The sequence below is a fragment of the Hydractinia symbiolongicarpus genome, chromosome 4 (genome assembly GCF_029227915.1).
Source record: "Hydractinia symbiolongicarpus strain clone_291-10 chromosome 4, HSymV2.1, whole genome shotgun sequence".
Taxonomy (NCBI): domain Eukaryota; kingdom Metazoa; phylum Cnidaria; class Hydrozoa; order Anthoathecata; family Hydractiniidae; genus Hydractinia; species Hydractinia symbiolongicarpus.
In genome coordinates, this window is record NC_079878.1 from 14,935,637 (window position 1) to 15,079,815 (window position 144,179).

General features: G+C 34.3%; 6 protein-coding genes and 1 long non-coding RNA gene across 13 annotated transcripts; 3 read left to right on the forward strand and 4 right to left on the reverse strand.

Annotated features, from left to right (window-relative positions):
- Nucleotides 1-14,256: 14,256 nt before the first annotated feature.
- On the reverse strand, nt 14,257-25,190 carry LOC130641531 (uncharacterized). Of its 3 annotated transcripts, XM_057448367.1 has the most exons (14): nt 25,084-25,190; nt 21,588-22,045; nt 21,117-21,233; nt 19,902-20,012; nt 18,968-19,033; nt 18,492-18,557; nt 18,124-18,366; nt 17,881-17,985; nt 17,493-17,571; nt 17,146-17,196; nt 16,315-16,471; nt 15,453-15,624; nt 15,326-15,369; nt 14,257-14,438 (listed from the first exon to the last, which is right to left on the reverse strand). In XM_057448367.1, the coding sequence occupies exons 2-13, from the start codon at nt 22,023-22,025 to the stop codon at nt 15,364-15,366; spliced, it is 1,611 nt and encodes a 536-aa protein (XP_057304350.1). In that variant the 5' UTR covers nt 22,026-22,045; nt 25,084-25,190; the 3' UTR covers nt 14,257-14,438; nt 15,326-15,363. The 3 variants fall into 3 exon arrangements, with proteins under 3 accessions (XP_057304350.1, XP_057304351.1, XP_057304352.1); XM_057448368.1 differs by lacking the exon at nt 25,084-25,190 and having other exon boundaries at nt 21,588-22,234; XM_057448369.1 differs by lacking the exons at nt 14,257-14,438; nt 15,326-15,369; nt 16,315-16,471 and having other exon boundaries at nt 15,459-15,624.
- Nucleotides 23,368-27,970, forward strand: LOC130642265 (uncharacterized). The gene is made up of 5 exons (XM_057449354.1): nt 23,368-23,892; nt 23,958-24,175; nt 24,238-24,732; nt 24,833-25,014; nt 27,873-27,970. The coding sequence occupies exons 1-5, from the start codon at nt 23,368-23,370 to the stop codon at nt 27,968-27,970; spliced, it is 1,518 nt and encodes a 505-aa protein (XP_057305337.1).
- A 15,509-nt stretch (nt 27,971-43,479) lies between these two features.
- LOC130641529 (uncharacterized) lies at nt 43,480-66,468 on the reverse strand. Its single transcript, XM_057448362.1, has 9 exons — nt 65,936-66,468; nt 65,561-65,677; nt 64,895-64,999; nt 64,758-64,823; nt 64,215-64,277; nt 63,298-63,501; nt 62,584-62,688; nt 44,355-45,147; nt 43,480-44,219 (listed from the first exon to the last, which is right to left on the reverse strand). Exons 1-9 carry the CDS (start codon nt 66,329-66,331, stop codon nt 44,071-44,073), a joined length of 1,998 nt encoding a protein of 665 aa, XP_057304345.1. The 5' UTR covers nt 66,332-66,468; the 3' UTR covers nt 43,480-44,070.
- A 548-nt stretch (nt 66,469-67,016) lies between these two features.
- On the reverse strand, nt 67,017-73,590 carry LOC130641532 (triadin-like). 2 transcript variants are annotated; one of them, XM_057448370.1, is made up of 6 exons: nt 73,450-73,590; nt 70,660-70,864; nt 69,905-70,009; nt 69,571-69,820; nt 68,385-68,871; nt 67,017-67,743 (listed from the first exon to the last, which is right to left on the reverse strand). In XM_057448370.1, exons 2-6 carry the CDS (start codon nt 70,861-70,863, stop codon nt 67,443-67,445), a joined length of 1,347 nt encoding a protein of 448 aa, XP_057304353.1. In that variant the 5' UTR covers nt 70,864; nt 73,450-73,590; the 3' UTR covers nt 67,017-67,442. The 2 variants fall into 2 exon arrangements, with proteins under 2 accessions (XP_057304353.1, XP_057304354.1); XM_057448371.1 differs by lacking the exon at nt 73,450-73,590 and having other exon boundaries at nt 67,616-67,756; nt 70,660-72,816.
- Nucleotides 73,591-75,158: 1,568 nt separating this feature from the next.
- LOC130641530 (uncharacterized) lies at nt 75,159-108,958 on the reverse strand. 3 transcript variants are annotated; one of them, XM_057448363.1, is made up of 16 exons: nt 107,714-108,943; nt 107,107-107,262; nt 106,360-106,500; nt 106,186-106,258; nt 102,076-102,307; nt 91,500-91,604; nt 89,218-89,338; nt 88,984-89,112; nt 87,469-87,504; nt 85,339-85,458; nt 85,140-85,178; nt 82,154-82,300; nt 76,300-76,353; nt 76,111-76,230; nt 75,511-75,553; nt 75,159-75,397 (listed from the first exon to the last, which is right to left on the reverse strand). In XM_057448363.1, the coding sequence occupies exons 1-16, from the start codon at nt 107,769-107,771 to the stop codon at nt 75,238-75,240; spliced, it is 1,734 nt and encodes a 577-aa protein (XP_057304346.1). In that variant the 5' UTR covers nt 107,772-108,943; the 3' UTR covers nt 75,159-75,237. The 3 variants fall into 3 exon arrangements, with proteins under 3 accessions (XP_057304346.1, XP_057304349.1, XP_057304347.1); XM_057448366.1 differs by lacking the exon at nt 82,154-82,300 and having other exon boundaries at nt 107,714-108,958; XM_057448364.1 differs by lacking the exon at nt 87,469-87,504 and having other exon boundaries at nt 107,714-108,950.
- On the forward strand, nt 78,809-80,808 carry LOC130641533 (uncharacterized). The gene is made up of 2 exons (XR_008982467.1): nt 78,809-78,949; nt 80,374-80,808. It is a non-coding gene; the product is annotated as an uncharacterized LOC130641533 (long non-coding RNA).
- A 19,904-nt stretch (nt 108,959-128,862) lies between the features above and the next one.
- On the forward strand, nt 128,863-143,233 carry LOC130641528 (BTB/POZ domain-containing protein 7-like). 2 transcript variants are annotated; one of them, XM_057448361.1, is made up of 8 exons: nt 128,863-128,921; nt 130,073-131,312; nt 131,626-131,837; nt 132,378-132,453; nt 132,847-133,148; nt 133,767-134,034; nt 134,251-134,405; nt 140,930-143,233. In XM_057448361.1, exons 2-8 carry the CDS (start codon nt 130,169-130,171, stop codon nt 141,182-141,184), a joined length of 2,412 nt encoding a protein of 803 aa, XP_057304344.1. In that variant the 5' UTR covers nt 128,863-128,921; nt 130,073-130,168; the 3' UTR covers nt 141,185-143,233. The 2 variants fall into 2 exon arrangements, with proteins under 2 accessions (XP_057304344.1, XP_057304343.1); XM_057448360.1 differs by lacking the exon at nt 128,863-128,921 and having other exon boundaries at nt 129,060-131,312.
- The last annotated feature ends 946 nt before the right edge of the window (nt 143,234-144,179 follow it).

Genomic DNA, 144,179 nt, shown 5'->3' on the forward strand with positions numbered 1-144,179 from the left:
AATGATGAGAATGACCTATGAATCGTTTAAAGAGATTCTTGCTTTCATTGAACCATACATAACACCAAAAGATTCAGGTGTAATGGGAGCTCAGCTCAAAGATTACTGCTCACCATTCGGTTCCTTGTGACAGGAGAAACTTATAAGTCCAATTCAGATTATCTGAAAGAACATTATCTTATATTGTTGATGAGGTTACTAAAGCGATAACAGAGTACATTGGAAAAGAGTATATCAAGATACCTTCAAGTGTAGATGATTAAAACAAGATATCTGAGAAGTTTGCATCAAGGTGGAACTTTCCCAATTGCATAGGCGCTATTGATGGAAAGCATATCCTAATAAGACCTCCACCTGGCATTGGTTCTGAATATTTCAACTACAAGAAAAGTTTTTCAATAATCTTATTAGCTATAGCTGGTCCTGATTATGAGTGTATTTATGCGGATATAGGTAGTAATGGACGAATGAATGATTCTGGAGTTTGGAATAACTCAAATTTGCGCAGAAAAATTGAGGAAAATAGTATGAACATCCCAGACCCTACTCTTTTACCTCATGGATATACCAACATCCCGCATGTTTTTGTTGTGGATGACGCATTCGCCTTAAAGTCGTACATGATGAAGCCCTATCCTCAAGCAAAAGTAACCCCTGAAAAGTGAATCTTAAACCGGCATAGCAGAGCACAAAGAATTTCCGAGAATCTATTTGGAATACTGGCAAATAAATGGAGAATCTTTTTTTCAACCATTACGCTTATCGCCAGAAAAAGCTCGTACCATCACACCATGTGCTTTGGTTCTGCACAATTTTCTCCGCAAGTCGAAAAGCAGAAATGAATATACTCCCCCCTGGATTTGTCGATTCCGTTACTTCTACAGGCGAAATTGTGCGAAGGACAATCGGGATCGGAGAATATCGAGAACTCTCTTGGCGTTTTCTTTTCATCTATTGTGCCTCAAGTTGGAAGAAACGCTCTTACCACGGCTAAAGTAATTCGAGAAACATTTACTGAATATTTTATGAATGAAGGAAGTGTCGATTGGCAGTGGGAAAAGGCATAGACAAAAACTAAACAAGAAAAGCGAGGCGGATTTATTGTATTTTAACACTATATTTTATGCTTACGTACTATGTTTAGTAAATAAAAAAGCTTAACCAATAATCAAAAATCATTATTTAACATAGCAGTATAAGGTCCTTGCATAGGTGGAGCAGCAAATCCTTGATTTTGAACGCCAGGATTGAAACGTGTAGGTTGGTCAAACTCCTCAAAGTGCATCTCAAATAATGTCATTGATTCATTTTTCTTCAAGCAACCTGCGTCGTTTATCTAATGTTTTTAGCTGATCAGAAACATACAAAGCGAATGGTTCTTCAGGCTCTTTCTCTTTTGTAGGGTTTTTAGGACGATCCAATACATCAATGCATTTTGAAATCAGCTTTTGTTTTTGTTCAGCTGAATTAGGGGTACGTTTACGTTTGTTGTTGTTACTGGATTTACTGATTGTTTTACTGGAGTCTCCTCCTCTTTTTCACTTTCATCCTCCTCGTCTTCGATTGTTTCAGAGCCGCTTGTAATCTTTATAGTTGACGTGCTTTTCGCTGTTTTCTTTACGTGTTCAATAAATCTCATTTTATCCATGAAAATCCACGAGCTCTCCGGTGCCTTGACTACTTTTGGTCTTGGATTCCTTGGTAAGCTCTCTCCCGTGTTGTGCACGTAAGGAATTCTACTTGGATTTTATCAAGAGTATTTCAACTCCTATCTCTTCTTTAATCTCAGCTAACGCTTGTTCTTTTACGTCTTTCTTGGAATATGTGGAATCAGTCACGTCCCAAAGGCATGTCTATAAGTGTCTCGACTTCATCATCATTCCAAGTGCGTTTTTTGTTTGCAGCTGCGGCTGCCGACTTTTTGGTACTACTCACTTCCTTGTTGTCAGTCATTTTGAGATGAATAGAGTGCTATAAGGACATGCCCCCAAATGTAAAATATATATAAACATTCGAATCAATTAAGAAAATTCGATTTGGAGTTCGAATTTTAAAAAATTCGAATTAAAACATTCGAAAGCTAAAATGTTGGTCGAAATGTTGGCCAACATGTTGGTTACCCAACGCAAATCGACAAACATGCTACCAACATGCAAATTTTGGCGGAAACGTTGGCCAACATTTATTAAATATTTAATAAATGTTGGCCAACATTTTTTGAGATTTTTTCTTGAGCATGTTGGCGCCTAACGCAAACCGGCCAACATTGTTGGCCAGTCGATGTTGGTCAAAATGTTGGCCAACATGTTGGCCGGTTTGCGCCCCCTTAATATAACAACGTACATGAATTATGGCACTGTAAAATCATATTTTTATACCTTTTTTCTTCAGAAAGAAATGAGTATTCAATAAAATTAGTAACGTCAAAATATGGACATTTGTAATTAAAGCCCCATTATCTTTATCTTGTCCGTTAATTCGAACTTTCCGTTATTTCGAACAAATTGCCAAGTCCCTTTGGTTTAGTTTAATAAAGTCTTATATTTTGAGCTGCCTAATTCGAACTTCGCTAATTCGAACATTTCGCTAATTCAAACAATTTTACAGTCCCAAGGCTGCATTATGCTCATTAATTCGAAATTTTGTGTATCGATAAATAAGATCTTATGAGAAAATAAAGGAAACGTTTCCATTTTTATTGCATCAATGGTGGCAAAATTTCTTTCAATTTATCAATAAATTGGCATTTCCAATAAAATAAGTTTACAAGGAATTTGGAGGCTTTGCCCACCGCCCAACAAACAACGTTAAAAGATTTTTATAAAAAGTTGTAGTAAAGTTGTAATAAAGATATATTAGCATAACACCTTTAAACGTTTATTAAAATTCTTTTTTTTTCTGAACTTTCGATAATCCGAACATTCGTTAAATTCGAACAAATAATTTAGCCCCTTGCGTGTTCGAATTAACGGACGTCTACTGTACATATAAAAAAGCTCTCGAAGCCATCTAATGCACCTATTGTTTTTTAATTTTTTATTAATTATACCATTATGAGATTTTTGTTAGCGTGCAAATCTCAGGTTAACTAGATTAAGAAAGAATGTAACCTTCATATACCCGAGAGAAGTTCAGCGAGAGTTATTATTCCAATTTATTTATGCCGTCCATTTTACTTTATCCGGAATTTTCTTTTTAATTTTAACAGATTATACAGATTTAAGATTATACAAAAAAGCAAAACTTGTGGGTAAAAATAGTCACAGGGAGACGCTATGTCAAGAAAATCGATGAAAAATTATTCCAGCACATTCCAAGTGAAGATATGTAAAGAAATATGGATGATTTTTTTGATTGTCAATAACCTGGATAGCTAGATTTAAATTCAGACTTATTTGTTGCCTTACTAAACCATGATTCGCTTTTTGTTTACCACAAGAGATTTTCAGGTAATCTAGTTTTACCGGACACTTGTATAATTTACCTCTATTTTCTCTTCTGCCTAACGCAAAAATCCTTACTAGCGAGGGTAAATCCGATCAATACTCACATCAAAATAACAATTCCTGTTACCATGGTTATAAAAATAGTGATTACTTTACAGAACAAAAGTTTGCAAGGTCAAGTAAATAATTGTGCAGATATAATCAAATTTATCACCACTTTTTCTTAGAAGTTGCAGATTTCTTGCGACAATGTGGTCTATTTTTGAGTATTTCCCAAAAACTTACTCAAGACCATGTTTACACGCAGGCCGGATAAAAAATCAGCATATTTTTATCCCGGGATGAGTGATCTCATCCCAGGATGACACATTAATTTTGCCAACTTTGCGTATGATAATTCGAATTGATTTTGTAATTTGTGAGTACAAAAGTCAAACGAGAAACGCAGAAAAATGGCGCCTGAAAAAATAACAAAACCATAAATAATGATTAAATAAAGGTTGAACTCACTGGTACAAATTTATGATGAAATATACTTTAACTTTTCATTAAAATAAAATAAAAAACTTTGAAGGTATATATATATTCACATTTTTTTTTTAATTTTAAGTGTTTTCTTCACTTTGTCGGTCATCACGAAAAGAAAGAACGAAATGTTTTTAAAGCTTGGTCCCTACTGCGCGTTTAAGTGCGTATAAGTGCGTTTATGATCTTAAACACACTTATAAGCCCAGTGGGGACACCGACTAAACGCACTTATACGCACTTACACGCACTTAAACGCCAAAATTTACTAAACGCGAATATCTTCTTCGCGTTTAACGATAAAAGACACCGCTCAAATGTGCTCAAAGTAGAAAATTTTTCAACACTCTAGCACACAACTACATACAAAAAAATATTATTTGTGAGAAACTCTAAGAATTACTTTGTGAGGAAGTAAGGGAGTACAAGATTCTTTTTGACAAAACGCAATAAGGCTATAAGGAGAAATTTTAATTTGCTCTACAGAAATAATTTAAAAATATCAATCGTGTGAAATAAAAATCAATCGCAGAAATAAAAATAAGTAGATAATAGCTAAATAAACATATGGAGAAAGAAGGCAACTTAACGATTTCAGTTGAGCTAGTTAGAGATATATTCAAAAAAAGGTTTCTACAGCAGCAAAAAGATATTTTAGATTATTAGTAGTAACAGGGCAATTCTGAACGACAGACTTGATAAAATGAAAAATGAACTAGAAGAAATAAAAAAAACATGTACTTGCTTAAAAGATGAAAATAAAGAATTGAAATCCAAAATTACAACAAACGAAGAAAGGATTAAAAAATTGGAGGGTGTGAAAAAAGATCTGGAGGAGAGTGTTACATTAACACAAGACATACAGGAAAAGAAAATTAAAAAATTGAAAAAAAGGGTAAAACACAGTAACCACGAAGAAGATAAAGATAGAAAGAAATTGAGAGAACTGGAAGAGGAAGATGGAAAGAAATTTAGACAGCTTGAGGATAGACAGAGACGGAACAACTTAAGGATCAGTGGGTTGCAGGAGAATAATGGTGAGAGCTGGGATGACACGGAAAAGAAAGTTTTGGATCTATTTGAGAATAAGCTTGGAGTTGGAAATGTTGTTATTGAGCGCGCGCATAGGATTGGAAAAAAGAACGAGGAGAACGAAACACAATGACCAAGACGATGTACAGAAACCACGAGCACGAACTATTGTTTTGAAGCTTCTAAATTATAAAGCTAAGACCGAACTTTTAAAAATACTAATAAACTCGCAGGGACAGGAATTTACATAAACGAAGACTTGTATGAAAGAAGAATGATTAGGAAGAAACTGTTTGGTGAGACGAAAACACACAGGGCGGAAGGAAAGTATACTATAGTGTTATATGATAAATTGATAGTTCGAGATTTTAGGGATAGGATTGCTAATGCCTAATTTTGTTGCACATAGCCTAAGGCTACAAATAATTTTTAGTAATTAAATTTTAATTCTAAAATGGCCGAACAAATAAACTTGGAATTCGACCCATTCCAGGGTAACGAAACAGTACTTTTAACCGATTTAACTCATCCAGACATAATTTTTTATAACAATGAGATAACTAGAAATGCAAAATATTATAATCCAAGTACAAACAATCTTTCTACAGAAATAGATATAAAATCTTTTTCAATACTTCATTTTAATAGTAGAAGCATACAAAAGAATTTTGAAAATTTTAAACATCTTTTACATAACCTGAAAGTCGCATTTAAAATCATTTGCTTTACCGAAACGTGGTGTAATGATATAAATATGGAGAAAAACTCAAATTTTCAATTGCAAAATTACACAGTAATTCATCAAATTAGAAAATGTAAAAAGAAAGGCGGTGGAGTGTGCATGTTTCATTCATAATTGCATGTTTCATTCATAATTCTATTCTATTCAACCTAAAATTAGACGTGCGCTAACAATAACGACTTTGGCTCATTAAATATAGAGATAATAAACAAAGCAACTAAAAACATCCACATGCATTTACTCTATCAATAGAAAACTTTGAGAATCATGTGAAAAATATTCTTACGGATCACAATGGCACTGGTAAAAACGTGTACCTCGTTGGTGATTTCAATCTAAACGTCCTTGATTTTAACACAAACAAATCTGTACAAATTTTTTTATTCTCAGTTTTTCAAAATGGGTTTATTCCACTTATTAATAAATCAACACGAGTGACGAGATTAAGTGCTACAGCCATAGATCATATCATAACCAACGATTTCACAAATACGACAATTAAAACAGATATTTCTGATCATTTTCCAATTTTCATTACGTCACAAACAAATCATTTACACAATTGCTCTGAAAAAATAAAAATAACAAAAAGATTGATCAATGATAACTCTATTAGTTATTTTAATAACCTGCTGTATTGTGTGGACTGGAGTCTTGTTTTAGAGAACAATAATACTGATAAAGCTTATGAAATCTTTCTTCAAATATTTCAACAACAATATGATCATGCATTCCCAGAACAAACAAAATTTGTTAAAATTAAAACTTTGTTAAACCCTTGGTTAACCAAAGGTTTGTTAAAATCATCTACAGAAGAGTCTCCATAACTCGAACGGCCAGGGGGAAAAGGAAACCGTTCGAGTTAAGGAGACGTTCGAGTAGTAGAGGTTTTCAAGTTTTTTCAAAATTTTTCCCTTATCTGCCTACCAGATGAACAAAAACAGTATATTAAGTACGTAGTCTTACTTATTGGGGGTTCTGGGTTGATGAAATACAAAAACAGAGCGTTTTAGTTGCTTTTTGCTCAAATTTTTGAAAAAAATCAGTTATAATTGATTGTTTACAAGTATCATCATAATCTCGTTTGATGTTTTTATTTAAGTCCTTTAGGGAAGCCAACATTTCTTCCCCAAATTTCGAAAAAACGCTTTGGAGCAGTTCCTTTTTCAAGCTCTTTGAGGGTATTGTATTTTATTTTACAGGACTTGTTATCGGCTCTAGTTCTTTTTGACCCTGCCACAGACGCCCTTGTCAGATTGTTATGAAATTCTGTTTTTGAAAGTTGGTTGTGAAAGCGTTGTCGTTCGAAACACAACAAAACATTCGAATCATGCATTCGAACAATATAAGGCCCACAACACACGTAAACATTAAAATATGAAAATGATAAAGAGTTAAATGATCAGGAAAACTTATCAATTTTTTTCAAAATGCCACAAAATTCGAGTTATGGAGTCAAAAACCTTCAAGGGACAAAATAATCTGTTCGACTTAAGGGAACATTCGAGTTATGGAGGTTCGAGTAGTAGAGGTTTTTTTATAAGAGTTTATTAGGAAACTTTCACGGTGCCAACGAATTCGTTCGAGTTAAGGAGACGTTCGAGTAATAGAGGTTCGAGTTATGGAGACTCTACTGTATAAAGAAACAGCGCTTGCATGAAAAGTTTTTGAAAGGCAGAACTCTTGAGAATGAAAATAAATATAAACATTATAAACATTTGTTTGAAAGTATTAAGAGGCGCTCCAAGAAATTTTATTATAGTGGTCTGAATAAACATAAAAACGATGCGAAGAAAACTTGGAGTATAATCAATAAAGTAATAGGTAAAACAAAATTAAGCAAAGAAAAAATTCCAAAAAAGGTTGAATATTGATGGAAATAAAATCGAGAACAAGTGTCTAATAGCTGAGGAGCTTAATGATTTTTTGTAAAAGTGGGTTCAAATCTTGCATCTCAGATGGAACCTAGCAATTTGAGTTTTAAATCCTTTCTCACTATTAATAACGCACAAGTGGAAAATAACGAACTAAGTGAAAATGAATTATTCAAAGCGATCGACTCACTACAATCAAATAAAAGTCCAGGTTTTGATGACGTAAATAGTAACGTTGTTAAGCAAACAAAAAATGATATAAAATTCCACTAATGAATATATTTAACCTTTCCCTGCTGCAAGGATATTTTCCTGAAAAACTTAAAATTGCAAGAGTTCTACCAGTATATAAAACAGGCGAAATGACTTATGTATCTAATTATAGACCAATATCAGTTCATCCATGTTTCTCAAAAATACTAGAACGCATAATGTACAATAGATTTTACTCTTTTTTAACTGCTAATAATATTTTATACAACAATCAATTTGGCTTTCAAGCAGGTCATTCTACTGATCATGCAATAGTTAAACTTGTTAATGAAATATCAAAAGCGTTTGACGAAAACAAGTACGTGCTAGGAATTTTTATAGATCTAAGCAAAGCATTTGACACTGTAGATCACAAAATTCTACTAGAAAAACTCAAAAACTATGGTATCAACAACTCCAACATTCGGTGGTTTGAAACTTATTTATCCAATAGAAAACAATACATTTCCTTTGACGGTGGAAGTAAAAATTACAAAACAATCATCTGTGGAGTTCCACAAGTTTCCATATTAGGACCACTCTTATTCCTTATATATGTAAATGATTTAAACAAAGCTTCGAATATTTTACATTCAATTTTATTTGCAGATGATACAAATCTGTTTTATGCTCATAAAGGTATAAAAACATTATTTCGCAGAGTCAATAATGAACTCTCTAAGCTGGCAGAATGGTTTAAGGCAAACAGACTGTCCCTAAATATTTCTAAAACAAATTACACACTTTTTCACAGGCAAAATAAAAAAGATGATATGCCATTGAGGTTTCCTGATTTATCTGTTAATAATATAAGTATAAAAAGACCACAATCCATGAAATTTTTAGGAGTTATTCTTGATGAAAATCTTTTTTGGAGAGAACATATAAATATTTTAGAAGAAAAGGTCGCAAAGAATATTGGCATCCTATTTAAAGCAAAATTTTTTCTAGATCAGAATTGTTTAAAAAACATTCTTCAAAATATCCTTCTTTCATTCACTGCTATCTAAATCATGCAAATATTGCGTGGTGCAACAACAACGCTACAAAATTGACAAAATTACAAAATAAACAAAAACATGCAATCAGAATTATTTTAAATGTTGACAGGTACACTCACTCCAGAGAGTTATTAAAAAAGCTCAGTGTACTGAATGTATACCAACTAAACATTTATCAAACCCTTATTTTTATGTTGAAGCTTGAAAACAATATGTTACCAAGAGTATTTAATATTATGTTTTAGAAGATACAACAAAAATATTCATCCAGATTTTCAATTAACAGTTTTTTTCAACCTAGGATTAATTATACAATCACAAAGTTCTCTATAACTAGCAGAGGACCTAAATTGTGGAATACATTTCTTGGTAACGACATGAAAACTATTACATCACTTAACGAATTCAAACATAAACTAAAGCATAAACTATTGACTACTGACAATCTATACTTATTTTAGAACACACGACAGTTACAACGTACGACACATATAACACAACTCCTCATCATCTTCTATGCTAACATTTTATAAAGGTTGGGGGCTTGGTGATAAGGCTATTATAGCCTTCTTCTCGCTCCTGCCATTTTTTACCTCTCTAGCTAATATTTTCAGCATATGTAATCCTATCTTTAGATTATACGATATAATAGCTTAAGATTTGTATTTTATTCTTACGGAAAACTGTAAATTCTTCAACTTCAAAGAAAAAAAAAAGAACGCGTGGAAGGAAGTTGCTGAGACGTTGTATTTCGTGGAGAATGGTGATTATTTTCTTAATTTTCTTATTTTCGACAAATGTTTTTATACATGGAACTCCTTCCCTCGCTTAATATATATCTGTACATGGAGTGGCCATGGAGAGAATTTTGGATAGATGACTAAGTAGATTAAAATAGGAAGGTACCAAAAACAACAACAAAAAAGAATTAACTTCTTTTTTAGGAAAAGCTGCAAGAAAACGCTATCAAAAAAAAGACGCTTGAATTCAAAAAGTCTAGCCGTTCTGAAACAAGTTCGACCGCCGTTGAAAAAGCCCAAACTGAATACGAAAAATACAGATTTTTTCATTGATACAGTATTACGGCCAATACGGTATGAAAAAGACAATGATTGTTGACTCTCTCCAGTCGCTAAAAAACGCAGTGTAACAGAAAGACGTTCTCCCGCTGAAATCGGCTCGCGAAAATTGGTTCTTTTCTTCGTTATCTGATCTTCAACTAGAGATAGAAAATGTTCAAAGCGTGCTGGGGTTATTCGATGATAACGAAAAAATAACTCATCGTCCTTCATCAACTCCTGAAAAAGTGTATAAAAAGTTCCATGGAGTGCCCTTTGAAGGAAAATATTCGCCGCATAAAATCTTCTTTTTTTTTGTTTTTTTGTTTTTCACTCTCGATTTTCACAAACAACTTTTCATGAACATATAAAGTTTTAGATTGTACTTCAAGTGAGAACAGTATTGCATAAACGCAATTATACGCACTTATACGTCCAGTGAGGACATTGATGCGTATAAGTGTGTTTAAAATGTTAAACGCAATTATACGCACTTATACGTACAATGAGGACATTGATGCGTATAAGTGCGTTTAAAATGTTAAACGCAATTATACGCACTTATACGTCCAGTGAGGACATTGATGCGTATAAGTGTGTTTAAAATGTTAAACGCAATTATACGCACTTATACGTCCAGTGAGGACATTGATGCGTATAAGTGTGTTTAAAATGTTAAACGCAATTATACGCACTTATACGTCCAGTGAGGACATTGATGCGTATAAGTGTGTTTAAAATGTTAAACGCAATTATACGCACTTATACGTCCAGTGAGGACATTGATGCGTATAAGTGTGTTTAAAATGTTAAACGCAATTATACGCACTTATACGTCCAGTGAGGACATTGATGCGTATAAGTGTGTTTAAAATGTTAAACGCAATTATACGCACTTATACGTCCAGTGAGGACATTGATGCGTATAAGCGCGTTTATAATGTTAAACGAAATTATACGCACTTATACGCCCAGTGGGGACCAAGCTTAAGGTTTCTATATTTAAAATCATGTTCAAAGAGTGTGAAAAAGTGTACATTCTTATCCCAGGATGAAAATATTATTGTGTTTACACGTGTTTTTTTTTTTATTTCATCCCGGGATGAAATAATTAGAGTGTTTACATGCATTTTTTTTATCTTATTCCGTGATAAGATTTCATCCCTGTTTTTAGGACAGGGATGAACTTATCCCGCCTGAAATGTGTAAAAGTTGTGAGGATTTTCAGCAGACACAGGGGTGAACTCGTCCCGGGACGAGATTTTACGTGTAAACAGCCCCCAAATGATTGATAAATAGCTACAAAGGTAAAAGAACTCACTTTTTATATCGAAAGGCTAAAAGAAATAACTAATTTACCTCCAAGCTTAAAAACACAAATTATATTAGGAACATTTGCCTTAAAAGGTAAAAAGTGAAAACTCAGTTGTGGGCAAGGGTGAATTTTGAAGTCTGGGGCAGACTGCGACACCGACTTCAGTTATACTAGCTTTAAAAGGTTACCAATGTAAAAACATTTGATTTCTTCATAAAAACATATTAAACTAGCGATTAATTCATTCAGGATTGCTTACAAACACAAACAATTATCGGAAATTTCAAACTTATTTTTGAAGATAGCTTAACGAATTTTTGAACTGGTTCCAATGATTTAGAGGACTAATGTTTTGTGAAATTAGTCCCCCTTATTACCGTTTTGCGAATCCATATCTTTTGCGAAAAAGTTTAAATTCAACTCCCAGTCCTACATACGCACGCCAATAAAAACATATCTACAAGAAAAACAGACGCTGAAGGTGCTGCCCATATAATCGCTTTTGACTGCCAAAAATGTCATTTAAACAAAAAAAGGTAGATACAACTCGATGAAAATATTTTGGATCGAAGGGGCATAAAGTTGCACCAAATGCTTGACCTAATGATCGCTCGAACATAACATCGTGCAACTCTCTAATAATGTTTGCTTTTGTGACAACGATCAAAACAAGATGTTCATATTCGTCAGATTCGGATTATTGCTGAAAAGCGCGGAAAAACGGAAGAAATAAGTAAATTAGATTATTTATTAAGCGCTTCATTAAGTTATTTTACAGAAAAGTAAGATCGAAGAATATTAACAGAATTAGGGATTCCCAAAAAAACCCTGCAAATAGGTAAATGCAATGGAATTAACAACTTCACATAAAATACCCCCCAAAAAATAAAAATATTAACATAGTAGTTACACAGAACTTCATGTCCCAAGGAAGTTAACGTGTTTTTTTTGTAAACAAATAAACAGTCCGTTACTGAAGTACCTCTTGTTGTAATTTAGAGATAACGTAAATTTACTTCATACTAGCTGTGTAATTTTGAACAAACTTATTTCATCACGTCTTTTTTTCTCGGAAAATAAAAATGGTACCTATCTGCCTACCATATCACTCGAGCGGCCATGTTCGATAGGACGCCTCCCTATTTAATAATATATTTAAAATATTTAATAAGCATCTTCTTTGAAAAAGCGTCTCCTTTCAAAGAATTTGAGAATAAATACGATATATATAGGTTGTCGGAATTTTTTGAGTAATTAAAATTCTCTTAAACTGTGCTGGTTAAACTTAGTCTGATTTAGAGAGTAAAAAAACTATCTGTATGTTTACCGTGAATCTAGCTTCATTCGAAATGAAAGATGGCAGAACAGCTGCAGTCTGATCACATTACATGTTTTCCAATAATCTAATCGCGTAATTTCGTTTTCTAAGTAAAAAAATCTACGTTACGTAAATAAAGTTAGCATACCTTTAGACTGATAATAATTACTTGACAAAGTATAATGCATGATGCACACTGCTTTAGAAGTTTATTATGAAATAAACTTAAAAGTTTATTTTGTCACGAGTAAGGATGTTATTCACAACATCTCCGATTCCTTCGATAAACTTCACACCCTCCGTTTCCGATGTGGACGACGAACAATCGTGGATGATATATTCCACTTTTTATTTCACAGCCCAGGATAATCGCAATGTGTATAGCTTCCATTAATTTTTAACAATTTGTATACACAATTTTAACAAGTGCGTCAAAGCGGATATTTTATTAACTTATACATTCTGCGAAATCCACCGCACGCTTTTAAATTGTAAAATTTGCAAATAATCCAGGTGGTAGAAAAAATACATCCTCGAGGACGCACGCTTACATTTAGACATAAACATCTAAACACATTTTTCATACCAACAACAAAACTAAACTTGTACGCTTCAAATACATTAGTGCGTCTAAACACATGATTATTTGTCCGGCTTAAAGGCGCGTAATCGCCCTTATCGAAAAAAATTAACACATTTTTTGATTTATTTTGAAGTCTAGGACAAGTTATGACTTTCCTAAAAATTTACAGATCTAAAAGTTACTAGAACTGGAAATAATGGTACTTAAATTTCTTAAGTTTACAGCCGCTATATTTGACGATTTCCTTAATCACTAATTCCCGGCTAAGAAGCGAGCCGCCGCAAAATAATCGTTTTCAGTCATAGGTAAACAGACGGCCTATTATGAGTACTATAACGGAGTTTGCTGAATTATTTTGAAATCAATAAATCAGAGGCAAAACAAAACAACAAAAAGGAATCGTAGGTATATCTCTTCGCCTTATAATCACTAAGTATGATAATTAATGTTTATCACGCGCTCTTCCGTTTATTAAAATCTATAGCCAGATTTATTGCATAATTTTTGCCAAAGATAGTTAAAAAACTATGGAGAAAAACAATTTTAAAACGTAAAAGGTAAATTCCGAAAACAAAAATACAGACAATATTTTCTCCATAAGAAAGCAACTAACTGTTTGAACAAAGAAGCTTCGTCAAAATGTAAGGCAAAAGCGAGGCGAAGCTGTCTTCGTAAACAACTTCAAGAGGTAGCTGATCGCAATTTTATTGATATACTTATGAAAAGCATTACGATGGAAATGGAGCTACACATGTTCTCCCGCATTGATTGAATTTTGGGTGATGCACGTGGTCGATTTTGCCGTGCGTGTTTATGATCGGGTGAATCGTGAAATAAATTGCAATGGCAGCCCTAACCCTAACACGGAGACAAAATTAGGGTTTGCTATTTCAGTTAAACATTTAAACATGTTTTGATCTTCAGTTTTCAATAAAATTTTCAGGATACTGTTTTTTTATCTGTATCTTTCGGTTTTACTATAAAATAGGCACCTCAAAAAATTTGCCAATAAGGTGATTACGCGCCTTCAAAAAAAAAAAAAAAAAAAAGGAGGAGGCTGATTCAATTTTAACTACGAATAATTGGGCGGGGTAGAAAGAAAACTATGGATATTTCTACATTCTCTATTCCACAAGGGTAAAGTTTTCAAAACATTTATACAATTTTTAAAGTTTAAATTCATCTTTTTAACACGCGCTAAAAAGGTTTGAAGTGCTGGAGTTCTTGTCGCCTTTTTCTCATCAAGCCAAAAAGTGGTTCAAACGACAATATTATTATTTCGTGGTTACCAACTGAAACGTAAAAAGAAAACAGAAGTTACCAACACTAAAAATAAAACAACCAGACAACACTTTTTTATAATAACCGGAAAATTAGGCTTCAATCTGAGGTGTTCTTATTCGGCTTGAAATTTCGTACATTAAAATTTAAATTAAAAAAATTTGCGGTTTGAAATAACAAGAATACATAAGTTTTCTTTTGCTTGATGTGTTTTTTTAAGAAAGCGAGAAACCATAAAGTTTCAGCCATTGTTCTTATTTGTTTTTTGCCGTTTCCGGCGTCATTGTCCAAACTATTTCGTTGATATAACAATCTATCGTCGATATAACAATCTATTGTCGATATAACAATCAACGATGTTCTCCTCGTCTCAATAATTTTATTGAATTATCATTAAGGGCTGGTTTCTATTCTTTACCATTAGTCTACCTCACGCGCACTTTTGTGAAAAAGCACTTCCATGTTGCGACATCAGCTTTACTAAAAAAACTGGTAGTTCGTGGAGAAATCCACAGGTTCACCCGTCTTTTATAGAAATATTTTTATCGCACACAAAGTACAATAATTATTTGTCATCCTGGGCGCCTATTACTATGAAGTTTTGTGATATTTTATGGGCGCTTTAGGATTAAAATGTGTGTTTTGTTTACCATTCAATAATGTAAAAAGACCTAGTTGAAATATTCTACATTTTTACGGTACTAATATTGCTGACATCAGCAAAACTATGACAGTGTTATCATCTTTTTAGCTGACGAATGTTTTGTTGTATCAACATGAAAAATTTTTTTGTTACAGATTTTTAAACCCCACATCAGGTTTTTATCTATTTAATGTACGAGTGCTTCCCTCACAAGTAATAAACAGACTACACAAAATATGAAATATAATGACTTACGAAATATGAAAAGACGGCTCTGTGAATGTTTGTTTTTCTCAGAACTAAAAGAAAATGATAAAAGAGCTATTTCATTAAAGCCTTAGTAAAGTTAAATACCGGTGCAAAATTTGGATTAAACCCTTACCTGTTTAGGATAGTTCGGGTAGTCACCAAAATAAGGCATATCACCCATTAACGGTGGGAGTGGTGGACATTCACCGCCCATAAGAGGTGGTGGCGGCAACATTCTTGGCGGTGGATAGTTAAAGTCCATTGGCGGCGGATAATTTAAACCCATTGGCGGACGATCTCTCTCTCTAGGATAAAATCGTTGCGTTAAATATACAGAGAAGATTAGAGGACAAGCCAATTCTTAAGTCACATTAATTTTACGAACTTGCGAGATTTTGTAATAGTTAAGGTGCTTAAACAATTTGGTCGTGTTTGGTCATTGCTCATAACGGCCAAACGGTACCAACTGGTCAATAAAATGAACCGGTAGGCCACCAATTTTGCATTTTGCAGATGAACCGGACAGGTAAACAACATTTAACCACCATTCAGCCAGGGATGGAGGCGAATTCCATAGACATGAGCATTACTTAGGATGTAAACAGAACAGGGGGTAAAATCCCCTCGTTAAAACCAAGGTTAGAAGTTTACTTTATCAAGAATAACCGTGCCAATTGTCGACACGAACTAGCCCGATTTCTCTATGTTTCGGTTTTTACCCGAAAATTAAAACACATCGGATTTCCGGGCGATTTCCGCCATTAAAAATCCGTAAAAAACTGAGAGATATGTTAAAAAACTTCACTCATCCACTATTTATTTTAACTGGACGTCGAAAGTCGTCCGAAAATTGAAAAAGAACTGGTTCAAAATTAGATTAATATCATATATCGATAGTGTTAATGGCATAAAATTTTGAAGATTAAACAACAATTACGGCGCCAACAACAAACAAAATGCAGCATACAACATTAAATTCCATTAAATTTACTTACTGAAAGGGACGGACTGGGCGACGACGGTCAAACATATCGTCATGGAATGCGCGTTTCGGAGTATGCGGATTAAAACTATCGTCGGTCTCACCGGGACGCCTCCAACTCAATGATACGTCGTCTGGTGAAGCGAGGGGGCGTTTCGCCCTTCTCATTTCTGATACAGAGAACAAGAAAGTGGAAGAAAGGTGATTTTGGAAATTGATAAAAAGAATTCACAAATTGACAAATCCTCTGTTTTCAGGATTGGGATTACGAAAACTAAACTTGGGCCAGCCACTGGTTATTTTCAAAATTTTATATTTTGGAAGTCTACATGCTTTTTAGACTGATACTTGAGAAAAAGCAAGAAGTGCTCTGAAATGAGGATTGTGAGAAAACTTAAAATAGGAAGAAATATAAAATGTATATGAAATGTTTCGACCTGTGCTGAAAGATCTACGATCAGACCGGCTTAAATATATCAGCTTAAATAAAACGCGGTATTAGCGCAGGAAAGTTTCCTTAAAAAAATACTGATTTAATATAGAAACAACAATCATGAACAGAATATAATGAAACAGAATAGTTTAGTTACCACATCAGTTGTTTCTATATTGTAGTTGCGCATTTCACTTGTCAATGATCACAGTGGACTTAAACCGGATTTCCACTTAAAGGGAGTAGGGGTGAGGTTGGGGATGAGGGGGGGGGGGGGGGCGGAGTTAACACATTTCCAGTATGCTATAATTTCACAGTGATGTTTGATATGTCCACAGTCTGTTTCTTTTACAGTATACTATATTGCAATCACTGGTAATATTCAAAAAGCACAGTATCAATATAGTCAACCTTTTTCCAAATGCAAACTGAAAAGTTGCTGATGTCGTCCCTTCTCCATTTCTAAATTTAAGAACATGCCAAATTTTGAAAGTCAGCATAATTCCAGCTCAGGCTCAGACTTACAACCCGGGCTAAAAGTTCCAGCTCCTTATATTAAAAAACAAAATTTCAAACAAGCTTACAAGGCTGGAACTTTTTCCATGTAAATGAAAATTAACATCTTTCAACATAACCAGATAAGATAACTAGATTTTTCATTCTAGCTAAAAATTTCTATGTAATTGACCCCTAACATTAATGCTGCAATTCTTTTTTAAATAAGATAGAACAGTTCTTCCGTTTCATACTTTATTCACCTGCATGTTGCTGAAGGCCACAAGTCTTTCTGTAAAATCGCAATGCATATGTGCGTGTGTCAGTGAGCAATCTTTTCATCTAAAAAAGATTATTTCAAAACTAAGATAATATTTCGGAAAAAAAACAACTTAGAAGTCTGTTCCTTGTGTATGCATAAAAACAACACATTGATTCAAGCAAATTAAAAAGAACGTCGTAAGTCCGAATGCACTGTTGTAATAAAGCAAAAAATTTCTGCCATACAAAATGAACTTAAAAGTCTCCTCACTATGTACAAAACACAACAACAATTTAATCCCAGTTAAATAAACCAAAAACATCTGCTTCAACCAAAATGCAACGTTTTTATGATACACGATTTTCAGTACGGAATGAAACACCACGTACCATCAAATGGCGAGGTGTCTGTTTGTGTCTTTCAAGACCTTCGTTTGAACCAGTGTGAAAATGACATGTCACACACCAGCTATCATCATAATCCAACTGTGATTGCTGAAACATATAAAGATTAAAGAAATGTTGCCACACAAAACACCTAGCCTTTCTAACATTCTTCCTCCCCCTGCATGGACTCTATTAACTTCCTCCCCCTGCATGGACTCTATTATAAACTATTTTAAGAGAACTCACCATATGTTTGCTTGTTTGCTTATGTTCTTCAAGCAACTCAGCTTTATCGAACGAAATGAAATTACAACATTGACAACTGTGAGGCGTGGTAGGTTTCGGCCAATGGACGTCCATTATGTTTTCATATGCTGCCCACACGAAATCGTCTTCACTCATAGTCAATGGGTCGAGGCCAAGAAATATTTCTTCGGTGATGGGAATTGTCCTGCGCGACTGTGCTTTTCTTACTTGGTCTTGTTCAGTCTGAAGTAAAAAGCGTGGCAACTACACTGTTCAGTACTACTACTACTTTCTCAGGCATGAAGAGTTAACTTTAAACATAAAAAAGTGGCTAGAGTATAAAAAACATAAAAGCGAAGATAACATACCTCAGACGTGTATATCTCAATACCTGATGATTCCGCTATTAAAGCCTCATCACTCAAAACATGATTCTATAAAAAAAACCAGAAAATAAAATGGTAGAGTGCCTTTGTTACATTTGATATATTTAGCGCCTTATTTGCTACCATTTTAGCACTCCATCAAAGTCCATCGAAAATTACTTTTTATCTGGCAATCATGCTGTAATTTTTGTTCAAATGCAATCGTAGGTATACAAGTTTAACGAAAAACACACCTTTTTAGAGATCGATCTGTATCTTTCTTAACTTAAAGGAGATTTTCCTATGATTTGAGCTTGACTCCTGTTTAAAACACAAATTGCTATTTCATCAAGAGCCCTGTTGATTCATAAATTTAATTTGTCGATTTTTTCATCACAAGTTAGGTGTTAAAAGTCTTATGTTTCTTAGAAAAAGATATAGCCACATCACCATAACAATGCCAAGAGAAAAAGTCTTACCGGCTTACTTCTGCATGAGTACCATTCCAACCCTAACACCTTTAACGTATCATAAATTTTTCGAATCTAAAATTATTTGTGAGAAAAGTGTACTCGTGTGAAGCTTTTAATGAGAAAAGTTCACATGCGTGAAGGCTTTATTGACAATAGGCTTTTCTTCTGACGATATTTGTTACCATTTTATTTGCAAAAATTAGTGCCAGTAAAAAGTGAAATTACTATAAGCGTATACATCATCTAATTACTCTCCACTCGAATTGGAGCCTGTCTTGGGGCGGAAATTTTATAAGCGCCCTTTAAGTACACACACTTAAAAAACTCCTGCCACCTCCGCCTTAAGAAACAAGCGCTGATACTTTTACTTCTATAATTCGAATTTCTGCGACATACTTTTTTCTTAACGAGGAGTAGGGAAGTAGAAGAATAAAAAAGTTTGTTCTAGCTTTCATTTTCTTAAATTATTTATTAAAAAAGCATACCTATTGCCTATGAATTATTCTCTAATTGAACAATTTTTACTTCACCCTATTCTAACTCAAATAATTAAAGTTGATTATTCCAGCACAACGCTTCAAAGACGCCATCCTCTCGACTGGGCAAAGAATTTAGTTTCAAACGTCACCAGTTGACTTTATCCGACTTAACTTTCAATCATAAAAAAATTATCTTATCATAAAAAAGTATCACATAAGTCTGGAGTTATTATTTAACGAAAAGTATGGTTTTAGAAAACACTGATTATCACAATGGCCACAGAGACATAATGTTTTGTTTGTCAAATAGTAATAAAATCTTAAGTTATGTGACAGCAACCACTTCACCGATTCAACGGTAGATAACAACTGCACATTTGCATGAATTCTTATACTAGGTGGGCAAATTTCAAATTTCAAAAAAAAACAAAAAACGATGACGTCATAAAGTTAATACATACCTCCTTATGGCGGTTAGTTTTTAAATGTGCAGTAATCTCGTCTTTTGTGTAAAAAAATTCATCACAACCGTTACAATTGAAGGCTCTACCAGTCCGCAACGACGCTGGTTTCTAAAAAAAGCAGTGCGAAAATAATTAAACAATTTAAAACAATTGTCATCACCTACAATATGTTCCTTTAATACGCACCAGGCTATTAGTTCCTGTTGAAGCGACCACCGCCAAATTGTGAGTGTGGTTCAAATTAGTAAAAGGGGCATGGTCACATTTTTTTATATTTATGTAGAATCTTTGAGGTGGCTGTTGTTTTGACTATTTCTAACAAATGGGCACACAAATGGACTTGGCCAGTACTACGTTACAGCTGGAAGGCTGCAAAAGTTTTACTTTTACCATAACTACAGGATTTTTTTTATAAGCAACTTAGAATTTTAGTCACATTACAAGTTGCTTGTTTTTTGGCTAATATTTAGATCTAAAGTTGCTTATGGTTGCGTAATTTACTTCGATTTTTAGTGTTTCTATAAGGAAAGGGAATATACGAAAAGAATCGAGTCGAGTTCAGTTGCTTATAAAAAAAATTGTGCAATGTGTAGACAAGTTGACAACGTGGAATATGTGTCCAAATTATGGAGCAATAAGTGTCACGTCTCAGAATGATCCAAAAAACTGAGGAAACAAGGTATGCTGACTTCAGCAAACATAATGCCTGTTTACGATTTAAAAACTAAAAAAATAATCTAACAACCCGCTGTACACATTAGCAACTACACTCAGTCACCTTCAGATTGGGTGTCATGCAGATGGAAAAGAAGTTTTTAAACACTCGCTTGTTTTTTTTAACTAATTTTTAAGGATATTTAGAAGAATTTAGGAGAATTTTAACGTTTTTTTTAGAGAATTAGGATATGTATAGGATAGCTGATGGAGAATATAAATATTTTGGACCTTATTTCACAGAAGAAAATCCATAATAAAAATTGTTTCACAATTAGATGTTTGTAAAACTTAAAAGATTAGCAATTTTAGGAGATTAGCAATTTTCACAAAAAACAGAAAATTTTAAGATTTTTGAAGATTATTTAGGCGGTTTCATTGCAGAATAATTTTTGGGAGTTGCGGGACTTCCTGTTCCGCTATATTATGTGGGATTGCAGACCTATATTCGAGGTTCGATATTTCAAAGCAAACTTTATGAGCTATGGTTATACTTACCTTCTTTGAATGCTTTTTAGCAAATGCAAAGTTCTTCCAGGAGAAGTAATATTGAAATCGTGATTGCTCTTCAGACAGTGCAAGAACGTCACTTATTGAGTGACAGGTTTCGAAAAACTGATAAAAAACAAAACATATAAAATATATGCAAGCAGCAATAACATAGAACCATCCATTCTACACACATAGATATTATGGAAAACTATTGTCAAAAACTCCTTAAAAAATAGAAATACCATAAACTGCCGATAACTCTAACCTCCAAGGGAGCAAGAAAATAGTTCGAGTTATCTTCTGTGCTTGAGACTCCGTACAAGATGCTTATAAAAAAGGGTCAAAGATGCTTAGAAAGGTATGACAGAAGCTGCAGAGGGGTGAGAATAAAAACTCTGTTAATTTTTATAAATTGGGCAAAAATTTAGAAGGCCTAAAAATTAACGAAGTCAAGTCCAACTTGAAGCATTTACTTACATACTTCTTCATCACACTAACAGCACATGGTTGTAAATAGAAATAACCTTTCGCTATATCTTCTTCATTGACTGGTGGACGAGGTTTGTTCCGATGTCCATTCGATGCAGCTTGTTGTTTTGCTGGTGTGTTAGCAACATTTTCTGATTTAACATTTTCTTGAGGGAGTGGGACATTTCCTGTTTGTTCCGTATTTGATGTACTTCCTGTTTGTTTCAAACCCGATGTGTCTCCTGTTTTTGTTGGTGCATTTATCGTTTGTTGTGCGCCTGGTACACCACTTGTCTTTGATGACGTAGCTACTGAAGTTTGCTGTTGCGGAACAGCCTGCAAACTTGCAGCATATTGTTGTTGCCAGACAACATATTGTTGAGGATTTTTCATCCAGTAGTTTTTAATGTCGTCGTTAGTTAGCTGTTTTTCGTCCGTGGTATTCATTTTTTATTTTAACATACAATCTAAAATGAAACATACTGATGTTAACCTTGACAACAACTACGGATACTGGCAAATATCCTGCATAATTACAGAATTAAAAGTAACCAACCTTCCAACCTTCTCTCAATAGTGCTAGTTTTAAACCATATCAAAATATATTGCAATAAATGATTCTTTTCTTTTCTTAAAATTAAACCTTAAACGTCTAACAAGCAATTCTAACTACAAGAAATCACAAAACCATTTCAAATCTTCCATTTTTACATTTAGAGGGAAATCATAAGAAAACAAGGAAAGGTTTCTCAGCAACTTTTTCTTAGCTGACAATAAATTATAACAAGAGATAATAACACTTTACATAACACTTTTGATCAATTGATACTGCATTGACAAGAAATAAATTCAAAATAACATCTCTTTAATAATACCTGTGAATTTTTCCACGGGCAACGACTGGTCTATATTATAATACTCGTAAACGGCGTCCCGTAACGGAAACAAGAAATTTTTAAAATGCGCACGAATATCAAAGGCGATATATTTTTATCCACTTTGTTGCCACGGGTAAATTTAAAGGACGAGTGAACGCGACGGGCGACCCTGTGGATTTTTCCACAGGTTAACGACTATATTATAATGCCCGTATACATCTGTATGTCTGTCTGTCACCCAAAATAGTAGCTTGGCTTCGCAATACCGGGAAGCACGTAACGCGGTATAAAAAGGACGGGCGAACCCGTGGATTTTCCACGGGCTAATGACTATCTCTTTAATAATAGCCGTATTTTGTCTGTCTCTGCGCAACATGGCGGAGCAAGTAGCGAGAGACACACGGAAAATCCCCCCGACCCTCCAGCTTCATTTCGGTTCAACGGCAGACCCCGTTTTTACCGGCTTCGTTTTCCCGCGCTCTGTTAAATTGGGCAGCTGTCAATTTTTATAAAAATAATAACCAATCAGCTAGCGCCATAAAATTAATTCTATTGTTATTATATTTGCCGCGATTATTATCGGATTGGCACTTTCAAAATTCTGATAGCCTCCGTTTTAATGAAAATGCATCAGTATCTTGAATAGGATCCGGAGCAAGACGATTGTTGTGAAGGAAAGTTTCGTAACTATATTTCTTGCTTTTTATACCTACTTCTTAGAATAGAAGGCCTTTTTGATACACAGTCTTTTTTAAAACTATTACTACTGTTTTGTTTCTTTACATTTCTTTGTAGTTTCCTTAATATTACCTAGCTAGCTAGCTAATCATACAAAAATACATCACTATTTCTAAAGTGTTGTACCTAGCTAGCTATAACTTTTTTTATTTCATACTGCCTACTAGGGAAACATGAATCTCAACGACTTTCATTTGTTGGAGCATGACTATGCTAATGCACCCCCACAAAATCCTATATTTAATATGAACCTCAACAATCATGTCCCTGTTCTTCATTTGTTTGAGCATAACTATGCTAATGCACCACCTCAAAATGCTAATTTAAATGCGGATCTCAATAATATTGCCCATCGACTTCCTCGATTGCAAAATGATGTTGATGTTGCTGGTGCACAAAGGAGGGCTGAGCATGCTTTACGTGAAAGGGCAAGGGCGGCCAATTTAACTTATGAACAAGCTCAACAACGTAGGGAGCAAGATGCAGTATGGCACAACCAAAGACGTGCTAATGAAAATGTTCATGAAGCTAATGCTCGCCAACAGGTAGATGCACAACGTCATCGTGCGAATAGAGAAAATGAATTACCGCAGCAAGCAGCAGTAAGGCGTAGGGCAGAATTATTGCGTCATCGAGCTAGGGTTCCACGTTTCTTAAATTTAGCCAGAATTAACAATGTCCTCCTACACATTCTGCAGGTGAGTTTAATACTGTATGTGAGCATTGTGGAGCTATCAAATTTAATAATGAAAATCATTTTAAGTGTTGTCACAATGGCAAAGTGGCCCTGCCTGCTATATTACAATTTCCTGCTGAAATACGTGAATTGTTAAGCAACAACTCTGCCCAAGCTAAACAGTTTCGTAAGTATATCAGAGTATACAATAATGCATTTAGTTTTGCTTCTTTGTCAGCAAACATTCCACCACCACCAGGTCATGGACCCCCCTGTTTTAGAATATGTGGTCAATTATTTCACAGGTATGGTGCTTTATTACCTGCTCAGAATGAAGTACCTAATTTTAGCCAATTGTATATTGTAGAGGCTGCAGCTGCCTGCGTATTGAGAATCCGACACATGCTCATTGTAATCGTGAAACAATGCAGATAATTCAAGATGTTCTTAACAGGGATTCTCCATATGCTGCAGCTTATAGAAATATGGCTGAAGTGGAACGTGAAGAAACAGCCAGAGCAGCAGCAGAAAACAGACAGCCTTCCGTTGTAAGTATGGTAATGCGCGAGGGTAATGATCGCAGAAGGTATAATGCACCCTTGCATCAGGAAGTTGCTGCCATCTTTGTTGGTAATGATGGAGCACCTCCTGCTGCAAGAGATATTGTTGTTTATCCACGTAATCAACCTTTGCGGCAAATCCCTCATATATCATGCAATATTGATCCTATGATGTATCCTATTTTATTTCCACGTGGTGACCTTGGTTGGGACCAAAACATGGCCCACGTCAGGGAGCATGCAACTGGAGTAAGAAATAGGCTAACCCAGTTGGAATATTATATTTACCGCATTGCTATTAGGTGAGAATTTTCTGCCCTTCATCTAGCAGGCAAATTGTTTCAGCAATTTTTAGTAGATGCATATGTTGAAAGTTGAAGGCCAACGGCTTGCATTTATTAGACGAAATCAAAATCAGCTTCGAGCAGAGTCCTACCAAGGACTTCTGGATTACCTCCAAAATGCTGCAGATCAACGTAACTTACAGACAGGTAATGTTGTTGTCTTGCCTTCTACCTTTTCCGGCTCACCCCGCAACATGCATCAGTTGTATCTTGATGCAATGGCATTGGTTTCAAAAAAAGGTAAGCCAGATTTGTTCTTGACTTTTACATGCAATCCAAAATGGCCAGAAATTGTTACTAATTTGTTACCTGGTCAATCTGCTTTCTGCTTGTCTCTTTAATAATAGCCGTATTCTGTCTGTGTGTCCGCGAGAGCCGCGTCCTGTAACGGAAACACGAAATTTTTAAAATACGCACCAATATCAAATGCGATATATTTTTATTGACTTTGTTTTGACCGCTCGCGCGTGGAACACCAATCACAACGCCTGATTCTTTAAAAAAAAAACAAGATTCTCGCGACCAGAAAGAATCCAAGTTCTTCGCGGAACGAAGGCCATTTTGATAATGGTCGTGTTTGTGGTCAGTGTGTGAGGTTTGTAGGCCTGTTTGACTTTTTTATCTTCTAAAAGCCTTATATATTTGTAATATTTGTTTTCTGTTTGTTTTCAATGTTAGGATAAATATATTGTCACGTTTTTTAGCCACGTACAGATCTTAAACGCACCAGTTTTAGGATGTTTGGCTAGGAACGAAGATTAGCTAGCTATAGCTACTAGCTAGCTAGAGCCTCACTTATTGCTATTCTGTATGGTATAAGAGCTTTTTATCCTAGCCAACATTTATTTTTATGTTGAGGCTGTGGCTATTTAGCTAGCTCCTTAAAAAGTGAAAGTATAAAAATGCAGTTTGGCTACAACAATATTCTTAAGCAATATATAATTTTTATGCTAAATGCAGTTAGCTAGCTAGGTATAGCTACATATTTTATTATTTTTCTGCAAACTTTTTCTGCAAATGAAATGGCTGAGCGATTGTTTTGGCTGGACGAGTAACGACAGGCTGTTCCCTGTGTTTTTATTTAAACCGAAGTTGCAATGAACATTTTTGGAAAAGGGTAATACGCCTTATGCGCCTGTTCAACTGTGTTTAACTGTACTAAGCGGTTAGCCCAGTGTTAAAAACATACTGTTTTTTGTAAAAGGCTGTTACGCCTATGGGCATGTGCAACACCGTTTACCTGTATATACTAAGGTCAGCCCACCACTGTGACAATTAATTTTTAAAATTTCTTGGGAATCACGCCTGGACTAACCCCTCAGCCCTGTGTCTGCGAGAAAGTTTTTTTCAAAAGGGTATTATTCCTATACGCTGTACAACACGGTTTAACTGTGAAAGTTTTTTTTTGAAAAATATGTTACAGTCGCACACTATAATGGTGCATGCGCTTCAAATGATTAACGACATACTGTATACCTGTACTAAAGCGCTCCACCTGATCGTGTGGGACAGTTTACGGCTCTTATTAAGCGCTCCACAGAGTGTTCAATGCCGGATCACACCTTTACTTGTGGCTTAACCCGGCGTTTCGACGCCGGGTTTCCCGGCTAGTCTCTTTAATAATAGCCGTATTCTGTCTGTGTGTCCGCGAGAGCCGCGTCCCGTAACGGAAACACGAAATTTTTAAAATACGCACCAATATCAAATGCGATATATTTTTATTGACTTTGTTTTGACCGCTCGCGCGTGGAACACCATTCACAACGCCTGATTCTTTAAAAAAAAAACAAGATTTTCGCGACCAGAAAGAATCCAAGATCTTCGCGGAACGAAGGCCATTTTGATAATGGTCGTGTTTGTGGTCAGTGTGTGAGGTTTGTAGGCCTGTTTGACTTTTTTATCTTCTAAAAGCCTTATATATTTGTAATATTTGTTTTCTGTTTGTTTTCAATGTTAGGATAAATATATTGTCACGTTTTTTAGCCACGTACAGATCTTAAACGCACCAGTTTTAGGATGTTTGGCTAGGAACGAAGATTAGCTAGCTATAGCTACTAGCTAGCTAGAGCCTCACTTATTGCTATTCTGTATGGTATAAGAGCTTTTTATCCTAGCCAACATTTATTTTTATGTTGAGGCTGTGGCTATTTAGCTAGCTCCTTAAAAAGTGAAAGTATAAAAATGCAGTTTGGCTACAACAATATTCTTAAGCAATATATAATTTTTATGCTAAATGCAGTTAGCTAGCTAGGTATAGCTACATATTTTATTATTTTTCTGCAAACTTTTTCTGCAAATGAAATGGCTGAGCGATTGTTTTGGCTGGACGAGTAACGACAGGCTGTTCCCTGTGTTTTTATTTAAACCGAAGTTGCAATGAACATTTTTGGAAAAGGGTAATACGCCTTATGCGCCTGTTCAACTGTGTTTAACTGTACTAAGCGGTTAGCCCAGTGTTAAAAACAGACTGTTTTTTGTAAAAGGCTGTTACGCCTATGGGCATGTGCAACACCGTTTACCTGTATATACTAAGGTCAGCCCACCACTGTGACAATTAATTTTTAAACTTTCTTGGGAATCACGCCTGGACTAACCCCTCAGCCCTGTGTCTGCGAGAAAGTTTTTTTCAAAAGGGTATTATTCCTATACGCTGTACAACACGGTTTAACTGTGAAAGTTTTTTTTTGAAAAATATGTTACAGTCGCACACTATAATGGTGTATGCGCTTCAAATGATTAACGACATACTGTATACCTGTACTAAAGTGCTCCACCTGATCGTGTGGGACAGTTTACTGCTCTTATTAAGCGCTCCACAGAGTGTTCAATGCCGGATCACACCTTTACTTTACAAAATTAGACAAATGAAATGAAGTTTAATTAAAATAATAATTTAGCTCTGATCTAAGTATTCAAGTGAGATTCGGCTTCCGTAAATTTCCTGCTTTAAAGACCCATTGTGAAGGCCAAAATAGTGAATAATAGTGCTAAAGGTGTTAGGGGAGTGGTGGTGGGCACTTGAATACTTAGATCAGAGCTAAATTATTATTTTAATTAAACTTCATTTCATTTGTCTAATTTTGTAAATAATAATTTAGCCTCTGATCGTAAGTATTCAAATGAGATTTCAAAGCCACCTATTTTGGATTCAACAAACAGTTTAGGAAAAACTGGGCAAGGACCAGTATATGATTAAACAGAACTACATATTTATGGTTTGTCTGTTATGACTCCTGGCAATGCCACATTGTACCATAACGGTACATGTCTATTACATATATATATACAAAATCTAACGCAAGCAAATGTGTTCATAAACATTTAAGAAGTTCGTTCCCAAAGTTCTTGCTTATGGGCAATTTGTAATGTTTTGCAAACGTGCTAGTGCCTCTCCAGCCTGCCGCCTTTGCGATTGTCTTCATAGGTACGCCTATGTTCTCTGCCTTGCTGGTAGACGCACTTCTTGTAGAATGGGTGCTGAACGTCTTAATATCGATGCCAGCCAAGCCTAAGAAAGTTTTAACGTACTTTGCAATGGTGGTGATTCCGATAGGTTTATGGGGATATGCATAGGAGAGAAGTAGTTCCCTTGGTTGGTTTTCGAGGTTCTCTCGTATAAGGTCTGTCCTCCTCAGGTATTCATCTAGGCAGTGGACTATACATATCCGGTTATCGAGGTGGTACTTCTCGAATTGCAGAGGTTCCTGATGTTTGCCTGGTTTTGTTGTCTTCATGATTGTAGAGATGTAGAAAGTGTACATATCTGAAGATCGATGAAAAAGTTAACCTTTAGGGCACCTATTGTCTGGGCTCTCTGGCCACTCAGGAGGCACAACAAGGTGGCTAGTTTTTTCGTTAGTAACTCTAACTCCAGGTGCTGGTTACCAGGCAAGGTTGTCATATAGTTTAATATTACATCAGGGTCATATATCACAGTGTGTTTTGGTAGGGAAGGACGTAGCTTGAAAACTCCCTTGATAAGTCTGCTAACGTCCTCGTTCTTACCAAAGCTTGTTCCTGCATCCTTTGGTAATACAGCTGACAGGGCTGACCTTGCCGCTGCGATGTAACCATAACTTGCCTTTTCTACGTGGAAAAGGAAAGCAAGGAAGTCCATACCTTGTTTATGACTAGCCCCATAAGGTTCTGGGATTTTTTCACTTTTACAAAACTTCAGCCATTTCCTTAAATAGTTCAGAATCCCCTGTGAACCATGGTTGGTTAGGCCAGTCCGGAACTACCAGGATACCTACTGCCTTATCACTATGGATCTTTTGAATTACCTGGGGAAGGCAGGCGAAGGGTGGAAAGGCATAAAACGAGATATTGTGCCAATCCTCAGTAAACGAGTTTACTCCGATGCAGTTGGGATCAGGTCGATATGAGAAGAAGGCAGGTAACTGCGTGTTTATTCTACTCGCGAAGAGGTCTGTTTCTGGACGGAAGTCCAGTTCGTTCAGCGCATAGCGGAATGTTGATTTGTTTAACATCCATTCTGTTCTTGTCTCCTGTTGTCGCGACTCTCTGTCTGCTTCTACGTTAAGAATGCCAGGGAGATGTGTAGCGACTATCCAATTATTTTTGCTTATTGCCCATTCCCAAATGCTATGTGTAATCTTATCCATTGGGATAGATTTTACGCCACCCATTTTGTTTACACAGGCTACTGCTGAAGTGTTATCCATCTTTAGCAATATGTTAGTGTTTGCAGTATGGTTGCAAAGAGCCTGTAGTCCAAAGAATGCTGCCATTAGTTCTAGGACATTTATGTGGTGTTCCTGCTCCAGAGATGAAAACTCACCCCCTGTGTGGGTTTGTGTCATTGACGCTCCCCAACCTCTTGTTGAGGCATCCGTGGATATAATGATCTGAGGGTTGCCGCGAACTATTGGGGCTATGCTACCCCATAAATTATTCTTCCACCAAGATATGTCACCCATGGCAGTAGGGGTTAATGTGATCTGCACATCAAAGTTGCCGGCGCTCTTTTTTTTTTTTTTTTAAGGACTCAATTTTTAGTCTTTCGGTAGATCTGTAGTAGAGTCTACCGTGTGGTACCCCAATAAGGCTGCTGGTAAACTTACCAATTAATCGCGCTAGAGTTCTTATTGTTATCTTCTCTCTCTGTGTCACTGCTTGACACAGATCGATTATGGCTGCCTTCTTTTTGGGGGTGAGAGCGACGGTCATATTTACTGTATCGATGATGAATCCAAGGAATTCCAAAACTTGTTTTGGTTCGAACTCGGATTTGTCTGGGTGGACCGTAAATCCCATTGAATCTAACAAAACAACGGTTTTGTGTACGTTATTGCAGCACTGTTGTTTACTGACGTTCATAGTGATCAAGTCGTCAATGTAGTCAGCAATGGTGACCTGTTCCTTCCTTAATTTAGATAAGGGTGGTTTCATTATCTTGGTGAATTTACGAGGTCCTTCTGTATAGCCAAAGGGGAGTACCAGGAACACGTATACCTTACCCTCAAGTTCGAATTTTAGGAGCTTCTGGCTTTCTTTGTGTATTGGTATGCTACAGTATGCATCCTTGATATCAAGTTTTGCCAGATACATGTCCTTTTGGATTAATCGAAGAATGGACGTTAAGGTTTGCATCTTAAACTTTCTTTTCTCAATGTGTACATTGAGTTTTTTGAGGTTTAGGATGAGCCTGAACCCACCGTCTGATTTCTCGGTGACGAATATGGGTGAGATAAAGTCGCCTGGTTCGCGACTGCTTAACCTTATTACACCTTTCCCCAAAAGGCTTTGTATTTCTTCGTCAATGAAGAGTTTCTTTTTTCTATCTAGGGGGTATGTCCGATATGGGGTTTGGGGCATCTCGTTTACTGGAATTTGCAAACCAGACACTGTCTGGAGGATCTCCCTATCGGTAGTTATGTCTTTCCACTGATCAAAATGAAACCTGAGAGAACCGGGTTTAAAATATTTGACTTTTGACCTTAGAAAAGCTTTTAGGGTCTCAGTATCGCTTACCTCAGGGATTAATTTTTCCTGTTGGTGTGCTTGGAAAAGTTGCTGTTGTGGCTGCGGTACGGTTTCTTTGACTGGGATTGCCCATTGTGGTAGTTGGCCCTCTTTTGGGGCTTGTAAGAGGGCCCTTTGTTTGATGAAGGCTCGAATCTTCTTTTTTGGCCTCTTTCCAGGAGTGATTTGAGCTGGTTCTCCTTTTTCAGCTTCTCAAGCCTTTCGCAGACGGAGGAACCAAACAGCCATTCGGAATCCTCTTCCACTTCTGTAGCTAAGGCTACGTACTCTTTTGCCAAGGAAGGCTTAATTAAGTCTCGCCTGACCTGATTTAGCAGCTGGGAGGTCTTACCAGCGAGGGTCATGGCGTCCTTAAGGTCGTTTAACGGACCCTTTGTGTCTGCGTTGGCATCACCGGATTTCTCCACCAACGTAGATGAAGCTTTCAGAAGCATAGCAACCGACGCTGAGTGCATGTTTTGGATGTCCTGCATCTTAACGTCAGTGGACCTGTGAAAATTGGAAAGTGTTTTCCAAATTTCGGTGTTTGTTCTCTTTGGGAGTAGAAAGTTGCAGTTTGATGGAATTGCTGCCGTTTCTAACTTCCGCTTGAGAACATCACCCTTGAGCCTTTTTTGCCAAAACACTTTGGCAGCACATGCCACTGATGACGTGACTTCTGGTCCAGAGGCCTTGCTGTCCTCTTCATAGTCATCAGTGGACTGTTGCCAGTACTCTTGGGCTGGCTCTTTGGTACCCTTTTTAGAATGCTCTGGTGCTTCGTCTTTGGAAGAAGGCGATTCTGAGCGCGTGGATCTAAACCAGAGGTTTGAACCAGTGATAGATATTCTTTCTTCCTCCTGTTGGGTACTGGATTTGCTAGCCAGAGTTCCATCTGGAACATTGGGGCTAGGATTAAGACTAGACCGGGTCCCCTCTGGGACAATAGGGTCTGTCAGGTGGCTAAGTCTTGCCATAAAGGTGTTCATGCTGGCCAGTGTGTCGTGTATTCGACTTAGTTCGGCCTTTTGTCGCTCGGATACGATGGATACGACTTGGTCTACGATACCTGTGCAGTCCACGGGGATAGGAACAGGGTGTTCGGGGTCCTGTAAGGTGAAGTCATGGTCGCTATTTTTGCTGTGCTGTGGGAGCATGGGATCGTCGCTTTCTTGTTACATTATTCTTAAACCGAATAATTAGTAAAAAGAATACACACTAGAGGAATTATCCTAACCTAACACCAGCACTATAAACTCATTTAGTTTATATCACTTAGCTATGTATCAATACAAAAGATACCTAAACGTGTCTACTCGAGCACTTGGCACTTCGCGTCCGTTCACATTTGTTTACGAAATCGAAAGAGGAGATTTACGGAAGCCGAATCTCATTTGAATACTTACGATCAGAGGCTAAATTATTATTGTGGCTTAACCCGGCTAGTCTCTTTAATAATACCCGTCGTCTGTCTGTCTCTGCGCGGACCCCCCGCTGAGTTACACAATGATGTTACGGAAACACGAATATCAAATGCGATATACTTTTATTCGCTTTGTTGCGACGGGTAAATATAAAGGACGGGCGAACCCGTGAATTATTCCACGGGCAACGACTGGTCTATATTATAATACTCGTAAACGGTGTCCCGTAACGGAAGCACGAAATTTTTAAAATGCGCACGAATATCAAAGGCGATATATTTTTATCCACTTTGTTGCGACGGGTAAATTTAAAGGACGAGTGAACGCGACGGGCGACCCCGTGGATTTTTCCACGGGTTAACGACTATATTATAATGCCCGTATACATCTGTATGTCTGTCTGTCACGCAAAATGGTAGCTTGGCTTCGCAATACCGGGAAGCACGTAACGCGGTATAAAAACGACGGGCGAACCCGTGGATTTTCCACGGCTAACGACTAGTCTCTTTAATAATAGCCGTATTCCGTCTGTCTGTCTCTGCGCAACATGGCGGAGCAAGTAGCGAGACCCGCCGAAAATCCCCGCGGAATCGAATCCCCGGCAGACCCCGTTTTTTTACCGGCCTTGCTTTGCCGCTCATTGTAATAAACCAATCACGAGGCTCCATTTTCACTAATGACCAATCCAAGTGCTTCGCGGCCTCAACATGCCGACGGGAGGAAACATGCTACCCCTAAGGCCATTTTGGTTTGGAAGTGATGGTGTGAAGTTTGTAGGTTTCCTTTCAATCCTCCTTATTTCTTCTGAGTACTTTTTATCCTATAGGATTATTTAGTTTGTTTTCACATGTTAAGGTGAATATTTCATCACATTTTCTTAATCTTAAACAAACCAATTTTAAGTTTTTGGCTAGCTACACAACGTACATTTTGAGGCAGCTAGCTATAGCTATCTTTATTTATTCCTATTCTTTTAAAGTTTTTATTCAGTTTGGTATATTGTTCTTTATTTTTTTGTTGAAGTTGGGTCTACCTATCTAGCTCCTTTTAGCTCTACCTCAGGCTAAAAAGTGAAAGTAGCTAAATGCAGTTAGGCAGCTACCAATTTTATTACTGCTATGAAAGCTTATGCTGAAAAATAAAATTGCTGAGTATATATTTTTTTAACTGAACTTGATAACGACAGGCGGTTTCCTGATTTTTTTTAAACTGAAGTCGCGATAAAGTTTTTTTAAAAATGGTGTTATGCCTATACTCATGTGCGACACAGTCTAGCTGTACTAAGCGCTTAGTTCGGTGGTAACAACGGGCTGTTTCCTGTGTTTCTGTTTAACCGAAGTTGTGATAACGTTTTTTACAGAAAAAAAGTACACACTGTTTACCTATACTAAGCGCTCAGCTTAACATTTTTTTGAACTTTTCCCGGGAACATTCCCTGAAAAATAAAGAAGGTTGGCCAGCTGCTTTCGCTATGACGGGGTAACATTGAATTGTAATCTGGGTTTTTATTTTACCTAAGTTGTTGAAAGTTATTTTTTGAATAGTATATTACACCGGAAACACCATAAAGTTGTGTGCACTTCACTTGATTTTCTACACACTATATGGCTGTACTAAAGCGCTTTACCTGAATGTGTGGCACAGTTGACGGTTCTTATTAATCACTCAATCTGGTGTTGCTGGGTAACACAGCTACTTGTGGCTTAACCCGGCGTTTCAACAGAGTGTATTCTGTGTTTTGTAAACCAAAGCTTCAATAGTTTTTTTGAAATAGTGTTCAATGGCGGGTCACACCTTGACTTGTGGCTTACCCCGGCGTTTCAACGCCGGGTTTCCCGGCTAGTCTATAATAATAGCCGTCGTCTGTCTGTTCGTGCGTCTGTTTGTCTTTTTGTTACGGAAACACGAAATGCAATATTTAAAGGACGGGCGACCCCGTGGATTTTTCCGCGGGTTAACGTCTAGTCTCTATAATAATAGCCGTATTCCGTCTGTCTGTCTCTGCGCAACATGGCGGAGCGAGTAGCGAGACCCGCCGAAAATCCCCGCGGCCCTGCAGCTTTATTTCGAATCCCTGGCAGACCCCGTTTTTTTACCGGCCTTGCTTTGCCGCTCATTGCAATAAACCAATCACAAGGCTCCATTTTCACTAATGACCAATCCAAGTGCTTCGCGGCCTCAACATGTCGACGGGAGGAAACATGCTACCCCTACGAAGGCCATTTTGGTTTGGAAGTGATGGTGTGAAGTTTGTAGGTTTCCTTTCAATCCTCCTTATTTCTTATGAGTACTTTTTATCCTATAGGATTATTTAGTTTGTTTTCACATGTTAAGGTGAATATTTCATCACGTTTTCTAGCTACGTATAAATCTTAAACAAACCAATTTTAAGTTTTTGGCTAGCTAGAAAACGTACATTTTAAGGCAGCTAGCTATAGCTAGCTTTATTTATTCCTATACTTTTAAAGTTTTTATTCAGTTTGGTATATTATTATTTATTTTTATGTTGAAGTTGGGTCTACCTAGCTAGCTCCTCTTTTAGCTACATCCTGCTAAAAAGTGAAAGTAGCCAAATGCAGTTTGGCTGCAAGTGAAAGTAGCCAAATGCAGTTTGGCTGCAACACAATTCTTAACAATTCTTATGCTAAATGCAGTTGGCAGCGGCCACTTTTATTACTGATTTAAAAATTTATTATTCAAAATAAAGTTGCTGAGTAATTTTTTAAACTGAACCGGGTTAATGCCAGGCTGTTCACTGATTTCTTTCAAAACCGAAGCGATAAGGATTTTTGGAAAATGGTATTACCCCTATGCTCATGTATGACACGATTCACCTGTTAAGCGCTCAGCCTGGTGTTAACGACGGGCTGTTTCCTGTGTTTTTATTTAAACCGTTGTGATAAATTTTATTTGGAAAATTTTATTACGCCTGTTACTCATGTATGACACAATTTACATGTTAAGTGCTCCGCCTGGTGTTAATGACGTGCTTTTTCCGTGTTTTTATTTAATCCGTTGTGATAAAGTTTTTTTTACCTGCAATAAACATTCAACCTGGTGTTAACAACAGGGTGTTTTGTGTGTTTTTTATTTAAATTGAAGTTGCGATAAGTTTTTTTGGGAAAAGGCTATTATGGCTATAACGCATGTGTGACACCATATACCTGTACTAAGTGCTCAGTCCGGTGTCATGATTAATTTGTTAAGGTTTACTGAAACGTACTCCGCAAAATAAAATAATATTGACTATTTTCTTTTCTTATGACGGGGTAACAACAGGTTGTAAACTGTGTTTTTATTTTGGTTAAAGTTGCAGTAAAGTTATATATATACATATATTTTAAAAAGTACATTACAACCGAAACACTATAATGTTGTGTGAGCTTTACTCAATTCACGGCATATTCTGCATACCTGTACTAGAGCACTCAAATTATGGATTTTTATTAGTTTTTTTATGGGGTAACGACTGGATTTTTCCTGTGTTTTAAGTTAAACCGAAATTGCAGTAAAGTTTTTTATGAAAAGGGTATTATGCGTTCTCGGCCCACTGTCATGATTAAGTTTTGAACTTTTAAGGAAACTTATTCCGCAAAATAAAATAATATTGCCCGATTGTTTTTGCTATGGCGGAGTAACAACGGTTTGTAAACTGTTTTAATTCAGCTTTTGTTGCGGGAAATTATTTTTTTTTAAATATCTTACAGTCGCAACACTGCAATGGTGTGTGCCCTCCACTTGATTTACGACATACTGCATACCCGTACTAAAGCGCTCCACCTCACCGGGTTGCACAGTTTGCGGTTCTTATTAAGCGCTCCTCAAGGCGTTCAACAACAGTTACTTGTGGCTTAACCCGGCGTCGAAACGCCGGGTCTCCCGGCTAGTCTCTATTATAATAGCCGTATTCCGTCTGTCTGTCTCTGCGCGGACCCCCCGCTGAGTTAGGAAATGATGTTACGGAAACACGAATATCAAATGCAATACATTTTTATCCACTTTGCCGCGACGAGTAAATATGAAGGACGGGCGAACCCGTCGATTTTTTCACGGGCAACGACTAGTCTCTTTAATAATAGCCGTATTCCGTCTGTCTGTCTCTGCGCGGACCCCCCGCTGAGTTAGAAAATCATGTTATGGAAACACGAATATCAAATGCGATATATTTTTATCCACTTTGTTGCGGCGGGTTAATATAAAGGACGGGCGATCCCGTGGATTTTTCCACGGTCAACGACTAGTCTCTATTATAATAGCCGTATTCCGTCTGTCTGTCTCTGCGCGGACCCCCCGCTGAGTTAGAAAATGATGTTACGGAAACACGAATATCAAATGCGATATATTTTTATCCATTTTGCCGCGACGAGTTAATATAAAGGACGGGCGAACCCGTGGATTATTTCCCGGGTAACAACTAGTCTCTATTATAATAGCCGTATTCTGTCTGTCTGTCTCTGCGCGGACCCCCCGCTGAGTTATAAAATGATGTTACAGAAACACGAATATCAAATGCGATATATTTTTATCCACTTTGCCGCGACGGGTAAATTTAAAGGACGGGCGAACCCGTGGATTCTTCCACGGGCTAACGACTAGTCTCTATAATAATAGCCGTATTCCGTCTGTCTGTCTCTGCGCTGACCCCCCGCTGAGTTAGAAAATAATGTTACGGAAACACGAATATCAAATCCGATATATTTTTATCCACTTTGTTACGACGAGTAAATATAAAGGACGAGCGAACCCATGGATTTTTCCACGGGTAACGACTATTTATAATAATATGCTTTATGAAAAATATTAGGGTACGATATTGGGTTAAAAACAATCAGTCCATAAAAACAGAAATAGAAAATAATAACCAGTCTGATTAGAAATTTTAATATTGTTATACAAAAAAGCGTGTAATAGATTTCAAATTAAATACAGCGAGTTGATTTACTTTGTCTATGCCTCATGTTGGCTGCTATAAAAATGGAATGGCTGCTATAAAGATGGAAAATTTAAGACTTTAATGCACCCGGTCAATGACCAGGACGTTGTGTTTAGTATCTTGGTACTTTGCGCTCGCGAAGTGTTAATCCATGCGAAAGAAGTGTCCGCTGTCAGACTAGTCTCTATAATAATAGCCGTCGTCTGTCTGTCTGTTCAAAAGGGTTACCGATATTCCTTTGATCTTTCCGCGAATTTTTAGAAAACAGGGGGTTGTTTAATGGAAAACTTTATAATTAATTGAACTAAACTCAAGAAATTAATTTATTACCTTAATTAATTTAATTACTTTAATTTATTGCCATAAGTAAGAAAAGTAAATTTAGTGATAAAAATGAATGCATTATTTTAATACGCCATTTTTAATAATAATTACCCCCGTGACCTCAATCGCCGTTTTCGCTCAGAAGCTACAGAAAACAAATGGGACAGTTTACTGATAGTTTTACTGACTTTGTTTTGACCGCTCGCACATAATACACCAATCAAAACACTTGATTGTTTAAAAAACCAATCCAAGACTTTCGCGGCCTGGGCATGCCAACGAAGAAACATGAGGACCGAAACATGATGGCCATTTTTGTTTTTAAAGTAATGGTGGGTCAGTGCTGTTTGTAAGTCTGTTTCAATTTTTGTCTACTATAAGCTTTTTATTTTCGTAATATTGTTTTTTTGTATGTTCTAAAATGTTAATATAAATACATTGTCACGTTTTTAGTCACGTACAGATCTTAAACGCGCCAGTTTTTGATTTTTGGCTAGGAACGAAAATTTGTTTTTGGAAAAATTTTGGAGGCTAGCTAGCTAGAACCTTACTTATTACTATTCTGTATGGTATAACAGCTTTTATCCTTCCCACCATTTATTTTTGTGTTGAGACTGTAGCCATTTAGCTAGCTCCTATCTTTGGCTAAAAAGTGAGAGTATAAAAATGCAGTTTGGCTACAACAATATTCTTAAACAAAAAGTGTTATACTAAATGCAGTTAGCTAGGTACCTACATCTGTTTTTATTTTTTCCTGAAAACTTTTTGTGCAAATAAAATGACTGACAGATTATTTTAGCTGAACCGGTAATGACAGACTGTTCCCTGTGTTTTCATTAAAACCGAAGTTGCAATGAAGTTTTTTTGGAAATGGGGTATTACGCCTATACGCCTGTTCAACTCTGTTTTACTATACTAAGCGGTTAGCCCAGGGTTAACAACATACTGTTGTTTTTGGTAAAGGCTGTTACGCTTATACGCATGTACAACATGGTTTTCCTGTACTAAGGGGTCAACCCAATGTGACAATTCATTTTTAAACTTTCTCGGTAATCACGTCTGTACGAATGTGCAACAATGTTTACTTGGACTAACCGCTCAGCCCTGTTGTGTTTTTTTAAACAGAGTCTATGAGAAAGTTTTTTCCAAAGGCGTATTATTCCTATACGCCTGTGCAACACGGTTTAACTGTAGTAAGCGCTTGGCCCAGTGTCACGATAAATTTTTTAACTTTCACAAGAACTTATTCTGCAAAATAAAATAATACTGACTGATTGTTTTTGCTATGATGGGGTACCGACTGTTGTTTGTAAACTGTGTTTTTATTTCAGCTATCGTTGTGGGGAATGTTTTTTGAAAAATATGTTACAGTCGCAAGACTATAATGATGTATGCGCTTCACTTAATTTACGACATACTGTATACCTGTACTAAAGTGCTCCACCTGGTCGTGTGGCACAGTTTACGGCTCTTATTAAGCGCTCCACAGAGTGTTCAACGTCAGGTCACACCTTGACTTTGGCCTACCCTGGCGTTTTGACACCGGGGTAAGCCAAATGCGACACGCGTTTAAGTGGTATAAAAAGGATGTGCGGACCCGTGGATTTTTCCACGGGCCATCGACTAGTCTCTATTATAATAGCCGTATTTTGTCTGTCTCTGCGCAACATGGCGGAGCAAGTAGCGAGACATACGGAAAATCCCCCCGGCCCTGTAGCTTTATTTCGAATCCCCGGCAGACCCCGTTTTTTTACCGGCCTTGCTTTGCCGCTCATTGTAATAAACCAATCACGAGGCTCCATTTTCACTAATGACCAATCCAAGTGCTTCGCGGCCTCAACATGCCGACGGGAGGAAACATGCTACCCCTACGAAGGCCATTTTGGTTTAGAAGTGATGGTGTGAAGTTTGTAGGTTTCCTTTCCATCCTCCTTATTTCTTCTGACTACTTTTTATCCTATAGGATTATTTAGTTTGTTTTCACATGTTAAGGTGAATATTTCTTCACGTTTTCTAGCTACGTATAAATCTTAAATAAACCAATTTTAAGTTTTTGGCTAGCTACAAAACGTACATTTTGAGGCAGCTAGCTATAGCTAGCTTTATTTATTCCTATACTTTTAAAGTTTTTATTGAGTTTGGTATATTATTATTTATTTTTATGTTGAAGTTGGGTCTACCTAGCTAGCTCCTCTTTTAGCTACATCCTGCTAAATAGTGAAAGTAGCCAAATGCAGTTTGGCTGCAAGTGAAAGTAGCCAAATGCAGTTTGGCTGCAACACAATTCTTAACAATTCTTATGCTAAATGGAGTTGGCAGCGGCCACTTTTATTACTGATTTAAAAATTTATTATGCAAAATAAAATTGCTGAGTAATTTTTTAAACTGAACCGGGTTAATGCCAGCAGGCTGTTCACTGATTTCTTTTAAAACCAAAGCGATAAGGATTTTTGGAAAATGGTATTACCCCTATGCTCATGTATGACACGATTCACCTGTTAAGCGCTCAGCCTGGTGTTAACGACGGGCTGTTTCCTGTGTTTTTATTTAAACCGTTGTGATAAATTTTATTTGGAAAATTTTATTACGCCTGTTACTCATGTATGACACAATTTACATGTTAAGTGCTCATCCTGGTGTTAATTACGTGCTTTTTCCGTGTTTTTATTTAATCCGTTGTGATAAAGTTTTTTTACCTGCAATAAACATTCAACCTGGTGTTAACAACAGGGTGTTTTGTGTGTTTTTTATTTAAATTGAAGTTGCGATAAGTTTTTTTGGGAAAAGGCTATTATGGCTATAACGCATGTGTGACACCATTTACCTGTACTAAGTGCTCAGTCCGATGTCATGATTAATTTGTTAAGGTTTACTGAAACGTACTCCGCAAAATAAAATAAAATTGACCAATTGTTTTTCCTATGACGGGGTAACGAATGGTTGTAAATTGTGTTTTTATTTTGGCTAAAGTTACAGTAGAGTTATATTTTCAAAAATACACTACAGCCGAAACACTATAGTGTTGTGTGCGCTTTACTTGATTAACGACATACTGCGTACCTGTACTAAAGCGCTCCACCTGACCGTGTAGTACAGTTTACGGCTCTTATTAAGCGCTCCACATAGTGTTCAATGGCGGGTCACACCTTGACTTGTGGCTTACCCCGGCGTTTCGACGCCGGGTTTCCCGGCTAGTCTCTATTATAATAGCCGTATTCCGTCTGTCTGTCTCTGCGCGGACCCCCCGCTGAGTTAGAGAATGATGTTACGGAAACACGAATATCAAATGCGATATATTTTTATCCACTTTGTTACGACGGGTAAATATAAAGGACGGGCGAACCCGTGGATTTTTCCACGGGCAACGACTAGTCTATATAATAATAGCCGTATTTTGTGTGTTCAAAAGGGTTACCGATATTCCTTTGATCTTTCCGCAAATTTTTAGAACCCAGGGGGTTGCTTAATTGGAAATCTTATAATTTATCAAAATAAATTACAGAAATTAATTTATTTCCTTACATAATTTAATTAATTTAAATACGCCATTTTTAATAATAATTACCCCCGTGACTTCAATCGCCGTTTTCGCTCAGGAGCTACAGAAAACAAATGGGACAGTTTACTGATAGTTTTACTGACTTTGTTTTAACCGCTCGCACATAGTACACCAATCAAAACGCTTGATTGTTTGAAAAACCAATCCAAGACTTTCGCGGCCTAGTAACGCCGACGAAGAAACATGAGGACCGAAACATGATGGCCATTTTAGTTTTTAGAAGAAGGTCAGTTCAGTGCTGTTTGTAAGTCTGTTTCACATTTTTGTCTTCTATAAGCTTTTTATTTTCGTAACATTGGTTCTTTGTATGTTCTAAAATGTTGTCATGTTTTTAGTCACGTACAGATCTTAAACGCACCAGTTTTAGGATTTTTGGCTAGGAACGAATATTCTTTAGCTAATAGCCTTACCTTTTTACTAATTTTGTTTGATATAGGAGGTTTTTCTCCAACCCAACATTTATTTTTATATCGAGGATGTAGCCACTTAGCTAGCTCATATATTTACCTTAAAAGTGAGAGTATAAAAATTCAGTTTGGCTATCAATATGGCAATATTCTCAGCGATAAGTCTTATGCCAAATGCAGTTTAGCTAGGTGGCTACAACTTTAATTATTTTCCTTAAAACTTTTTTTGCAAATAAAATAGCTGAGCAATTGCTTTAGCTGGTGGGGTAACGACAGGCTGTTCCCTGTGTTGTCATTTTAACCGAAGTTAATAAAGTTTTTTTGGAGAAGGGGTACAGTTAAACATAGCAGATTGCATGAAAGCAAGATAAATATTCCAGCGATACTTAATTTATATTCCGCTACGATTTTTTAAAAGAACTTCGTAGAAATGTGTAAACACAGCTAAGAGTGCTTCAATTCTCAGCGGGCGGTGCGCATGCTTCGACTTCAGCGGTAGCGATGCATAAACGACTGGTCTGTGGCCTGCAAAATACGGGTTAAGACACGCACAACATGATAAGAAGCAGGAAATTTCGTCGGGGAAAAAAAGAAGAATTAAGGCACGGGGGAGCGGGTAAGTGACGATATTCGGTCAGATCGCATGTCACTTTTGGTCGCACAAGCCGAAACCAATACACTCCTCTCCTCCGGGACGAGTGTAATTACCCCCGTGATCTGAATCGTCCATTCGGCTCGGTATCCACAGAAAACAAATAGGACACTTTTACTGACAGTTTTATTACTTTATTTTGACCGTTCCCGCGTAGTATACCAATCAAAACGCCTAATTCTTTGAAACACCAATCCAAGATTTTTGCGCCCTGGAGATGCCAACGAAGGAACATGATGACGAAGGCCATTTTGGTTTTGAAAGTGGTCGTGGCGAGTGCTGGGTTTGAAGGTCTGTTTGACTTTATTTGTCTTCTAAAAGCTTTTTATTTTGTGATATTTGTTATCTTTATGTTCTTATAAATATATTTTCACGTTTTTTAGCCATCTTAAACGAGCCATCTTTCGAGGCGATTTTTGGCTAGGAACGAAGATTTTTTAGCATCATTCTACAGCCAGCTAGCTATAGCTACCCTTACTTATTACCATTCAGTTTGGTATAACAGCTTTTTAACATAACCAATATTTATTTTTATGTCGAAGTTGTGTTTATCTAGCTCTTCTTACCTACCTCTGGGTAAAAAGTGAATGCTAAATTAATGCAGTTAGGCAGCTACCACTTTTATTACTGTTATGAAAACTTATGCTGCAAAATAAAAAAGAGTATTTTTTTAACTGAACAGGATAACGGCTTTAACTTTCCTGAGTTTTTTTAAAAATGGTGTTACGCCTATACTCATGTGCGACACGGTTTACCTGTACTAAGCGCTTAGTACAGTGTTAACAACGGCTATTTCCTGTGTTTCTGTTTAACCGAAGTTGCAATAACGTTTTTTCCAGAAAAAGCTATTACACCTATATGGATAGGTCACATTGTTTACCTGTACTGAGCACTCAGCTTGGAGTAACATTTCTTTTGAACTTTCACCGGGAACATTCTCCAAAAAATAAAATTCTGGTGTTTAACGCCGAGTATGCTATGAAGGGGTAACAACGGGTTGTAAACTGTGCTAAAAGGGTATATATTAAACAAAAACACATGTCCAACACGGTTTACCTGTACGAAGTGCTCAATTCAGTGTTAACGACGGGCTGTTTCCTGTGATTCTGTTAAACTGAAGTTGCGATAAAGTTTTTTTTTTTTGGAAAAAGGTATTACACCTAAATGAATGCGCGACATTGTTTACCTATGCTAAGGTAAACAATTTCAGGCTGCCCGGAGCAACATTCATTTTTGAACTTTCACCAACATATGCATACCTGTACTAAAGCGATCCATCTGATCGTGTGGCACAGTTTACGGCTCTTATTAAGCGCTCCACAGAGTGTTGAAAACTCCGAGTCACATCTTGACTTGTGGCTTACCCTGGCGTTTCGACGCCGGGTTTCCCGGCTAGTACAAACAAATTATTCAAAAATAACTTATTGGTAATTAAACTACTAGAATCTATAAAAAGAAGCTAGACAATATTACAACACTAGTAAGAGGTTTAAATTATAGAACTATAAATAGAAACAAGTGTATAACAAAAATTAATGTATTAAAAAGGTTTTTCTGCATGTTACAAGGGAAGACGTGACCTACACGGCCTTTACAAACATTTCAAGGAGCTTCAATATCAATGCGAAAACTGTAGACTCAGGAAAGAGGTAGTTGTGAACAAAATATTTTTTAAAGTTATCTAATTTAAAAAAAACGTTTGTTATTCAAAACTTAGGTTTCAAGAGATAAAAGAAAGCACTGGTCTTTCTCGCTTTATTTTTTAAAGCCAGGAAAACAATAAAGGAAAGAAATGCTTTTAAAAGGGTATATCATGAAGTCTAGGTGAAATACGATCCTTGGGAATATAATTGATAGTATAAAACTTTATCAATCTATGTTTTATAAATACGTTATTCCAGTATTTCATATCTGGTCTTTCTTTCGAACGATAATAACACAACTCTTTGCTGTCATACTTGACTTGTTGAAGTAAGTATTGGTACTAAATGATTCAGATGGTTGGAGAGATATTAACTGAAGAGACCAGCAAACTTGATTCGATGATCTTGTACATTTTGCTGATGCGTTTTTAACATTTTATGAGAAAGTACTTGTTGTTTATCCTCGATCGTTTCGTGGCACACAGTACACATAAAACCAGTAAGAGGGACGATGAATTCTGGAAAGGCGAAAAGAGGAAATATCTCTTCAAACCTATCTATATAACGCAAAACCTATCCAGGCAAAAATTTTAGGAGTAAATGAAAGCAGACAGACAGACAAGATTACAAGACATAAAGTAAAAGCGACTTACTATCATCTGAATCATCAACAATAGAAGTAGGTGATTCATCCTCTTTCTGGTGAACACCTATTTCAGATTTCTCTAAATCAAGCAGTTTATTCTTAAAGTTTTCTAACTCATGCTCTAAGTCTCTATTGCGTTGTTTTATTTCAAGTAGTTGCGTTATTTGACTTTTACTAAAGTTATTTGCATTTGGAAGCTGTTCTGTAGAAGTTTCTGTATTTTCAGTGCATTTGTGCACATCTGTTTTCATGGTCACAGTATTTACCTCATTCTGTGTAATTAAAGACAAAACTGGCTCGCTATAGTTTTCTGTTTGTTTAACTTCATCCTCTTGAACCATGGTTTCTGTTACTTTTGCTTCGACTTGTCTTTTAAGACGTTCCTTAAATTCACAAGTATTAAGTTCAGTTTCTGAGATGGAAATTGTTGAAAAGTCATTTTTGTTACTTATTTCTTTTGCATTGTTTTCATATCTTCGTATTTCTTCAGCAGTATCTCCTGAAACTACATCAATCATATCATTAACACATTCTTTACCAGCTGTACTAGTCTGTTGATGTCCAAAAACCTGATGCGTAGTTTCTTTGCATGGCTCTTCTATAATAGTGTCTTGTTTAAACGGTGAAGTTATCGCCTTGTTTTGTTTATTAGGAGATATTCGTTCTGTATGTTGCTCACACAACATTTTCGGTTTCTTATCCTTTTCAAGCTGATTTTTATCTGATTTCTTCACGTCATCTTTGTGTGTATGCCAATAATTTGTTGCATGTATTTTCGTAACTTCCATTAGATGGTTAGCCTTCATAGAGAAAATTTAATTTAATTTAACCGATAGATAGGATATCTTAAAGATTTCTATGGAAACCAATAAATAAAAGTTTATTGATTGGTTCAAAAGATATTCAATTTTAGTTAAAGCAGAGAAGTTCCATGCTCCAAGTCTGCAAATAAAATCGTGAAGCTAGACTGCAAAAGGTTTTTAGAAAAAATGGAATAACTTTGGTTGAGAACACGTTTGTCAATTCAACTTATACGAACCTCTTTGTCCTGTTTGGGAGGTTCTAGAAAACCATTTAGAATTAACGGTGGCGTAATATTAACTTTTTTCTATATTCTTTTTTTGTGATGTAGAAATTTTTGTTCGCCATAAGTAGCATGGATTGGGCGAATCGAAAAAACACTTTACAATTTCACTTGTAGCACAGAAGATTCTAGCGAGCATCCCACACACCAACTCCAGATGTTTTTCGGTGCTTTTCTGCTTAGCAGGCTCAGCTTCCCTGCTCCTAATACTCTATGCAGTTTGTGCTATACTAGGCATTAAGGAACATTTTTAAGGGTGAACTTTCAGAGGCCGTTCCAGCATTAGAACAACGCAATTAGGCAGAAAGACGGCCCACCTTCTCGCTGATCTGTGGCCTCACGGTCTGTCCATCGCAAAACAGTTATAATAAAGGTCTGACCTGATATTTATGCAAAACATTACTTGTGGTGCCACTCGTGGAATCGGAACGCAAAGTCACTCAAAAACATTTAAACACGCAAATACTCAATTCTTTTAAATTTTTAATATTTTGCTATACGATTTTGTGTATTAAAAACGAGGAATTAAAAAATAAAGCTATTCCGTGTTTATGAATAATTTATTACTTGAAAAACTATCAATAATAGAAACTTATTCATTTTTATTTCTATAATATTTTCAAATATCAACCGTAGAAGAGACGAAATTTATTGAATAAACGAATAAGCAACGGGATACTTCAATTTTATGTACAAACATGAGTGTTTACTCTCTTTTAACCTCTTAATAATGCCATCCCAAGCCTCAACCACAACCACACTAGTCTTCTCGTCAATTATTTTAACATCTGAACGTTGATGATTATTAAAATAAAAAAGCATCTTTTGTTGTCGTCTAATATTTCTTAGTATTGCCGAATAAATCTGAGTTAACAACAACAAAGAATGTAATCTATCCAGCAACGGTTATCTCCTCTTATCCAACCGTTCATCTGCAATAACGTCATCTACAATAAACAGCACCTAACAACCTCCCAGTTCCCTACTAAAAACCCAATAACTTCAAACAACCTATCACCAGGCTCAATCAAAAATACACAATCATCAGTCCACAACCACGTTCTTTCCACAAAGTCTTCCTTCCGCCCATTTCCATGCTCCTGCAAGCGACCACAAGCAATGTTTCTTCACCTCTTCACACTGATGATGACTTTTAAGACCCGAACTATACAATTGATTCGAATGACCCTCTACCGTCACACTCACCTTACTAATTATAGGATTATAAAAATTCTCACTACCATACCTATTTTCATACTCAAACAAAATCAATACCCTCTAACGATCTAGAGGGTATATTAAACCGAAATTCCAAACACTATCAGCCTTATCGACAGCCACCGTCCTGTGTGTCAACACCCTGTTATACAAAACAGCAGTATCCGCATAATTCCTCCTAACCTCATTCGCCAAAGTCTTATCATTAACGTCATGCTCCAAAGTTATTCCATCAATCGTATACGGAGCATTATTATCCATACTCGTAATAACACTCCCATAATCGTTAAACGTCAACTCGTAAGTCAACCTCTCCGATAATCCAGATTGATGGAAGGGCATAGTACCCTCAAGCAACTCAAAATCTAATAGAATACAAAATTTACCCACCCTTTGCACCCACCCTCAACTTTCTTAAATTCTCACTACAAATACCCAGGCGAATATTGCCTCCCCACTGTCCACTTGTCATCCACAAATCCTGCCAACACATCAACTTATCAAAATCATCAATAGACACAAGTTTATAGTACTCTATCTTAACGACAACTTGCTTAACAACCGCCCTACCCAAATAATTAACAACAGTTGTATCACCATCCATGATCTTAAGTTTAACATTGAACGAAAATCCCGACGTAACTGGAACAACAACACCATCACTAGACAAATTAGGAAATCTAAGTGTCAAAAGTTGATTCTGGTCAATTGTGCTCGGATCATTAGTGACTGATATATGGTGCATCAAGCCTTTAATTACACGTGGTCTTCTAATACTTCTTGTGAGCAATAACTTATTCCCATACATATTTTATTCACATAGGTGTTTTCCTAAAGTGCAAAACAACTTCAATAGGATAATTCGTGAAAGTTTTACCATCAACAATACTAACATTCGGAGAATGAATACACACCCACAACAACCTCTTATACAAAATATTTCTAGGTTCCATATTCACAACGCTTCAATACCGAATCGTCTTCCCACTGACATGCCAAATATATAAATCCCTACACTTAGCTCCATCAACTATATTATCACAACTATTTAACTCTTTCAATCTAAACGACAAAGATCTAAGGCCTTCAAAAGTATCAAGTTTCAAAATCATTTGCCTCAAATATTTAGGCATAACAACGTCATCACTAATACTAACCTTTCCATTTTGTTCGGTAAACGTATAAAACCCCGCCTTCAAAATCTTCTCTTTATCACAAGACGAAACCATCTTGTCCACAAGAACATTATAAGACGAAGAAATAAAACTTGCACTAACCAACCCTACTAACAACACCAAACTCACAAGTCTTACTAATATCCGTAATCCTCATATACATTTACCTCCTCCACAAATAATATCCCAATAATCCAATCACACCAGCAACAAATGCGATCTCTCCAATCTTTTGTTTCTCATTAGGTACGTAATAGTCACTCAGTTTCGTCTCATTAAACTACAACAACCTAACCCCTAACCTGATAATCATCCCTGACCTTTCTATTCCTCCTCAATGTCTAATTACATCAATCCTCTGAGCCCTCTCCTTATTAATTATATCCAGTCTCTACAAAGTCTTATCATGTCTATTTCTCTCTTCATCAGTACCACCAAGCATTCTAGCAATCACACCATCACCACTAAAAGCAGCAGCATTAACCACAGCAGAACCAACCATCATCGCTAGCACTCGCCATTTCCTTAGAACCAAAAACAATCCAATCCCACAATCAACCGACAAAACCAATGCAGTCTTCTCTTCTTCATGTTCCTCGAGTGGTTTGCTTACTTCGGAAATATGATGGAATGGTTACTCTTAGATACACGTTTAGCAGGTACACGTTTAGTGGATACATGATTACTATTAACCTCAATATTAGTCTCCCCAATCCTCATAGTAGGCTCTGCAAGCTTAGTGCTATAATGCTAACCCTTATAGCCAAGCCTGACCAACATATCCAACGACAACATATTCGCTCCATAAGCCACGGGAAAATCAACTTAACTTCTGGCATAATTCAACAAACTTTCATATCTACTAATATCACCATCAATATCAACGGCTCTTACAACGATAACCTCAAGTTTTTGAAGATACCCCCTCCGTGCTATCGGATGAAAAATACTCCTCTTCACACCAATCTGACTAACGATCAACAAATAACGATATTCCATCACACTTTCAGAAATTAATGGCAAAGCTTTCTTATTAAACCCCTACTTCTATCAATTATCCACCTTGAATAAATAAATTATTCAACCAATCACCACTACCACTCCTATTCCAAATTTACCCGATCAAACATTATAATACTGAGAAAAACCACTTTCACCGGGTAACATCACCCGAAGAGTGTGTAATATCCTCCTGACATGATAATAAACATGAAACCTATAAACACCCTTTAACATCCCACCACCTCTATGTTAATGATCGGTAGAAATACCTAAACACGTAAAAGCACGATAAATAGCAAACCCAAGTTGAACAGCCCAATAACCAAAATACTTAACACTTCCCCACAACTTCAAATCCTCACTGCTTTCAATAAGGCCATTAGGATGACTGGTACGTGAAATATCGGAACTATAATGAGTACACACGTTGGAAAACACGATATCAAAAAAGTCCGTTGACGTCACATACATCCGATGCTTATGTAGGTTCTATACACTTAACGGATAATCACCAATTCTATAATCCCTTCCTTTTTTCAATCAGATAACTTACACCTGGCCTAAACTTATAAATATTAATTTTGTTGTAATATATAATAAAACTATTCCACCCACACCAGCAAGCGTTGTCCTTAAAGGTAATTAACTCCTGTATGTACGGAGGTGTGGCACCCGATATCAGCAGCAAATATCTGAAAATCATAAGGCAGAACCACATTTTTTCAAAATTACCCAGAGTTCCTCAACGTTGTCCGTCATTTTGGCTAGCGCTGAAACTTGTGACTGAGACAGGGTTGGAAGCTCAGGGATCGTGGCTTGAAACTAAAGACATGCAAAGAAATGCCATGAATAGTACAAGGGAAGGAAGAGGAATTCTTAAGTAATTTTTTTTCATTGGATTTACAAGAATTTGAGGTACCCCACAATGAGAAGTAAAGAACAGAAACGCCTTTCCAATGTCTTATGATGACGGATGGTCACATCTGGATAATATTTATTTTGTGATTTTAAGCTACCTAGCCAGTACTATGCCAGCACTCCAGGGCACATTTGTTATTAAATAATTATAAGTGATAAAGTACAAGAGCTAAATATATTACTTAAGTGTAGCTAGCTGCACAAAAGATTTTTCAAGGCATTCTGTCATTTTAAATAAAAATAGCTAGGCAGTTATTTGGACCTCCCATAGCATTCAAGACTTGAGTATATAGCTAGTTAGGTATGCAAGACATTACATGTTGGTAAACATGTTTCCACGACAAACTGAAACCTATATTTCATAAATAAATTATGTAGATTTTCAGTTTTCTTTTATGAAATAACAAAATTTGGGAAAGTATAGCCAGAAGTAATATTCGCTTGAAGTGGGAAGACCTACTCGTCAGGTTAAGACTTAGTAAAGTGTAAACTGTTTCACATGGAGGACACTTAGTGTAATGTGTCACAAATCCAGTGGAGCACTTATAGCATTAAGAATATCTTTTTCATAAACCAACATTCACAGGACTAATGATAAAGATAAGCCTATTGTTACTTCTGCAAAGCAAATACAGTTGTTTAGCATTTTTCATTTTGCATAAAAATTTCCTGTGGATATTCAAAAATTAATTGTGAGTGGCAGCAGACTGGGCGATTAGTGCAAAGTAAACGTGTTGCAGATCCAGTTGGACAAAAAAATAACTTTCTAACCACTTTGTATTTATATGGCATAAAATTTAGATTATGTATTTAGCACTGTGCTTTAGAAGCACATTCCCACTTTCTCTGAGCTGGATAAGGTATTTGGTCCTAAACCTGGGACACATTTTATCTGTTTAAATTATTTATAAACCTGAAAATCACTTAGAATGTTTTCTGTACACATGGCTTGTCAAAATTGATATGTTGTCAAAAAAAGTTTATCGGCGTCTCCAAAAATGGGCAAAATTAAGAACTCAGAAACTACGATAGTAGTAAAAAAAAATTTGGGGTTCATTTCATCAAACTGGTTTAAAAAAAGTAATACTAAGTTTCAAGTCATTATTTCAATTTTTACTGAAGTAATAGGACTTTTACTTAGTATAGTTTTAGCATAGTTTTTCAAACTGCTGACACCAAAATGACTGCAGGGAATAATCGGTTTGAAAATATTTATAATATTTTAATAACAAACTTTTTCTCTTGATGTGTTTTTATTTTCCTGCAAAAGTTCTTGCATAGCTTATGTATTAACATTAGGATAAGAACGAAAAAGTTACTGTGAGACATGGGTTTTAAACTTAAAAATTTCCATCGAGAAATTTGAAAACTAATGAATGACAAAATCGCAAAAGTTTATCTTCAAATTTTTAATTTTTGTTAATGTAAAAGTAATCCACATGAAAAAAGTTTCTGATGCTTTTTATGAAGAAATCTTCCATATTAGCCATATGGGGTAACTTGATGAACAATGCATTTTCCTGCAGGTGTTCTAAAATATGTGTAGTATAATCTTAAAAAATGTGATGTAATTTTCCTCTTTAAGTTTTGACTTTTAACCCAGCTAAAAAGCTCATCCTTGTCCTTTCATGCTTAGTCTAGCTAGCTATAGCGAAAAAGTTTAATATTAAAACTTGACTTATTTTACTGAGTATTAAGTAATAAATGCTAGTTTAATCCTAAATGTAACTATAGTAGCTAAGCTACCTGTAAGAACAACATCAAACAACATCGAGGTTGTTCTCTTTTGTAAACAAACCCATTGGTATTTTTGTAATAAGTACCAAATTTTATGTGTTTATTTCATGCGCTTATGAGTGTAACCAAAGTGCCCTGTACGTACGTCCTAAAAATTTATGTCGTTGGCTCACTCTTTACGAATGACACCCCGTAACAAAGGAAAACCATGCTTTGCTATTTACCGTAACTTATACCGAGATTTGGTTGTTATATATATCAGAATTAATTGTCTTTAAATGATCAACAACAAACTTTACGGTTATTTTTCCCAATAAGACCAGGAAGTACATCCAATGCCTTCTCCCCAAGTTTAGCCAACAACCTTGATAGAGATTTTATTTGTTTCTTCATCCATTCACCTGCACCCTTAAGCTCGGTTCCCAGTGTGGTTTAAGTGTGTTTTTAAGTATGTTTTAAATACGATTTTAAAGTTAAAGCATAATGTGAACGTGTTCGTGTTTTAAATTTTTTGGCATAAAACCTGTTTAAACCACAGATAAAATAAAACCTTAGATCAAAAAATTTTGATATTGTGGTTTAAAGTTCAAAGGCGCCGACAAATGCCGAAGGAGTTTTCAACGATTTTAGGGCACATTTTGCGCATTTTCACGTTAAGACAAAAAACAGAATAAAAAATGGCAGAAAAAAAACTAAGTTTGGGACAGAAAGAGAATCTTAGCGAATATCCAGTGATTTTTGATAAATCACACAAAGGCTACCAAGAGAGAAACGCTACATGTTTTTGCTTTTAAAACACAGTGGGAATGCTCGGGTTTTATTTTAATTTTTAAAACACATTTAAAATCTTTTAGGTTTGATATTTAAACCCAAGTTAAACCACAGTGGGAACCAAGCTTAACCACCACCACTACTACCACCAATATTATCACTACTACCACCAATATTATCACCACCACCACTAATACCACCCTCCACAGCCAATATAATAGTACTAACTCTCACACCGATAGCTGTAAGTATAGAAGCAATAGTAACCCCCTGCCCCCTAGGCAACGTCTTTACCCTTTCCTTCAACGACACATCACCATTCATAAATTGCTTAAACGACTCCTTAATCTTCACAAACTCACTAGACAACTTACCCTTTAAGATTAAAATTTGTTCCTTACGCATACCAAAATTTTCCTTCAGCTCCACAATCCTATCCTCAACTTTCTTCCTCTGCTTTACATATTCATCACTCAACTCATCACTCTCCCCAATAATAAAATCATTGTTTCTCATACTCCTGATCCAAATGAACCTTTGTCATATCATGTTTTGCTGTAGCAGTCTTCAATGCACCCCTAATATCCCGCAATGATTTATCGAGACCCACTATCTTCCCAAACTCAAGTCTCTGTCCATCCTTATTAACTGTCTCGACCACTTCAACTTATCTACCTTTCAACCAACTCATTACCATCCAACTTCTCTAATTCACTGTTATTTGGCATTTTATTCGCTAACTCCTCCGACTCATGTTCTTCCAATAAGTATTGGTTCAATTTTTTCCTCGATTCAAACCACTTATCAACATCATCGGATGGAAAGCCAGATTTCTTAATCGTCCTCTACCCAAACGTTCCAACAATGTTATCTCAGCTCTAAAAAGTTATCTTTTTGCTTTTACAAATTCTTAACAACACATAACGCAACTTACCCTCTTTCATCTTAAAAAGATCATAACGCTTCACAATGTGATCGGATGAACCCAACTCTTTCTCATATTCTTCATAAAGATCATCAACCTTAGTTCCTTTCAATTTAGTCCTTAAAGACAAACCTGAAGAACTCCCCTCGTTTATTTGTCCAGTATTAGTCTGTGTAGGATCACTATAAGAAGCTTGTTGGTGGAATGTATCATCAGTATTTTCATCATCATCAAAACCCACATAATCAACACCCTCTATATCTAAATCTGCCACCACTATTTCCTTACAAATAAAAATTTGGGGGCCCAAGAAATCTATCCAAAACTTCCATCCGCTCCACCAGAAGAAGAAACCTCAATGCTGGTATCATAAATGGATACTATAGTGAATTAAAGACAACAAAGGAGAAGCTCCAGGATGAGTATAAAACATTGCAGGAGGTTGTCCATGGCATGTAATTATGTTAGTGGGGCCGAATGTATGAGTACTTTGTTGGTGCAGGGTCATTGGCATCAGTACTAACAGTCATCGCCTTACCAGCATCTGTAGCATTCGGGTCCCTATCCATAGCCTTCGGCCTATCAATCCTATCCAAATAAAAATTCATCAAAAGATGCCAAAATAGGATAAACAGATACTTCACCCTAATCGATAAACTGAAATCGTCCATTGTAATAATCGAGACTCCAATATCACAGGACGAAAATGGTAGTGAAGAGTTTAAGAAGATAAGGGATAAGTATATTAGGATTACCAGGGAAATAAATGAAGTAAGTATTAAGTCAAATAACGATCAAATGAGGCTAATATTGGAAAAAATGGACAGCCCCGAACAACAATTATATTCTTCAGCATGATATAAGTGACATAATGACATAAGTTGTTTTTATATAAATGGATAAGAAGTTAATAAGGGTTTATTATGGGGATGGTGGGTATTGGAAGGGTTTATCAGCAGTGGATAAGTTGGCGAGGGCAGCTGAACCAACATTCCAAATTCACTTACCCTGACCAAAGTACATACCAAGACCAAATTCATTATATGACTTATTCCTAAAACCAAACGAAATCTATCAAGCTGACCTCTTTTACCTTCCTCACGACAAATATTAACGAAGAACATACAAATACGCTCTGTGTGTTGTTGATGTTGCGTCCAGCAACCTACCAACTTACCTAAAAAACAGCAAAGAAGATGATGGCTGGATTCGAAAAGACTACACCATTAACGTACTCCTAATAATGGTGGATGAGGAAAGGAAATTTTACAGTGATGTTACAAAATCATTCAGGAATCATTCCACATCCATCCAAAGAGGTGATCCAAAACAATACAGAAGTCAGGGTATTGTTGAAAGGTTTAATAGGACGTTAGCAGAGAGATTGTTTATTCATTAGTATAAGAAAGAGAAAATGGTGGAAGGGTTGTTGAATGGGTTGCTAGGTTGCAGGGTGTGGTTTGTGGTATTAATGAGGATAAGACTATTGGAATGAGACCTGTTGGTGCGGTTAAGGTGGATAGTATTTATCAGGGTTTTTCATTGCTAAGGAATGATGGTGTAGTGTTGTTGGATGTGGGTACCTCTGTGACATATTTGTATGAAGCTGGTGAATTAGAGGGTGGTAGGAAAAGGGCAACGAATCCAAATTGCTCGGTGGATGTGTATAAGATTGTGAAAAGGTGTCATTAGTGTCAATCAACCGACGTCGTATTATTTAAATGGAGTAAAGAGGTATTTTGTGAGGGAGAGATTGTTTGTCGTTTAGTTGTAACTAGCTGACAGTTGGTTACTTGTTTCGGATGGAAGGTTTTGCCGATGTTTACGGTGGTGGTAGTGCGAAACGTGAAAGATTAATTGCCTGTGTTAATGGTGATGGTGCGAAGCAATATCTCCGGAAACATTATATAGAGGAACATATTAGTGCTTTGTCGGTAGATGATGCTGAGAAGATTCATTCGCAGTATGAGTGTAGATTGGGGGCTACGATGGTAGAATCATTGGGGAAAACAATTATTAGCCTTTATTCAAGTGTTGTTTCAAATGCTTTTGATTTGGGTGATAGTGAGTTGGGTGATGATCTGGAAAATGATCCCTTTTTAAATGCAGCTTTCCATAGAGTTACGTGTGACTTGTACCTCAAAAACATTATCTAAAAAAATCTTGGAAAGATAAATATGGAGACAGTAACGAAGAAAAAGAGAATCCAAAACTGACGAGTTTAATGGGAAAAGGAAGGATAAAATATTAAGGGTTGTGGAACATATTGAGAAAAGGGATGTAAAATATGAGAAGGATAATGGTTATCTTATTTATTTAGTTGGTGGTTTGGTTGTTTTATTGTGTGGGAGTGCTTGGTATTTCAGGAAGAGTAGTGATGTTGATGTGACGAAACCCGTTGTGGTGCAGGAGTCTACACATGAAAAATCCAATTTAGTGAACTAAGTATTGGTTATGCGATGTTACTGAAAGGTCTTCTTGACTCTGTCAATTAGTTAGGATTGTCGCTGTGTCTATGTTTACGTAGGAATTTCTTGTCAAGCAGAAGATTATTCCAGATAACGTGTAGATAATAAAATGTTGATTTATTCTGGTCGTGTGGTTGTTGATCACGAGCATGATTTTGATGGGGTGTTGATGGATGAAATTAGGGTCAAGAAGTTATTTCTGATAACCCAACTCCTTTGAATAGTGAAGGTGTGTTGAGGATTATAAAGGATAACCCAACTCCTTTGAATACTGAGGGTGATTGAAAATTATCAGGGTATTTCATTGTTAATTAATTCAACAATAAATACATATTAACATTTGAATATTTCAGTATTTCGGACTCCAAAATTTACTAAAATGCTGACGGTGCATGGTTTGATAACAGCTGATCTGAAAAAGAAAGTCGAAAAATGAGAAACAAGAATACAATTTTACCATAAACTGCATTAAAACCAGGTTGTTTAATTATTGTCTCTTTAACCTCTCTTTGCCTCTTTGATTTGAAAATGGAACATACAAATTAATGCCATGTGATGCACAAGGTATATTATATACATAAATATATGTATATAAATTTAATCAAGCTGGGTTTTAATACCTTTGTTAAACAAGTAACATATTAAGCAGGCGATACATGATTTTGAAACCTGTTAGCAATACAGAATTTATTTTGTTGAAACCGACTTATTGAATTCAACAAATTTGATTGTTTATTACCGTAATGATCCGATTTAAGCGCCCAGCATTTGTTTAAGCGCCCCCTTGAATAAGCACCCAGGTAATTTCCTCAAAGTTCAATAAGCGCCCCCCTCGAATAAGCACCCGCCTAATAAAAGGAGGCGCTTAATCGATGTTGAGAATGCTCAGTTTCCTGGTAACATTTTATCTGACAATGAGGAAGATGATATCGCTGTTGTATAAAAAGCAAAACTAAAAAACCCTAGAAAGACTAAACTTCATTTTGTTACATGTTTGTTTAGTTTTATTTTTCAGGAAAAAAAAAATTAAAATTACCGTTGCCTTTAATTTGTACAAAATTAGGAAACATTTATAAACGTCCAGTATTTTTTAGGCGCCTTCCTTGATTAAGCGCCAAGGCAAAAAATCCAAAAATTTAATAAGCGCCCAGGGCGCTTGTTCGGATCATTACGGTATCCTTTTTATATTCGAATACTTAAATTTGAATTTCTTTCAGGGAGTCACATTAGTTGCAATTTTTCATTCAACTGATTGGTCATTGTTTTGTTTGACAAATCAAAAAAGTTAAACATATCTAACTTCTGAAACTTCAAATTAACAAATCAAATTTAACAAGTTGAAACAAAAAACGGTAAACACACAATAAATTTGCGGATTTGATAAATCTATGGTCCTTCTCGTGAGTTTTTTAAAAATCAAGTCTTTTCTAAGAAATCTTAGAAAAATATTTTGTGATACTTTGGGTGAGTTCAAAAAAGATTTTCAAGCAAATTAGGCACTCAAGTAGTAGTTAGCCGTTTTCAATGGCACGGTAGCTTAATGGTTATAACTCTGGCATTTTGTGTGGGAGAACAGGATTCGATTCCCCTTGGCACAATTTCTGTCACATGGTTGGGTTAAACTAAGCCATGTGAGGAAAATTAGGAAGATGGCACACTGCGTTGGCTGTTGGATGTTGCAGGGAGTAGTCTGGTAGAGCGCAGACCCTAATTGGGTCTGTGTATCTCAAAATAAGCGTTAAATACTCTAGGACTCCTAATCTAAGCCATGGCCCCTCCTAGAAATAAAAGACAGGGTATATCCCTCGATATTTGTGAGGCTAGCCATTTATATAAATATACAGATCATTTATTTATCTATGCAGAATAATTATATATACAGTGCGTGTCTAACTAGCCACTTATACCACTTGTACTTATACAATAGATATTTTTTTACTTAAATTCCACACTTTTCTTCGTTATTGATCTTCCTTGTAGATCCACATAAAGTCGTGCTTCAATTAAAACCAAAAAAAGGAACAAGAAACGATTGTGCAAAAAAGTTATTAATCTAACTGTAGCCAGCAGTATGTCATATTATTAAACAACAACACTATACTGATTTCAAGAAAAAACATTAAAAAGACCCAGTTAGCTGTAAAAAAACACAAAGAAGCTTGCATCGGCTAACTATATATTCTGTTACAAGCTAATCATCAGTCCACCCTGACTGTTCGGTGCAAGCAACAATAATCTTTGTCACGTTTTGACAACTTTCCTGCAAAAAAATAAAAAAATTCCTGTGTGAATATATACTTTTTATCTGATAGAAGTAGCCCTTTCTCCCCATAAGAATAGGAGTTGGGTGTCCAGCCATGGAAATATTACGCAAAGCAGGACACAGGTTTTTTGTTGCTGGCTCCTAAGAAAAAAAGGCACTCTAATCAAAGCACTATGTAGCTAGTTAGCTTGATAGCTAAGTAACTTTACGACTATGAAAAGGGGTATGTCAGCACAAATCGAAAAAGGAGACCCAAGTCAGCACCAAAAAGAGATAGCTAGCTAGCCAGCACACTGTTCTCACTATATATATAATATAATTCTCACCTGATAAAATACAGGAAACTACGACCAACCAGACCAGCAAGGGGCGAACAACAAAATGTTAGCACTTTCAGTCATGGCCATACACAGAATGTTCTGGCCACACGAAGAGTACACAAACTCTGTTCAGATTGGTCATTAAATTGGCAAAGATTAAAGTGAAGCATCTTCATTGGTTTTCGAGAAAATAGAAATTTTCAGAGGTTTTAGCCTGAACACAAACTTAGCAGTGTCCAGCCTAGCCGCGCTATCCCTATCTATCAATCTATCTTCTCAGGCGGTTTTAAAGATTCCGCCTTCGCTTATTATGAGGGATAACCCACCAAATCCAAATATTAATCTTATGGTGAGTACCGTGAAAAGGTATTTAAGTCCTGAGATTATCCGTGCAGCCGTTAAAGATTATACCATAGAAAAGGAAGATGCTAGGTTATTGATCAAGTTTATCGTTTCTCAGTATATTAATGGTATTGGTTTGTGGGTGCATTGTGGACATGGTTCGTGCATAGTTACAAAGGGTTATACTAAGTCTATAAGTTATGTACGCAATATAAAAAAATATATTGAATTTGAAGCTAAGGGAGATTTGTCTAACTATATTGTGAAGGAGTATGACAAGGATCTTGGGAAACACTCCATGCATTTTGATATTTTCCTGCCTACCTTTGAAAGTGCTGGAATTACCTCGATAGACATAATGCATCACGTAATAAAGTTTGTCTTGAGTCATCATTGTATGATTTAACCAAAAGTGATATTACGATAACTGTTGTGTTTCATCATGATGTTCACTTTGCTTATGAGAAATTGCTACAGAAATATACCAAGGAAGGATTTAAGGGGAAAGGTCCTTTTCTGCTTGCTTATATAACGCACCTGGATTTATATCACAAGAGAATGGTTTTTAGATATATGTAAGGCATGACAAACATATAGTTTTTTTAGATTAAAGATTAAAGAATATGTCCATGATGAAGTGTTTTGACTGTTAGTTGTAAAGGTGAAAAGTCCATGTTTAATCTGTCTAATGAATACGTCTCAAGTGGTGTACCAATACTCACACCCAATGGGTTTAGTGAGATATAATCGGGGAGGGTTAAAACTTGGAGGAAGTCATCAATCTATACGAGTTACTGATGGCAGAAAAAACCAGGGGTATATTACAACATTTCGTGGGGCTATATACAAAGTACTTATCTATCACAAGGTTCTTCCTGGTCATAATGGTGTGATATTACATAAAGAGTTACTGAAGAGATGGCTTATTGGTGATCTTGAGGCATAATAGCCATATTGTCGTTCCATGATAGGGCTATCTTGGTCACCGTTCCTGTAAAAATTTCATGTTTGTAGCTCCCGCTGATGTTCCTTTTCTGTCGGTTTTCTATTTCTTTATACCCATCACATGTTAGTCGGTCTCTGACAGTTTTTGTTACCCCCTTTGCCTTTTTCATTCCATTCCACCTAAAATGCATATACTTTGATCTTAAACCTATAAACCTTTTCGTTACTTTTCCACAACACTCTTCCTTCAACCTTCCTTACTTTTCTTTTTGTTTGTGTTAGCATGGTTAAGATGGTCTTTGTCGTAATTGGAGAGGTCCTAAAGGTGATTGTCTTCTTGTATATCTTGATATCCGTCGTATGCCTGTATTTCGTAGCATAGGAAATCGGTGTCCATGAATAACAGTTTTTTTAGTGGAAGTTGTACATTAAGGACTTGGATATGTCTACGATACATGTCGACATATACCGGTTTATTAAAGGTTGATTTGGTTTGGAGTAGGTGGATGGCAACAACGCTGAATATTGTTCGTTCAATGTAGTCAGGTTTTATTTGATAGGACTATGTTTACCCGGGTTCTTATGTTTTCCATTGTTTTACCGAATACAGAGTTAATTTGAAGAAATCTTTTTCGAATTCGTTGTTTGCTTTTGTTCTTGTGTATTTTAGTTTATGTACGGTGCCATCCAGGGTGATTGTTTAAATTTGATTCCTCGATGTATTTTCGTTAGTCTTAGTCCTAGCATTATGTATTGCTCCAGGCTTTTGTAGTGGAGTATGTATTTTGTTTTAGACCATAGGTTTGGTACTAGTTTTTATTATTTTACTTTTAGTCTTTGTGGGGCTAGCGGGTAATCATTGTAGTCATCGTATAATTCTTGGGGTATTCTAAACCTTACCTCCAGCATACACCCCTCGTTCTTGCTGCTAAAGTTTATGTTATTTAGTTCCTGTTTGTTCATCCATTTAAATCCACCCGTTGGTAATGGCTGTGACATAGCCCATCCATACAAATTATTTTCGTCTAGGTACATTAGGTATTTTGATGGTTTCTCGGGGTCGCAGTTTTCGAGGTATTTATTGTTTGCTTTGAGTACCTGTTAGATTCATGAACACAACACCACGTATTGAATTTTCGAAAAACATCAATATATCAACATCCGTTGGTAATGATAGTTTAATAGATGTCGATTTTATTAAGGCATCCCATGATAAGCAGGGTGCCGTGTAGTACCATAGTACCATGCTGGATCTAATTCGTTGTTTTCCATGCATACTTTTCGGAACTTCTCGAATACATGTTTTTATAATAATACATCTAATTTTAAATATAGGTCATGATATTAACCCATATTATTGATGTTAAACGTTTCCCCTACTTCCTTTGCATGTTGATAGCTCTCTTTCGGTTATGTCGTTTTCATATAATTTACTGTAGAACTCTTTGATGGGAAGTAATGACATCTCGTTGAATCTATCAAAGCTATCCATGTAATTGTAGGGGTAAACATCTTTCCTTTTTATTAGATCTAATCCCCACGATATAGGATTGGTTGGTACTCTGTAGGACCTTCGGCATTGATGCAAAATTCACATGCCTTAAGATGTTAATACTTTGTTGTATATGATTATCTTTATTAAACTCCTGCTCTGATTCAATCTTTTGTGTGATAGATTCAAAGTTGGCAAATATCACGTAAGGTAGTCGCTTTGATCTATTGAAATTAGAAAACTATCAACCGTGATGGCACCTTTTTCTTTGCATGTTACGATGTGTTTTTTGTATGTGGATTCTAGTTGCAAGAGGTTCATGCAATGTTTACATATGAATTTTGTGGTGCCGTGTTTATTTATCTGCGAAAATACTAGCTAAAACATTTATCGTCGATGTTATTAACGTTTACTATATCCATTGTTTTTTAGTTTTTGGGGTAGATAAATATCAGTCAATCCACTTAATACATTATACAACCTGATCCATTAGAATCGCCTAGTTTTTTTAAACTTTCTAATATTTGACGTACTTATTCCTAAAAATATATCATCAAATTGACTATCATTCAAATACTTTATCTTTGATGCTCGAAGATAATGTTTGTCGTATTTGTAATTACCTGTGCTTGGGTGTCACAATGTGGGCTACTGTATGTTCATATTTTATAACTTTACGTAAGCCTCTTTACACATCCTTATATAACGTTGTCCTTATATAACATCCTTATATTGACATTGAGACCTTCGGTAGCATAAAAATTGTAGGCTTTTACTGCGTTCCCTGTTGCTGTTTCTACCAATCTCGGTTCTGAGTTGTCTGATGCATATTCAATATAGGTAAGCAGTGAGGGTGAATCCAAAACCATTAGAATTGTGAGTGAGTGTTGTGTAACAAAATTAAAAATTTCAAAAAATTGTGTATTTGCGTGTATGTTTTTGGGTGACTTTGCGTTCCGAGTACACAGGTTGCACCACCTATATATAAATATCAATCGTTATCGTGAGGCCACGGATAAGTGGCCTTATGGTTTGCCTAATTGCGTGGTCGTAATGCTGGAACTGCCTCTGAAAGTTCGCACTTTAAAAGGTGTGTTTATTAATGCCTAGTACAACACAAACTGCTAAGCAGAAAAGCATCAAAAAACATCTGGGAGTTTGAATCAAAGGCTCCATGTGGGATACTCGCAGTTTATTCAAAAAAACCTCTGGACTTAAAACTACAACAAAAACATCAAGAATAAGGAGGAGCGAGATAATTCCAGAATCTTCTCAGGTGCGCTAGAATCAGCTGTGCTGGAAGCCAAATTGTAAAGTGTTTTCAATTCGTCCAATCCATACTACTCCATTCTCTTTTATAGTCAATATTTTGAGAAACAGTAATATTTTAACACTAGTTTATGTAAGGTAGCATTTAATATCGCAAGTTTTTTTTACAAAAAATAATGTTTTAAGATCCTTTTTAAAAATGTTTTTAGTTTGGTGTTCGTAGTTTATAAAATTTCAACTTTTTCTAAATTATGATTACAATCAACCCAAATTTCAAGATTGCTAATTATAAAAGTTCAGCCCATACCTGTTCGTGTTGTGGCGTTCTTAAATGTTTCGCCATTCCACGTGCATCCCCACAATGCAATTGACAAGAAATACAAAAAGCCTCTTGATAATGTCGTTCAAACTCCTATAAAAAATAAATAAGTTACAAATAAAATTATGAATGCTAAATGGTAGACAGCACTTAATTGAAAATTTGAGCCAAATGGGGGTTTAGTTGCAATCACTAAAAGCTCTTGCATGTACACCATAAAATTTACCGTTAATTACCTACTTACTTGCTACTCCATTACAACTCCTCACACTAGCATTTTTTTAGCGTCTGTACATTTTACTGACTTTACCAAAAGCATTTACAAATAATAAATAACCATGTTCAATTTAAAATATAAATAAGGAGATTCTGAGCATCAATTTTTAACTTATCAAGTTGAATAATATTCCTCCAAAAAATAATTTTAGAAATTAGGATAAAATCCAGCAAAACCTAGAGACATAGATTTTGTCAAATAGGACAAAGACATTGAGGTTTACATCTATACCAATCTTAAGGACTTAAATTTCTTTTAGTTTATAAGAGAGAGCTATCAAGTAATCTAAAAAGTTTCTAAAAACAGTTAACTTGTCTTACCAAGTGCTTTTATATGACTTGGTATAAATGGAGTTTGGTTGAAAGTAATGCATATAATTAGAGAAGGCAGTATTAAAAACAGCAACAACAAACAGAATTACTCACTAAATGTCTAGCAGATTTTCTATGGCGTTCTAGTAATTCATTGGTAGCAAACTCAGAGTAGTTACAAGACCGGCAAAAATATGGTGATTTGGGCTGTGGCCATATACTTTTCATTTGTTTTTCATATGCCTTCAAAACAAAATTCTCTAACGTGAAGTTAGAAGCATCCACATCTTTAAAAATTTCATCCAAGGGTTGTTTGTCCTGACAAAACAAAACACAAAAGTAAAAGAAGTAGGTGTTTAAAACCTTTTATTTAAATGAAATAAAAAACGATTGTGTGTTGCATACACACACAAAATTTTTAACTAAATGAGGACATATACAATTTATTTAAGAAACGTCATGATATGTTAATATGTTGTTTCTGAAGTCGTAGTCTAACTTAGGAGGTTGCTAAGTAAAGAAGAAGTGTTCAAGAAAAAGGATGTGAGGTCTGAAGGTTGCTGAATAAGCTGGTTAATTTTCGACCTAATTTACACCTTTTTATATAAATAAAACATGTAACTTGTATGGCTACTGATCCACTACATATATTGTTGCAAGAACTTTGTTGAACCAGCCTGAATGTTTCTTAACTTTAAAGCATATTTTCTGAATATTTGCAAGTTCCTAAAAGAGTCAAACCCTTGTTTTATGTCCCTAAAATTCTTTTCAGTAAGAACCCTGTCAATCAATCACTTAAAATTGTAAAAACAATTTAAGTGTAAGTAAAAACATCGTGTTTCTTTAGTAAAGTTACACAAGTTATGTACTCTTGTACAGCACTTAGCAACCAAGTTGAATTAACTTTGTTTCACTCTTCCATAAACGAACAGGACCTAAATTCTTGATTTAGTGATTATATAGTATTATGCACACAACTGAAATAGGGGATGAGTTAACTTCATACAAAGCAGTATACAGAAATTTCCAACCTCAATTTTGATCACAACGCCAGCTTTTTCAGCTATCCGCGTAGATTCCTTTAAAGTATGGTGCTATAAAATAGAAGATGCCTCATACAGCAGTAAAAACTGATATCTTAAGTATTGTCATAAAAAATTCTGGATAGTTGTTTTCATAATATAGCTGTAGTCACAGTTAGCTTGTCAATTAAGATAAGGAAATTAATAATAAAAGAAATTTATAACATAATGAAATACCTAGATATTTAAATAAATCTGAAAGATGGGAGAATGCAATTTGCTTTGCATAAGAAGACCTACAATTTTGACTCTTGTTAGGGCCCATGCCCTGCTTACGGATAAGGTTCTCATTTTTCCCAATTATCTCTTTTTATTATACTTTATTCTTTCATTTTTGTTGTTGTGAATTTCATTTGTCTAAACTTTTTGAGTTACATGAGTTGGAGATAAAAATCTTAAATCTTACCGACCTTATGCAAAACTGAAAGATAACAAAGTGATAAAGAAACTTAAACTTGAAAAAAAGTCTTGCTAAAAATAGAGAATACATACTATATTCTTTTTATATTCAAACCAGTCTTTTGCAAATTCTTGAAGCTTGATAAAAATAGCATTTATCTAAAAAATTTTGAAGTTGAAATGAAGCTGATGATGCAACGTGATGACCAACTAAAAACATTTGAAATTACCCGTTGATGAAGCATTGTTTTCAAATGAATGTCATAAATTTGTTTGTCTGTAAAATACACATCACATACTAAACAACAGTTTCGACAACTTTCAATTGGACGATTCTAAAAAACAAGTTAACAAAGAAATTGATTCATTAAAACAAAAGGTTTAAAAAGGTAACAGAATTGTGACACACAAAAAAGTATAAAAACACAGATAAGTTTAGCACAAATCTGTTCTGTGCATTGGAAAACTACAATTTTAAATAAAATTCTAACATCTAAGCATTTGAAATTGTTGTAAAATGCTACTTACACTAATATGAGACAGGAATATTGTAGAACATAAATACGGTATAGAAATTACAGTGTCAAAAAAAATTTTTAAAGTAAAGGCTCAGTGTGTTCATTTACAAATTCAATAAAGGGGAGGCTTTGTGGTACATTTTTCAAAAAGTTTACAGATTACAAAATAAGCTGCAACACTTTTTTCTCCAAAACATCATTAACTCTAAATGACAAAGTAAACCATTTTAATTGGGCATTGAAAGGTGTGGATCGATAGTTTAAAATTCCTGTTATCAAGTGAAAAATGGTTTTCATCTATTTTTCTATGAATAAGAGGAATACTTTCTGAGAATAGATTCAGCTTTTAATTAAAATGGAGTTAATGCATAAATATACTTTAGCAGAATACATTTCAGCATAAGTGATTCCTTTTGTTTTCAAGTTATACTGGTATCTTGCATTAAATCTGCAAACTTCATCAACCAGGAAGGATGCCTGTCCATGCAGATGTACCTACAAATAATCACACTGTGAGTAACATGACAAACAGTAACATTGTTAAAACATAGCATTTCAATTAGGGAATGTTTGGCGACTAAATGAATACACTCACTGCATATACAAAATTTATTTTAAAGTTTTAGATAGAGTTTTTGTCTGAGATAAACATATCCAAAGAGAAACAAATTGCATTATATTTTTTCATAGTAATTGGAAAAAACATGTTAGTTTTTTAGACAATAATCCAGCGTGAAGTAGTTCAACTAGTACCTCCCTTTTGAATTCAGCAATTAATTGTGGATTCATAAAACACACAAATTCTTCATCACTAAAAAATGTTTTCTCCGCTTCAAGTTTCAACTTTTTTTGTTTCTCCTCCTCTTCAAGAGAGCGTCTTTTTCGTATTTGCTGCAATCTGTTAATTGAATTTATACCAGAGTAGGAATTAACTTCCCCATTTCTGTAGGGCAAAGGTCTCTTAGGAATATCTCTATTAGAAACATGAGGGTTTAAATATGGTAAATCATGGTTGAATACAGCAAAGTCTCTTCTTTTGACTGAAGCACAAGCTTGTCTAAAATCATTTTCTGGTCTTCTCCATTGTGGACGAGGTGCAGATCCATATTGAGGAGTCACAGGGGGTGAGAAAAATGGCCTTCTGGACATATTGATTTCCTTTTACAGAGAAAAATATTTTTTAACAGACAGTAACAAAATCAATTAAAATTTTTAATTCAACAGCCCATACTAAGAATGCCAAGAAAATTTTTTGTAAAGTGCAACACAACGGGTGGCTATTGAAAAAAAATTTACTACTATCATATAAAAAATTTACTACTTTTTACCTAAAAGCACCTGCACACCACTATCTATTAAATGTGAGAACACTGGCAGTCAATTAACATAGCATAAAGATTCAGTAGAGGAAATGATAATTCCTTTAAGACAGTCAGAAAAAATATTTAAGCTTAGTAATAAATACTAAAATATAACTAAATAATACACCTTTACAGTACAAATTTTCCTTTTTAGTCAAATAAACACCATGAGCATAAATAAAATAAGAAACAAAACAAAACTGTATGAAAATTTCAGGTTTTACACTGCTAAAATATTAACGCTATATAAAAATATACTACTCAATACAGAACTATAAAACTATAATGTGTACCTACTGTCTTTAAGTGTGAATTGATTTGAAAATTTTGAAGTAAATAGATAACACAAAACTGGCGAAATATTGTATAGCTACTGTTTTACTCACAGGTATGCAACAAAACATGTTAAAACATGTTGAAAATTATTTATTGTTATAAATCAATAAGATCCTAACAAAATATAACACATGAAATATGCCAAATTTAAATAAATATTTATATCGGAACTTATATTTATAGTTAGCTGGGCTTATATAAAGAAAATATAGAATAACACAGAAAAAATTATATAAAATAAACATAATAACAACTAACACCAATATCATTTTCTGTTTTGTTAAGAAGATAGTATGCTAATTGACACCCACAGTGGGTAAGTGGATTTGGTTGAGGGTAGAAGTTTACATTCAAATGCTAAAGAAGACACTTTAAAAGAACAGGTTTATGGTTAAAAATGGCCAACAACAGGAGAATGGTAGCAAAGTATAGAAATTAAAATCAACTATGGAGAAAACATTATTTGTAATTCATAATCTGAAACTTTATTAAAATATCCGTTCCTGAAGTAACATATATACAAATACATAACAGACTTCTAAAGTAATTTTCAATCTATACATTTAGAATGGACGGTACATTCTGCAATACAATTGTTGAGCATTTGGTTCCATATACTGGTACGGGTTATTCCATGTCATATTTCCTCTTGTCTCATCAAACCTACTATAATCTTCGGTATAGTTATTATAGTGATTATAATTAATGGAAACTGTTTGTTCATACATGTTCCAAGTATATGGCATATAGCTTTGGTAATAGTTGTTAGAACCATAATCACCATAATAATCGATGTTGGCATTACTCTTAGGATAAGGTTGGTACCGGTGAGGATACTTATCTTTATGCTTTTGAATTAGGGACCTAAAAGATTAAACTATTACAACAATTTAGAACACAATAAAGCCACAATAAAGCTATTTCAACGCATAAACAACGCCTTGGTCTACTTAAAACAAACAGCATCATTTTAATGTTGCACACAGGTATCATATTTAATCTATTATTCCAACTTCTGTTATTCCAGCCTCTTTAGTAATTCTGCCTTTTTGTTACTGATTGAAAAGATATTTTTGCCTCTCCAATAATCCCGAATGTATATTTCCAGTTCATACCATACCCACATTCTGCAATATTTAATATATATTGCAATATATTGCAATATAAGCATGAGTAAACTCTTCTCTTTAAATACAAGTTTATAAAAACTTCAAATAAATAATCTAAAAGATGAATTTTTAATTGCACTGAACAGATTTGTGCTACACCTATTTGTCTTTATGCTTTTACACTTTATACTTTTGCCCCTCAAAAACCTGCCGTTATTAGATTGAATTAAAGTAAATACGATAGTGAATTGCATTTCACTGAATTTTAACAGTGCAAAATATAACAGTGGGAAGTTATTAATGTAATTAATTGTAGTAATGTTAATTATGTAAAAGACATGTGAAGGACGTTAACACACAGGATGATCATGTCGATCATGTTTTGTAAACACTTACTTCATTCTTGACTTTTGCTTTGTTTTTCTTTGAGTTTGAGCCTCCACACTTTTTGGAGCACTGCTCATCTTGCTGGTCTTGCTTGTCTTTTTAATTTGTTGGCTTATTGTAGAGACGACATTTGGAACTGTTTTCTCCACTTTATCTTTTATATTTTCAGGCTTGCCTGGTTTCTTTTCTTTACTTTGTTTGTCTATTGCAGAGACTACTTTTAAAACTGATTTCTTAGCTTCTATTTTTTGAATTTCAGATTTAACCAGCTTGTCACTTTCTTTAATTTGCTGGTTCACAACAGCGACTACTTTTGGAACCAGTTTTTTAGCTTTTTCTTTTTGAACTTCTAGCTTGGCCAGGAGTTGCTCAGGTTTGGCCAGGAGTTGCTCAGGTTTGGCCTGCTTGTTATTTCCTTTAATTTGTTGGTTTATCATAGAAACTATGGCTGGGACTGGCTTTTTCACGTTTGCTTTCTCAATTTGAAGCTCTTTACCTAAACAAATTTGATCGAATTATTTAGTATTTACTTACCCTTTTTTAGTAAAACACACAGGGCTTTTAGAAAATCAGTGTCAGAAAACCCTGATGAGGTGTATAATATCTCTTAAAAATAACTATTCTACAAAGGTAAAAAGCAATCTGATATTTTTCCTTTTTTTTGGGAATGAAATGAGTGTTCTTAAGGCAGTTTTTCCAAACTTGCTGTGGCTCGTCAATACAACCTTTTAATCTTCTTAAGTAATGAAAATATCAGGTTTTTCAAAATTTGGTATGCAACTTTGAAGTTCTTTTATTTGTTAAATATTTAATAATAATTAAGAACGTTTGCTAGCTTACTAGTGTAATTACTTCTGCATCATATATTAACAATTTTAACTAATAACATGGCATCCAATGGTAAAAACTTCAGGAAAAATATATAATAGTTCAATATTCTTTGTCAAATTGTCAACCTATCACTGACCATTATTGGCATGATTTAATCCTAAATATCTTTTTTTAACAAATCACTCCCTTTTGTGTAAGCCTCATGAAAAAGGTCTATTTTGTGCAACACTACAATTCACACATTCAGCACATACAACCTTAGCATAAAGAACTTAATAACAATTCATATTTCATTAATCAGAATCATTAGCTTCATTTATATCAAAATACACTGTGACAATCTAAATAACGGTGAAAACCATACCAGTTCTTTCGGTAGTTGTATTTTTGAATTTACTTTTAGGATTGATCCTGGAACTTTTACTTTCTTTTTTGCATACGTGAAGGGATTTGGTAGGCTGATTATCAATAGTGTCATTTTGTTTAATTTTGATGGAACAAACAGAAGTTATTTTTTGAACATTCTCTATTTCAACATTGTGAAACTGTTGTTGTTGCTGCTCTTTCCAATATGTTAAAGCTTCACTTTTAAGATCTTGAAATAGTTTGTCAAGCTAAAAAGCAAATATTTCCTCAAATAAATTAACAATTCCTTCCCTTCATGAATATACACATATACTGCTAAATAGCCCACTTACCAACTTATGTTTGGGTTGTTTTCTGTGCTCCGCTATGCCTTTGGCGTCAACACAATGAAGTTGGCAAGCCAAACAGAATGATAGACTGTAACTTTTTTCAAGAATCTAAGAACAAAGCAAATTTGTGCTGAAAAGATATAGTTAGATAGTGGTACTGTCATTTCTCTAATTTAATGCGTCCACTAATTTTTACACACTCTTTCACTAATTTGTTTTTCCTCTAACTTAATGAAACTAAAGTTGGGTTTACCTCTAATTAGAGTGCAAACCAGATAACTTAGGGGGCATGTTTTGTTACTTTCTTTTTTTCCCTTTATTTTTAGTGATCTATGATAAAAGGTAAAATAGCCTTACATATTCATTGTTTACTTAATAAAATGCCACAAGCAGCTGTATTAATTTTTCGAAACAAGATAATTTATTTTCACTAATTATTAGTGTGACCCTCCGAAAATAATTATTTTTTTAGTTGTACTAAATTAGGAATGACAGTAGTGAATTCAACTTGTAATCACAAAGTCTCTGGTTTGAGTCCTCACTTCGATGCATTTTAAATGTACTTTAGTCAGCCCATCTGGAGCCATCCACTGACTGGCAAGCAAGCAAGCTACAGCAATGCTATACTTATTTTCAAAGGTTAATGTAACTTAGTTATCATCATAGGGGAGGAGGGGCAGCCCTTAGGATAGAATCACCAAGAACAGAAAAACTTTCTGTTACTTGCTTACTATTCTTATTTGAAAAAAATAACATACCACATGATGTGCTGATGTTATATGAGTATCCAATGCCTCCTCTGTTGCGAATTCCTCATAATTACATATGCGACAATGGTATTCTGATTGTGGTTGTGGCCAATGTGGTGACATGACTTCTTCAAAGCACGATAATATAAAATCATTTTTACTCAAATCATTTGTACCAATTTTTTGAAAGATATTTAAGAATTGCTTGTCCATTCTGTATATAAAAGTCAGATGAAAAAAACAAATGCTCTGTATACTAGAAAGAACATTAACAATAACAACAGTTAATAAAATTCTTAGAACAACAAAACTCTTATAATAAAATTCATGTGTAACTGACTCTGTTTACGTGAAGAAATCAAAACATTTTTACTAAAGTAATTAATAAATTATAACAATTGATCTTAACCAATTTCATAAACTATTTTTTGAGCTTTTTTTCTGACATAATTGAGGCACAGGTGTTAATGTTTAAGAAAGAAATGTGCTGAAAAAAGTTAAAAAAAAAACAGAAAACAAGACACACTTAAACTACTTAAAAAATATCTGACTCGGAATATATTTGATTAATGAATCAGAATAATGATGAAATATTTTCTGAACAAGAAAGTGAAGATGAAGATGTTGGAGAAATGGAATGAATGATGAAGTCCTGAAAACCCTATCTTTTTGAATCAGAAATAGATATCTCTTCCTCGAGTCGGCAGCCTCAGAGGAAGAATTTTTAGATTTCAATAATGGCAAACTTTCAGCAGAAAAAAAGACAAGAGCTGGAAGAGTGGTGCACCTGTGAAAAATGTACGGTAGAGCAAAGGGATATTGATTGTTTGCGTTGCAAAGAAGTTGGGGCTTTGCAAAACAAAATTGAACAGCAACTATGTGCAACAACATTAGACCAATTTAAGACACTTTGGTTAAATGCAGACGTTTTAAAAAATGTTCCTGTTGGATTACACAATTTAAAAGGAGCCCACTTAGAAAGAAAAAAAAAGGTCAATGCAATATGCTGCATAAAAGGAAATCGACGTGTCCAGAGCCTAATAATAATTACGTGCTTTACTTCGAAGGAAAGAAAGACTAACATGTAAATTTGAGATTTGTGTCACCTTTACATATCTCATATGGTAAAATAAATATAAATATCTAGAAGAAAATATAGTTTTATTTCTGAAATCTGGAAACCTGGTTTGTGATCAGCTCCTTTTTGTTCAGCTTGGGAGTTTTAGCAATGTATTTTGGCAGGTTTTGTGGCACTTTTGGAAGCTCTAGTGTCAATCTGTTTGAAGCGCATTCAAGGGTCTGTTAAATCATTCTGTGCAAATATAAATTGTTTTTATCAGCTTTAATTGGTTTTGATGACCATGTTCCAGTGATTTTGGAAAAATTATTTTTATAATTTTTTTCTCCTCCACTTGTAGTTGCTTGCTCCAAGTTGCTACCTTCTTTAGAATCTAGCACTGCCAACTGGGTTCTAGTGATCATTCCGAGATATGGAAGATGTTGACTTTTTGGTTCCCATTTATTGTACAAAGAATGGTACACTTCCAATGTACCTGTGTGAGAAAATCGTGTAAGATGGTTTAAGTCCGCTAAAAGTTGTTTATTTAAAACTATTGTTTGCACAGCTAGAAATGCGTCGGACTTTGCTTTAATTCATTCTTTAGCTTTTGCTTTTTTTCTTGGTAAAGGAGGGTGCTCACATTTCGTAAACTTATTACTGCCTGTCCATTTGTGCTTGTTTTGGATATGAAATAAAACACCTGTTCATTTTTTTAAAAGCTCCTCGTCTTCATTACAAGTAGCACTTGCCTACCATAGATGGTTACAAATAGATGTTATTCATTTCTTGATAATGTTGCAGGAAGATTTTTGCTGGTAGCTACAAGTTTTGCTTATATGTTTTTGCAAAAGTGCCGTATGTTAAATTGATGAAAAATATCAGGTTTTTTCCTCTTATATACTTTCATATTTTTTTTTGCCTATCTGTTGTTATCTGTTCTAATGCAGTATTTTGACTCAAGTAAGTAAGAGCTTTAGTATGCTCTAGTTTTTCCATTCTGTGAGAATAATGCAATAATTTCATTAGTCTTCTGGTTCATTAGTGAATAAGTAAGATATTTGGCATTGTGGTCAAGGCTGTCACATCTTTCATCGTCACTGAGATGACATGACCCATTAATTTCATTTCATTTATTAATTTTGTGTTCATTTTAGAATAATTTTCATGTACAATTCCTGCTAAGAATTTTTTTAAATTGTGTAATAACTAGTTTTAGTTATCCATTGAATGCTTGCAAGGTTGAAATATTTAGCCATTCGTTTACACGTATTTGCACTAAAAAGCACTGCTGCTGCTTGTGTTATGTTTCCCTGCGAACACTGATTAATAATTGGTTAAGACCTCCATTGTGATTATTCACACAGAGTAATTTTACCATTAGCAGAAAACCCATCTGAAGCATTTAATGAAAGCAGGCATTTAACAAGTGAAACATCTTTGAGAGAATACCATTAATGATGACTAATATACTACGAAGGTTGCTTTTTGAGGAACTTGCGTGTTGATATTATATTCATGATCACTGCTATATTCACTTTCATTTAGATACTCAGAATCACTTTCAGTGCAACTACTTTCTGAATCACTGCTACAAGTGATTTCGCCGAGGTCATTATTAGCTAAAATGTAAATGAACTTATAATCACATTGAACTGCAACATTTACTTTATTTGCCTTGCTTTGTTTTTCGGTTTGAGTAGATACACAATTTATTTCAGGGGTAAAGTTAGCTTGTGTACCTTTACAATTCATCTCAAGTGTTCTATTTTTTCATTGTGAATGATTGCATCTTCACATAGTTTTCGTTTTACTGCAGTCTCCTCTCTTAGAATGCTGGATCTTCGCTTTTGCAGTTGTTTTCCTGAGTTGTGTGGAAATAATGTTGGAACAGTGTCACCTTTGAGCAAACGTCTGAGTGGTTTGTTAAGAAGTTAGTTCTAAATAAGACAAAGAATTACTTACTATAGTTTTATTTCAAAAGTTAGAACAATAATACGTGATTACACAGACCTGTAAATCTCTTTTAATACATATATTTCCAAAATACTGATGACAAATCTTCGCCTCTTTGCCTTGCTCTTTTAATGTTAGCTAACCTTTTCATTTGTAAGGTAATATTTGAAGAAAAACAAAAAAAAAATCTAATATTTTTTTCTCTATTTTTTGTAAAAGTGTTATTACTACAACCAACAACAACACACCAGCCCATTTAATTAAAAAAATTGCTATCTTTTTAGTGTTGTTTTTAATTTTGTTTAAACTTTCACGTTCCTAAACTTTTTTTACACTATCTCCTCACATGCTGTTTTTTTAACATATGCCCTGATGATACTAAAATATATTTAATTAGTTTAAAACACTCGAAAAAGACACATGTATAATAGGCCTTAATTGCATAAACTTTCGTTAAAAAGAAAAAGAAATATACTTTTATTAAGTATATTGAGCATTTAAAAAAACATTTTAAGAAAAAAAATTTATTGAATTTTAAGTGAACAACTTCTAAACATTACAGCAAGAAACTTTCCAAACACTATTATTAAAATGCCTGCTTCTCATAATTTTCATCTGATTACTAAATTTTAAAAGGGGGGCTCTTGTCTTCGGGACATACTATACTAGCTCATATACACACACACTTGCTATATTAAAAATTATATTTTAAAACCGCAACGTAACAAAGGCACAAAGGCACAAAAAGTTCCGTAAATAAAAACAAATTTTTAAAATTTTAGAGTAAAAGCTTCCTTGAAAAAACCAGTGGTATAAGTAAAATCTTATAAATTAAAATATTTTTATACTGGTAAAAACAATAGGTGTTAATTGCAACACCTCATACGATATTTACAGACAATCAACTGTTTGAATAGTATAATTTTAAACGTTGATCATCTTTTTTTAGGGCCCTGTGGACTTACATTGTTTCAACCAGTTGGTTGATTTCATACTTAAATTGGCATATGTTTTTTCTATTTTCATCTGTTCAACAACAATCAAACAATCTATGATTGTACTCGAGCCATTCATTCATGCAAAATCCGATTATATTTTATTTTGTTTAAAAAAAGGCACTAGGTTAGGTTTTTGAAGCTAGCATGATAATTAACTGTTCCATGCCCTAGAAATGCAATTCATTAGCGGCAAGAATTTTTTTTAAAGAAGAAACATATTTCCAGCGATTTCATTTTCATTTGTATCCTCAGTCAAACCATGGTTTAATAACCATGCAAGGTAGCTGTTATAAACAAAAATAAAAACAATGTAAGGATTTTTTTTAAAAAATTCATAAATTGCTAAGGAGGTTACTGTGTTCTTTTAAAATTTTAGAACAGTAATTTTCGCTAAAAATATTATCATACCTCAATGTAAACTACAATAGGTAGAATGTCTCATATACAAAATTTAAAGGATGGTACTCTAACAAAACAGCTAAAACATAACATACAGGTTGAATTTTCCATTGTTTTTTATCAACACAATAACAACAACAATGTACAATAGTGATCGAGGGTGAAAATGTTATATTTTTAAAAAGATGTATAAAGCGAATCTGTAGTGAAATCATTATAATGTGTTTGATTTAAAGGTTCTAGAAAATATTCATTGTTAGACAAATGGGATGAACGCTTCAACATTTTTGTCTCTGATTCTGCAGCCTCTTTATGTTTGTGTTTTCTCTTTAAAGATCTAAAACATTTTATACAATGGGATTATTAAGTTGATCTAATAGCAAAAAGTCTTAAATGTAGTTAGTAAGTTATTGCTCCCTCTAAAGACAAAATGTGAAGACAACAAGATACCTGTTATTAGTCTTTTGTGATGCATCACCAACAGATATCGCACCTAGATCATGTGAAAAGCAAATAGTAAACTAGTTTTTCTTGATTTTCACTTAATATTTACTATTGAAGTAAGTTATCATGGAAATTGTAGAATGGAGTTGACTATAGACTTGTTAAGTGTGATATTCCAGAAAATGCAAGAAAATAATCTAATTTAACTAGGGAGCTTATAGGTTCCACTTCTGTACATGGAAAATGCACAAGAAATTATTATTATTAAATCAAACATGACACCAGCATTTCAGCAAGAAATTGTAAAGACACTCCATAACAATTAGTAAATATTATGTATGAATGAAAAATCTATAGAAAATATTATATAGTAACTTTTTTATATAATAGCATGCAAAACTACCAGCAAATCAAATCTCACATTAACAAGTTACTTTTTACAAAAAAGTCTTCGTAAATTTCAAAGCAGTCTTCTGAATTCTTTTTCATAACTTACTTGTTACTTGTTATACTTGTTACTTGTTATCTAGTTCTAAAAAATGAGCTCATTTTCCAGAACTTTGTATTTTGTTTACAATTTCAAAGATTTTGGATTATGTTACATACCTTTTGATTTTTTCAAGTTTCCTTTGTGTCTTTTTCCTAAAATGTGAATTGCTCTGCATTTGAAATCCTGTAAATTACCCACAACATCACAGAGTTGGCATCCTTTGTCTGTTACTGTATCTAAAGGAAATTGTACTAGTTAAAAACCGAGCGAACAAAAAAAGGAATTTAAAGGAGCAACAAAAATACCATCATTTAAGACGTCTTTTTCTTTTTGATCAAATTCAAAAGCACCATCTTCACCTAATAACAAGTACATTAATTTATAACGAAAATATCACATCAGTGCTTCTTTAGTTTATATAACTCTTCCTGGCTTGACCATATTGTATGAGGTAGAAAGTGGTAATATTCAAACAGATCAACCCAATAGGTTTCTTTTAGAAATTGTCATTGGCCCACGCAAATTCAACCTTCATGCTAAAACGTTTATTTTGCTTGTTTTTGCTAAAAAAATTAATTGGTTCAAAATGTTGTGATACTAAACTGGTTGTTTTTTTACTGACATGTGTTTCACATATGTTAAAAAGTTAATAATTTACCAGTTGGGACAAAAACTATTTTATTATTTAGTTTACAATAATTGTAGGCTTATATTTGTTTAATACTAGTAAATATCCGTGTGGAAAAATCCATTTAGGCTGAAAAATAATGGAAAAGATTAGTCATTTGAATTTTGACGACGCCTGCAATGACCCTTTAATATTACGCAGAGATTAAAGCGCTGATTAAGAAAATATATAGGACCATGTGCTTTTGACTAATTCATTCATTCATTATTCATTCTCGGCTTAACGTCCGTTTTCCATGCTAGCATGGGTTAAAGAGGTATATTAATGACCCTCTTCCAATCTGATCAAGACTGTGTTAGATCTAAACTCAACTTCCTCTGTATTAAGTCTGTCCTTATAACCTCCTGCCAAGTCTTTCTCAGTCTGCCTCTGGGCTATGGCCCAGGAATTATCAAGTCTCTACACTTTCTTACCCAATTATCCTCCTCCATTCTTTCCAAGTGCCCCAGCCAATTCAATCTTCCTATCTGGATAACATCTTATTCTACGGATACTTAGCCCGCTTCTTAGCTCATCTGAATTCTTTCTGTCTCAGAGACTGGCGTTACACATCCACCTAACCATTCTCATATCATTCCTTTCTAAACGGTCAAGATCTTCCTGCTTCACTGCCCATGTCTCACTACCGTACAACATAACACTTCTTACACAGGCCTCATACAACCTACCTTTTAACTCAATTGACAAGACTCTGTTAGTCAACAAAGGAAGTAACTCTCTGAACTTTTTCCAAGCAGAACCTATCCTGCAAGTAACACTTCTTCCAACACCCCCTTCACTGCCCAACATATCACCTAAGTAACAGAAGTTCTCAACTATCTCTAACGAGCCACTGTTGTACATCATTGAAGCCGGAAATACTTCATTCTCTATAATCTCACCTTTGCAACGCTTAGCCCTTTCTCTTCTAGTGCTTTCTCAAACTTTTCAACTAATTCTACCATCGAACTCTGCTATGAGAACCAAATCATCTATACATAATAACTCCCATGGACAACCTGTTCTGAACTCCATCGACAGCGCTTCTAAGACTAGAACAAACAACAAAGGACTAAGTACAGAACCCTGATGTACACCCACATTTACACTAAATTCATCACTAAGTGAATCGTTAATCCTGACACGACTTCTAGCATTGCTGTACATAGACTGTAACAATTCTCAAAATCAGAAAAGGAATGTATACATTATTTTAATAAAAAAGATGTTTTTTGGATAAAGACAATCTCTCTAATAATACAGAGACTGTGTCTGTCTGTAACAGAAAAAGTGGATGTATTCATTTTCCTTTGATGTTGCCGCAAAAGGTATGTCTCCAATGTTAAGTTTTCTGATGTTACAGCAAGATGCCAAAAACACTGCTTTAACGTCAATATCTTATATTAAAACTTTGAGGCCAAATAACTTGGAAACAAGGTGGTGACGTCAGTCATTTTTTACGGTGTGGGTAACTACAGACAACCTGGGACCGAATTGGGTAAGTTTCTCAAACCTGGGTTCCCGAATCCGTTTCGCAATGAACGAGTTGATGACTTCATTAAAAAACCTTTAAACCCCAATATCTCTGCAACCGTAAGATACATGATCCTATACATTTCTTGATCAGCATTTCAGGATCTATACGATGAAGGCAACAGGTATACAAATTTTTTCTTTTTTTACGGGTATTTGCTGACATCATCAAAATTTTTATACGTATATATTCTCCATATCTGTTCTTTAATTGTACATGTTCATATACTATTCATATTTTGATCAGAGTTTCAAGTTCCCCACAATAGATGTTACAGGTTAAAAAATTCTAAGAATATTTTTTATGTATATGAACGGGACACTGCTGACGTCGTCAAAATTTAAATACAGCTTTTTTTATTTTTCCTCCACCTTAGTGAATTTTTCCACAGGCCTTATCGACTAGTATATAATAACATGGAAGTGCAAAAATAGCAAGTGTAAAATTTTATAAAATTTAAATATTACGTTTATCAACTTTAAGGATAAAACTTTGAACTAAAGCTGGAATAAAAAATGGAGTTACTTATGAAAAGGTAATTTGCAATTCCTTCCTCTAATAAGTAAGGTTTGCATGCTTGCTCTGTGAACTTGTTTCGATGTGTGTTTTACTGTAGGAACTCACTCGAGCTGTCCAGTTACATGAACAGGTTTAAGCAAGAGAGTTGAAGGAAAAGAATGAAAAATACAAAAAAGTTGTTGATGAAATGAAAAGACTGGAACAAGAACAAAAAGATTTGTTATGCCGCTTGAAGGTAATTTTTTATTTATTTTTTACAAGCCCTTTTCTCAGTCCTGTTTAAAGATAGTGACTGCTTGAATATTATAATGGCTGTAATTAACTTATATTCGTACACTGACAAAGAAAACCGCTACCTTTCCCTTTAATCTTTGATAAAAACAAACATAAACAAAACTTTATTTCATGTGGCCATGTCGAAGCACAGCTTTGTTCATTCTAAATGTTTGCGCGGTCAGAGACTTGGTAAAAAAATTAATATGCGTAATTATGCGTTTGACAACAGTGGTAATATACTACTTTTGGGACTGAATGCAAAAAAAGCATAAACCACCTGAAGTAACACTGAGATGTCTTTATCATTTTATTCCTTGTGGAATGTATCGCTCGATACATTCTTCAAACTTTTTTCAAAACAATTTTTCAATGAAAATGGCAACTAAAAGCAATAAAATTAATGTTATTGACTTTTAATATAAACCTGTTAGAACGAGTTGGCTCGGAAACCCAGCCCAGTTTTAATGATTCGGAAGAGGTATACATCGTTGCATACCCTCTTGCATTGTGAATAGGACATATCAAGAGTACCCTAGTCCCGACGGAAATTCCTGAGGTGGATAGTTCTTGGAAAGGAGACGAGGAAAACAAATGAAATTTATTTAGTATAATAACTCACAGGTTTCATATAAATTACAATTTAATTCTTTTGTATTTCAAGGAGTTCTCAATGATTATATCACTGTCAGGTAGCTCTGTTGGTGTAATTTGTCGCCTTGACGTTTTCTCCTCTTTTTTGCACTAGCTCTCTTTTCACTTGACGCATGTAAAATTTATTTATTTATTTATTTTTATTTATTTCTTTACCACAAATATTTGTTATTATACAGGATGGCCATTCAAAAATTAGTGGCGCCGTAGATTAGTGGTTATAGCTCTCGTACTCTGTGCGGGAGACCGGGGTTCGATTCCTCTTGACGGCGATTCAACATGGGCGAGTGAATGTTACCATAGCCCCGGGTTAACCCAAGCCATGTGAGGGAAATTGGGAAGATGGCACATTGTGTGGGCCGTTGGATGTTGCCGGGAGTTGTCTAGTAGAGCGCGGGCCCTAACTGGGTCTGCGTCGCTCAAAATGAGCATTAAATACACTAGGACTCCCCATCTAAGCCATGGCCCCTCCTGGAAATAATAGACAGGGTATATCCCTCGATATTTGTGAGGCTAGCCATGTAAAATATGCACATCTATCTATCTATCTATCTTAAAAGAAGTTTCTTTCGCTTTCCTAAAGATGATAAATTACGGAAAGCATGGGGCTGGACTTAGAAATATATATGTTAGCCGTCACTCGGGTGAGGGTTTCAGCACTGACTCGGTCGATCGGTCAGGATTTTTTTTTTAAAGCATTTCTTACTACGATATATTTTTCTTATATATTAGGAGAATGTACTAAATAAGCGCCATCAAAAACACAAAGCTTATGAAGCCTGCGATCAAAAACGGTTGGTGTTACGAAGCATGTGAGGTATAGAGAACATTAAAGTCGACCCCCTTTCTTCATGCTGCAACTCTTATGCTCGGCTGGTGCATTACACTGAGACGCGAACGAAAAACAGAAGACCATTTGGAACTACGCCACAAGTCAATCCGATTTTCATCGTCACAGAGAATACTGTGAGAACAGTGCGCACCCATGCAAGTTAAATATAACAAGAACATGGGAGAGGTTAGGTGTCCTGTACCTTAATACAGCTTTCGGACGATGGTTTTCGTGATGTAATTCCAAGGAAAAAACATGTTAACCAAAATTAAAATACTTTTTGTCATTAAAAAATCCAAAAATGTAGTTAGTTGCACGATATAACAGTAATTTTACTTCCGTATTTTTCTTTTTCCTTACATAATTTTTTCCCAATGTGTATAAGGCTCTTAATTTTTTCAAAGTTTCGAAAGGAAGAAAAAAAGTAATAAATTATTCATTCGAATCTCACCTCTTGGTGACGGGGGTAAAACTCACATTTGTTTTTTTTGATAAATATATTTATTTTCTTGAGACCTATTGTTCTTGTGTTTTGATGGAATATGACCACTGACGTAAATGGAATACATATTACAAAAGCCTCGTTTTCGTGCACAGCGCTGATTTCAAAACGGAGAATGTGATCAGAAGCATGGAGGGAAAGCTTCGAAAATCAGAAAAACAACATTAGAGCTTGGAAGTTTTATTCTTCAACTTTTAACTTGAAATTCGTAAATAGTAAGATTTGATCTCTCAGTTAACTGAATACTTAATTTAAGCAGTCACTACCTTTAAATACGATAGCTAGATTTTCCTGAGCCAATTGAATGTTTTTTTAAGGATAAGGAGAAAGCGTTAGAAATTACTAACATCTATTCGCAGCAGCTTTAATGGCACGGCAGTAAGGATAGTGTACATACTTTGTTTGGCCTCGATGACCCTGTCCCTGTAGCCATCAGAAGGCATCAAAAAGAACAAGGTAGCGTGTATGCGGAATCTGTAAAAAAGGCCTCTACTGAAAAACGTAACATGGGGAGTGCTAGCCCACGAACTAAAATGGCTTCTTTCGATGCTAAAAAAGATAGTCCAATTGCTTCTCCAAGACAGGAAAATAGTCCGGTTGCTTCTCCAAGACAAGAAAATGAGGTTGAGAATGCATCAATGCCAGAAACAAATGACATGGAAACGCTAGTAATCAATATTATCAAAGACAGTCTTTCTACTTCATGTGGTGACACGGCAATTTCTGATTCAATGCCGACATGTTAATAAAGCAGACAAACAACATATCACATCAGCAATTTTTTGCCAATATGAAAGAGGCTGCAAAGTTAACAAAGACAAAGAAACCCTGCATCCTTAACAATTTTCACTGATGATATTTGAAAAAAAAAATGCTACAATTGATAGGTGTGTGAAGTGTAGGTCCCCTGAAAAGGCATAAATTATGGGATTTAGGTATATATTTTATGTTTTGTCATGTACAATCAAGAGTTGAACCATTTCCTGGCTCTTACGAATAACTATTATATGGCTAAATATTTGAACATTATAAAAATGCAATTGTCTGCATCAAAAACTGTAAATTGAATTATGCTCATTTTAAGAGCTGAATGTAAACTTCACACAAGTAGCATAATCACAAGTAGCATTATCTAGGAGCAGAGATAGAAACAGCAGTTACAAATGACAATAGCCAACCTTTTTTTAGTGCTATTTGTGCGGGGCTCATTCCTCTTGTTCGCAACATTGATAAATGCTGAACTGAATCTTTATGTCGTAAATACTTTTGTCTGCACAAATTTTCATCTATGTTGCATAATAAGCATCCAGAAGAACTAACAAATTCTAAAAACAAAACTTTTTTGGCATATTTGTTGGAAAAACTGTTTAGGAAGAGAAAACGCTATACAACTTATAAAAATTACAAAAAAGCTTTCAGCCTAACAAACCCAGTTCACTACTCCCAAAAAACTACAAAACAATCACTCTAAGTAAAGTTAGGATCAATTTGAAAATGAAATTGTAACAAACCCATTGTTCCGTTGGAAATGTGGGACAGAACTTTTTGTGGCCTCCAAGAATTAGTTAACAAGATCTTCAAAGGTTTTCCTGTCTACTTTTACCACAACCAGCATCTCCATTTTTTTTTGAGCAATACTAGTGAGGAGGGGGTAAGGAGGCAATGTACCAGAAATTTTTAAAAGGCATAACTTTTTGTTAAGCATCTGGAAATTTATGGCTTTTGGAGGGGTTTCTGATGAAAAATATTTTTTAAAACATTTAAAGCGTGTAACACATTTATCAGATTTTATTTATACTTGTTCCTTTAAGAAGTGTATAACAATACAAATTATTTTTTCAGATAATACTACCCTTATAATGTGGATAAATAATTAAAACAGCTTACTGACTTTGGTTCAAGACCACTTTTTTGTTATTTAAACATATGGATTTCGCAATTTCTCTGCTATTCGATTAGGAGCAAAAATTTTAATTTGCATCAAAACAAAATTTTTCTAATTAGAGATCTATTTCTATTTTGTAATGTCTATTCATTTCTCTAAGGGGTGTATTGGTTTATTCGTTATCTACCTGTTGTTGTTTCCAGTGAAATAAAAAAAAAGTTTTTATCTAACGGTGTATTCACTAATCCGGAATGGTTATTCGTAGCAATATAAAGTTTTGAAAAAAGTTTTTTCCGTAAGTAAACCTTCTGGACTACATTCTGAGTTGTATTTATATATCTCTTATATAACTCAAAGACTGTGTCTGTGACGGGAAAAGTGGATGTGTCTATTTTCTTTTAAAGTAGCCACAAAATTATGTCTTAAATATTAAATCTTCTGATGTTATGGCACAACGTTTATAACATTAACGTAACATCAATATGTTAATTTTAAATTAATGAAGCAGTTAACCAAAGAAAAAACACATATATCTTCCGTTGCAGTTATTGCTATAGCAGCAACAGGGATAATGGTAGAAGAAAAAAAAGCAGGTTGTGATTAGAAACAGAAGATATATGCTCAAATCTTAAGTTTTAAACAATAGCTCATTAATCATTCTATTAATTTCAATAAAAAAAAATTAGCAAAAGTCCAACTTTTAAAAAACTTATAAAACCGAAAAAAGTTGTACATCTTTCCTGTTTACATGGTAAGTATTTTTTATCTTACATTTACACAGTCCATTTAAACTTACCGTGTATTTTACCCTTAATTTTTTTTTTGGTGGGTCTTTGTTGACGTCAGCAAAATTTTTAAACCCTTATATCTCCTTATGCGTTCATCAAAAACGTTGAACCTTCTACACATTACAGTCAACGAATAAATTAAATTTTGCCAATTTTTATGATATATGCACTGCTGATGTCAGCAAAACATCTAAAACAACCTATTTTCCATTGTCCTTTTGCCTAAGTGAATATTTCAACAGGGTTTGGACTAGTTTTATATATTTTGACACTCTTTTTATAAATAAAAGCTACTAGATATTTTCCCTGTTTGTTGCAAAAATTGCAAAAAGAATTGACACGTTTGTTTGTTATTGCAATGTAATGTTTTAAGTATACTTTTTGAAAGTGCTTTTAATTAAAACTTGCATTGTGGATCTGCTTTTGAGTTTATGTTCTGCAATCTTGCTCTTTAATAGTAAAGGTTTAAACTTTCTCAGCATTAGTTAAACAGATTGCGAAAAACAATTTTAGTATAGTTGCACCAGTTCTTTAGCTATTTAACTCTTTTTTGTTTCGTTCAGTTTTCTTATATTGCTAAGGGTATTCTTTTCTTTTGTTATATTTCCAAACACATGCAAAACATGATATAACTGTCTATATAATATTATATAGAAGATAGCAATTGTTTAAGATATCCAGATTCGCAAGAGTTTTCCTGTTAAATTTAAAAAACAGCAGTTAACAATCATGCAAATGTGTTAATGTTTATTGATTTTTTAATTTTTATATGTTGACTAAACATATTCGAATTAGCAGGTGGTTACTAAAGTGTGGCTAAGCAATATAGGGATTATTACGTACAGTCGGACATGTTAAAAAATGCAACTGGTGCAATTCAAATGCTGCTTAACTAACAAACACATCAATTTGATGATTTTTGCCAAATTTGTAAAATGGCTGAAAAGGGTCATTGTCTCAATATTTTCCTGGGGGTTTGTAGTTTTATGACACAACGTAAAAATTTGGTTAAAATGTTGTTTATACTTTGCTCAGTTAAATGAGAAACTTTTTTAATCCTTGCGACATCATTAAAATTACTTTTTAAAATTTTTACCAACTCGTTCAATAACTCTGCTAAGAGTTGAGGCTATTACATAGTGGTATGCGAGAAACTAAGATATATTATTAAGACATTAAAGACACTCTCCATTGCAACTTCTCATCAAGAGCTGCATCGTATGGACGAAGCTATTACTGCATTATGTCATTTTTGGTATCATACCCTTTTCCAATGTGGGAATGCAACAGGGTTCTATCCCATGTGAACGCTGTGCCTGAAAGGGTTAATAACATATTCCAATACTATACAAAGTTTCATAACTTAACCAGATCTAAAAAATAATGACCAGCAGACAATTTGTGCCTCAAAAACCCATTTCCTTGATGCTAAACAGCCTGGTAATCATAGAATCAACCTTTTTCAAACATATGTTCCTAAAACACACTTACCATCATATTGGACATCACATGAAAATACAGTTTGTTTTCCTGTAAATATAATCAGAAACAAGAAATAGCTTAAATATCAACAGAATATTTATTTGTTCAAGTATCATACACCAACACATTGCAATTGATGGTGGCCATCTGAAACCAGTTCACATGTCAACCAAGAAGTAATAATACACAAAAAAGAGAATGTTCTTACCTTGGATTTTTTGCAGATGCATTTGATGTATGTTTGATATTTTATGTTTCCACACTTCATTATTGTCATGCATATGCTGCTTAAAAGAGCACAATGTACATCCATCTCTGTGTATATAAGCTAAAATTAAAACAATCATTATAAAAACATGAACAAACAATAACTAATTAAAATGCTTGTCACTTGTTTTTGCAAGGTTACTAGATCATAGACAAAATATAGTGAGACAAGGTAACAATTTTCGAGGTCATTATTTAGAACATTTCCGCACTAAGTTCCTGCAATTTGAACATGTCAATGTTTTCAGAAGACTTAAGACTTAGGCTAGTTGGTCAGAACAAAACTTATAAAATGTAATATTTGTTGTTTCTTATGATACTTGGGTATAATAATTCCATGATAAAATCGAAGCTACCCAACTTGTGCAAATGTTGTCTATGTTTTCTTTATAAATTCTAGTAACCTCTCAAACATCTATTTTCAAATTTACTGAATATCATGAGTGAGGTGTTTATAAATTATTTTTAAAGTCAGGTGTTGTTATAAAGAGGGGGTGCCAAAAGGAGGAAATATGGTAAGTAAGCAAAAAATCTATAAATCAAACAAGAAGATAGTTCTAACAATATTATGACATTACATGCAGACATGTTAGCTGACTGTAATACAACACAGACTAACAAAAGAAAGCATTTTGAATATGTGCAAGCTATTGCACTGCTATACCATGCCCCAGCAGAAGACATGTATGATAGCCGGCAGTGCATTTTTCTGTTATGCACTGTCTTTTCTGTTTGAGGGTTCACAAGGTAATACGCCCTTGTAAGATAGCAGTTCTCTTTGATCTTGAATATCTTAGAATATCTTCACAATTCTGAAAAATGTTTTGCAGCATCTATTTTTTGCGATTTCATAACTCTGGAAACCCCATAATCATCGGCCACATGCAGTTAAATGACACAACACTGCATTAGCTAAAAATCCTTGTCTATGCAGCACACTTAAAATAAAGATTTCATTCTGGGTCATCACTGTGACCGCAGAGAGTTTACAATGGCCAGTCAAGTCAATTGTTTGGGTGGCCAAAAATATCAAAAAGACAGTGTGGTAAAAGGCAGAGTCTTTAATTAAACTTTGTAACTACTTATGGGACAAATACATTAAGCGTATGAAATTCTATGCAAAAAAAAATGCAAGCATATTTTGCAATAATGTAACATGGATAATTTATAAATAATTTGCATTGACAAGTTTTAAGGTTTAAAATATCTAGTTACAAGGGGTAAGTCGCCATGATTTTGATTATAGTGTCAAAATTTATTATGTCTCCCTTTCTAGTAAATTTGTTTGTAGAAATTTTCGTTAGCACTATCTAAAGTTTATTTCTCCCTTTCTAGTAAAAATGTTTGTAGACATTTTCGTTAGCACTATCTAAAGTTTTATTTTATGTGTTGGCTACTCCCTATTTTTTAACAAAAGCAGGATAGCTTTTATAAAAGTTTGTTTGATAGTACTAAATGTTTATCAGGGATCTTAAATAAATAAAAGTAACAATACTTTATAAAAAAAGTTCTTTTAAAATAAATAAAAAAGATTGGCAAGAAAAATAGCATCTTAAAAAAAAATTAGCTTCACAATTGAATTCACCCACAAGTAATATGAAAATGTTTAAATGATGTTAAAGCTCGATCTAAATATTGTTTATTTTCCAAGAGTTTTGATAGTTATACACTTCATGCTTTGTTGTATAGCTACGTTGTTGAACAATGCTTTTTGTGTGTGAATTTCAGGAGAGTTTCTCACTTGTGGAAGGCACAATTAGTTTCCTGTCCATTTAACTGTTCGTTTTTGTATCCTGAGAGTCAAACGGGTCGTTATTATAAGCGCTGGTACAGTGTAAATTTTGTGAAGATTTTTTTTTGATAAATTTTCAAATTTCCAGCAGTTGTAAAGCATGAGAAAAAGATCACTCAGGTATACTAATTCTGACAACGTATGGATTGCTTATGCAGATTAAGCCACATGTGTAATTCAGCCCACATGTGTAGATTTTTCTACAAGGCTTGTAATCCTGCCATATGCCTAAACATTGCTACCATTTTGATGCTATCAGACACAAAAGAAAATACTTACAATCTTCCATAAGCTCCTTATCAAGTTTTGGTTTTTCTGTAACGTAAATAATACAATTGGTACAGACAGACTCAAATGCCAGTAAAATATTTTTCCAAGGTCTATAATTTAGTTTAGTTAGTTGATTTGTTGGGTTTGTTGGTCTACTATTAATTATTTTTTAATTACACACAAGGAATATGAAGCTTTAATTCATAATAATGTGGCAGGGTATAATAACATGGTAGATGAAAACTAAAGAACATAAAAATAATGCACAAAAATAATTTACTTAGGAGTTACACACAAAAAGGTAAACAGAATATTATGGTGGTCCATCATTGTCAAGCACGATTTCATTTGATTTCACAGTTCAGTTTCCAATTTAAATTACATTTTAAAATGTTAGTGTTTTGCAACCATGTTTTTGTTTTAGAAGTAAATTGAAATTTTGATTCAATGCTAAATTTACATACAAATACATTTTTATAATGCAATTCAGTTCTTGTTTTTGATTGCTGCGTAAGTGCTGTAGGATCTGTTGGGTCCGATTTGTTATTATTATTGCTTCCTGTATTATTCCTTGTTACTTGTCGTAACAAGGATCTGAAACAAACAACGATCTGAAACGTTTTGAAACGAATTTACGATTACCACAAGATGTTACTAATACACTACAAAGTACGATAATGGAGTAACAGTACACTACAAAAACTTTACAGAGCACGAAAAAGAGTCACAATACTAGACAAAAACAATGCAATCAGCAAAGATATTATTTTTGTGTTAATTTAATGATCGTATATAATGCTTATATTTCATACATCAACATAAAAATTAGTTTTGTTACCTTTTCGTCAAAGCCTACCATTTAATTTTTCTTTATGCTAGGATTAAAGAATGTGTGAATGTTTAAGAATGTTTAAAAATGTTTTCAAAACTTGCCAAGCATCGAGACTAAAATGCTTATGGACCACTAACAGATCTAGCCTAGATAACTATTTTTAATTCACTTTCAAGATTATTAAAAAGCAACAAAAAATAGTTAAAAAAGATTTATGCTTTACCTACATTGTTGACCTTAACACAATGAATTTTGCAGATCTTAGATGGAGACATACACAACAGTTCACGACTTTTCTCAAGCAGCCACAAAAACAAGAACAACCAACAACGTTGAGAGTACGATTATTATAAAACTTCTTGAAATATAAGTACAATAGAAACATAAACAAAAATTTGGCAAATGCAAAATATGGCACTGAATCATGAAAAATTGTCTGTGACTAAAACAATGCACAAAGACAAGACAATCTAGTAACCAGGACATTAGTTCATGTTTTGATTATGTATGACAAATGTGACTATAGGAATGAAGTAGTTAGCAAAAACATAGATAGATGCAGAGTGAAAATAAAACAATTCCTAGTGCAGGCGTGACAATTGAATGAAATTTGGACTAAAAACACTGCAAAATGAACCCAAAATTTAAGATTAATTTTTATAACGATGGGCCACCATGGAATATACACTTACTTTTGGATTCTAACAGTGCTTGTAACTTCTTTTGATGTCTCTGAGAAGATTTATGAGTCTTAACAATTCTCTTTGTCCGTACTTTAAAGATACGATTACATAACAGACAACCCAGCTCGCTAATAAAAGCTATAAAACAGAACTTTGGTGTTTTTTAACAAAGCTAACCAAATTAGATACTACAATCAACCAAGTAAAACAAAGAAAAAAGATAAGAAAAAGTTAAGCTAATACCATCCTCGATATCTAAATTAATAGTTGTAGCATCAGCGTTTTCATCCTCATCTACAATAACAGTTCTTTCTTGCCAATATTCAATTGCAAATTTTTTAGTTTTTGTCAACATTTCTGCCAGCTAAAAATAAAAGTTTAAAGTTTTTAAATCAAACATTTAAACTGCAAATATAATATACATTTTTTTAAGGTGGGGGGATAAAGCAAGGGCTTTATTTGTATGTCATTGTATTGTTAATTAAACGGTTTTAAAAAAGTCTAAAAATGGCTTCAAAAAGCCTAAACATCTTATTTTGTTATAGCGAACAAAACCAGTTTGAGAAGCTTCACATTGCTGTATTTTGTTTTAGCTAATAAACTGGTTTGTGAAGCTTTAACATGGCTCTATTTTGTTCTAGCTAATAAACCGGTTTATGAAGCTCTAACATTGCTGTATTTTTGAAGAGCTAATAAACTGATTTTATAAATCTTTAATTCCATTGTATTTCGATATTTGCAGATTTGTAGGCTCCTTAAGAGTGACCCAAAATTTCTAAGAATTTAAGGGCTTCTCCAGATTGAAAGTGCCAAAGCTAAAGTAGTTTATATCCAGGGGGTAGCAGGTGCTGTATTAATGCAAGCATTGAATGCTGCTTTCCAATTTTCATTCTTTAATTTAGTATCACTGATTATTTGCATTCAAACTCTTTTTAATTGTCTCAAAGGTCATACCCAATTGAAATGTCTGATTTACGTTACTTATTTTTTCAGTTCACTGTGCTTCAATTTCGCTCGTCCATTATAAATTCTGTTTGCAGCAAGTTCCCATAAGAACCAGAAGACTACCATGCATTTACTTAACAGAGCGATTTCCTCACATCAATATAGGAATGAGAAGTCGGTTTTGCATTCACTGAAGAGAACCAGAAATCTTCTGTACATCCACTTGAGAACCAGAACTCCGCACATCAATGTGAGAGTCAGAATTCTGCCACACTTACACTTGAGAACCAAAACCTGGTAGCGTCCATATGCAAGTCAGAATTCTGCCACACATTAACTTGAAATCCAGTGTTTGTGCATGCACTTCCTAAGTCTGCTGAACATCCATTTGAGAACCAGACCTTCTCACATTTAAGTGGAAATCAGATTGCAGCACAGGCACTTGATGGACACCATCTATCTCGCTAAATTGTGATGCATTACGATGGCCCTTACTGCACATGGGAAGTTATTCCACACATCTCCTTGAATTGTGATGCTGGCAGTTGCTCCTTTTTTTATGTCACAGGTTCCTGTTTTTTCATTTGGTTATCTTGAATTTAGCTTACCAAATCTTCCTGTGCCAGGAATATTTTCACTTGGATCTACTGACCTCTCTTCTACTCGAAAGGTCCTATCTACCAGCTTCGACATCTTGTGTTTAAACTTGGCAATCTTTTTTACATGTTTCACTCTCTGAAATTGATTTATGTTTGGTGACTCAGCCATCTCGCAACCACCCATTGCTACCACATTTGTTTCAAATTTCATTTCGCTACTACATTGCTAGCACAATTTATATTTTCATCTTATCATAGTTTCACCATACATCGGTAAATCGATAAGAATTCCTCTTTTATACTTTTTCTATAAATCCCTGTAGTAATATATTGCACCAAAAACATGAGTAAAGACTTGAGTAATTGCTAATAATTTAAAGCCTTTCTCTCACGAAAAAAAAAAGTTGGGCTCATATGAAAGATCTTTAAAAGTTATCTAAGAATCTGTTAATTTTTTTGAAAAATCTTTATTGGTTCTTGATATATTTGTCAAAAGTTTTACAAATAATTACAGCAACTAAATATTTAAATTTATGTAAAATATTTAAAATGCCAAACTGAATAACCAAAAAGCATTTTTAGCCCTTATGCCTTGTCAAAACTGTTAAATACAACAGCAACTTAGAGCTAGATGTCATGCATGATTAGTGAAACTACGTTCCAATTCTTAAGAACTAATCAAGAATTTAAAAAAAATAAAATTCCTAGACAGCTCCAAGCTTGAAATGAACTAATAATAATGCTTGCACACAATTTACACATTTTCAAAAAACAAAACCTGTCTTTTGATTTCTTAATTCGTACAGTTGGAGATTCATTATGCAAAATTCTATTGTTTTAAAATTACGAATTGATACATTTTCAAATAAGAAGTGAGTGATTTTTCTAGAAAGCATCACTTTAATACTAGAGCAATTATTAAAAATGTTTATTTTGAATAGCAATCAAACATAAATAATGTTGTACATAAGTCTAACCCACCTTGGTATGATCATCTGTTAGAAGATGTTTTTGCATTCCTTGTTGATCAATGCAGTGAGTTTGACAAGCTAAACAAAAGGCCTCTTCATAGCTCTCTTCAAGTCTCTAAATTATAAGAAATATAAGCCTTATCTTTATCATAGATTTATAAGATTAGAATGTTAGAAGTTTGGCACATAAAAATCGAAGTCATGTGATCGACGCATGTAATCAACGTATGTTTTATATTCTTATGAACTAGTCGATAAAACCCGTGGAAAAATCCACTTAGACAGAATAACAGTAAAAAAGAACCATTATTTAAATTTTGATGACGTCAGCAATGATCTGTCAACAACAAAATATTTTTTCATGGAAATTTGTTTTCACGTTGCCTCTATTGTGTAGAGCGTAAACTGCTGATCAAGACAACGTATATGATCATGTGGTTTTAATAAGCAATTAATGAGATATAAAGGTTTAAAATGTTTCCTGACGGCAGCAATGGCCTGTCAAAACCCCCAAAATGTTTTTTAAAGATTTGTATACCTGTTGCCTTCATCGTATAGATCTTGAAACAATGATCAAGGAAATATATAGGATCATGTACTTTTGAGAAACGGTTGCAGAGATATTAGGGTTTGAAGATTTTTTGATGACGTCATTAACCCGTCCATCCCGAAACAGATTTTGGGACCCAGGTTTGGAAAACTTACCCAAATTGGTCCCAGGTGGTCCCTAGTTACCCACGCGGTGAAAAATTATTGAAGTCACCACTTCGTTTCCAAGTTATTTGGCCTCAAAGTTTTAAGTGCACTGTAATGGCTTCACTTATGTTAATATACTTTCCTTTGACGTTAATATTGTTTACCGTTAAAGTTTGATAAATTACAGAACCGTTTTATGTATGTATATGTATTTTATATTTTATCCACTTTGCAAAAGTCACAGACAGAAGCTCTGTATTATTATAAGAGATTAGTATGCAACAGTTTCCACACTGCAATTTAACACAATCATTCACAGTAGTAAAAAAAAATTTGTAGCGCTACAAATCACAACACAACTGCATTACTCCTGTACCTGTACAGGCACTGTTGTTTTCGCTTAGGAACTGTAAAAGACCAACTTCAAACTTTAAACTTTGTACAAAAGCCAGATGTTCATCTCCAAGATCAACCTTTTCATGGTCAGTAGTGGTAGTGGAAAATCAAAAGATTGCATAAAAAGGAGGTAATTTAAGATGAAGTGCAGGACGCTAAGTTGGTTTTATAATATTTAATTTGCACATTAGAAGAATCGTAGTGGATACAAGTATATCGGAGCTATTAGTAGAGGTAGTGTCACAAAATTATGATTATTTGTTGATATTAATTGTTGATGTTTATTCTTTAGGGCAACTTTTATGTTGGCTAGCTAGTTAATACAAAAAACATTCAACCCAACTCAACCCAGTATGCTTAGTAATCACTAATTGTTTATTAATATTGGTTCTGATAGATAGATGTGCAATTTTACATGGCTAGCCTCACAGATATCTAGGGATATACCCTGTCTATTATTTTCAGGGGGGTCCATGGCTTAGATGGGGAATCCTAGAGTATTTAAAACTCATTTTGAGATACAAGATAACTCCTTGCAACAGCTAACAGCCCACACAGAGTGCCATCTCCCCAATTTTCCACACTTTTTTATTTTTTATTTATTTTGTGAATATTTTAATTGGATATATACACTTCAACTAATAAAAGCTGTTGTTAACGTGTGCCTTATATATGAATATATTTCATAAAATTATATAAAAACAATAGGGTAAAGTGTAAAACAAGTTAAGTGGGGATAAACAAAGGCTAGAAAAGTGAGAACGCAGATTGGGGATAAAAGAGATTTCAGACATGCCTGATGGAATCAATAATAAGGGAGATAATAGAAAAATTTATAAATATATTAGCAAATATGTTGAAAAATAGTATAAAACTTAGTAAATAAATATTAATAATATTAAAAACCATGTGCAGATAACTTTAAAAACTTGAAAACGAAACTACATAAGAGTAAAAAAGCGAAAACCAGGCCATGAAAAAGAAAATCACAAAATTTAAGACAAACAAGAGTGGCAAAATACTGGAAAAAAGAATAAAGAATGTCACAAGAGTGGCAAAATACTGGAAAAAAGAATAAAGAATGTCACTAATCTCTTTACATATTTTAGATTGAAATACTTGGCTTATGCCATTAGCGAATCCAACTTAATTAGTTGTTCCATGGGCGAAATCGATGGTAGCCTACGGTGGGTTGGCGAAATAAAAATAATTTTATTGAGAATGTATGGTTGGAGCAACAACGAAGAAAATAATTAAAAAATAACAACGGAGGAGGTTGTTACTACAAGCATATTTTTCTATGATTTTTTCGCATAACCCACGCAGTTTAATTTTTTTAGTTGCAAAAGAAAAATAATAATAATTTGTCTCACTGAAAAAATATAACTAGCTCTCAAGGTGAAAAGATAAAAATACTTGCATGCTCAAAAACTTGTTTTTAAAAGTTAGCAGCAAAAATTTTTCTTGTGTTGTTAATAATTGGAAGAGCCACAGTTTAGATGTGAAAGCAGTCTTTTTACAAGGAGGAAAAATTAGACGAGTCGTGCATTTGCTGCCTCCTCCGGAAGTACTGACAAACTGTGGAAACTAAAAAGATCAGCTTACAGTTTGGTCTCCACATTCCTGGTACAAAAAATTGCTTCAGAACTTACATGCACTACGAAGTATGTATGATTATGCCTTATTTTACTGGAAGTGTGATGGTATCTTAGCAGGTATCTTATGTTGCTATGTAGAAAATTGTTTTTATAATGGAAGTGTCTGGTTCATTGTGATAGCCCATCTTCAGAAAACAGTTTTACTCAGTAAAGAAAGTTCTGTATCGTCCACGTTTTGGGTCTTAAATTAATGCAAAACCTAGATGGTATTAGAATTCAGCAAAATAGATACATAAAAAGCCCCTCGTTTCTTCAATTGCCAGCCGGGACAGCCAAGAAATCAAATCAGATAGGGTTCAAGCATTAGTTAGACAATTACAATGATCTGATGCTACTTATATGGCTTGCGATCTTAGCACTTGTGTGAAAAAGGCAACTGCTAGTGATTTTGAAGCATATGCAATTCAGAAAAGTTAAAATCTTGATTCCAAACCGGGTGTGGGTTGGAAAACTGTGTATTTGTCTTTTCATTATAAGATACCCTAGGGAGGATTACAAAGTGGATTTGTTTTGTTCCTTTATGTAAAGGCCAGTAAGCCCCTTTATAATGGCAATCACACAAGTTGAAAAGAGTTGTAAAAAGTGATATGGGAGCTGAAACTATGGATATTTCAAGAGGTGCAGAGCATGGCATGCTGATAAAAGCACTATTTAAGGAAATCACCTCTATTGATCAGACAATTGATTGCTTTTCGATCCAGTAAATACAACCACAGTTGTTGAGGACAAACGCTTATACATCAATATTTGTGCTTTGAGACAAATGATAAACGGAGGAGACATCTTGAAAGTGAAACTTCATCCAAAGAACAAATTGCTGACAGTTTAACGTAAGGTACATCCTCAGATCTGTGGTGTTGAAAGCATTCACTTGACTTGGAGTGAATCCTTATTGGGTATCGCAACCTCGCTATGCAATTGCAGCCATATGTTTACCTACATATACGGATTCTTCTGATGTTGGAAAAAACTGACATTTTTGGAAATTTTTGTTCTGTTTATCATTTCCATAGGATTTTGTTTTCTACTTTCAGCTATATATTTTTCACTATTTAGTTTCTATTTATTTGTGGAAAGACTGTCACTGCTTTTCTTTATATATTTTAGATTGAAATACATGGGTTATGCGATTAACTTATAGTGATTGTACTCTTACTAAAAAATAGATGCAAAATTGTGCACAATGAGACATACGTGAATCAATACTGAAAAAATACCAAAACATAAAACATTATAAAGTATTCTTTATTAAATTTAGAAAAACATTAATAATTCATTTTATGAGATCCAAGCAGGTATAACTTTAGCTCCCAAATACACTAAGCTCTTTTTAGCATATCAAGTTCTTATTTTTAGTAAACTAACCAAGCATTTGCTATTTTGTGTATTGTGTGAATGTGATACAACACCAAAATAGTTTTTGAAAGGCTCACTCTCAAGACATTGTCAAACAAAAAAAGACAAGCACATTTCTTGTTCACATTTACAATTGATTGAATACGTACATTATTACCACTTTGACCTTTAACAATACTTTTGACTCTAGTGTGGAACTACGATAGTTTATCAGCATGAGCATGAGTTATTGTTAAAAAATGAATTTCACAGTACGTGAAAGTTGGCAGATTCATACAACTATATATCGATGGGGCAGCTGTCTCATCCAAAATCGGACCTCAGTTTAGAGAAGAGGCACAATCTTGAAGATGCTTTTCTATAATATTTATTGAAGCAGCAATTCAGGTTCAAGAAACTATCAATGATAACACCCAGGTCCTTATAGCTGTCAATGATGTTTATCTTTTTATCTTTCACGAAAATATTAAAAGAGGGGTGATACTTCGTTCCCTTTTGCGAACTTCGGTGTTCTGCACAAAGTGCAAAAGTTATAACCAATAAGTTAAGGTGCCACAGATGTTTCAGAAAATAAAAAATAACAATAAACAAAAAATAATCAAACATAAATAGCATTGAATAACAACAAATAAAGTATTACGTCAACGTCCAAACAGCTAGGTTAATAGCCAATGCTTGTCTATAAATCTATAATAATCAACTTAGCTGTATGAACACCAGAAAAGAATATAATTCAACAACTTTAATAAATCCAGTGAATACTATTTTCGATTTCTTTTCCCAAACATTCATAATAGCCCATTTAAAAGATTAATTTGAAAACAGGGAGCGAATTAACTATAATAAGTGAGAGAGTAAAAATAACCTCCCGCAGTTGAAATTTTTTTTGGCATTAGCGATTTTGATTTAGGTAAAATGCAATATATATTTCCTATTTTCACAATCAAAATTCCATACTTACCGTTATCTAATAATTATTGTACTTGTCTGTATTTGCATAAATGCAGCTATTTCAGACTAAAGGGTGCTACAATTTATTGTAATATATATCCCTGCAGTCACCACACAACACATTTTCAGTTAAAGGGGAACTCCAATGAAAATCACTTTTTTTGTTTGTTTTATGCGTACTCAGAAAAGCATTACTTCACCTGTTTTCCTTATTAAAATTGTTGTACTAGCCTTTTGCATATTCAATTTTTTTTTTCATAAAAAACAGACAAGCACGATTTCATTTAGGACTGGACCCGATTATAAATAACGATGTCAAATCGTGCATAAAGTTTTAGCCAGCGCAGAAAACAATCATGTTAAACTTAGAGTTTACATTTAAATTGCTTTTTGTGTGTACTTTACCTTTAAATTTTTAAAAAATGGTTAGTTGTTCTGCGTTTGGATGTACCAATCGATCAGAGAAAGGTAAAGAAGTTAGTTTTCAAAGAATCCCGTCTTTGAAAAAGAAAAAACTCAAACAAAAATGGCTCAAAAAATATGTGGTGCAGGTGATCTACCAGGTGGTGAAAGTTTTTATATTTGTTTGTCGCACTTCACAGAATGAACCTCCAGAAAATAAAGTTCCATAAAATATTGCCAATTCGTAAAACTGCCTTTTTAGCTAGTCAACGGTCGAAGTTTGTCATTACTGCTTATTTATTATTTGTACTTATATCCACACAACACAACCAAATAATGTTTTGTACATTTTTATATTAAATGGAAGAACATTATACCAATTTCCAATGCAAAAACCAATAAAAAAGTTATCTAGTTAGAGACATGTTTTTTTGTAGCGCTTTTTTGATGGAAGGACCTGGGTTATTTTAGGAGGTAAATGTGTCTATTTTCTTAACATCATTTTATCAGCGCTACTTTCAATCTTTGTTACTGTTTAGGCTGCATCCAATGCAGATAATACAGTTTCTAAAACAACTTTGTCAAAACAACCACTTGAAAATCAGTAGCTTCCGTAATGCATTTATTACTTACGATAATGATAAAAGGGATTTTTATTTATGCAATATTAATCCCCTGTTTTAACAACTTATCACGACACGAACATTATTGATCTTTCGATAACACATTTCAATGGTTCTCCATCACAAAGAATATTTCAACATTACACAAAATTTGTTTGCATTTGTGTGCAAAAAAGCTTGTGCAGAGGAATGATATTGCTAAACTGTGAAATAAAAATAAATTGGTTTGTAAAGTAAGAAAGAAGTGATGAAAAATTATTTTACTGAAGCAAATGATAAAGTTTTTTGTCAACAAGAATTAAAAAAAAAGCAATTAAATATATTTTTTAATTTTTTAAAAAGGAAAAATTTCACTAAGAAAGAAATATAATATCAATAACTAGCCGGGAAACCCGGCGTCGAATCGCCGGGATGAGCCACAAGTAACTGTTGTTGAACACCCTAAGGAGCGCTTAAAAAGAACTGCAAACTGTGCAACACAGTCAGGTGGAGCGCTTTAGTACAGCTATGCAAATCAAGTGAAGGGCACACACCATTATAGTGTTGCGACTTTAACATATTTTTCAAAAAATAACTTTCCCGCAACAAAGGCTGAAATAAAAACAGTTTACAACCGTTGTGACTCTGTCATAGCAAAAACAACCGGTCAATATTATTTTATTTTGCGGAATAAGTTTTTGTAAAAGTTAAAAAATTAATCGTGACACCGGATTGCGCGCTTAGTCCAGTTAAATGGTGTTACACAGGTGTATAGGGATAACACCCTTTTGAAAAAAACTTTCTTGTAGACTCTATTTAAATGAAAACAGAAGAAACAGTCCTTCGCTTCTTGCACAGGGCTAAGCGGTTAGTCCAAGTAAACATTGTTGGACATTCCTACAGGCGTGATTCCCAAGAAAGTTTAAAAATTAATTGTCACAGCGGGCTGACCCGCATATGCGTAACAGCCTTTTCCAAAAAACAGGCTATTGTTAACACTGAGCTGACTGCTTATTACAGTTAAACAGACTTGAACAGTACCCTTCTCCAAAAAAACTTTATCACAACTTCGGTTTAAATGACAACACAGAAAACAGCCTGTCGTAAAACCCTCCAGCTAAAGCAATTGCTCAGCCATTTTATTTGCAAAAAATGTTTTAAGAAAATAATTAAAGATATATAGCTACCTAGCTAAACTGCATTTAGCATAAGATTTATTGCTGAGAATATTGCCATATTGATAGCCAAACTGAATTTTTATACTATCACTTTTTGGGTAAATATATGAGATAGCTAAATGGCTATATTCTCAACATAAAAATAAATGTTAGGTTGGAGAAAAACCTCTCATACCAAACAAAATTAGTACAAAGTAAGGCTATTAGCTAGTAGCCTTCAAAATATTCATTCCTAGCCAAAAATTCTAAAACTGGTGCGTTTAAGATCTGCACGTACCTAAAAAACGTGACAATATATTTATCTTCACATTTTAGAACATAAAAAAAACAAATATTACAAATATAAAAAGCTTATAGAAGATAAAAAGGTGAAACAGACTTAGAAACAACACTGACCACCATTACTTTTTAAAAACTAAAATGGCCATCATGTTTCTTCGTTGGCATGTCTAGGCCGCGAAAGTCTTGATTGGTTTTTCAAAGAATCAGGCTTTTTGATTGGTATACATGTGCGAGGGGTCAAAACAAAGTCAGTTAAACTGTCAGTAAAACCATCCTATTTGTTTTCTGTGGCTCCTGGGCGGAATCGCCGATTAAGGTCATGGGGGTAAATTATTATTAAAAATGGCGCATTTAAATAATGAGTTCATTTTAATCACTTAATTTGTTTTTTAAATTAGAAGTTTATCAATTAAATTAATTAAATTATGTAAGGAAATAAATTTATTTCTGTAATTTATTTTGACAAATCATAAGATTTCCAATTAAACAACCCCCTGGTCTCTGAAAATTCGCGGAAAGATCAAAGGAATATCGGTAACCCTTTTGAACAGACAAAATACGGCTATTATTATAGAGATACTATCATTCGAAAATCGTTGCTTTTTATCTCCTAGCTATCTTGGAAAAACAACAGGAATTTCGTTGGATTTGACAGATTCAACACAGCACATGCTTTAGCATCGGTTTCCATTGCTCTACAATTTCCACATTCACACCAACTTGTATTACTGGTACGTGGCTCACGTCAGTAAAAGACACCTTGCCGCTTTCTACATTGTTATTAATTTCTCCCTCGTGAGACACAGGAGGTTAGAAGTCGTATGGGTATAGCTTTGCAAAGTTTTTTTCATGAAGAGAATTATTCGATTCTAAGCTTTCTAAGTTATAATCTTCGTCATTATTAAAAGACATCTTATCAACAAACAATGCAAACAGTAAGTAAACAAAACTTATCAGGCGAGCTGTCAAGCTTACAGATTTGTGGGTTGATGTGACGAATGCTATTTATTGGGACACAGTTCTCTTAGCTTTACACAACCTTGAAAATTCTTTGAAATTAAAGATGTTTCTAGACGCAGTAAATGATAAATGAAAATTTTTAACGACTGTAAAAGTTTAATTTTGACATAACTATGTTTAGTCTTATCAAAATAACATTTTTTTTAAAAAAGATTTTTTTCACTGGAGTGCCCCTTTATATTAAAAAAATTATCAAAAATATTTGTGGCTAAATCGAAGAAAAAGTGCAGGGCTATTTTATGTTTTTTACTTCTAATTCCATGCCATTTTTTAGAAACATTTAGCTAATTTTATGCCAATGCCTAAATTTGATAACTGTATGATTCAATGGTCCTTATTAATTTCTCACAGATTTGACGAATCTCCTACACAAACTGGATAACCATTAGAAAACTTGTTAAACACATAAAATGCTTTGAATTTGCTTTGACAATCTATACTGTTACCACCAAGGTTCATTGCTAAACAATAGGTTAAATCAATCAAGTATAAGGGTTTCCCTCTTAAATTTTTTTCTTGTTTTTATCAACTATCTGCAAAGCTTGTAACATTTCTGCCTTCGTTATTAAATTTTTTTGGCTTAGGAATAAACTGCCTTGACTAAGACTTAACTTGCCATCTTCGGAACTAGTTGTAAATGTCCTTTGGTTGATAAGAACTTTTTTTGACCCAGATGCATGACACTTTGCATGTGATTTTACTTGAAATAACCCACTGTTGTCAATTTTGAATGCTTCAACACAAATTTTACAATAAGCTGAAAATTTATCATTTTTAACAAAACTGAGCCAAGGATAGCTTTTTCCCCACTCTGGACGGTGTTTAATCAATCACTATTATAATTACTAACCTTAAAAAAAGTTGTTCTACTCATAAGAATAATAAATGCTGAGTATAGAGCAAAAAAAATTAAAAACAACTGCATAAACAAAATTTTGGAGAACACATACAAAAATTATGATTTTTTAAGCCAACAAATAAATTTTATGCTAATTTTATAATTTGTGAGAAAAAAATTGCTCATTTTAGGATTTTTTTGATTTTATGCCGGCTGAAAGTGACATTTTTGTGAAAATAGTTTTTAAAAAAGGCAACAATATACAAAAATTTAGTGAATTAATCCTCATTTTCCTCTTCCGATGATTCAAAATCAAACAGTTTTAAGACTGTATTAATTTTTGTCGAAGCCATTCACTAAAGCAAAAGAGCACCCTAAGTGGATTAATTAACTCGCAAATATTTTTATTATTACATTATTTGTGAATAAATAAAAAAATAAACTTATAAAAAAAGTTATTTGTCGTTGATATCGTTTTCTTTAGTTCTTAAAAAACTTAAAATTATCTTAAAAACAAGTGGTATAACCGGGAGAAGAACGAACAAAAAAAAAATCTCTGTACTTCACAATTTCGCACCTCAAAAAAACTTGAAATCTTTCTTAAAGTTGCAATAGAAATTGCAAAGAATGGATCATAGTGTACATTTAAAACAGGGGTTTTCCCTGTAACAAAACTGACGTCAAACTCTTTAAAAACACTTTTCATAAACAAACAAGCAAACAGACTGCTGGGTAAAATAACGTGTTTTGTGATACTTGTTTTGTTAAAACTTTTTATTATCATTAAAATAAATATTGTTAAGATAGAAATTCAAGAAAAATGTCATTTTGAGATTGCAAATTTGTGTACTTTATTCACTTTGATATCGCGAGTTGGCAAAATATTTAATCGCTGGAGGAATAATGAAGGGTAACAAACTAATGCATCATATGGCTGGAAAATTTAAATTGTCTCTAAACTAACCTTATTTTCACATTAGTATGTATTTGGCTGTGAATTTTTCGGGATGGAAATGGATATTGATATAGGCTTATTAAACTTGCAAATACTAGTGGAACAAACAAGTATCTAAACGCAAGCTCTCACATTTCTAAGATGTTTAGTATGTATACATTTCTTTTAGATGTTTAAGTCATGCGCTTGCAATCACAAACCTAATACTCTGAAGCCTAGAATTGTGGTTTCTGCAACAAAGAGCACAATTACCTTGTGTTTAATCGAAGTGATATGTTCCTCCTTGAGATGTAAAGTTGCAAATTCTTTGTAATTGCATATACGGCAATGAAATTGGGATTTAGGTTGAGGCCAAAACTTGCCCAAGACTTCTTCAAATACAGAGGTAATAAATATATTTACATCACCAATTTCATCAATCTTTGCTGCTTCAAACAATTGCTTTAGATTATTTCTTGAAATATGCTCATAAATTTCTGAAAAGCTATATAACAATACAAAAATATATGATGCATAAGTACAGAAGAATTTAATTTTGTACTCATTTCTCTTTAAAGGTAGTGTCTGCTACAAAACTTAAAGTTAGTTTACATAAAGAAAACATGTTATTATTAACGAATTTCAGGTTAAAATTTAATAAATACAAAGTACCAGTGTAATGTTGTTCTTTTAAATTTGAGAGTTTCATCCTCGTGTAGCTACATTAGTTTGCCATATTGTAAACACGACCGCGCATGAATGCGAGGCTTATCTATTATGTCACCGCCTATGTCAGTGCCCAGGTTCAAAATCGGGACCGAAAACATGGGGAATGTATGAAGAACAAATTTAATTTGTAATGCCGAAGATTTAAAAATTAACCCCCGGCTACGAGCCAGACGCTTTCGAATAAAAAATGTATCGTCTGCGATAAGTATTTTTGGATCGTGAAAGGCTATTGACAGACTGCAAAAATAGAAATCACAAATTAATAACATGAATCCCTAAATTTATTTAACGGAAATAAGTAAATTTATCTGTCAAAGTATGTATGTAATGTCATACATAAGCAATAGAATAATTTTATTTTTATTTTTTCTTAAACATTTTTGAATGCCATGTGTTTTAAACAATGCGAAACGTTGAAGATTATGCTAGTATGAACACACACTTAAGCATAGACCAAACATCTATCCGGTCGGGACGGAACTGTTATAAAAAACACTAAAAAAACGTGGATACGAAGTTGCCAGACAGTTTATCATAAGCAAAGAAATGTCCCAAAATTATCAGTTTAAGAACGAACATGTCTTGGTGCTCAGCGTTCGGTTGCAGCAATAATAGTAAACGCGACAAAGAAAAAAGTTTTTTTCGTCTACCAGGAGATCCAAATGTACGAAATGCCTGGGTAAAAGCTATAAACAGAACAGAATTGCCGAAAAAAGTTCTCTTATGTTCTGATCACTTTACGGAGAACTGTTTCGATAAAAGCTGGAGCGTTCAAAATGAATTGTTTTATACCGAGAGAACGGCAAAAAGGAAATTGGTACCGGGATCTTTGCCAACAATTTTCCCACACAAACCGCGACCTAAGGAAAGGCAAACTTCCAAGAAAAGAGCTGAAAAAAAAAGTTTAAAAGAGGTACATACGGTTCCTAAAATAATTCCTAGGCTCATTTTTAAGCGGTATTTTGTAGAATTATTTTATTTTATTTGTAATCCAATTCAAGGTTATCGAAAACGCTATAACGAGGGATGAATTGCCACATGATGAACCTTGCGCGTCCTGCGAACCTTTACCCTCGACATACTCGATTGGGATACAAACAGAAAAAAGGAAAACAAGAGATTTTGGAACACAGGTGCCGTCACCAAAAGTTCGGGACTATGGAAATCAAATGGATTTTAGGCCAGACATTCACGCCCAAACACTGCCCATGAGGCGCTGTAACAGAGCAACGCAAATTACGAACCAGTACTCGAGTGTTAATGATGGTAAAATTAATATCAACTTTTTCGTAAAAAGAACTCAAGGGTTTGTAAACAGTTTCACTTAAGTTTTACTTAAGAAGCGTGTAAGTATTTAGTTAAACCGTTAAAATATGATTTACTTTTAGATGCCGAAAAGAACCAAGATCAAAGCATGGACGTGGTAAGCAGCGATGACGAAATAGACGAGGATGAAGAAGATGTTGAAAGTACAGAAAGGATGAATAGTATTCACGGTATGTTTCAGTTGAACAACATAGAAGAGTTGGAAAGATTCTTGGAGGTCCTTGGAGTTTCTTTGTCTTTTAACTTAAAAACGCAGATTGCTGAAGAATCAGCAGTTTCAGACCCTCTCGAAAAAAACAAAGAAATTGATGTGAACGATGACGAATGGCTGAAAAACTCTCTTGAAAGGTGAAAAGTTATTTTATAAACCAGAAGTAATGAAAGTAGTCTTTTTTATGCAAATTTATTTTTTAAACGTTGCATATTTAGAACTGCGAAAAAAGATCCCGATTTCGCAGCTATCGATTCGCCCGATGACAACACAGAATCAGAATTCGATGATGATGATTCTGAAAGCACACCATCATTATCAGCAACAAAACCTCTTCACAAACAAAAGGTTTTTCTTGTGTACGAATTACAGTTACTGCAACTGGTAAAATACTGTTTAAAATGTGGAGCGACAATCTCTTTTATATATGTTACACTTAACGGTTATATTTAAAAACAAAATTTAATTGTCTCCACTCCAAGAAAAGTCCACCTCTGAGACTCCTGTCTCTTCACAAAAACCCACGTACTTTCCATCAGGGCTCGGGTATTCTTGACGAATCCTCGTTACTACACAAGCTGGGATTACTCGACGTACACTTCTTCCTAATCTGGTGTGGATAAACCAACAAAACTGCCGATAAGCAGCGTATCTATAAGATCTAAACATAACAGCAAATAGTCATCTACTCCAGTTACGGCCATCGCATAAATACATGTTGTAATATTAATACCTGTTGGAAACATTATTCCTGCTTGATAAACCATGACTTTCTCTATCGTGCAAGCCCACTAACGCCGTCCAAAGGTTGTTTTTCAAGAGCACGACTGGTACAAAGTCAGGATGGTCAAGTATGCAATGTTTGTCTATAATAAAATATAGGAACGTCGATTATTATAAAAACATTTATACTAGTCATGCGTTTCCAGTGTCTCTGCCGCCCCCTCCTTAGAGACAAAAAAGTAGGCTGGAAACGAGATGTAGGTAACTGTTCTTACCGTTCAGATGGGCGTACTTTATCTCGTCAATTTCATGACAACAAATGCATTCTTGCTGCGATGGCATAACCTCGCAGTTTTTACATAAGCACCACTTGTCCTTATTCAAGGTACTTCTTGGAGGTTTCGCACTTTCTTCATCCTCATCAGATGAGTCATTAAATTCGGGCATTTCATTTGCGCCAGGCGCTCTCTGGGGCTCATACTGAAACCCTATAACTTTCGGTTTATTGGATAGTCTAGATTGCGCCATTATTTAAAATTAAAACCGCCTAGTTTTATAGACCTATAAATGATTTGAAGAATATTTTTATACCTTCTCCCGTCTGAAAGAAAAAAAAAAGGAAAAGTTTTTATTTTCAGGGGGGCTTGTCGCGTTTGTCGCGTTTTCGCATGTTCGGTCTTTCAAATCAACCAACCACTGACGTCAAATGCATATTTACGCATAATAATTATTTTTACCAGGCCTTTTTTCGCGCATGTTATTCAGAACGTCTCTAGCTGTGCTTCGACATGGCCAAGTAAAAAAAGTTTTGTTTATATGTATTTCCAGAGATTAATAAAAAACAGGTATGTCATTTCTTTATTTGTATATCTATATCAGTTAATATAAAAGTTTTTATTTAGTAGCAGACACTACCTTTAAGGGACTTTTAAAAAACAGATTTGGTGAAACTGCCCAGAAGGGGACAAGACAGGGAAAGAGCACGATGGCTTAGTGTGGGGTATCAAAAAATGTTTTATCTATAATTTGATCTTTTGATTGTTTTTTAAGTTTGTTTACTTTACTGCAAATCAACTTAATCATCATTTTTGAACACTCCTAATTAATATGCAAGCATGGGCAAAGTATGATGTAAAGTGTAAAACAGTAAATACAGGCAAAATCAGGTCCTAAAGAACTAAAATACTCATTAGGCCACATCTAGTTGGAACGTTGGTCATTGTCATTTGCCCACTGTGCTCTGTCTATCTGCTGCGAATCATCTTAATAACCCATGTTTATCTACTGCCTTTTTGCTTATTATTTGATATAGCTAACACTGTTAAGTTTTACTTGTGTTTTCATACTTTCAAGAAAGTGAACTTCAAATAAAAAAATAATTTTAAAAAAGTCACCTGGTGTCTCTGCATATTGGGGTTATTTCCTGCTTATTACTTTTTGCAGATTTCACATTTTTTTGCTGAAATTCTATGGACAGAGACATGTCTAAGGTAATGTTCAATTTATACATATTTATACTTGAGATTCATTTTCAGGTTGAGTATTTTTCAAAACAATCAGCTACATACCCATTATATTGGTTTGATGCATTTCTGTTTGCTTATGGTTTTCAGTAGAAGTGACATTTGTCTTTTCATCAGGAAGTACAAATGTTTCATTACATACCATACATTCAAAGCCAGAGTAACTTCGAGAACATTCTCTACCTTCTAAACAATTAATATACAGTAGCACAGGTTTATAACACTGGGAAAACATCATAATGCTTCAATAAACAACTAATCATTCAAACTTTCAACAATTTAGGTCATAGTTTGCATAGTGCCCTTTTATTTTTAATAACCCCTCCCCTATTATTACAATCCCACCCTTTTTATTTTAAGACTAACCCCTCTGTATTATTTCTAGGTCAAGCTTTTGTCTTCATCTTCTAACCGATATGTAATGCAAACACCCTATTAATTAGAACTCGTATTCAAACACATCAGAAAGAATTTTTTTGTTGTTGTTGTTAAAAAATATATGGAGCCTACTAAAATGCGATGTTATAAATAGTTCTAGCAAATTAAATTGTGCTCTTGCTTACTTTATTTGTCCACTTTGTCTGCCTTTCATAGCCACTAAATGTGACTAAAAATACCTGATATTTTTCTAAGTCAAATCCCTCCCCCTCCTAACTATGTAGGTTATGTTAAGTACTACCCCCTGTAATTATCAACCCCAAGAGTTAAGAGTGAGTAAATAATATGCCTAGGATAATTATTTTCAACAATGATACACTATTCTTATTGATTCCTAAATTGCACTCTACCTACTTAAATTCCTGACACTTTTGTTATCTTCTTCCAAAAACAACTTCACTTTGTCGTGATGTTTCCGAGTATTTTTGTGCATTTTTACCAATTGCTTTGACTTTATGAATTTTTCATTGCAAGCCAAGCATTCTGTCACTTTTATCCTCTTCACTGCATCTAGTTATAAAGTTTGTAAAATATATATACAGTGTATAATTTTTGTTACGCTCTATTAAGCACTACCTATTTATGCACAGGACAGCAACCATTTACAAGATTTTTGTGGGTATGGTGCCCTGTGATATGAAAATATGATATTTCCTAAGAAACATCTTATTTACGGTTTTAAATATCTTTATGATCACATAGCAAATTAAAAAAATGAAATGAAAACTTTAGATACAATTATAACATCGTAAATAATCTCTATCAAGATTATTTTAAAGGAATGAAAATATTTCTATTTCACATCACAATAGATCATTAGAATGTATTGTTAACATCTCAATCTAACATTCATATATTATAAGTAATGTTTGATTTAGTTAAGGCAGTATAAGGTTCATCATTTTTTGCACCTTCTGTATATATTCTATACTGTATTATACTATATACAATAAAAAATTACCATCAGTTACAGCATCCAAATATTCATCATCCATCTTTTTCAGTACAGACTGAAACATATTCTAAGATTTAATGCACAGATCTTTCCATATGATTTGCTTTAAGCTTTCAATTTATGACTAAAAAAATGCCTGCAATTTTTCACAAGACCCAGTATTATTTAATTACAATTGTTTGATTTGCTTGTTCAATAAATATTTCTTTAAATTCTTTTATAACAATTAATACTTAACTAATTTTATGCCTAATGTCTAAATAAATGATGTTTGCATGAAAGCTATATAAGGGATCGTCTCCACGATCGTTTCGAAAATAATTGTTTCAATTCGTATAATTTTTTTTGAAACAATCTCTATACGAATTCAAAACGATTTGAAAATATTTTTTGCCGAAAAAAATCATTTCAAATTCGTTTCAAAGTAGTTTAAAATCATTTTGGTGAAACGAAAATCGTTATGCAATCGTTTCGCATTCGTTTCATAATCGTCTCACAATATCAACATCAATTCGTTTCAACAGTTTGTTAAATTGATTTCAGTTCAAATCGTTTCAAAATCGCTTCAAATTTAACACCATTATTATTATGTTCATCACACACACCGATTTCTAAAGAAATTTTATTATCAAATTATTTAAAATATCTACACAGTAGACGTCCGTTAATTCGAACACGCAAGGGACTAAATTATTTGTTTAAATTAACGAATGTTCGGATTATTGGAAGTTCAGGAAAAACAAGAATTTTAATAAACGTTTAAAGGTTTTATGCTAATATGACTTATTACAACTTTACTACAACTTTTTATAAAAATCTTTTAACATTGTTTGCTTGGCGATGGGCAAGGCCTCCAAATACCTTGTAAACTTATTTTATTGGAAATGCCAATTTATTGATAAATTTAAAGAAATTTTGCCACCATTGATGCAATAAAAATGAATAAAAATAAAAACGTTTCCCTAATTTTTCCATAAGATTTTATTTATCAATACACAAAATTTCGAATTAACAAGCATAATGAAACCTTGGGACTAAAAAAATGTTCGAATTAGCTTTATTAAACTAAACTCAAGGACACCGTAAATCGTTTAAAAGTTATTAAAACACGATCGTAGGAAGCTAAAACACCGCCGTAGATCGTTTAAAAACCATCAAAACACGATCATATGAAGCGAAAAGATCGCTGTAGATCGTTTAAAAACCATAAAAACAAGATGATAAGAAGCTAAAACATTGCCGTAAATCGTTTAAAATTTACCAAAACACGATTGTAGGAACATAAAACATGGCCGTAGATCGTTTCGCTTCAACTTCGATCATTTTTAAGCTTAGAGTTTAAAATAAAATTCAATCGTTTCACAATCGTTTTAAATCGTTTCACCTTCATTTCATGAAAAGATCTGTAAACGATTTTAAAAAATGATGATACAATCTCGAAATGATCATAATCGTTTCGATTCGTATTAAAGGTGAAACGATCGTGGAGACAGCCTAAAGTTTTATATAGATTTATATTTTTACAATTTATTACAAGCTGGAACTATTACTCTACAGAGCTCTTAATTTATCACAGTCAGGGTTAACACCTATTAAGCTTCTTGCCTTAACGAATGATAAGTGGCAACACATGGCCTAGACTAGATAAAGATTTTTTCTTAACCTTACGCTGTACTTATGTTAAACTATTTTGAATTGCAGAACAGCTTTAACAGGAATTATGTCACGGTTTCTGCTGACGTGAAATTGTGGATTGCCAAGACACTTAAAAATCGAAAATTTACTTTGGCATTTTTCTGCCGATGTGAAATGGCTAAATTCCAACACGAAACAGTATATATAATATTAGTTCGTGAAAAAATTTGGATTATTAGAAAGGCTGATGGTATAAATGACTTGCCAATGTTTACACAAGCCTAAAAACTTAGATTCGGGTAAAACAGGAAATTTTAATGTGCAATGTGGTCATGTGCAAGTACAAATTAAACTTTATTGCACAAGTTAGGGACAAAATTTGTGTAGGATTAATTATTTACTCAGCAGATCAATAACTTCAGTAGTTCAAAGTTTCTCCATGTTTAGAAGCTTCAAGCACACCTTCCCATATTTAATTTTTAATCGTCAGCATAAAAACAACGCACTTCTTAGTAAACTTAATAAACATTAAATTTAGTTCGTGAGTGGGATGTTATCTGTTGTGAATAATTTTGTAATTGTTTATTTTTTTAAAGAATTGCAGGTTTTTCAAAATGAAACTACATCTCCTGTAGCTATAAATATATTTGACTTAAAAAAGAAGACTATTATTTTTTGCGATGGCAAGTAGTGGTTCTGATTCCAGTGCATCTCTTCATGGAATATCCTTCAACTTTCCTCTCCTGATAGCCTATTCATCACCCTCAGTTGTTCTGAGCTTAATAAGGACTTGACTAAATTTTTTTTTTCACATTGTGCACCTTATTTTTGATTTGTTTTTTATTTTTCTGTGTTCGCATGCCTCTGGTATTGCATCTCCTTGTATTATTTTTGTACTGATGGGTGGTCGCCATCTTTGTCATAGCTTTTAGCTAATAATGTGATTACTACTGTTAAATAAATATTTCTCTCTCTTAAGGTAGCAATAAACCGAAAGAGGAACTTAAAGAAATTGGAGGTTCATTTTATATACCTGCATTTTTAGAAGTGTTCTCAACAAGGACTGGAATAAAAGAAAGCTATTGTCTACAGAATTACACGAAGCCAAATTTATACAGTAATAGTGTAAAAAAAAGATTATCTAATTAAAGTATCCATAACGAAAAACTCAGATAAATGAATTCGCTAAAACTAAGATTTTAGACCTGTTAAGGGACGTGCATTCAAACCTTATTGCTGCCTAGATATATTATAAAGGTGAATTGATTACCATAATTTTTTTTGCCAAAATGATACTTGCTAAATACTGTTCTTAGGATCAGAGATAAATAAGGGGACTAGGGAATTAAGACATCTTATACAAGGAACTCTACTTGGGACCATATTGGTTAATACATGATAGGAGTGATGACTCGCCTACCAGCTTGTTTCATTATCAAGTATCAGAGGACAGAGCTATAAATACCTGTACATTGTCCACTTCAATTTCTGGATTTATCAACAACGAATATATTACATATTCCATTTTCTTGTTTCCATATAATAAATAAATCATCCCAAAATCTCATAGCAAATATATCTGGAAATATATCATTGATCTCTCAAAGTTCCTTTATCGTGCTTGCTCCACATTTTAAAACCTTATGTGTCTGTGTTTTTATGAGGAGAGTAAATTGAAATAACTTTCTTTCTTATATGTGGTCATTCTTCAACATATTTGCTATTAAATAGTTTAGAAAAATATCTCTGAAAACATTGTCTTCCTTCATTTTTATAATGAATGTTAAATATGTTTACCAAGATGTGCCTAGTTTTTACGCATGCAGCATTATACAAACTTAAAATCGGGAAAGGTGTATTGTGAAGCACATCATAGAGTAAGTGCTAAGAAGAAAGAATTTAGTTTCACATTATAAGTTTAAATCATTTTGTTTATAACTACCAATCCTTCGAAATTCGCACAACAGCATTTGGAGATGGTTGTTTGTAAGTTCTGATCATTTGAAGTAATAAGAACAGCGTTTTTAAAATTGTTAATGTTTATGTCAAGGCTAGCTGCACGGGGCTGGAACTCTAAGGAGTGAAGGTGTCGTGAAGTGAAGGTGTCGTGCACGGTAGGACAGATGTCAGATGTGAGCATCGTCAGACCGTTACCCAGCTATCACATCACAAGGTAGATAACACTAGGTTGAGGATGGCTAGTGTAAATGTTGGTACTCTGAGAGGTAGAGCAGGTGAAGTAGTTGAAATGTTAGAACGTAGATCTGTTGATATGTGTTGTGTTCAGGAAGTTAGGTGGAGAGGAGCTTCAGTGAGATTTGTGGAAGGTAGGAGGGCAAGGTATAAGCTTTTTTGGATTGGTAATAGTGATGGATATGGAGGGGTTGGCATATTCGTTGCGGAGAAGTGGGTAGAAAAAGTAATAGATGTTATGCGTGTTAATAGTCGTATTATAGTGATAAGTTTTTGATAGGTAATAGGATTGTCACTTTTCTGTCAGTTTATGCTCCACAGTGTGGACTCAGTGAGGAAGATAAAGATAAGTTTTATGATGAGTTAATAGCAGTCACATCAAAGTTTGGAGACACTGAACTTGTCATGGTGGGCGGCGACTTTAATGGTCATGTTGGGAAGTCATCTGAAGGTTATAGAGGTGTGCATGGAGGCTATGGATTTGGGAGCAGAAATAAGGAAGGGGAGAGATTGCTTGAGTTTGGAATGGCAACGGACATGGTGGTTTGCAACACATCATTCAGTAAGAGACAGAGTAGGCTGATAACATATGAGTCAGGTGGTTGTAAGACACAGATAGATTACTTTTTGGTTAGAAAGTCAGACAAGAAAGTGGTGAAGGACGTGAAAGTTATATCGGGGGAAGAGTGTGTTTCCCAGCATAGGTTGCTGGTTTGTGATATTATCTTGAAGAGTGTTAAAGAAGCCAAGGGAAAGTACAGGCCCCGTCGAAAAGTCTGGAAGCTAAAGGAAGAGATTGTAGCAGGACAATTTAGTGCAAAAGTTCAGCAGTTGGCCTACAATAGTCAATGTGATAGTGACAATGTTGAAAGTACTTGAACTACTTTGAAGAATTGTCTTCTAGAAGCTTCTGATGATACCTGTGGGTGGACGAAAGGACCAGCTAGACATAGACAGACCTGGTGGTGGAATAATGAGGTTGACCAGTGTATAAAGGAAAAGAGGAAACTTTGGAAAGAGTGGAAGTCAGGTGGTAGTAAAAATATTTACTTACAAGCTAAGCGTCGCGCTCGTACAGCAGTGTATAAGGCAAAATCAGAAGCAGAGAGAAACAGATTTGCAGATGTGTTAAGAAGGGAAGACCAGCGCAATGAGGTATTCAAGATAGCAAAGCAAATGAAGAACACTAATCAAGATATTGTAGGTGAGAAGTGTATACGTAATGATGAAGGTGTTTTGGCTAGCACAGAGGAGGAGAAAAGGGTAGCTTGGAAGAATCATTATCAGAGGTTGCTTAACACTGAGTTTGATTGGGACGAGGATAATTTGTCTGATGATGATGTCGTAGATGGCCAGCTATGCAGATCAAGACAGAATGGGTAGTGGAGGCTATTAGGAAATTGAAGATTGGCAAGGCTGCAGGAGTATCAGGTATCGTTGCAGAGATGGTAAAAGCATCTGGATATATTGGAGTTGAGCTTATTACAAGTCTTGCTAACCAGATTATAAAGGATGGTGCTATTCCGAGTGAGTGGCAGTCGAGTGTAATAGTGAACTGTTTCAAGGGCAAGGGTGATGCATTAGAAAGGGGTAACTATAGAGGTTTGAAGTTGGTTGATCAAGTAATGAAAGTTATTGAAAGAGTGATTGATAAGTTACTTAGAGAAAGAATTGATATAGATAAGATGCAATTTGGTTTTGTACCAGGGCGTGGCACTACAGATGCAATATTTTTACTCAGACAGCTTCAGGAAAAGTATTTAGGAAAGAGAAAGAATCTCTATTTTGCCTTTGTAGATTTAGAGAAAGCTTTTGATAGAGTGCCACGTAAAGTTATTTGGTGGGCTATGAGAAAATTAGGTGTGGATGAGTTGCTAGTTACGATGGTTCAGTCTATGTACAGCAATGCTAGAAGTCGTGTCAGGATTAACGATTCACTTAGTGATGAATTTAGTGTAAATGTTGGTGTACATCAGGGTTCTGTACTTAGTCCTTTGTTGTTTATTCTAGTCTTAGAAGCGCTGTCGATGGAGTTCAGAGCAGGTTGTCCATGGGAGTTATTGTATGCAGATGATTTGGTTCTCATAGCAGAGTCGATGGAAAAATTAGTTGAAAAATTTGAGAAGTGGAAGAAAGGACTAGAAGAGAAAGGGCTGAAGGTAAACACAGCAAAGTCTAAAGTCATGATAAGTAGCATTGCAGCCAAGTGTGACCTTGTAGTTGGAAAGTGGCCTTGTGGAGTTTGCAGGAAAGGGGTTGGTAGTAACTCAATTTTTTGTCAGACTTGCAAGCATTGGGTACATAAGAATTGCAGTAGTATTAGTGGAAGGTTAAGAGCTGGCATACAGTTTGTATGCAAGCGTTGCAAAGGTGAGATTATAGAGAATGAAGTATTTCCAGCTTTAATGATGTACAACAATGGCTCGTTAGAGATAGTTAAGAACTTCTGTTACTTAGGTGATATGTTGGGCAGTGAAGGGGGTGTTGGAAGAAGTGTTACTTGCAGGATAGGTTCTGCTTGGAAAAAGTTTAGAGAGTTACTTCCTTTATTGACTAGCAGAGTCCTGTCAATTGAGGTAAAAGGTAGGTTGTATGAGGCCTGTGTAAGAAGTGTTATGTTGTACGGTAGTGAGACATGGGCAGTGAAGCAGGAAGATCTTGACCGTTTAGAAAGGAATGATATGAGAATGGTTAGGTGGATGTGTAATGCCAGTCTGAGAGACAGAAAGAGTTCAGATGAGCTAAGAAGCAGGCTAAGTCTCCGTAGAATTAAAGATGTTATCCAGATAAGAAGATTGAATTGGCTGGGGCACTTGGAAAGAATGGAGGAGGATAATTGGGTAAGAAAGTGTAGAGACTTGATAGTTCCTGGGGCAAAGCCCAGAGGCAGACTGAGAAAGACTTGGCAGGAGGTTATAAGGAAAGATTTGATAGAGAGGAAGTTGAGTTTAGATCTAACACAGTCTAGATCAGATTGAAAGAGGGTCATTAATATACCCCGTCCAACCCATGCTAGCATGGAAAACGGACGTTAAGCCGAGAATGATGATGATGATGACTAGCTGCATAGCGAAAAGGTAATGAAGAAATTATATTGAAAATTAAATTCGTATGATCATTTGTTTAAAAATTCGTATCGCAAGTCGTATTGAAAAATTTTAATAATTCGTATGAATATTCGTTAAGTAAGAATATAATTCGTACCACAATTCGTATCACAATTTGTATGAAAATTTGTATGGAAATCGTATAAAATTTGTATAGGATTTTTTAAAACTCGTATAACTAATTAAGGTTATACCCTTATCGAAAATCGGAAATTTTTTTTCACATAATTAGTTACGAAAGGTTATTTTCAGACTATATATCCATATTTTTTCTGTTATAACACACTTGTCACGATTAAAAATATTCAGCCTCAACAATTACTTTTTAAAATAAAGTTCATAAATAATTAATTAGTTCTGCCGAATATAGTTTAAGTCTATGCGCTTGCGAAATTGTACAGAAAAAAATGACGTAACTATTAAAGAGAAACGTTAATAACAAAAAAGATGGCGCATTATGTAGAAATTTAGGACGATCTTCATTATGCTACATTGCACAAGCTTTAACTTTCGATAGCATTTTCGTTTTACTTTAAAATTTTCAGACATGCTTGGTGAATCATGCAGTCATGATACGGTGTGCGGAAATCTTTTTATCTAGAATATTTTACTTTTAACAGCGTTCAATGTAGCAGGGGATGCTAACAAAGAATCTTTTGAAAAAAACAAAAGGCTATTGTTAAAAAAAAAATGAACAAAAAAAACCTGCACACCGTTTTAACAAGGTTAACCCAAGGTTCATTTAAGCACAAAAGCTAATAAGAAATAATGAGGTTGTAAAATTTTGGAGCTCATAGAAGCCGATTTTTTTCTTGTTTATGATACATTTTTAAATAGAAATTTCTGCTGACTCAGCAATTTTAGTGTTGAGTTAAAATCATTTTATTATGTATTAAGGCCTATATTTTCAGGAAATAGTAAAAAAATGGTATAAATATAATACTGAGTAAATAATTCAGCTATTTGGACAGCTAAAAAAGGGTTACTGCCACCTTAACACTATACAAATGGTATACGGTTTTTATACAAATTGTAAGCAATTAAATTCATATAATTTCGTTTAAAATGTTATACAAAATTTGTAGATGACCCCTAATTAATAGCAAGACAATAAATCTTGGTAGAGTGTCTGTATCTCTATAATCATATGTCCCCAAACTTAACCAAAATTTACATTTCTACTTTTCTACATATTTTTTATAAGAACCAGGAAATTTGGCTTCAGCCTGAAATTGTTTTTATTTTCTTCTTAGAATTTTTTACCATTTTTATTCTTTAGAAGTTTTTGCAACCTACAATCTAAATTTCGTAAAATTACAACAATTGATTCTGTGAAAATTTCCCAAACTTAACCAAAATTTACATTTCTACTTTTCTACATATTTTTTATAAAAACCAGGAAATTTGGCTTTAGCCTGAAATTGTTCTTATTTTCTTCTTTTAAATTTTTTACCATTTTTATTCTTTAGAAGTTTTTGCAACCTAAAATCTAAATTTCGTAAAATTACAACAATTGATTCTGTGAAAATTTATAACTTGAAAGATATTTACAAATTATTGAAAATTAAATCCAAACTGGTTCTTAAACAAAATTTGATTTAATTCAAGAAAATTGTAAGGTCTTTTATGCACTAATTTTTCTATGAACTTATCAAAAACAGATAGCAAAGATATTGGTCTAAAGTTATTCAGATCTTGCGTGGTACCGCCCTTAAGTAGAAGGATGACTTTAGCAACCTTTAAAGCATTAGGAAAAGTACCAGTTAAAAACGAGTTATTAATTAAACTGCAAAGAGGAATTATAATCAGATCAGCCACAGATTTTAATATGTTAATAGGTATACTACCAGGACCTAAACTTTTACTTTCCAAACCTTGAATAATATCAAGCACCTCCTGTGAAGTAACATTGGATAATAAAAATTCATTGTCTTATTTTTTAAGAATTTGTCAGGCGAGATGTTCTTTATTTTAGGAATATTTTTATCTAAATTAGGACCAGCATTCATAAAAAAGTCATTCACATGATTGACTATCAATTTTGAATCGTTCATAATCGAACCATTGACATTAAGTTGAGAAATGTCTTGATTTGAGTTGTTTTTTGTGTTGATTAAATAGCGAATACCTTGCCAAGTTTTCTTTATATTATTGCTATGAGTTAGAAAGTAAGAGTTGTAATAAGCAATTTTAGATTTTTTTAAAGTATGGTTAACCCTATTTCTAAAAAGTTTATAAGCTCTCTTCACATTATCATTTCTAGGTTGTCTTTTTTTCCTCGTAAACAATTTATTTTTTAACCTGATCATTTTTGAGAGGTTTTGGTCAATCCAAGGTTTAGTTTTAAGTTTCAGTTTTAGTTTTTTTCATAGGTGCATGTCGCCATAAAAAATCATTCATTAAGTTATTGCTTTCACCTTCAATCTTCCAATTTTGAATTGAGATATCATCTCTAAAGGCATCTGCATCATACTTTGAAAAGTCCCTTGAAAATACAATCTTAGGCTTAGAGTCTAGTTTTGAGCGATTTACAGAAGCAAATTGGGAAAAGTGCTCTGATAGGGAGAAGTAGATGTTCCCACTACAGATTTTATCCCAGATATTATTGCTAAAAATATTATCAATTAAAATGGTGTTTAATTTTCTACCACCCTAGAGGGATGTTGAATAAGGGGAAGAAAGCTATAGCTACAGAGTAAGTTAGAAAAATTAAGAAAGGAGCTAACTTTCTCTAGTTTTAGAAGATTTATGTTAAAGTCAACACAAATGTAAACTTCTTTATTTTCTTTGGCTAATTTCTTAAGGACATGTTCCATATAAAAAAGAAAATCGTCTAAATTTTGTCTAGGATGTCAGTAGATGCAACCACAAATAATGTTTTTACTTGTTTTGTTAGAGATCTCAATCCAAGTACTCTGGAACTGAACAGATTTAGCTCCGAGGTCATGTCTTGTAAAAGGTTTGTAAAGACTATTAACAAAAAGGAGTGTACCACCTTTAGCTTTGTATGTTGACGTAGAAAATATGTCATAACCGGCAATGGAAATGTTGGAAATAAATCCATCATTTTGCTCAGATGTTTCTAAGATTGCAAAGATATCAAGAGGTGAAAGACAGTCAGATAAAAATTGATGTAAATTTTCAAACTTAGATTCAAGGCCATTGACGTTTAAGTGAAAGATATTCAGTTTATTTTTAGCATTAATATTGTAAAAAGACTGGACAGTATGACAGTGACTGTCTACTAGACTAGGAATTTCTTCTACATCATCACCAATATTATCGTTAGGTTTGAACTGAAAATCAAGCTGACTAGCATTAGATACTATTGTTGCATTAGGAATGTTGTAACTAGTTGAAAAAGAGTCAAGATTGTTTAGGTTATGCAATTCTGAATTATCTAATAGGGTAAAAGGAATGTTTTCATAACGAAATTTTACGACACACCAAAGGTAATACCAGCAGCTATTGTCAAGCTCATTTGTGGTTAGATCATTGTAGGTTTTTGGTGATGTCCCATCACATTTAATGTGACAACATTTATCACAAAGGTCACACTAAATAGCTTTTTGATTACGTAAAACATTCTTGTTGCAAACACTACAAGGCCATTTCAAGTTATTAGTTGGATTTGGATTTAGGGGAGTGTTGTTAATTAACGCCTCATTGATCCTGTCACTAGTCAGGCTCAGTTTGAGTTGAGAAGAATTAAAGGCCATTTAACGCAGTCGTTGTAGAAAAGAGAATAAGAACAAGTGAAAAAAGAGGAAGAAAAGAGAATCAGACCAAAAAAAATATACCAAAAGCAACTAATATGGTAACAAAATATGGAATTGAATTGAAGCTTGCAAAATGTATGCAAAAAACAGTCAGAAAAACAAACACGAAACAGAAACACACACAAAAAAAAGTATGAAACTATGACTAAAAGCAAGGAATATAATTCCAAAAGAGTGTAACACTAACCTTTTCCGATACAATTTCCACTTGCTCTCGCTAAGTTTGTAGCAAAATATGTCTACGAAATACCGAGAAAATGATACAAAACGGCTCACAAAACCAGGGCATTTAAAAAATCTCACAGCTAAGTGTGCCATTATTAATGTGTACAAGCTTTCCGCAAATCAGATGTAAAACTTGAGAATTCAAATAAAAAAGGCGCAAAATTAAAGGGCGTAAAGAAATCATTCCACAGGATGTACAGCTTTTTTAACAGGGAATACAAAGTTTGAAAATAGTTTTTCTATGTCAATATCAGTGCGAATTTTCACAGGTTTACCGTTTGCTTCGAGGTACAGAAAATACGCTTCGTTTTGATAGCGAAATGAATGAATTTCTTAATTTCTTTTTAAGACTCTACATTTCCATCTTAAACGTTCGAAGTATTGATTAAGGTTGTAATTAATAAAAACTTTAAAATCAGTATCAAAGCCCAACTCTGTCGTCTTCACATCTCCAAGTCGATTTCTGGTTACTGTCGAGAGAGCATCTTCGCAAATTTTACGGTTTACAAACCTTACAATTACTTTTTTTGTTGTTGGTTTTCTTCTCGTTGGGGGCAATCGATGACAAGCTTTGGAATCTTTCCCATCAATAACAACATTGGCTTTATTTAAAACATATACAACAAACGGTTTAAGGTCTTTATCAGCTATATCTAAAGGAACTCCACTCATTTCTACGTTGGTTCGCCTAATGTACTGGTTGTTTATTTCGACGTCCGGTAAACGTGATTCCAGGAACTCGACGCGTTCTTGTAGTTTTTTGTTAGCATCAACTAGGTTTTTTATGAGAACATCTCTGATTTGAAGAACATCATTTCGTATGGTTGTCGTAGCTTCATTTATTTCCTTGAATCCTTTGGTCATGTTAGTATTTTGTTCAGCGTTAGTTACCATGTTGAATTAAGGTGTTGGCCCATGATGATTTGTGTATTTTCACCGCATCAGTAGCACGTCCGCACCCGCCGATGACAAAAAGAGAAAAAAAGACCCACCCCGTTTACAAGAAGAGATTGTTGATGTTAACAAGGTATACCAATTAAGGCTGTAATATAGGCATAGCAAATCCAACCATTATTACAACATAATCGTTGTTGTTAGAAATGTGAAGAAACCTGGCCCGCATCCTTACTATATGTATCTATCACGATGGACCAATGATAATCAGGATGGATTTGTAGTTGAACGCCATGGAAATGCTTAGAAACCACTTGCTTCCAGCTACTTCCGCAAAGATCTTTCAGTTTTTACTGAGGTACGGGACAAGCTGGTGAGTGGTACGTTCAAATTGGCAAACAACACGACACAGTGGGTTCTGTTAGTGAATCTGTAAGTAATCCAAAGCTGGTACACAATCAAAAACAAAAAATGTAACCAACCACAAGTGCATTAACAAAAAGTGAAGCAGAGATTTAGATTGACTTGCTGCACGGAGACACTTTTGTTCAAACAGTTAGGTTTATATTTTGTATATTTTCATCTATCATATGCAACTAAGTCTGGGGTCAAAATCTTCCACTCAACTCTCGTATTTTTAAACTACAAAAATCTGTAGTTAGCCTCATAACTTTTTCTGATTACTATGGCCACTCTCAACCACTCTTTGATACTCTAAATATACCTCCCCTTAACGTTTTCTTAGCGTATAAAACTCTTAACAACTTATCTCCTACATAAAAATTCTTTCAATCTGACTTATCTGCCAAATACTCATGTAACTACAGGATGCTTCTACAAACTTCTTTCTATACCATCTATTAGGACTTTAACATATGGTACGGATTCTATTCACTATCATCAATATCATCATCATCATCATCATCATCATCATTCTCAGCTTAACGTCCGTTTTCCATGCTAGCATGGGTTGGACGGGGTATATTAATGACCCTCTTCCAATCTGAGCTAGACTGTGTTAGATCTAAACTCAACTTCCTCTGTATCAAGTCTGTCCTTATAACCTCCTGCCAAGTCTTTCTCGGTCTGCCTCTGGGCTTTGCCCCAGGAACTATCAAGTCTGTACACTTTCTTACCCAATTATCCTCCTCCATTCTTTCCAAGTACCCCAGCCAATTCAATCTTCTTATCTGGATAGGCCTCGTACAACCTACCTTTTACCTCAATTGACAGGACTCTGCTAGTCAACAAAGGAAGTAACTCTCTGAACTTTTTTCAAGCAGAACCTATCCTGCAAGTAACACTTCTTCCAACACCCCCTTCACTGCCCAACATATCACCTAAGTAACAGAAGTTCTCAACTATCTCTAACGAGCCACTGTTGTACATCATTAAAGCTGGAAATACTTCATTCTCTATAATCTCACCTTTGCAACGCTTGCATAAAAACTGAATGTCAGCTCTTAACCTTCCACTAATACTACTACACTTCTTATGTACCCAATGCTTGCAAGTCTGACAAAAAATTGAGTTACTACCAACCCCTTTCCTGCAAACTCCACAAGGCCACTTTCCAACTACAAGGTCACACTTGGCTGCAATAAAAAACTGGAACTCTCTCCAAACGCATTTCAATTCTAAGTAAGTAAGTAAGTAAGTAAGTAGTCATTTATTCGGAATAAGAAATTTACAAGACTTATTCATTTGTAAGGATAACAGCAAAAATAAAATACAATATAATTATCAAAATAATGATATCCACTATAAAAATTATCCAGGAGACCACACTATAGCATAGCTAGAAAAATGTGAGGCCACCTTTGATTAAAGAACTATGATCAGTGACAATTTAGCGATATATGAAATGGGGTATATATCAATTAAATAACCAGGAAAAAATAAATAAATAAATAAATAAATAAATAAATAAATAAATAAATAAAACAATAAACAAAACAAAAACTGAAAACAATTGGACACACATTTACACACACAGAACCAGCACATTGACACACAACACACGCACACATGACCCTAGTGATGACAAAAGTTTTAAACAATTGGCTTGAAATAAGCAGTTTAAAAAATAAGGAACTATTGTTGGGTATAAGATTGTAAAAAAAAAATCAGTTAGTTTAATCATTAAAGCATTAGATGATAAATCAAGGAAGGATAAGTTGAAATGTTCGATAAACTTGTTCCATGATTGAATGGATTAAAAGCGAATTGAATTTAAACCGTAGGATACCGTTTGAACAGAAGGAACACTTATGAGACCATTACTATATATCTACGAGTATCATAGTTAACAGAAAAATCAATACCAAAAGTTTTAATGACAGAGAATGGAAGTGTGTTTAAAGTAATTTTTTTTAAGAATTGGGACATTATGAAGGTGGACATAATCAGGAAATTTTAAGATTTTAAGTTGGGAGAAAAGTGGTTAGCATGAGAATGGGGATGTGAAAAAGTAATAATACGTAAGGCCTGTTTTTGAAGAGTTAGAATTGTATTAACTAAGGAAGAAGTGGCCTAACACCAAATCTGGCAACAATATGAAAGATGGGATTGAAAAAGTGATTGATCATACCTCACTTAGTCTTTCTAGACTTAAATTATTTACTTGTACATTTCCCCAAAAAAATCACAACTCTTAAAATTAATTTTTTTTTGCATATCGCACAAACAAAAATAGTTTTGAAACTATACCTAAAGGTGGCATCCTTAGATTAGCTTTTGCTAGTGGTCGGTCTCCTGACTGCTATCGCTTGTATTGTACTATTATTAACATACCAGCGCTTAAAAGAAATATTTAACCACTGCCGGTCATACTGACCGTCGGAGATCCGAAATGGCTGGTCAAATTAAAGTTTTCGGCGGTCAAAAATATATGTGATTCCTTGCATAACGGTTTCAATCACGAAATTTGATATTTGTTCCACTCTGACGTTTTAAATTATTTTTAGCCTCCCTGATGAAGTACAAGTACAATTGACCTACCTTCCTGTTGGCGTACTTCGTTAAGTGAATACACAATGAACGATAATTAGTCAACTTTTCTTTCCTTGCGCTCATAAAAGCAAGCTGCCTGGGAACTAGGTTGCACATGTTAGTGTCGCATTCGGCACTGTCGACGTAATTGCCGACGTAAAATACGAAGATAACGTAGTTGCGTCAGCAAAAAAAATTGCAACATAATTTTGCTTTGAAATTTGAATGAATGCCACGATCAAAAACGGTCGGTGTTATTATGAAGAACGTAAGGTATAGAGAACATTAAAGTCGGCCCCTTTCCTTCATGCTGACACTTTTATGCTCAGCTGGTGCATTACACCGAGACTCGAACGAAAGACGGAAGACCATTTGGAACTATGCCACAAGTCAGTCCGACCTTCATCGTCACAGAGAGTACTGCGAGAAGAGTGCGCACCCATGCAAGTTAAATATAACCAGAACATGGGAGAGGTTAGGTGTCCTGTACCTTAATACAGCTTTCGGACGAATGTTCTCGTGATGTAATACCAAAGAAAAAACATGTTGAATAAAGTTTAAAAAATCTGAAAAAATTAAAAAATTGAGTCTCCTGTCCAGTTTTGCCTCATGTTAAGCTGTGCCAGTGACAAGCATTTCCGAAGCATGCCAGCGGTGACTTTTGCGATATACAACCTAATGAATTCATCTCGAAACATAAAAAGCCAGTAACATTCGAAAAGAACAACAGGTGTTATTACGCAATGTAGTATTCAATTTCTAAAAATAATTCATTTTTAAACGCACATGTTTTTCATTCAAATTCCGAACTTTAAGTCATTTTTTTCTTTGATTTTTAGTATAGTAAATAATTACTTTATACAAAAGACATTTCAGGTGGGCATTATTGAAGTGACTAAAGTGTTTTTGGTGCGTGATTGAAAACGGTACTCCATTGTCTATATGAAAAAATGTGTATGAATCAATGGTAAATAAATGTTAAGCGAGATATTCAGATTGTTGTCTATTCTTAATAGTAGATGAATAATTTTTTTTTGGGAAGCAAGGAATCGATCGCTGGTCAGTCTGACCGCTCCTAACGTGATCCTGATGGTCAATTAACAAAATTCAGCGATCAGTGACCATTGACCGGCCGTTATTTTAAGCGCTGCATACAATTTTATTTACATTTATATATTTATATATTATATATATACTGTACAATCTATAGAGCAGCAAATAAATACTACTACTACTAGGTTTGACAATGATAGCTACTCTTTCATTAATTATTTACCTTACATGACCAACGACTTAAAACGCTTTTGCGTTAACGGGAACTCCACATTCGTTGTAGATACGTTTTAAGTTGCCAACAAATTATGGCTCACCGACTCGTCTTATGAGAACCAATCACTCTCACTTTCTGGGACCAAGCCAGTGGCAGTTCCGAAAGAACCAGCTATTGTTCCGGCGAATTATTGGAGAGCACATAATCGACGATCCCGTTTTTACAAAAAATTAAGAAGATAGGTCACGACTTAGACAAAGCAACTTCTCAAGGTTTGGTTGATCTCTTGCCACATGCAACTCACTTACTCAACATTTGCAAGGTGCTGACAAAAAAAAGTTAAAGAAAATTAATGCAAACCAAAGAACAATGAGCCGTATGTCAGATATATATGTGGATGTCAAGTAAATACAGTTGTCCAAGAAGGTCTTGCCGATGCGTTTGATCCAGAAGATCTTTCAGTGAAGTTAGTTAATCTTCAAAATATGTATGAGAAGACTTACTGTGTTTTAATGAATGGTTTCATAAAAATTGATTGGATATTTTTCATATGTGTCTAGTACAGTCAGCTCGAGCTTCATTATATCTGGCAGATTTTATTCAAATCGTTTAGAACTTAAACATCGTCTGTTGAAGAAGAAAATACGCAACTTGTAAATTCCATCTGGTTTAGCTGCTACTAGTCAAGCTTTGACAAAATGGATTCAAGAAAATTATCTTTAGAAACTCGAAAAGCTCTACAGGGCAAGGAAAATATAGATTGACAAAAGGCTATGGTCAATTTTTTGTGAATCCCGTTGAATGGGTAAGAATGAGCGCTGAGAGAAAGTCTCAACATTTTCAATCCTTTCTTGCCTACTCACCAACTAGTTTTCAGAAGTATACTAAACCAACTGATGTTGGGGCAAAAAAGAAATCTGTAGAAAAAAGGCGTGCACGACTTCCAGAGGCAAATACATTTGTGAGCCTCAGTCCAAAGTCTTCACACACAAAAACAACCATGGCACCTTTGAGGATAAAGAAGACAAGATCTTCGTGGAAAGTCAGTGCCAAAAGTAAGTCCAGCTCTGCTATGCATACTGTTCATGTCTTCAACCCAAACTGTACGAATTCCAAGATCTATATCGTTGTTCAAAACCAGTGCTGTTCGTGAATTTACCGATGTTATTTGTAATCGCTGAAAGAATGCTGGTAATGTTTACCTTCACTTCCTCACAAACTGCCTGAAAGGCCATGATCAAAAATTTGAGTTTTCAGCAATAACCGTGCCAGAATGAACTAAAATCCATCTGACAGACAGTCAAATTTCAAAGGCTGGCAGTGGATGCAGTTTTGAAAACTTTTAAAAATTTTAGTGTCATTTTTTTTCTTTCGAATTTCAAGATTGTCGTAGATTTAATTAACGAAAAAAGGTTCTAGGAAATGCGTTTAATTGGCTCCATCTAATTTTCTCATGCGCTAGTTTCGCGTTACTTTACTAACTTTAACTTTAGTTAGAAAGCTTTATTTCAACGTTGACAAAGGTTTCAAAACACGGACATTGATTAATATATTTTATTATCACAAAGTGCAGATTATCTGCATTGAACATAATGGTTCCAACAATCCTGTGTTTGGATATGTGTCTGCTGGTAAAAACGTTTTGACATTGTTAAATTTAGTTGGTGTTTTTTTATTATGTTTTGTACACTTTTTATAAGAAAACCTGAACCTTCAATATTGTTCTTGATTTTCCTCTTACTTCTTCTTGACCACATGGTCACGGGTTCGGATAAAAGAAACCTATTGATTCCTTCGCCCTGTGACAAGTAAAATATGTTGTGCTGTTATATGGAAATCTAGCAATTCAGCGTTAAACCTAAAATATTTTGATTTATCTGGTGAGTTCCTGCTTGGTTCTGGTGGGTTCCTGTTTGGTTCGTGCTCGGTTCTGGTGGGTTCTTGCTTGGTTCCTTCTCGGTTCTGGTGGGTTCCTGCTTGGTTCTGGTCGGTTCATGTTATAGTAACCGCGCTATTTTTCACCCCAACTGTGGATAAAATAAAACCATGTAAGATGGCCATGTTTATTTTTTAAAAGCAGAAAACAAACATCCCTCTTGCCTAACTTCATACCAGTTTTTAGAAGTACACAAGAGCCAGTTTTTTTAAAAAAGGGCTATATACTGGTTCATAATGATATTAATTCAAAATGAAAACATAAAAAACTTAACACCATGCCATGTGACATGGACAAGGAAAGGATAAAGCTCCGCGGAGCTCAAGCTGTAGCACGCAGTGTATAGTGTTCAGGATGTGAAACACATACTGGAATTCACTCGATTTTTGAGTGAAGAAAATGGAGTGAAAAAAATGCAAACAAATATGGCAGCTTTGAAAAAGCTGTGAAGGGGGTAAAATTGTAGGTAGTAGTAGTAGTAGTTTTATTTCTTTTTTAAAACTATTTACAAGTGTGAACGAATGAATGAAATATATTTCTAGCTAAATATCTAGTATATATACAATAGATTGGCTAAAAAATAAAATACATACTGTGGCCTCAAAATTTAATATTAGTGCTATAGAAAAGGAAAAATAGTTTAATTGTCACTTTTATCCTTCATCATTGAGAAGTAAGTAAAGTGTTTATAGAATAGTTGTGAAATTTAGACACATATTTAATTCCTGAGATAATCGAATGCCGTGGCCTACTAGCCAAGCCTAAAGCGCCCAGCCAAGAATTCTTTCTGTGTGTGTGGACACCATACAATAGCTAGCTACATTTTTATATCTTGAATATAGCTAGCTGCCCTTGCTCATGCAAAGACTCACCCAATGCTGAGAAATGAGAAACTAGCTGATCCATTAATTGCTCCTCCTGATATTGTCTAACTTTAGGTTGAAAAAAGACTAATTTTTCACATTTATATGTGTTGTTTTAGTCTTGTCCTGTTTAATGTCTGTGTGTAAATGTAAGCTGTTACCTGTGTGTGCGTATTTGTAGTTTTGTATTATTTTCAATGCCATCTTCCAGGCTAGTCTCAGCTCTGCGAAGCAGACAAACTTCTTTTCTTCATTTTTTTTTCAATCATCCCTGTCAACCCCCATCTATCAGGCGATTGTACCTTTTTCTAGCTGTTGCTATTTCTACAGTCTTCCCTCATGAATAATTAGAAATTGTATATATGGAGTTATATCATTGTAAGTGGTTTCATGAAAAATAGATTATTATCTATGTATTTATGTTTAAACTCTTGCAGAAAAGAAGCTTTATATATATAATTAAACAATTACTGCCACAAAACATCTGTTAAATTTATAAAAAATATATTATGTCCGTGTCCTTTGACTAACTCGTTTAAGTTACGAAAAATCTGGGTCAGTGAGTTTAGAAAAAAGGTATGAGTAGTCCTTAGTTGTTTATCTTAATTGTCTCCGTTACTCAGTAATAACATATCATAATAGTATAGAATATTGTATAATGAGATAAATTTATACAACATCCTTCACTTTGGATGCTATTGTTTGGTGAATTGATAGGATGCAGGCAATAAGATTAGACAAGGATGGGCAGGAAAGATACATGTATTGCTAAATAAAATCAGAGTCGGATAATCACATCAACTGCTTGCCCAAGGCAAAGACATTAATAACCACAGCATATGCAATTGAACGGTATGACACACTCACAATGACATGTACATCTTGGCTGAAATCCGTTGTGAGCGTCTCCCATGGCATATCCCGTTATTCTCTTCATCATAATGCATTTGAATGGTATGACACACTCACAATGACATGTGCATCTTGGCTGCACTTTATTGTGAGTGTCTGCGACTGCATTACATCCTCATGCATAAAGATCACTAACCTTTAATCCTTCTGTCTCAAATAATAACCATGATGCCAAATGTTATGTGGTGACAAGTCAGTGATACTCTGCATTAGTTGACCAACTTGATTAGTTGGGTGGCATCACATAAGTAAGTAAGTAACGGGAAGTTTTATCTTCCTTGGGGATTCCATCCTAATGGCTGGCTCTTCTTCCCCTCTGACTGTAACTATGTTACATTATTGCTAGAGATACACATAACATGGTGTACCTCAAGGTTCTGTGTTAGGACCCTTACTCTTTATCATCTATATTAAAGATCTTTCTAATGCCATAATTTTTAGTAAAACTACATTATTTGCTGATGATACATGTCTACTTTTTTCAAGTCCCTCTCTAAAAAGAATCAACAAATGTGTCAATGTTGATCTCAATCCTTAAATGCTTATGTTCAAATAAAATATCCTTAAATGTTTCAAAAACTGAGGTTATCCTTTTTCGTAGTCCCAGTGAAAAAATCAATCTAAATTTTAATCTAAAGCTTAATGGCAAACCTTTAAATTTAAGTAAGTCAGTAAGATACCTTGGAATTTTATTAGATTGTTTCTTATCCTGGAGTCCTCATATACACAATTTATCTACTAAACTTTGAAATGCTATTAATATCATCTCCAAACTACGCTATTTTGTTCCTAAATCTACTCTTCTTTGTATCTATTATGCTCTTTTTGATTCTCATTTAAGATATGCTTGTCAGATTTGGGCCCAAAACTTTAATTTCAATGCCAACAGAACTTTCCTTCTTCAAAAACAATGTGTAAGGCTTTTGACATTTTCTGATTTTAATGCACATATTTCTCCTTTACTTAATGAACTCCGCATTCTAAAGCTTATTGACCTTATTAAGTCCCTAAATGTTTTAAGGATTTATCGAATTTTAAACCGGCAAAATTCTTCCCTAAGTAATACATTTGATCTCAGATACTACTCTAATACTCACATCACTAGGAGGGGGAATCAAGGGGTTTATTAGCTAAAAGTCACTGTAAAACCTCTAAATATGGTATTATTATATTGTTTGTCAGTCAGTTGTTCACTGGAATGAGCTGCAGTCTCTGTGTCCTGAACTAGAGAGAGAATAGCAATTCTATCAAAATCTAATCTAACTAAATTGCAAAATAGCATCTTTCTAAGTACAGTTACATTGCCTAAGTTATCACAGATGTTTTACTTGTTTTTCATTTAGTTATTTAGCACAATAATTAACTACTAAACACTGGTGGCCTCCTTCAGAATCGTCTTCGACTAATAGGTGTGTCTCCTATCAATTAGTCATTTTTGTAACAAAATATTTATTATACTTATTTAGTTTTACATTGTACATGACTTATTGATAAACAAATATTACTACTACTACAACTACTACTTGCTTGTCTGCCACACAAGCCGATTAGTACTCAGTAGATGGCACCAGATAGGCTGACTACACTACATTTAAATTGCTAATCACGAATAGTATATGGAGAGTTGACTGGAATCTTTAGCTCTAATTGTTGTTGATAGATCTAAAATTAAAATTGACAATAGGTATTTATAGCCTTGTGTTAATACGCGAAGCATCACATATACGTCTGATGATAAAAACATGCTGGTATGTGAGTCCTATCGTGCAAACCAATATAACCCCAAGTAGATTTCTTTGTATAAGATGTTTAAACCCCTAAGCCCTTGCTTATATCTGATTCTAAGAACATAAGTATGTACAAGGCAACAGAAAAGTTACTGCAGTCACAACAATTAACATGAACGAAATGTTTATTTAGCTCCTTCAAATATTTTTATTTTCATATGGGTATTTATACAATTCCTTTGATAATCGTGCCTTCTGGAAGCAAAATGACGCTCCAGAAATCCATGCAATGAAAATAACACATTGTTTAACAAGAGCGTAGCTATACGACAAAGCATAAGTATGTAACCAGCAAAATTAAAAGTGAATGAACAATTAACATTTACATCAACCTTCAATAGGTTATTTTAAACAGTTTTATATTACTTGTGGGTAAATTTAATTGTAAAAAAACTAGCAATTTTAATTTAATTAATATGCCGTTTTTCTCGCCAGTGATTGAATTAATATTTCTTTTTTTAAATTTTTTCTAAAAATAATGTTATTTTTATTTATTACAGATCCCTGTTAAAAGTTATATCAAACGAACTTTAAAAAAAGCTATAAAATTAGGGGGTAGCCAAAGCATAAAATATCACATTTCATGAACTGAACTTGCGTATATCACAGAAGCTGATCATTATTTTTATTAACTACAAAAAAATTGCCGGGAAAACAAGAGAAGTAAAAATCCTTTAAAATTCTGTTAAAAAAACCCTAAATACTTCCCTGCTATGTAGCTTAAAAACTAAATAAATCATAAGAATACTCTAGTAAATCCTGTTTTTTTTTAGATTTTCTATGCTTATTTAAATTTTCAAGAGATGCTTTAAAGACAATTTAAATGGCTCTATGAATGACATTAGAAACACACAGCAAAGATAGCAATAATGGGCCATTCATATTCAACAAGTAATATCGGTACATCTGAAAAAGCGGTCATATCAATAAACGATCCTTCTATGACGTCTCCACATAAAGTTGGAACATTTTCAAGTAAAACCTCGCACAATGACAAAAATAAATCAGATTCAGCATCTAACAACAGGAAAAAGTTAATAAGATTAGGAACTATCAGGAGAAAACTTACACGTTCATTGCGAACTGTGAAGAACTTAGATCATCGTAAGCACATTCGTGATTTATTGCAAACATGCACAGTGGGTGAGATCAAGTCTCTCTTGAGAGAATATGATGGTATAGAAGCATTAAAAGAACTAACAAGACTCAGCAATAACGTAAGACAGTATTCAAATTCGATTACACGTGACCTAGAAATACTTTACGATAAAGAATACTGTTGGAACCTTTGTCTTAGATATAAAAATAGGATTTTTAAAGTTCATACAGCAATTCTTTGCTCGCGTTGTGACTTTTTTACCAAATATTTACCAAAAGATGCCATATCAGATAGGAATAAACCAGTCGAGTTACATATACTTGCGATTGATTTAAATGTGGAAGTGTTTTCATCTTTACTTAAATATGTATATTGTGGTTACTCCAATGATGCAGGTCTACTGAATGTGCTATCCAAACTTGGAGAACAATTTGGAATGTTAGATCCTGTTAAAAACGATATGAAAGCCTTACTAGATAAGAAAGACTATGTTGATTTGGTTTTGGTTTTCAAAAATAAAACTACTGTGGATACTATTAGTGGCAACGCCTGTCACACATACGTAGAAAAAGGTGACAGCAGTGTGGACAACATGTTGGAATTCCCATGTCATGCTTCTGTACTATGTTCCAGATCTGCGTTTTTTGAATCTCTTTTGGTAAAAACATTTGCTACATTTAATAATAGAAGCAAGCCTTTAAAACTTGTACTCAATGAACATGTACTCCCACGTACTTACATGAAAGTGATATTAAATTGTTTTTATACCGACACTGTGATGTTAGATTCTATTATCAAATGGAAGTTAGCTGATGATGGTAGTGGTGAAGCTGATAGATTATTAACCATATCTGAACTGGCTATGGAATTGTACGAGATAGGATGTTTTTTAGAATTCCCTGTTTTAAAGAAAGGTATGCTTTTTTTTGTTTATCTTATGAAATTGTTCTAATGCTGTAAATTTATCACTATAGTCGGCAAATATTTCTGAGTAATCGCAACAGTCAACACAGGTAAAGTGACTAAATTTTTGAAAAGTTAGTGAGGCTTTTGCCTACACTTTTTTGAATCTGCAGGACTTTTTATGTGATCTTCTTTTTACTGATCACCAAGTGTTCTTAGAACAATATTTTATTAAAACGTTAATTCTAGACTGGAACTTTAGTGACAGAGTGGCCTGTTTATCTAAACTAAAGTTCCATTGATTTCTGTATTCTTAAATTTTAGGTTGTGAAGATATCATAACTTCGCAGTTAAACGTGTCGTCGTTGCTTAGTGTTTTGGAATGGAGTTCACAGCCATTTGGTTCACTTTACGTGCACAGACAAGCCATGGAATTTTTTCAAGATGAGTTTTATAGCCTGTGCAAAACTTCTGTATTTCTTGCAAATATCCCAAAAAGGTTTTTGCTTCGTGTTATCAAGAGTGATTTTCTTCAGGTTAGTTTACACATGGAAATTTCAATTTTGATTTACAAATGCATAATTCTATTATGAATGAAACCATGCACTCCCGTATAAAATCTATGTAGTATGTACATGTTTTATAGACGTTTATTGTTTTCATTTAAAACTCGAATTAATTAGTTGAATTATTTCATTCGAACAATCTAAAGTCTGTGGAAAAGAATAGTTATCCCTTTGAATTTAAAAGGACCTTTAACGTTTAACGTTTTTATTCCGATTTATAGTTTAATCAAACTAGCAAGCTAGCTCGATTATATACATCTAGTAAATAATATGAAGTCACCAAAGGACCTTAAACTTTCTGTGATTCAAAATAATATTGATATTGAAGTTTTAAAGATAAAGATCCTTCGGAATCCTGTCTTTTTTGTTATTTTTACTAATTTCTTAAATATTATAATTATTTTACCTCACTTTTGTTAGTTTTTTTAGCAATACCTAGAAGTTATCTTTTTGCAATTGCTGTCTGCAAAAAATGCCTATTTTCTTCCCCATCTCTTTTTCATATTTTAGGCAAACGAAGAATTTATACTTGCTACCGTCATAAAGTGGGGCGAATGGCAAGTTGTCAAGTCAAATGAACAACCTGGTAATTATTTTTTAGTATATTTTTTATTGTGACTTTAAAGGGGGCTATTTTTTACATTTTTTATCTCCATTTTATTTTTTGAAGCATAATTCACTGCAAAAAAAGTCAATGTGGGACATTTAATTTTAATCCATTTTAGAACTTACCCTAAATTGTATTTATATTTTTTGTGACTACTATAATCGTGGACGAAATGTAATAAAACACCTTTGAAAATATTAATATTTTGTTGATAATTTGTAATACCAGACCAATATCAACCCTTCCCTAAATTATTCCAATCAAAGCTTTCGGCCAACTCCACACAAAAAATTGGAGGAAAGGGACATTTTGGTAGCCGTTTCAATAGACTTGCCTGCGATTGTAAAAGCAAATACATAATTCATTTTATAGGCACCAGTCCGGGTAACTCTTTACTAAGAAGAAGTCCAAAACGCCGTGATGTTAACAACGGAATATTGCGGGACACGATTTCTGATTTACTACCTTACATTCGTTTGAAACACATTTTGCCAGCAAACTCATCTGTATTAAATACTGCATACCAACGTGGGTTGCTGCAGCGCCCATTTCCGTTTGATGTGGTGGCTTCGGAGAAACAATGCGCCGCTTCTCCAGTATATTGGTTGCGTAGTGGTCCAAAATTGGACTATCTGAGACCACGCTTGTTTTTACCGTATGTTTATGAAGTAAAGGTACGGCTTTTTATTGTTTATAGTTTGGGTATTTTTTCTTTTCGTTAAACAGCATAGAATTTTAAAGGGAAAAATATTGCTTTTGTTTGCCGTTTATCATGCAGTTAACCGACTAACAAAAATCTGACTTTAGCTTTAAAAGCTTTTTCCTTGTGTTTGCCTTCTTACTAATAATTTTCGCGGGTTAAAAGGTCCTACCGCGAGGCATTCTTTAAAACCTTGACTGAAATAAATACATGCTAAAATTTGTCATTTTTTCATGATTTCACACGGGGCTTTTGGGACAAATATTGCTTTTGTTTGCCGTTTATCATGCAGTTAACCGACTAACGAAAATCTGACTTTAGCTTTAAAAGCTTTTTCTTGTGTTTGCCTTCTTACTAATAATTTTCGCGGGTTAAAAGGTCCTACCGCGAGGCATTCTTTAAAACCTTGACAGAAATAAATACATGCTAAAATTTGTCATTTTTTCATGATTTCACACGGGGCTTTTGGGAATTCTGCAAGTATCATACATTTTACTTATTGACGAAAACACAAATTTATCAACGCAGGGATTAGTACTAGCGAAGCTAGTCGATTTCCTGGGACTAGTAGATCAAATATTTTATTTTTTAGTTAGTACTTCACGAACGCCTTTGCACAGCAAGTGATCATGATATGCATGCATCTTCATACTATCATTCCATGCCAGACATGTTGCTTCCTTTGCAACGTACGAACAGTGGCCCCAAAACACCTAGCGATGAAGAGCTGCACAGCGCAGCCATTATGTCATTGCTAGATTCTATTCAAATTGATCAAACGACAAGACGGAAAATGATGCTGCGAGAAAAAGAACTGAAAATGTCAACCGAAGTTTTGAAAGCATTATCTCTTTTACCGGGTAAGTTGCTTTGTTGCTGTATTCTCAATTCAAAACATCAAGTAATGTGCGATAAAGTAATAGTACTTTTATCACAATACTTACTTGTTTGAATGTAGGTGCGTAAATATGTAAAGCATGCGTTTTCATCTACACCTGCATCGACATTGACTGTTATGCGAAATTAGGATTCTTTTTTACCAGCTTGTTTTTATTTCTTTTTCCGAAAATGTTTAGACAGTCGTGAAATAAGCGAAGAGGTGCAACTTCGTGTGGTACGCGAGTTTGGTTATCCTGATGAAATTGCCAGCAAAATATTCCAGCAAGTACCAGATTTAATCGAGGATTCTGAGAATAGTTCAGATTCATCTAAGCATAGCACTCTCTCAAAGGTAAATTTTTACATTTCAGTACTCTAAAAATAAGCTTCTTTCATTGTCTCTTTATTGTGAAATTTTTGTGTCGTTATATGAATTTTTTTTTATCTATCTTTGCTCGCACGAGAAGTTTAGACCCCGGTGTTATATCCTATTGAGAAAAAGTTATCATTTTCGGTGACAACTTAGTACTTGAGTTGCTAAAAATTGCCTGATAGTAAAGTTGCCTAATAGTTGCGAAAAAGAGAATGGAAAAAAATCAAGATTATCAAAACTCAAGGAAAAAATTACCAGTGGTCTGATATTTGATCCAGCTAGTCCATAGACATGGACATAGCCTGGAATAAGCCTCGGCTATCATATTTATTATCTCTTCAAAGCATCATGCTTGGAAGGAATAATATATATGCTATAAGTCATACTGGGGATATATATTTCTTATGACTACCAACGGTGGCAAAATAAGGTTATGTCATAAAGACATGCAAAATAAGACAAAACAAGACGTATGATATACGCAAACAACCTCGCGAATAAAGTTTACAAAAAGCTGTCTATCAAATTGGGATTTTTGTTACGAAGTTAGACACGACATATTTTACTATTCAAATACGCGATAATATTTGTTACACACTTATTTTTCAAAATTGATTTGTGAGACCTTCCTGAACAGAAAATTCCTCGAACTTTTAATTTTCGATGGGTCCGTCTTGGGTGAACCGACTGACAGGAAGAAGAAAGACCACAAACCCAAAAACCCCAAAATTTGCGAAATTCATTAATTCAGTTAATTCTGCCTAATGAAATTTAATGGAAACATTGAATTTAATGGAAACACCTTTATTTACTAGTTAGTTAAACAAGTGTTTTGAACACTTGTCTTATCTTTTTAAAAAAGAAAAAAGAAAAAAAAAGTAAAAATAGTTACCAAGATGAGATTCGAACACACGACGACTCCCGTGTCGGTGCTCAGAGAGGCAAAAATTTCCATTCTTGTAGGACACATTTGCGTTTTAATACAAGCTCACGAGCTTGTAACAAGACAAACACGCATTCGAACTCACGTTCAGAATACACACCTGGCGTGCGAACAAAAACAAGTTTGAAAACGAGCTGTTCGATACTATTTTGGTTACATAGGGAAACCAAAGAAGGGAAATTATTGGTTCATATTAAAAAGGTCAATCAAACGCAAAAAGGAAACATTGCAGGCAGAGAAAAGAGTCTACATAGACAACACATTAAAATAAACTAACTCACTTTATGCAATATATTTTTAAGTTAATAAAGGGACAGAAAGTTAAATAAAAACAAAAAAAAAGCACCAAGAACATTCATCAAAAATTGGGGAAAAGTTGAGAAACAACTTTCTGAACACATTTATGTCTTAAAGGGCGCTCGGTCAGCCTTTTTATATCACGGTTTACCCTTTGGTCGCGGCGGCTGCGGCGATCGTGGACCATTTTCGACATACTAAAATTCGAATCACTGTAATTTCTCATTTCACTGGATTAAAAGTTATGACGTGATACAGGCTAACGGAGTAAGTGGTCGGAAGTAGACCTGAGCTTGGCTGTCGTCCTATTGATATGTGTTCAACGTCAAAAGGCATAATCTGCAGACGAGATGAAGTTAGACTAGCAATAAGGTATTTTGATCCAGAGGAAGTAGATAAAAGAAAAGAGGCGACGCCTTAGTCGAACAGAATATCGAGCTGGAAGCCCAAATTACGTCTGGAACATTGATGGCCACGATATGCTTAAGTTGTATGGCTTTAGCATTCATGGATGTATTAACGGCTTTTCACGTAAAATAATTTTTGCTAAAAGTAGTAAGTAAAAGGACCACTAATAAACTTCCTTAAGTTATTGCTGGATACTATTTAGATGCCGTTTTAAATTTGTGAGGAATTCCTTTGAGAATTAAACTAGATATGGAACTGAGCATGCACTCATCAAGAGAATTAAGTCATTTTGGGCCATGTTACAAAGGAATCGTATTGGGCGGTGGCGGCATTTCTTCCGGGATTTAGCTGACTCAAACACACTTTTTACTTCTGATCCAGTTATATTGGACTGTATTAGATATCGTTTTATGTAATTGATTCACGGTGACCTAAATTCAATAGTTGAGAAAGGAACTCGCATTTAATCTCGAAAAGCAATAATGGTTGACCAAGTGGCTGTTTTTCCTTCCTCATTTGTGTGACGCAGAGGATTGTTTACAAGCCATGCATCCACAGGAACTTAATGAATTTCAATCGGTCACTGAAAATGAGTATTGTGATTTTTCGCACGAGTTTCAGGAGTTTACAGAGTATTGATAATATTGATCAAGCACAAAATCTAAAAGAGGCACTTCGTTTGTATTTTTATCTGATTGAAAAGACTCGTGAATTCTTATAATACAGTTGTACTTAAAATTTAAACATAAGTTGTTTTCTTATTGCTTTTTTTCCTTAAAAATTCATACAATAAGTAGTCTTCACAACTTCAGTAAACCAAAATAAATGTGAGCCATTACATCAAACACTGCAATCGTAAAAACAAATAAATCTTAACAAAATAAAAAATCCTTTTACTAGCGCATAACAAAGAGTAAACAGTAGTATAGCTTTAGTAAGTAATATATGAAGAAAAAGGGATGTCTGCAGACCACAACAGAAGTTAGAAAAATAAAACAAAAGCATGTAAATGAACTGATTGGTATTTTCCTAATCACAAAAATATCACTACAGGTGAACTGACTATTATCAGTTTAGAAGCAGTAAGGAATTGCAATAGTCAAATTCAAATCCATATTTTCCATTCCACGTACAAAACTTTTAAAATACTGAAGTGAATTTCTTTCACTCTCGTTAGCAGGGTCCAAAACAATTAATGCAAAAAGGCTTTTTTGCTGTTTGTTCCACCTTTTCATACAAGGCAACAAGAGATTCAAGAGTTGATAGGTGTGTTAGTAGAGGGGCGAAATAAGTTCTCCAGCATGTTGCCATTATATGAGGTTTCTGGTATAGTTCTTGTCTTGCAAGCTCAATCACCACTTCCTTAACATTATTGGAAGTTACCAACGTACGACACTTAAAGTGATCAAGAATGTACATAAATTCTTCTGAGGTAGAAATATCAGATTTTTTAAAGGCAAGTGTTTTTTGAAGAACTGTTCGTTCTATTAGAGATACATGCTTTAAAAAACCATCTATTAGATCATCAGGATTATTCACTTTCCCATAGAAGCAGTAATCCATAAATAAACGTCTGATAAGTATTGGAAAGTATCCAATATCAATAAAACCTTTGACAAAAATTTTGCCAATAGCCTAGTTACCTCACCTTCTTGAAAAGCTTTAATTAAGTTTTTTCTCATATTGTGTCTGTTATTTGTCTTAATTCAGCAACTGAAGGCAAATCAAGAATAGGATTTCTTTCGAATGAACTATTTGGCATTTCGTTGTCAAAGCAATCGTTTATTTCTGTAGCTGTTGTTAAGTTCGTTTCTAAAGCAGTCTTTTCTTTGTCATTTTCAAGACTTTCCAAGTACTCTTGATTTTGTAGACAGATGAAGCACTCACTGCCACTCACTACAATGACAGGTGCAGCACAATTTTTGTTTGGGTGTACTGTCAACATTCATTGACTCATTAAATTCATTAAAATGCTGAGAACTGCAGGTAAATTGTCTTCACTCAAATCCACATATGTTGACCTTAAGACAAAGAATGTCTTAGAAATAACAAGGCCTTTTTTTCTTAAGGTATTCACACATGTCTTCATTTTATCAAAATTTTGACCTTTTTTTTATTTGTTATTTTTATTTTTTAAATATTTATACAGGATAAGTGATTGCTACATTACAGTGATTGCTACAAGATCATTTTGTGCATTCAGCAATATTTTCTGAAAAATTGTTACAGTTGACATCATCAAAGTAGAAGTTTTTTTAGCTAGTTCCTTTATTTCTCGGTATGATATAGGAGTTTTTTATTCCACATCAACAAATCTTGAGCCTCCTTCATTTTTTTAGCCTAACCACTTTGAATTTGTTAATTTAGTTATCGTATCTCTTATACTTAAGTTGTAACTTTTTGTACTTTTCGAGGGTCGACTAGAATATTTTAAACTTTCAGATGACTTTGCTCTGATTTTGGATAGTCCTAGTCTTTGTTTGTCCTAGTCTGTTTTTTCTGGACCCTTGTCTTTTCTTTCTTCTTATTTTTTCATCATTTGTATTTTCGGAATCCATAAATTATTGGATTTAATTCTTTAGAATATTGTCCATTTTCAGATTTACTAGCTACAAAATAAAAATAATAATACAGTTTGACCAAAACAGTTAAACGTTGCTCATGCTTCACAAAATTAAAATGTGTTAAAAAAATCTCGCAAGTTTGACGACTTCGTACACAGTGCTTTCTTAAAAATCTTCATTAAAATGTATGTCACAGGTTGGCTTTATTCTTGATAGTTTTTTCTCCCTCCTTTGGCACACCATGTGTAGGTGCTTGGAAATTAAAAACACGATTCCAACGGAGTAGTTAACGATTTAACTCGCTAAACAACAAAATACAAGGCAAAGTTTAAGTAACAAATAACACATGTAACATGACATAAATATATTAAACACTTACTATAAAAATAGTGGCGTAAGCCAAGCCAACTACAAGTGACAGAAAAACAACTGAAACTGTAACTGAGTACAGGGCAACTCCTGCGAATATAAATTACTAATTCACTCAACAGCGAATTTATTACTATAATGTATGTTCGACCCTGTCGCTACATGTTGAAGACTGCTAGCACAGAAAAAGGATGTGCAAGATGTGCAAAACAAAACGGACTCAAGAGGAAAATTTAACTAAATATAATACCAAAATTACAATTATTATTTTTACATAATTAACACAGGTCATCACAAAACAAAACTAACAAATATAATGCATCTCCTACTCCACCGCGACAACACAAGGACAACACAAATTACATAACAAATATAAATTTCAATACGGCAGGAATACCATGTTCTAATTTAGTTTAATATTACCCCCCTCCCTTCAACAATTTACGAACACACAAGCGATGCAACTGGAAACGTAGCTAATTATTACTATCTCGCCTGCGAGGAGTATTTAAATACAGCTGTCCGTCCCAAAATGGAAATTTTTGGCTCTCTGAGCACCGACACGGGAGTAGTCGTGTGTTCGAATCTCATCTTGGTAACTATTTTTACTTTTTTTTTTCTTTTTACTATCTCGCCTGCGAGGATAGGTTTCCAACTCGTAACTAACTAAATGTCCCAAATGGTCAATTGCAACGTCACAGATTTAAACTTCGTACCTAAACTCTCTAAGTACTTGGAAGTCATCTAAATGACGTTTCAGGCCAAAATTGGTATTTGTTTCGACAAAATTTGGCACAGTTAACAAAAAAGGTATGCTGAACATAATAGTGACATCATAATTTTGATTTTTGTCACCTAAATGTCATTTTAGGCCAAAATTGGTCCAAAAATTAAAACTACTTTATTTTAGACAAAATTTGGCAAAGTTAACAAAAAACCTATGCTGAACATGATGGTGACATTAAAATTTTGATTTTTGTCACCTAAATGTCATTTTAGGCCAAAATTGGTCCGAAATTAAAACTACTTTATTTTCGACAAAATTTGGCACAGATAACAAAAAAAGTATGTTAACATGATGGTGACATCAAAATTTTGATTCTTTGTCACCTAAATGCCGTTTAAGACCATAAACGTTTCAATCGCGCGACTTTTAACCATGGATGATAGGCTGTATTTTTGTTAGCAGAAATTGTAGAATTAGATCGCATTGTGGATGTTTCATAGTTGTGCATTTTTAATAGCGAGATAGTTTATGCAGCGCCTGCATCTTGTTTTTTCCTTAATATCTAGATCGGTATTATATCGGCATATTCTTTTTCTCTTAGCAAGAACGCGTACGCTAATTTTTTTTTTTTTTTTTTTTTTTTTTAATATATATGATTTTAAACCGACTGTGGTTTCTTGTTTAACTTTCAAGGGTATCGAGATTGTAATCGAAATTTTTACAGAGAAAGTGTAAGCTTTTAAATTTTTTGAAACAAAGCTAAAATTATTTGTTGACTTTTGTTGAAAAAAATAATTTTTACTTAAACCTAAATAAACTAATTATTCGGTTCAAAATCGTAAAAAGGAGTTGTTTCGTAAATAAACTAATTATTCGGTTCAAAATCGGAAAAAAGAGTTGTTTCGTAATAGTATAAACTATTATCTTAGTAAGCATGTGAAAAGAAGCTGAACATTTTCAAAATCAATGTAAGCACGGTAATGCATTTTCGAAACCGCAATCAAGACATAAATTGCCGCTTGTATACAGTATTTTTTATAGGAAAATTGCGTAGAAATCTCACAGTTTCATATAAAGTGGTTTCGTGTTTATAAAAAAATATTGTAGTTGATAGGTATTGAGGTTCAAAGATGTTGTCGTTTTGTTTTTTGTTAAGAAAACCTGTTTTGTTTTCTGGCATAATATTTGTTTTCAGGTTGGACAACTGTTCACGCAAGAATCAAATGTCTTGCGGAGTGATGTTGTTTACGCTACCGACGAATGCGCATCTTTGAAAGAAGATATTATTTCAGATGTTAAATTCATTATGGACAGAACTTATGAAAACTTACATGTGGACAATTCCTCACTGCGCTCTGTAGAGGATTCTCCTTTAGACTTACCGCTGCGGGAACAGCGAATTATGGTTCAAATTAACATTGAACTTCCAAATGTATTGATGGATACGTGAGGCACTGAAAACCCTTAGCATACTATTTTTGCGCCTAATTTTCACGAGTCGGTGAAATCTTTATTTTAAAAGCACTCGAAGATGGCAGATTTCGCGTGTCTAAATTTTCGCTGATATCGGAAAATTCTGCTGTTTTAAATAAAGTACACACAAAAATAGTAAGCTTAAATTATATTTAATATGTTTTAACATTCACTTATGGTTACTGTAAAGGAAACAATTTTTTTTTTTTTTTTGGGGGGGGGGGGTTTGCAAAAGAAAAAAACATTCTCTTTTGAATGACAAATTTTATATTCCATGAAAATATCCTTCGCGCCTTCGAGGATATGTGCAAATTGAGTTAAGCATATTTTTTGTAAACATTATGCATAATATGGAACTATATATATATAGAAATATATATATATTATATATGAAACTTAAAAAGGTTTCTTTTTACGGTGCCTATGGGGACCTCCTTTAGGGAGTCATTACGAGCACATTAAAGGAGTCAAAATAAGTGCTCAGATGACTCCTTTTAAGTTGTCATGATTAATGACTCCTTCTTGTTACTCATTTCAACATATATTCAAAACGACTCCTTTACAGGAGTCAATTTTTCTGACTCTTTTTATGTACTCCTCACAGGCACCCCGTCAATGAATCCGTAAAGGGTTTCAATGCTTAATAATAGTTCCCGTTACGCGTTCATCGCGCAGAAAAAAACATCAGATATAACATTGGCGTTTTTATTGCTTTGTTAATTCAGGCAAAAAAATGTACATAAATTTATTAATATATTGGGAACATAAAAATATTAATTATTATCAATAACGAAAAATAAATATTAGGAACGAAAAATATTAATTATTATCAAGAACTAAAAATATTAATTATCAATAACGAAAAATAAATACTAGGACCGAAAAATATTCAAATTGTATTACACGTGCATGGACAAACACTAACTCAAAGAACCTAAATTCGCACAAGCAAATTTCAATTACAAAGCCAACACTGAAGATTTCAGGAAGAACGTTTTTGGGTGACAATTTTTAGAAATGTTTTTCGGGAATTTATAACATACATATACAAGTAAAAATACTTAACACATAAGTAAAACAGTTACTACAATCTTAAAAATATGCTACATAAATATTTTTTTTCTTTTTTCCTGTGAATTTTTTTGAAAAGCAGCATAGAGGAATCTCCCCACTATTAAAAATCTAGGGCAGTTCTTAAGATATCAAATTTCAAAAACTTGCATGAGCACATAGGAAATTGACATGTTTTTCACAGGTGTAAATATTTTTTTATAATATATTAAAGATAAAAATAGGACTACGCAACGTTTTTGTATACATTAATTTAAGAATAATTTCAGAGTAAAACTTTTCAAGCAGGTTTTTGTGTGGTATGTATATAAAACGTAAAAGTAGGATGTCATACTCATTGCTTTTTTGCTGAGATGTTGAAGGACAGAGATCAATAGAACGTTTACATGTGCACCAATGTCTATTTTATACGTAACCATTGTATCATTGGTTGAGAGATCGATTAGCCAGTCTGGATGGTCTCATGCAGTTGGATCGGACATTTCGTTGATGTCGTTCGCTTTCGGAGGTTGGTTCAAGTTCGATTGATCTCAGAAAGAATTCATTGTCTGAACTGTCTGAGTCTGAATTAGATTGATGTTCCTGTTCAACCGAGCCAACTAGTTTTGATGGACGTTGTGAATATCTCTTTGGTTTATTATTACGTGGAGATAAGTTTTGATTAGATTTTTGACATTATTTAGAAAAGTGTCCTTTACTTTCACAGGTATTGCATATTTTGCCGTATGCTGGGCATGAACTACGAGGATGACTTCCAGCACAGAATTTGCATTTCATGATTTCTTTGCTTTTTTGATGATGGATCATCTGCTTGATATCAGAATTAGCAGTTGATGACGATGGAGTTGAGTCAGGTTTGTTGTGAGAATAGACTTTGCAACTTTGAGACCTCACTAGCTCTGCAGTTGGATAGTACTTTTTCGAATGTGATGTCGTTTTCGCAGAGTAGGCGTTCTTTAAATTTTTGCTCTTAAACCGATAATGATCATGTTTTGATGAGAGAATCCCGAAGTTGATATGTTCACACAGTCTTCGCTCAATTTACATAATCTAGTGCAGTATTCGTCAAATTTCTCAAAGTCTTCCTGACGTACAGTGAAGAATGTAAATCTCATAAAAGAGTCAATTTTTTTTCGGTTTAAAGTGATCATCAAATTTCTGGAGAATAATGTTCAATTTCATTTCATCTCCTTCATGGAATTCAAAAGTATGCTTACCTATGCAGTGAAGAAAGATTGATGATTTGACAATATCTGGCTTATCAGCAGATTCGATGACTTGGAGGAAGATTTGAAATGCCTGCTTCCATGATTTCCAGAGTTTGGCAAGGTTTTTTGAATGTCCAAGTTTAGTGCCTTTGGAGCCTTAAGACAATCTATTATCCTTAAAATACTGTAAGTATTGTAAAATATTGCGAGTTAGGGTTCTTGTGTAACAAATTCAATATTCTGACAGCATGTTATATGCAGATATGAGTGGATGTAAAGAGAGTGAACAAGTCAAGCTTTTCAGCTTGAGTCAGCCATCTTTGATAAAAATAACATGAGTAAGAACTATGTACAGGTCTAATCGATATCTAGGGTTATAAAGCTATGTACAGGTGGATAAACAATCCTAGCTTAGCAGCTGTAGGCAGGACTTATAGATAGCTAGTTTATCTCAATAAAAAATATAATATAACAACATGTTTCTTAAATTTTCCTTTATTTGACCCTGAAAAATCTTTGATTTACAAGGCATGTATACCTTTCCTCATATCGGACTCGAGAAGGAATTACAGACGTCTCGTGTAAACTAGTTTCCCAAGAATTAAAAGGCGCATTTTTGTAATCTCCACCCAAAGTGATTGTACCTGAGTGTATTTTCTTATAAAAAAGTCAAACACAGCATAAATCATTAAA

Bases quoted from the DNA above. Each gene is read 5' to 3' on its own strand.
- LOC130641531 (XM_057448367.1), bottom strand. From the start codon at position 22,025: ATGAATACCACGGACGAAAAACAGCTAACTAACGACGACATTAAAAAC. The intron at 19,034-19,901 runs GTATGTATTAAC...AAATAATTTTAG, and splicing joins AAACTAACCGCCATAAGGAG to ATTCGAAAAATTTATGATAC. The intron at 17,572-17,880 runs GTACGTGGTGTT...AATCTTTTTTAG, and splicing joins AGACACCTCGCCATTTGATG to ATGAAAAGATTGCTCACTGA.
- LOC130642265 (XM_057449354.1), top strand. From the start codon at position 23,368: ATGAATCTCAACGACTTTCATTTGTTGGAGCATGACTATGCTAATGCA. The intron at 24,733-24,832 runs GTGAGAATTTTC...TGCATTTATTAG, and splicing joins ATTTACCGCATTGCTATTAG to ACGAAATCAAAATCAGCTTC. The intron at 25,015-27,872 runs GTAAGCCAGATT...ATAATAATTTAG, and splicing joins GGCATTGGTTTCAAAAAAAG to CCTCTGATCGTAAGTATTCA.
- LOC130641529 (XM_057448362.1), bottom strand. From the start codon at position 66,331: ATGTCCAGAAGGCCATTTTTCTCACCCCCTGTGACTCCTCAATATGGA. The intron at 64,824-64,894 runs GTAATTTCAAAT...AAAATTTTTTAG, and splicing joins AAACAATGCTTCATCAACGG to ATAAATGCTATTTTTATCAA. The intron at 62,689-63,297 runs GTGAGTAATTCT...TATTTTTTATAG, and splicing joins GAAAATCTGCTAGACATTTA to GAGTTTGAACGACATTATCA.
- LOC130641532 (XM_057448370.1), bottom strand. From the start codon at position 70,863: ATGGACAAGCAATTCTTAAATATCTTTCAAAAAATTGGTACAAATGAT. The intron at 70,010-70,659 runs GTATGTTATTTT...CTTTGTTCTTAG, and splicing joins TAACATCAGCACATCATGTG to ATTCTTGAAAAAAGTTACAG. The intron at 67,744-68,384 runs GTAAGTGTTTAC...TTAATCTTTTAG, and splicing joins AAGCAAAAGTCAAGAATGAA to GTCCCTAATTCAAAAGCATA.
- LOC130641530 (XM_057448363.1), bottom strand. From the start codon at position 107,771: ATGTTTCAGTCTGTACTGAAAAAGATGGATGATGAATATTTGGATGCT. The intron at 102,308-106,185 runs GTGACTTTTTTA...ATTGTTATATAG, and splicing joins CCAATATGCAGAGACACCAG to CTTTTCAGAAATTTATGAGC. The intron at 76,354-82,153 runs GTTGGCTATTGT...ACTTGTTATTAG, and splicing joins ACAAATAGCACTAAAAAAAG to GTGAAGATGGTGCTTTTGAA.
- LOC130641528 (XM_057448361.1), top strand. From the start codon at position 130,169: ATGGGCCATTCATATTCAACAAGTAATATCGGTACATCTGAAAAAGCG. The intron at 133,149-133,766 runs GTACGGCTTTTT...TTTATTTTTTAG, and splicing joins CGTATGTTTATGAAGTAAAG to TTAGTACTTCACGAACGCCT. The intron at 134,035-134,250 runs GTAAGTTGCTTT...GAAAATGTTTAG, and splicing joins AGCATTATCTCTTTTACCGG to ACAGTCGTGAAATAAGCGAA.